This window comes from Mirounga leonina, unplaced genomic scaffold (assembly GCF_011800145.1).
Source record: "Mirounga leonina isolate KUSES-001 unplaced genomic scaffold, KU_Mleo_1.0 Mir_91, whole genome shotgun sequence".
NCBI lineage: Eukaryota > Metazoa > Chordata > Mammalia > Carnivora > Phocidae > Mirounga > Mirounga leonina.
Window position 1 is genome coordinate 45,766,249 of NW_023270839.1, and position 142,327 is coordinate 45,908,575.

At 47.4% G+C, this 142,327-nt stretch overlaps 4 protein-coding genes and 1 long non-coding RNA gene across 23 annotated transcripts in view; 2 read left to right on the forward strand and 3 right to left on the reverse strand.

Moving 5' to 3' along the window:
* Positions 1-10,839, forward strand: part of SENP8 (SUMO peptidase family member, NEDD8 specific) — a 15,213-nt gene extending 4,374 nt beyond the window's left edge. The window contains exons 2-3 of one of the 3 annotated variants that reach the window (XM_034993667.1): positions 1,379-1,424; positions 9,069-10,839. In XM_034993667.1, the coding sequence (XP_034849558.1) occupies positions 9,105-9,743 (639 nt within the window). In that variant the 5' untranslated portion in view covers positions 1,379-1,424; positions 9,069-9,104 and the 3' untranslated portion in view covers positions 9,744-10,839. Of the gene's footprint in view, positions 1-1,378; positions 1,425-9,024 lie in introns of all 3 variants that reach the window. The other 2 variants (XM_034993665.1, XM_034993666.1) reach the window with 2 other exon arrangements.
* A 15,153-nt stretch (positions 10,840-25,992) lies between these two features.
* On the reverse strand, positions 25,993-58,123 carry GRAMD2A (GRAM domain containing 2A). Its single transcript, XM_034993664.1, has 14 exons — positions 58,061-58,123; positions 35,630-35,850; positions 35,128-35,263; positions 34,774-34,866; positions 33,470-33,527; positions 33,019-33,094; positions 32,302-32,405; positions 31,626-31,724; positions 31,430-31,501; positions 30,824-30,886; positions 29,681-29,825; positions 29,336-29,435; positions 28,402-28,506; positions 25,993-28,202 (listed from the first exon to the last, which is right to left on the reverse strand). The coding sequence occupies exons 4-14, from the start codon at positions 34,854-34,856 to the stop codon at positions 28,199-28,201; spliced, it is 909 nt and encodes a 302-aa protein (XP_034849555.1). The 5' UTR covers positions 34,857-34,866; positions 35,128-35,263; positions 35,630-35,850; positions 58,061-58,123; the 3' UTR covers positions 25,993-28,198.
* Positions 58,124-59,250: 1,127 nt separating this feature from the next.
* LOC118003398 (protein mono-ADP-ribosyltransferase PARP6) lies at positions 59,251-121,592 on the reverse strand. 13 transcript variants are annotated; one of them, XM_034994405.1, is made up of 32 exons: positions 120,225-120,772; positions 117,910-118,107; positions 117,199-117,276; positions 116,353-116,447; positions 115,868-115,928; positions 115,538-115,628; positions 115,038-115,104; positions 111,919-112,068; positions 110,614-110,764; positions 110,005-110,058; positions 107,704-107,799; positions 107,012-107,104; positions 106,261-106,386; positions 104,738-104,803; positions 103,762-103,829; positions 102,430-102,478; positions 102,071-102,183; positions 101,253-101,325; positions 100,466-100,535; positions 95,129-95,208; positions 94,674-94,737; positions 94,441-94,525; positions 75,608-75,774; positions 74,937-75,028; positions 69,889-70,020; positions 69,261-69,447; positions 67,990-68,260; positions 66,139-66,289; positions 65,758-65,910; positions 63,161-63,327; positions 60,628-60,809; positions 59,251-59,993 (listed from the first exon to the last, which is right to left on the reverse strand). In XM_034994405.1, exons 2-32 carry the CDS (start codon positions 117,910-117,912, stop codon positions 59,887-59,889), a joined length of 3,342 nt encoding a protein of 1,113 aa, XP_034850296.1. In that variant the 5' UTR covers positions 117,913-118,107; positions 120,225-120,772; the 3' UTR covers positions 59,251-59,886. The 13 variants fall into 13 exon arrangements, with proteins under 13 accessions (XP_034850296.1, XP_034850295.1, XP_034850292.1 ...); XM_034994404.1 differs by having other exon boundaries at positions 102,071-102,180; positions 110,554-110,764; XM_034994401.1 differs by lacking the exon at positions 63,161-63,327 and adding an exon at positions 62,599-62,765 and having other exon boundaries at positions 110,554-110,764.
* On the forward strand, positions 87,207-100,001 carry LOC118003400. The gene is made up of 3 exons (XR_004677330.1): positions 87,207-87,508; positions 88,046-88,162; positions 99,771-100,001. It is a non-coding gene; the product is annotated as an uncharacterized LOC118003400 (long non-coding RNA).
* A 12,391-nt stretch (positions 121,593-133,983) lies between the features above and the next one.
* The window catches only part of CELF6 (CUGBP Elav-like family member 6), a 26,201-nt gene continuing 17,857 nt past the window's right edge, over positions 133,984-142,327 (reverse strand). Inside the window, exons 4-12 of one of the 5 annotated variants that reach the window (XM_034993893.1) lie at positions 136,503-136,631; positions 136,324-136,403; positions 136,012-136,155; positions 135,774-135,906; positions 135,541-135,690; positions 135,298-135,360; positions 134,952-135,032; positions 134,722-134,865; positions 133,984-134,111 (exon numbers count right to left, since the gene is read on the reverse strand). In XM_034993893.1, coding sequence (XP_034849784.1) covers positions 133,984-134,111; positions 134,722-134,865; positions 134,952-135,032; positions 135,298-135,360; positions 135,541-135,690; positions 135,774-135,906; positions 136,012-136,155; positions 136,324-136,403; positions 136,503-136,631 — 1,052 coding nt within the window. Of the gene's footprint in view, positions 134,112-134,721; positions 134,866-134,951; positions 135,033-135,297; positions 135,361-135,540; positions 135,691-135,766; positions 135,907-136,011; positions 136,156-136,323; positions 136,404-136,502; positions 136,632-142,327 lie in introns of all 5 variants that reach the window. The other 4 variants (XM_034993896.1, XM_034993895.1, XM_034993894.1 and 1 more) reach the window with 4 other exon arrangements.

A 142,327-nucleotide genomic window follows, 5' to 3' on the forward strand; every position in this document is an offset into this window, starting at 1 on the left:
TCAGATCTCGTTTTCCTGTGAGCACAATACGGTAAAACATAAATTCATTCTTTCATTCATTCGTTAAATATTTATTGAACCCCTACTATGTGCCAACCATGTTTTTGAAACCCAATAATTAGGAGTTTGTAATAACAGTTTACCTCTTAACTATTTATGAAAAAATGATTTACCAGGCTTTGAAATCTACAGGACAAATAAGATTAAAAGATGATGGATTTTTCATACTCTTTCAAACTATGTTGGCATACAGCTACTGTGTGCTGAATACAGTGGTTATTTATGAAATCGGGCAGATTATAACTTTAGCTTGATCACACCTTATTAGCTTTAATTTGATAATGCATATGATAAAAATCTGTCCACTCCTTTTAAAATATTATCTTACTCAGACCTCTCATTGAACCTATTGGCCTCCCCACACACTGTCCTAACAACCCCAGGTATTTTAAATTTTGCAGTTGTATAAAGTCATTTCTCAGAAGATTATCAGCAAAGCACAGTTTAAGAAAAGGCTGGTGTTTACATCAGGTATATATGAAGAAAAAAAAATGTAGTACAATTATAGATGGAAACTTTGAGTTAGAAATGATAGACTGAGAATAAAATTCTTTTTATGGTCAATGACACCTTAGCCCTTGATAGTCATACCTAATAACAGAGCAGTAAATAGAGAACCTTGATTCTAGAAGAAATCCTAAAAAGCCACCTGTTTTATCTAACCCTGGCCCAAGGCAGGACCAAATGGAATTTATGGTAGTAAGAGTTAACAGGCATCATCATCATACCAAGTAGTTTTTCTACTTTGAGAGCTGAATTCCTCTACTTGTAAAATATTGATGTCAGAGGACTATTGTTCAAATTTATAAATAATCTATGAAATTGAGAGATCTTCCTATGTTTATAACAATTTTGTGTTTTTAAGAGTTTTTCAAAATGTATTTTACTTCTGTATTTTGTTCAGGGAAAACATTTATTAAAATTTCTCCAGTTTGTCAAGCACTAAAGAAAACAGGGATGAGTAAAATCTAATAATCTCTGCCCTCAAGAGGGATATATAAATCTTAATGGTAATTTTTACATTCCACTTTATACAAATCTTTGGATGGTTTAAGCCAGCATTAAAAGGAAATGTTTAATAGGAGGAAATTGAAACCAAAAAAAAAAAAAAAGTTTGAACTTCCTTCCTGAAAATATTTCTGCTTATGCTGCCATGAAAAGCACATTTGGTCTTGGATTTTATTCTTTTTGTGAAATTGCAAATGGAATCATACATTAGAAGTTGGACATAATCTAATTTTAGTAAAAAGATTAATTTTACATCTTTGTGTTTGAAGGGTTATAGAAGAGAAATTAGACTTTCTCTGTTTTTTTCCAGAAGACAGAAGTGAGACCAGTGAATTGAAGAAACAGACATGTTTTAGGTCAGTGTAAGAGTGGGAGGTGGTACATCTTTTTTTTTCCTGAATGGAAATAGCTGTATTTACTGGTTATGTGCTCATTATAAAAAGAAGGGGTGAAAAAATAAAGCAGACGGTATCAAAAGGTAGAAGGAAAAAAGTTAAGAAGTACTAATAATTCTCTTTTTAAAATGATATTTAAACTTTGAATGGCTATCATTCTTGATTATTTTTGTGTCTGTTTTTCTTGTACAAATTTTTATATAAACTTTCTTTTCATAGCCTATTATGAATATCTATGTCAATAAATTTGTATCTACAACTTTATTTTTTAATGGCTGAAAACATTTCATTGTATGAAAGCCTGTTATTTAAATTTACCAGTCCTCTTTTGAACTTTCAGATTCTTTCAGTTTTTCTTTTATAAACACTGCTGTGATGAACATTCTTGTTAAATTTTTGCACACATCCTTAATGTTTCCCTTAAAATAAATTTCTGAAAGTTTAATACCTACATGTAGACATTTCTTAAGAATTAAAATATAATGGCAAATTACCCTTCAAAAAGCTTGCATTTGTTTATATTCCTATAAAGAGTGAGAATGCCTGTTTTTCCATGGTCTCTCAGCAATGCTGGTTATTATCAGTTTTCCTCATCTTTGCTGATTTAATAGATAAAAAATGAAATCTTGCTTCAACTTGATTTCTTTTGATTACTAGTGAGGTGTTGAGTTTCTTTACATGTGTTTATTGGCCAGTCATATAAGTGTATTAAGCTCCATTTTCTTCTAATATTTTTGTTTCCTTTCTTAACATTTAAATTTTATTCCACCTAAAATATAATTTGATATAAGGTATGAGTTAGAGATCTAACTTCTTTTTTTATCAAATGTTTAACAGTTCGTCTCAATGCCATTTATTAAATAACTCAGCAAGCGTATTCCAAACTTCATTACAGACAGTAAGGTGTCAATAGAATTCTGTTAAAAAAAAAAAAAAAAAAGGTGTCTCATGGTCAAATGAGTTTGGGAAAAAAATAAGACCAAGAAAAGTTACCTTTCTTTATTGCAGAACTTCTTCTAGCCTCTAATATGCTTGTGTGCGTTATGAATCTCCAATAAGGAGTTTTAGGATGCAGCATTTCCCTAACTTATTTAACCATATAATTTTATTTTTTTCTTTCAAGAAATACCTATGAAATCTGTGGAACTGTACTGTCCAAAATAATAGCCAATAACCACATGTAGATATTTAAATTTAAGTTAATTAAAATTTAATATTCAGTTCACACTCCACATTTCAAGTGCTTGATAGCCACAGGTGGCAAGTGACTGCTGTTTTGGACATTGTCAATAAGGAACATTTCCATAATCGCCAAAAATACTATTGGACAGCACTCCTTCAGAACGTAGTTCATTGAAACTGACTCCCAACCTAGTGTTTTTTTCTACTGAACCAGCAGCTTCTTCCCTTACTTATATCAGCAGGTAATCAGGTTGGCTCCTATTGAATTATAAATTTTCCCTTTAAGGTAGTTTTTATTACCTTTTATGTAATTACCTTATTTTTTATAACAAATATTCAAACAGTATGCTTGGGTTTAAGGATTTTAAGATTAATATGAAAAAGTAGTCCCTTTTTTAAAAAATTAAGCCTTTGTTTAAGAAATATTCTATGCTATGATTTCAATATTAGCTTCATTTAGCTACAGAAGTTGGAAGATAAACTGTAATTGCAGGGCTTGTGTACACTGACAACACATTAACATCATTGCTTCACTCAGTGGAGAGAACAATTTTCTCTGGAGTTAGCATTCACTCTTCTTATGCCAAAGGTAAAGCACAGAGCAGAGTCATGCCCTAGCTAGGTCTATCCTTTATGACTTTGTGGCTTTATAAAAAAAAACAAACATGCTTTATTTTCAAGAAATTTCTGGGGTGCCTGGGTGGCTCAGTCGGTTAAGCGTCTGCCTTCAGCTTAGGTCATGATCCCAGGGTCCTGGGATCGAGCCCTGTGTCAAGTTCCCTGCTCCACAGGGAGCCTGCTTCTCCCTCTCCCTCTCCCTCTGCCTGCCACTCCCCCTGCTTGTTCTCTCTCTCTCTCTCAAATAAATAAAATCTTTAAAAAAAAAAAAAAAAAGGAGGGGCTCCTGGGTGGCTCAGCCATTAAGCGTCTGCCTTCGGCTCAGGTCATGATCACAGGGTCCTGGGATCGAGCCCCACATCGGGCTCCCTGCTCTGCGGGAAGCCTGCTTCTCCCTCTCACACTCCCCTTGCTTGTGTTCCCTCTCTCTCTCTGTCAAATAAATAAATTATTAAAAAAAAAAAAAAATTTCTAAGTCCCATTATTGCCACCCCAAATAATAGGGAGCAAGGAAGAAAACTCTTTTTGAGAGCCTGCTGTATGTTACACGACATGCTGAGTGTTGTGGTTTGTTTTTATTTTTAAGATTTTATTTATTTGTCAGAGAGCACAAGCAGGGGGAGCCGCAGGCAGAGGGAGAAGCCGGCTCCCCGCTGAGCAGGGAACCCAATGTGGGGCTTGATCCCAGGACCCTGGAATCATGACCTGAGCCAAAGGCAGATGCTTAACCGAATGAGCCACCCAGGTGTCCCCATGCTGAGTGTTTTTACTCATGTTTTTATTTTGTGTAACAACCCTGTGAGGCAGGTGATTTTATTACCTCATTTTATAGATGAGGAAATGAGGCTCAGAAAGAGAATAAATAACTTGCCCAGAGTCACATAGATAGGCAAGTGGCAAAGTCAGAGCCTGGACCCAAAGTCTCCTAACCCCAAAATATAGAACTATAATATAATTTGTAGGACTTTACAAATAGAATTAGGAGGTTATTGTTTCCCCAGTTCACTCCCCAATATTCCTTACCATCCACCAAGACCAAGTACATAGGTCTTATTTACTATTAACAGAGGAGAACAGAAAAAACACAAAACCAAAGCAAAAATGGGGATGTGAAAGACAATACAAACATCTTAAGAGGCCTTATTTATCTTATTTTCCCTATTCTATGTTCTGACTCCTTTTTTGAAATGTTTCAGTCATCTGGCAGACATTTATTGTACCTCAGATACACCAAGCACAGTGCTCACTATATAGAAAGGAAATATCCCTAGGATGGTTCTAGATGGTTCTTGGTTCTTTTGCTAGGTCCCTTTCTGTCTCCCTTTTCCCTACCCCATTAATAATGGGATCATCATCCTTTCAGTCACCCCAGCTAAAACCCACAGACCATTTCCTAATTCTCTCTTATCCACTATTCTCTGATCACGTCCTGAGTCTCTGTCTACAGTACCTTTTCCTCCTTGCCTCCCCATTTCTACTACCATTTCCCCTGATTTAGGTCATTTCCTCCTATACCTTCACTTTTTTTTTTTTTTTTTTTTTAGATTTTATTTATCTATTTGACAGAAAGAGACACAGCGAGAGAGGTAACACAAGCAGGGGGAGTAGGAGAGGGAGAAGCAGGCTTCCTGCTGAGCAGGGAGCCCGATGTGGGACTACATCCCAGGACCCCAGGATCAGGACCTGAGCCGAAAGCAGACACTTAGCGATTGAACCACCCAGGCACCCCTATACCTTTACTTTCAATAAAAATCTACTGGATCTCTTCCTCCAAATTCTCTCCCTACCAATTAATCCTATATACCATGGCTGAATTAGTAAACTTCCTAAAGCACCAGCCTTGCCATAATGGCTTCCCATTTCCTCCAATATAAATTCCAAACTCTTTCATCTGGACTTCAGTCTGTTACCATTTAGTTTCTAATAATCTTCCTCTACCCTCACATGTACCCTTACTCTTACTTCATTCCAGCCAGACTGGACCACACTTCTAAAGGCACTTCCCTTGCCTCTCTCACCTTCTTAATGCCCTTCTCCATGCATTCAACTCTACCTGCCTTTCAAGAGCCCACTCATGTCACTTTCTCCTTGAAGTCGTTCCTGATCTCAGCTCTCTTTCCCTTTCACCCTCTTAGCCAGGAGTGATTGTTCCCTCTTCTGAATTCCCATACATTTTATTTCTGCCCCTTGTGGGTTTCTTACTGACTATAAGCCACCTTGTACATCTTGGTATCTCCCACAATAGTTAATATTAGGTACTCAGGGGTGCCTTGGTGGCTAAGTTGGTTAAGCGTCTGCCTTGGGTTCAGGTCATGATCCCAGGGTCCTGGGATCAAGTCCCACATCAGGCTCCCGGCTCAGCGGGGGTCTGCTTCTCCCTCTCCCACTCTCCCCCGCTCGTGATCTCTGTCTCTGTGTGTGTCTCTCTCTCTCAATAAAATCCTCTAAAAAAAATATTAGGTTCTTGGTAGGTGTTTATTGACTAAAAGAATTGTATATTTACAATGTCTTCATTGTAACATAATAGGCTTAAGCTCAATGAGAGTAGGAACTATGACTATTTCATTCCCATTCTGTATTTCCAACCCCTAGCACAGAGGAAACACTCAATAAACATTTGTTTTTGTTTTTGTTTTTTGTGGGTTTTTTTTTTAAGATTTTATTTATTTATTTGACAGAGAGAGACACAGCGAGAGCGAGCGAGCACAAGTAGGGGGAGTGGGAGAGGGAGAAGCAGGCTCGAGCCCGATGTGGGGCTTGACCCCAGGACCCCAGGACCATGACCTGAGCCGAAGCAGACGCTTAACGACTGAGCCACCCAGGCACCCTCAATAAACATTTGTTAAATGAAATACATTACAGTTACCAGTTATTGGGATATAAATTTCTTCATGACACAATGGATGTCTGGAAATACTACTTTATGTTATATTTTGAAAAATCTTCATTATCAATGTTTCTTCATTTTATATTCACAAATACTCTGTGATAAAGGTCATGTATTAATATTGTCACTTTACAGAAGAGGATACTGAGGCTTAAAGAAATTAAGTAGTTTATTTATGATCATATGGCCAATGAGTAACAGAACTGAGTCTAAAATTCAAGTCTTCAGATGTGAAGTTTAGTGTTTTTCTTGGCTAATGATGGTTTGGCCAAAGGCTAGTTTGGTTCCATTTGCTTTAGGATTGTTGGGGTTAAACTATTGCAGTCGTGTAATCATTCCATCCAGTGGAGTAGAGCCAGATCCTTGATTGACCCATTGTCTGTATTTTGGGTATTTTCAAAGTCAAACAAAACACTACAACTTTTCTGAAGGAAATCTTGGCCACTTCGGTCACTCCCTCCAAGATGAGATGCCTGTCTCTTCAGGCACTCTTCTCCTTGTAGACTTCTATCCCTGGTTGATTTGGCTATTAAGATGTGGGTCTGATTTCAGCTGACAGCATAGAGAGTAAGTAGGTCTCCAAGTATTTGCCAGGCAGTACAGTCTGGCACTTACCACTACATAGTATTCATTGAAAGCATGGGGGAGACATTGAGGGAGACTTGCTTGATGCACAAGCAGTCATTCCCTTTTCATATTCATTTACTCTTAAGTCAGATCAGCAGCAAGCTGAGTACCTAGCCTCCATAGACTTGCCTTTACTAGATTGCTGTTTATTCATTTGCCATCAGGCTGGATATGAAGGATCATTATAAGAAACAATCCTCTGAAACTACTTCATCTATTATAAAAATATTGTGGGACATTATTCATTATGAGACACTGTGTCTTTTATGAAAATTTCTTGAAAGAAAACTGTCGAAGCTTAATACAAAGAATGCTTTTATCTCTTCTGAGCAATTGCTTTGTTTTTACCTTATGGACACTGTGAATGTTTAACTTAACGCTCTCTGGTTAGCTGCCAAAAAGCTTACAGCCAGATTTGTGGCCCACCCATAGCAAATGTGCTCTATGCCTCGTTAACTTTGTTCCTGGCTCTAGTTTATGTCTCTGCTGAAGTTATTCTCTCTTAAGAAAATCTTAATTCATGCCATCTAATTTTGTATATCTATATTAATATGTATATATATTTTTTCTCATAAACAGCCTTCTATTGTTTCTGAAATAGTTCAGATTATGATATACTGTATGCACATAAAACCATTTTTGGTGCTTCTTAGTTACCTCATTTACTTTAGGCTTTTTCTCTTGAGGGGTATATTTATTTTTCTGTATAGTTTTCACAGGGTTTTAATCACAGGAAAATGGTTGTGCCACAAAATTTTATTATTTTAATAGTGTAATCAAGTGGTAGAAACCTGGTCTAATGGGGAGAGTTGATTAAATTGATTATTCTAGCCCAGTCTTTCACAGAAATGGTTACATTTTCTTACAATATGCTTTGTTTTGTACTGTATCTGCATGTGACTGTTTATTGCTTTGTGATTTGTAGTGATGTTGTAATGCTGCCAGGTCATGAATAGCAGTTAACTCTCTTTTGCTCAAATATTGTTACCTTCCACACTGATCAGACTTCTTGTCTTTGTTAGCACCTTACCTTGGGTGATCATAAGTGTATTAATCTTACCATATAATTTGTCTTGCTCTACTCTAAATTAGTCATGCTTTTGTTTGGACAAGATAATAGGAATAGATGTTTGTTTCCAAACTTCATTTGCTTCCATTGGTATGGAGTACTATCTATATTTTCTGATCACCTTACTAATATCAATTAATAATATAAATACTATTAGTACAACATTTTATATTCTTTTAATACCTTCAAGTAAAACTATTTGGCCTTTTCTACAATTCACTAAGGCATGTAAAGCAAATGTATACCCTTTTTACGACAACAAAAGCATTTAAATTTTGTGGTAGGACTGGGGCTAGATCCAGGTCTCTTGATTCCTGTGCCTAACTACCTTTCAATTTACAAAAAAAAATCTAACATATATATTTTTTAAAGATTTACTTATTTATCTGAGAGGGAGAGAGCACAAGCAAGGGGAAGGGGAGAGGGTGAAGCAGACTCCCTGTTGAGCTGGGACCCTGATGCGGGGCTCTATCCCAGGACCTGGAGATCATGACCTGAGCCGACGGCAGATGCTTAACCACCTGAGCCACCCAGGTGCCCCCTAACTTATAAACATTACATAGTCTTTATCTTACCACTTGAGGTTAAAGATGGGAAGTGGACTAGGACATATTATATCACTCATGCTCACAACTCAGGCAGAACCAGGAATGTTTTTTATTTGTGTTACTCTCACAATTTTCTGTTCTTGAAATTGTGGTTCCTTTTAACTACAATTCTAATCACTGTCACTTTCCATTATGGAATGAGGAAGCAATATTTTTATCTTATCTCTTGAAAATTAATGTTGAAATGGAAACTATTTCCTTTGTTAATGAGCAGCATTTTTCTTTAGACTCTTTGAAAATTCACTTTAATGTAAAAATAATTTGCCGTTATTATCATGCATAAAGGGCCAAATAAGTATATGGTTAATGCTAGGAAGTTTCATAAATGTTTGTTATAATTTTAACGAAACTGTGCATCTAAAGAGGAAATTAAAAATTCATGCTTATTGTTTCAGCATGAAATGTTTCCAAAGTTTTCATTCTAACTGTTAACATATAGCACATAAGTTAGGGTCTCTTGAATGTTTACTCTTAGCCAGGTATTGTTGCTGAACATTTTACAATTATATTTAATCTTTACCAAAACCCTGTAAGAGTAGCTCCTATTTATGACCCTCATTTTATACCCAGGTATCATATTCAACAGTATATATTATCTTCTGCCTCTCCTTCAGCTTCTGGAATTTCTAATCAACCCTGATCAATACAAGATGGACCCCGTAGTCTTGAGTTATATGGACAGTCTACTGCGGCAATCAGATGTCTCACTGTTGGATCCTCCAAGCTGGCTCAATGACCATATCATTGGATTTGCCTTTGAGTACTTTGCCAACAGTCAGTTTCATGACTGTTCTGACCATGTCTGCTTCATCAGCCCCGAAGTTACCCAGTTCATCAAGTGCACTAGCAACCGAACAGAGATTGCCATGTTCCTTGAACCCCTGGACCTCCCCAACAAGAGAGTTGTATTTTTAGCCATCAATGATAATTCCAACGAGGCAGCTGGGGGAACCCATTGGAGTTTGTTGGTTTATGTACAAGATAAAAATAGCTTTTTTCACTATGATTCCCATAGCAGAAGCAACTCAGTCCATGCAAAGCAGGTAGCAGAGAAACTGGAAACTTTCTTAGGCAGAAAAGGAGACAAACTGGCCTTTGTGGAAGAGAAAGCCCCTGCTCAACAAAACAGCTATGACTGTGGGATGTATGTGATTTGTAACACTGAGGCCTTGTGTCAGAACTTCTTTAGGCAACAGCCAGAATCACTATTGCAGCTACTCACTCCTACATACATCACAAAGAAAAGAGGAGAATGGAAAGCTCTCATTGCCAGACTTGCCAAAAATTAGCTATCAAACTGTATCTGTGACTTTTGAAGTCTCTTCTTTCTGCCCATCCCCATTTATTGGATGGCTGCAGTCTCAGTGCCTGAAGGAAGCTGCCTAGTAGAGGGAAGCTTAGTGTTCTCATTTTTCCCTGGAAGAATGTCATCCTCTGCATTATCCAAATGGAAAGTTTCACTTTAACCCTAACTTGAGAGCAGTGTGCAATGTGACAATTTCTTCAAGCTATGTATCAAAACCTTAAAACCACGCTATCTTAACATTTATTAATTCCCTTTTTGTCTCCCTTATCCACATTGGCTTATTCCAGAGGAAAAGCAATGATCTTTAAAGAAATCAAGTATACGTGAAATCTAGAGGAATGCACGAAGAACGTTATAGAAGAATCAACGTATTGCACAGAGATCAACTGGCTAGAAGCAGGTCAAGATCTAACCTAATTCAAGATCTAAATATTAGAATCAAATACTCGTTTCTGTGGTATCTCTTCCATTCACCATGCAGAGGCTTTCCTGGCTATCTTTGTAACCTTTGCAGATATTTGATAAAGATGATGCTAGCCCATCTTCCCCCATCTGATTCCTGGACTGCTTTAAGAAAGGGGGGATCTTGAGTAACTTCATTAAAATATATGGCTGTTAGACCTTTCAGTTCACTCAGTGAATGGGTCGACTTGCTGCTCTGCATTGGTAGCGGCTTTTCTTCACTTTGTCTGTTAGCCATGCATACACTCCTTCCTTATATCCAAAGTTCTGTGGTTTTAAAACTCGTAGCTGATAACTTCCCAAAGTTACCTGTTAATTTCTAATATTGCTGCTTTCTGATAGTCATAGTTTTTGCTTTCCTCTCTATCTGTAATCTGGCAGAATTGTTTTCAGTTATGTCATGGTGATATCAGGGCTATTATTGTATCTAAAACTTGCAGACTAAAAGTTGGTTTGTTTTTTGCGATTATAAAGCAGAAAAAGTGACCTTTCTCAACCCTTCCACTTAATTCAAAATGCAGACGATGTTATTTTTTGAATGTGGAACCAAGAATAAAAAGAAATGCCATCCCTCCTAAATCATTTATGTGGTTTTTTTTCTGAGTTTCAGATAGTTAACAACTAGACGATATGTTGGGTACACACATTAATTCTACTCCTAACAAGAATTAGATTGCAATGCATATGAGGCTTGAAAACCAAAGATTAGTTTCAGCTGTGAAATTTATTTCACCTCCCTCCCCAGCCTACCTTTGCCCCCAGCCCTCATGGCCCAAAATAACCTCACCACTCAGTAACCACAAAGGCAGTAACTCAGTTCCTTTTAGTCAGGGAGGGAAAACACAGTGTAAGTAATATAGGTTACATAGCAAGCTGAGTGAACATGAGTTGAAACTGAAAGTCTGAGAAAGCTACAAAAAAGTTTCCATTTCAAGTCAGTATGTTTTGGATAAAAAAGAGACCTAATAAAAATGGGAGCAGGAAAATAAAAGATTAGGAACTAGCGATCAGCCATAGAGGTGAAATGGGGGAGAGAAGGACAGCAAGAGGAGTGACAACTGAGGCCATTAACTGTAGATAAAGATAAGAAGGCAATATCATTTCAGTAACTGTTAACTTAGGTATCTAGACTATGAAAGACTCAAAGGCTCTCTGGGAACATTTGTTCTGATAAAGCAAAGTATATCTGTTTAAATGTCAGATCATCTCCCTCTTACAAGTCAATCCATATGAGAGCAATTTTCCTGACTCCCTAAAAGTCATTATTTTTTTGAACTAAACTAGCAAAGTCTTTAAAAAAAAAAAAAAAGATAAAATCTAAGGTTTCCTTTTCCAAATACATAACATGTTTGGACTGTACCACAGATTAGTCTTCTATACAATTTTTGAGTATGCCATTTGTAAGTGTTAGCATTGTAAATGACAGGAGACTTTAAGAGTTTACTTGTAATATTTCCCTAGGTACTATAATGGCTATAGGTTATGCACTTGCTTGACCATACACTTTTGGTGCTATGCGATACAAAATTGGGAAAAGCTCTTCTGTGGTACTGTTTCCTTTTCTCTTAGAGTCAAAAGAATCCAGTCTGCAAAACTCAGCTTCAGAATATTCTAAAGGAAAGCAGGTTTTTCAGAATTGGATTGAGCAATTATACTGAACTTCCCTGCTTTCAAATACCCTGAAGTATTGCTCCATACTATATTCAGACTTATCCAAACTGTGTCTCATGGAATTTGGAAAAGTCGCCATTTGTAAGCCCAGCTATAAATGGTGGTCAAAAATAAAAATAAGTATCAGTGGGCTTTCTTTTTTTTTATTTGAGTATAACTAACAATGTCATATTAGTTTTAGGTATACTGTGGGCTTTCTATTTAATACTGTTCAAATCAAAAATATTTCTCTCCTTTGGCTAGATAGCTATTTAAGTTTATATTCACCAGTCCTAATTGGATCAGAATCATTCAAAAATCACAAGTGGATTATATTTCTGATACATACCTTATTATTTTTACTATTTCCATATTGGCCATATGTTTTAATACATATTTCATTTAAATGACAAAATAGAATTTCTCAGTCATGTGGTTATTTAAATTTTTTCTTCCATCACTTAAAATAGAAAAAGGGAAAATACAGAAATTTACATGTTGTGGTTGTGGGAAAGAGCATGAATGTGTTAATCAAATTCAGGCCCTATCTGTTATAAATGTATGGCCTCAGGCAGGTTTAAGATTTCATAGCCTCATCTGCAAAATCAAAGTAGTAGCCTGTTTAAGCGGGTACTATGAGGATTAAATATTATATGTAAAGCATACACTAAAACCTATTCCCATTCTGTCTCACTACCCAGTTCCATTTTAAATCTAGCAACAAGTTTGAAAACTTAGTTTTATATTGCAACTAAATAGCTATGTAAAAAATGGCTTGATAAATACTATTATGTACAAAAGAGAAAACTATTCAAGGATTGTAAATGGCAACAGCTAATCTTTGTATCACTTTATAATGTGCAAGTTACTTTATATATGTTACTACATCTTATAATTATATAATCTCATTTAATTGTCATGCTTTGCCAGCTATCATTATTCTCTGCATAGATAAGATACCCAACTCAGAAGCTTAGTCACATGATTGAAAGTGACAGGGCCAAGACTCATATGCAGGGCCTCCATCTCCCTCCTCACATTCTCCACCTGTTCCTTTCTCCATGTCCCAGAAATGGTGGCCAGAACTCCTTGCTTGAATATTTTAAATAATCTCACTTCACTTTATAAATTTCATAAATTCAGCCAGCTTATCACAGAAAGCAATAGTGAGAAATTGTCATCTCAATTAACTGCTAGGTAGCAGAACCTCTATAATAACTGGCTTTGTTTTACATATTAGGTCATATTTGGATCAGCTCCTGACATTGATCTACTGATCTAACGTATTTTAAAAGCCCTACATTGTACTTCTTTTCAGATTCCTTGTATATAAAGATGGGAGGTAGAACGAGAGCAGTAGCCTGGGGAATCTCATAAAAAAGAGAGGACTTAAAGGAATTTCATTTCGTATAAATGAAACTAAGCACAGATGGAGCACTCTGTACAAAAGCAGGGAAAACGAGACAAAATCCTCTAAGGAAAGATCAGGTGCTAAAGGCATGTAAACGAAGTTTTCTTAGGCAGGGAGAAACTAATGTGTCAGATTGTCAGAGGAAATGGTAGCCAACTTCAGTGTCAATAGTAGGGAGGAGTTACCAGTAATCTGGACAAAATTAATCTTAGATCCTGCAGTTTGTGTTAAAAGACAGGAGAAGAATTACTTCATGGCTCTTTTCCCTCTGTACCCAAATGAAGCATCCTGTATTTGGAAGAAAACCCTTTCCCCATGACACAAGCTGGATCAAGGTTTTCTGCAGGGGGTTGTGCTTTGCTAGCTGGCTCATACGGCAGCTCTCCACTGCTGCTACCTCAGTCTTCGTTCCTCAAACTGGCAAAGCCCTTACCTCCTCCTGCACTCTGCGACTTCAGAGAGAAAACAGGAACTATCGTGAACTTCTTCAACTTTCCTGACACCAAATCTACAAACTCACCTGTACCTGTACCCATTTTTGAGCATTCTTCACTCCTATTGCAATGACCCTCATAGCAAAAGGCTAATCCCTTAACCTATGCACTGGACCTTGTGCAAACAACACACACACATCATCATCATCATCATCATCATCATCCACTTCTCTGCTGGCTCCTTTCCATCAGCATCTAGATGTACAGATGTATTACATCTCTCCATCTTTAAATAGAAGCATGATCTCATGTCTTCCTCTAGATACTGACCTTTTGCTTTCCTCCTCTTTAACAGCCAAATCTAAAGTGTCACAATTTCTCACCTCCCTCTCACTTCTCAACCCACTTTAATCTAGATTCTGCTCCCACCACTGTACAAAAATGCTCAATAAGATCATTTATGGTTCTTATTTTTACTAGTCTTCCTAGCAACGTTAAAGCTTCCTTTTCAAACCACTCTTTAACTGATGTGATACCTAGTTTTCCTAGTACTTCTCTGACCACTCTTTCTTATTTTCAAGTTTATTCTCAACTTGATAGAGATTCTCAGGATTTTGTCCCAAAAGCCCTCTTCTCCTCATTCTGTCCACACTTCCTAGGCTCTCCCAGCCATTCCCCAGGCCAATGATAAATTTGGGCACTTCTGACCTGTACTTCTCTCCTGAACTCTTCCAAAATTCTACCTGTATATCCTTTTACTAGACATCCTCCCTTAGGATATTTCATAAGCAACTCAAACCCAACAAATCCTAAAGCTCAACTCCTCTTCCCCCATCATCAAACCTGCTTTATCAGTATTCCCTACCTCAAGAAATGACACCACTGCCCACCAAGTTCTAGCCAGAAATCTAGGAGCCATCCTTGACTTGTCTCTTTCTCACACATTCCACATCTATCACTCTCCTAATCATGTTTGTTGCACATCTTAAATATCCTTTAAATTTGTGTATCTCTATCATCAGTGCCACCACTGTAGTCCAAACAACCATCAGCTTGCATCTGGACTGCCCCAATAGCTTCTAGGGTAGTCTTCCAGTATTCATGCATACTCTCCATCCCTCAGTCCGTTTTATATTCTGCCAATATCTTAAAGCTCAGCATAATCTGGCTCCTTCCTGCTTTTCCTACATCTTTATGAGCTAAACCGCCCTTGCCCTGGTTTACTGTGCTCCAGCTCTGCAGACTTTCTTTTAGTTCCTCCAACACAACCCATTCTTTTCTTCTCTTAAAGCCTTCCCACCTAATGATCTCTCTCCTTCTAATTCCCCCACACTCTTCATCAGCGTAACTCCTATGTAATCTCTTCCTCAGGGAAATCTTCCCTGATGCACCAGACTAATTTGCTTTCAGTGTACCCAAATCATATATAATTTTTGGTGTTAAATCTCTCTTCCCACTAACCTGTAAATGCCCTGAAGGCTAGGGACCGTGTCTGATTTGTTCATCATTGAATCCCTGCTGCTTAATATAGTGCCTGGCACATAGACACTGGTTGTTATTTGTTGAATGAAAAGGTACAAATACAGAAGCAATTTATCAGAAAGAGCCCATCATCCCTCCATGGCATTGCAATAGGAATCAAAATGCCATGTTATCAGCATAACATTTCATGCTTGCATAAGAGCAAGCTATCATGGGGGAAGGGAGGTTGATGAACTTAAGCAACCTGACAGAAAACAAGAAACTCACGAAACATGTAACTCTAATGTGGACATCTCTTCAATTTATCTGCTGATTTGAGATTTTCACATTTTACAAAGCTGTAATCCCTGTGTAAGCATTTCTTTCCCCACCCCCCTTTCTTTTTCCTAAGTAAACTCTACATCCAACGTTGGGCTTGAACCCACAACCCCGAGAACAAAAGTTGCATGCTTTGCCGGCTGAGCCAGCCAGGCGCCCCATGTGTAAGCAGTTTTAATTCTGCTTTTTTACAAATTTCCACCCTAAATCATTGTCTACTTGTGATGTTTAAAGGCAACATGGGATTACCTCAAGTTAATAGGTCGTGATTTTCTTAGCCATTTCCCCACTGCTAGGCTTTTTGGTTAGTTCTTCCATTGCTATGAATAGCAGTGCTACAAACACTATTCATAAATAACTTTTTCATTTCAAATTATCTCCTTGAGGAATATGAGTGGAATTAGGACATCAAAACATATGAGCAATTTCTATCCCTTCATATAGATAGAGAGTTCTCAAAAGAAAAGAATCAGTGTATAGTACCATTAAAAATATATAATAAGAAGCACCTGTGTGGCTGAGCCGGTAAAGCATCTGACTTGGTTTCGGCCCAGGTCATGATCTTAGGGTCATTGTGAGATTGGGCCCTGCGTGATTTCCTCCCTCGAGATTCTCTCCCTCTCCCCCTGCCGCTCCCCCTGCTTGTGCACTCTCTCTTTCTAAAATAAATAAAATCCTTAAATATATGTATGTATATGCTATGTATTATATGCAATATATAATACAAAACCTAAATCTGATTCCATGTAGTCCTACCAACATTGGGTTTTATACTTGTTTAAATTTATTTCGTGAAGTTTAAAAGATGATAACTTTTATTGAGCTCTTTCTATGTGCCAGGGACTTCAAAGGATTTGATATGAATTTTCCCATGTAATAATCACCATAAAACTGTAGGGTAGATGCTATCTCCTCCCTTTTAGTAATGAGAAAACTAAGGCTTAGCATCGCTCAAGTTAAGTAACTTGATAAGGTTTAAATGTAGATGTACTGATTCCAGAACTGTACTCTTAACCAACATAATGTTTGTTAGTGATAGTGTTTTTTTCTGTTTTATTTTCTCAAAAGGAATAACCTCTCTGATTTCAGGAGTATAGTTTAATGTGCTTCTAGGAAGCTTGTTGTTTGTTGAGGTAAATATCTAGATGGACCTTTTGGTTGAGAAAAGTCAACTCCCTGGGTTGGTTTGAGTGGGTTGGGGGGATACAAAGAAAGATCAGTTACTCCAAACAATAAAATGAAAGAAATTTGAATTTTCATTGGATGCCCTAGGAAAAGAGAATCAGGCCTAGGTAAGAAAGAAGTGGAGGGAGATTGATGAGAAGAACTGAGATGGGACGCCCACCAGAAACACAGCAGGAGGCAGGGTCCTGCTGGAGATGGCCAGTGAGAAGTTTCCCAAGATAGTGGAGAATGGCTTTCCGTTTCTGTGAGCAGTCATGTATACACTGACTTTGAAGTTGTTTTCTGTTTTGTGCTGTAGCCTTCCATTAACTCTAAACCTTGTGTGCAATTTGGATACACCCAACCATCTTGGTGGTGGGTCATTTGGAAGAATGAAGGAAGAGAACGGGCACATCACAGGCAAGAGGGCAATAGCCAAAGGACAAACAGGCTGCATCATGGTCTGCCCCAGGAGATAGAGAAGCAACTTGGAAACACTTGGGGAAATTGAAGTCTCAGGACTTCCCACAGTGGGTGGAAATGGAGCTGTGGCCATTTTTTTATTGAGAGAATGACCCTTAAACATTAAATTGTTTGGGGTTGCCAGATCAGAAATTTTGGAGTTGCATTCAAGTGAAAAAATACTTTTGTTGAGACACAGTGAAAGAAATATGATTTATTAGCAGCATTTGTCAGTCCTTGATATATAGTAATTAACTTCCTGATCTCCCACTGAAGGTGTGCCACGGGGCTCAGACCTCCATCCTCTCCTCTGTGGACAGATTCAGTCCCTTGGTGATATCTCATCCAGTTTCATGCTTCTAGATACAATCCCTATGTTGACAGTTCCCAAATTTATATCTCCCAGACTTCTTTCCAGTATTGCTCACTTGACATTCCCAACTTGGATGTTTAAAACTCATCTCAAATTTTATTTTTTTATTTTTTATTTTTTTTATTCTTATGTTAATCCCCATACATTACATCATTAGTTTTAGATGAAAAACTCATCTCAAATTTAGCATGTCCAATATTACATTTCTGATATTCCTTCGTCAAACCGCACCACTCATGGTTTTCTCCATCTCAGTCATTGGCAACTCTATCCATCCTTTCAAGCTAAAACACAGAGTCATCCTTTATCACTCTTTTTCTGTCATACCCCATCTCTAGTTTGACAGGAAAGTCTGATATTTTTATATATATATAATATGGAATTTTATATTCGGAATATATCCAGAATGCCCATTCCCACCATCTCTACTTCTACCACTCTGGTCAGAGCCACCATCATCTCTCACCTGTATTGCCACAAAAGTCTCAGATTGACCCCCTGCTTCCACCTCCCCCACCCTCCCAGCAGCCAAGGGTGATCCTTTTAAAACCTGTATAGGAAAACCTTGTTACTCCTCTGCTTCCCATTTCATTCACAGTAAAAGCCTAAGTTCTTCCAGTGGTCTTCTGTGATCTCCGCATCCCCTGCCACCCTGCCCTGCCCCACTATTACCTCTTTGACCTCACTTCCTTGCCCTGTCCCCTTGTTGTCTCTCTTCAGCTCCACCTGCATCCTTGATGTTACTGAACAAAGCCAGGCACCTTAGAACTTTGGCTATTCTGCCTGGAATGCCCCACAAAGTGTATTCTCTCACTTCTTTTACATCTTTGCTTAAATATCAACTTTTCAGTCAGATCTTCCCTTAACCATCATCCTCTTTTATTTTTTTTATTTCAATTCCAGTATACTTAATGTATAGTGTTGTAGGTTTCAGGTACAATATAGGGCTTCAATAATTCTATACATTACTCAGTGCTCATCATAAGTATACTCTTAATCCCAACACCTATTTCACCCATCCCCCCACCCACTTCCCCTCTGGTGACCATCTGTTTGTTCTCTATATAAAGAATCTGTTTTTTAGTTTGTCTCTTTTTTTCTTTGTTCATTTGTTTCTTAAATTCCACATATGAGTGAAACCATATGGTATTTGTCTTTCTCTGGCTTATTTCACTTAGCATTATACCCTCTAGATTTATCCATGTTGTTGCAAATGGTAAGTTTTCATTCTTTTTTATGGCTGAGTAATATTCCATATTATATTATATATATAATATATTTATATATTATTGGATTTTATATCCAATTTATATATTATTTTATATATAATATAATATGGAATATTATATATAAGGGTGTATATATATATATATATATATACATATATATACACACACCATCTCTTCTTTATCCTATTCATCTATTGATGGACACTTGGCCTGCTTCCACAACTTTGCTATTGTAAATAGTGCTACTATAAACATAGGGGTGCATGTATCTTTTCAAATTAGTGTTTTCAGATTCTTTGGGTAAATACCCAGGAGTGGAATTACTGGATCATATGTATGGTAATTCTTTTTAATTTTTTGAGGAACCTCTATACTGTTTTCTGCAGTGGCTGTACCAGTCTGCATTCCCACCAGCAGTGCATGACCATTATCCTCTTTTAATTGCAGTATCTCATCAGCATTTCCAATCCCAGTTCTCTCGCTTTACACTCTTTCCTTTAGCACTTAATCACCTTCTAGCATACTATATAATTTATTGTTATAATTAACTATTATAATTTATTATCTTTGTTGCTTATTGTCTTATCTTCCTCCACTCACCACTACAATATATAAGCTCCATGAAGCTAAAGATCTCTTTGTACCTTGTTCACTAATATATCCCAAGCACTCAGCATCATGCCTAAGTCATTCAATGCCTAACTCACTCAATGATAATTATCTGAGTAAAAAAAAAATGAAAATCTGTCATCCCCAGCAACAGAATGAGAATCTAAGTCCACAATTTCATACAAGAATACACATTTTCCTTTAGACCAGGGATCAGCAAGCTTTTTCTTAAATATTAATAAATATTATAGGCTTACAGTTCATATGGTCTCTGTTGTAACTACACAGCCTCTGCCTTGGGAGCTCTAGGGTGGCCAGAGACTGTATATAAACAAATGGGCATGACTGTGTTCCAATAAAACTATTTACAAAAATAAGCAGCCAACTAGTGGGCTGTACTTCACTGATTCCTCCTTTAGACAAAGACATATCTCAGTAAATCATAACTCTTCACTGGCAGGCTAAGCTCTACCCATCGACTTTACTAATTGCCAAAAACAAAAGTCTGGAAAAGTGAATGCAAACCTAGCAAAATTACAGATGAGTAGCTTCTCTGCCTGCAGACAGATTGGGCATTCCTTACTCAAAGTGGCTGTTGAGCAATATAGGATTTGGGGGTGGGAGATAGGGAGAAAAACCCTGGTATCAGCCACTTTCTGACTAATGAGTGTAGAACACATTATCTGTAGCTTTGGAGTATCCTCTAGAGGTTTCTAATATGCAGAATGATCTACTTCTGAGACCTCTTTTCTCTAGGCCATTAAGTTCTTTGGCATTGATGATGAATTTCCTGTGGAAAAGAAACCACTTTTATTTTTGTCAGCTATTCTAAAAGTCAATAGATTGACACAGTGGTTGTGAAAATACCTGCCAATATCCTGAGGCCCGAGCCCTAATCTCCTGCCATCTAGACCAGTGATTCCCAATCAGGGGCAGTTTTGCCCCACAGGGGACCTTTGGCAACATCTGAAGATGTCTTTGGTTATCACAACAAGGGGCGGGGTGGGGGGTGCTACTGGCGTGAGGTGGACAGAGGCCAAGGATGCAGCTAAGCATCCTACAATGCACAGAAAACTCCTATAACAAAGAACTCGGCAGCCCAAAATATCAGTAGTGCTGAAGTTGAGAAACCATGATCGCGACTATTCTGCTGGACTTTTTTTTAATTTTATTTTATTATGTTATGTTAATCACCATACATTACATCATTAGTTCTTGATGTAGAGTTTCATGATTCATTGTTTGCGTATAACACCCAGTGCTCCATTCAGTACGTGCCCTCTTTAATACCCATCGCCAGGCTAACCCATCCCCCCACCCCCTCCCCTCTAGAACCCTCAGTTTGTTTCTCAGAGTCCATAGTCTCTCATGGTTCGTCTCCCCCTCCAATTTCCCCCCCTTCATTTTTCCCTTCCTATTATCTTCTTCTTTTTTTTAACATATAATGTATTATTTGTTTCAGAGGTACAGGTCTATGATTCAACAGTCTTACACAATTCACAGTGCTCACCACAGCACATACCCTCCCCAATGTCCATCACCCAGCCACCCCATCCCTCCCACCCCCCACCACTCCAGCAACCCTCAGTTTGTTTCCTGAGATTAAGAATTCCTCATATCAGTGAGATCATATATATGATACACGTCTTTCTCTGATTGACTTATTTCACTTGGACTTTTAATCTGCTTTGTACTCCACTGCCAAACCAGCATTCCTAAACCACCAAATTTATCTAAACATCACTCCTAAGCTTCAGTAGCTCCAGTAGCTCCTCATTGTCTGAAAGTTCAAATCTTTCCTTCTCATCCTGGCATTTAAATCCCTCAGGATTTTGCCCACTTGTGTTTTCATTCCCCAGCAGGAACTCTGCTTCTCTCAAGTTTTCATCTGCATCATCCTCCACACGGTCATCCTTTTACCGATGTTATCCCTCACACACGTACCTTGTAGGCTCCTCCCCACATCTCTTCTCTGATCCAGCTCTTACTCATTCTTTGAAACCCACACACGCTGCACACCCCTCTGCCAATGAGTTGGTCCCTTTTTGTACCACTCCCTTCTGTACTTACCATGGGCTCACATGTTTTACACTGTTAGAATAGCTCTTCCCTCTGTCTTGTTTCCTCAATGAACTCCCTGAAGGGCTCCACATTGTATTTCTGGCCTTTCAATCTCAGTTTGCACAGCATAGGTGTGAAAACTGTATAGTTTGGGGCACCTGGGTGGCTCAGTCGTTAAGCGTCTGCCTTCGGCTCAGGTCATGATCTCAGGGTCCTGGGATCGAGCCCCGCATTGGGCTCCCTGCTCGGCGGGAGGCCTGCTTCTCCCTCTCCACTCCCCCTGCTTGTGTTCCCTCTCTCGCTGTATCTCTCTCTGTCAAATAAATAAAAATCTTTAAAAAAAGAAAATTGTATAGTTGTATTGAGAGATTCTTGTATTGAGAGTCAAATGAGATGAGTATAAAAAGCACCTTGTATAGGGCCTGGTACCCAGTTAAGTGCTCAGAAAATTATAGTATCATAGTATCTATAGGAGCACACAATCAGGAGCCCACAGAATGTGCTTAATAAATCTTTTAATAGTAGTTATGTACTGGAGAGAGCATGCATTCAGACTAGCCTGGTATTTGGAACTAACAGCAAAGAAAAACTTGCATCAGAAATTCTACACCAATTAACAACACTCCTTCATGCTAGAGTGAATCCAGGAGAAGTGGGTGTCACATTTTCTCAAAGTGGTGCCTAAGCCAACCTTTCTGCCTTTAACAAGTTAATGAATAGCTTATGAGTAAGCTTTGCCCACCCTGGCCCAATTTAGAAGGCTGCCAATAGGATAGGATGTTGATATGCCACACTCAGCTTTGCTGGGGTCCCAGCTGCATCCTCCCTAAGTGATTCTGCTCTCAGCAGCTGGAGGCTCTGATATCCCTAGAGAAGTGGGCACCAGTGGGATGAGGCTGCAAAGAGGTCCTGGCCTTTCCCCAAGAGAGCCTTGTCTGAGATCTTGTGTGGGGCCTGGTATTCCGAGCAGCCCAGGTTTGGCTTTGGGCCAGGCACTGAGTGGCAAACAAGAAGGAACACATTCCGGGAAGGCAAGGAGCCCTGCCAACACAACGGGGGCCGGGCAAGCTGGGCCTGCTGGGCGCCAGGTGCTCCTTGGCTCTGTGGAGGTCAGGCACTCAGGGAAATGGACTAGAGTTTCTCTGGATTATCGTTTCAGGGGCTTAAACACCTCCCTCCCTCTCACTTCAGGTGGACAAAACAGTGCTAAACCTCTAAACCTGTATCTTCTGCCTTCTGGGTTCTAGCCCCTCATCCCTGAATAACGGTAGGAGAGGAAGGAGTGTTGTGGCCTCCTGAGATCACACTTTGGGGGAGCCAGGTTTCTGTAATTCTGTGCCCTGAGTAAGAGAAGATGCTACCGACAGCAAGGGCAGGTCAAGGGGAAACCTGGGATGTCTATGCCCTTGTTGGAAGAGAAGCCAAGCTCCCCACCCTCCCCCTCCTACATCCACCCGTCCCCTCACCCCACACCCCCAAACAACACAAGCTGATTCTTCACACCTGCCAGTTCTGCCTCCCTACTGGCCTGACCTTCAGGTCTGGAGAGCCCTTGGGAAGGCATTCCATTCTGCCCCCCACCAACACCCCTCCCCCCCATGAAAAAAGAGGAAAAGGAGAAGAGAAACAACCAAAGGAGACCGTGGAGAAATAGCCACGGGAGCTTGCCAGAGCTCCCCTTCTGCCACTGGATAGGCAATGCACTGGACTCGGACCAGACCTGGCCCGGTTTCACCCCACAAGGGGACAGCAGCGGGGGCCTTTGACAAAGGAGAATGAAGTCTGGTCCTCGCTGCGGCTCCAGCTCCTGCTGGGCTTTGCTGCCACCTAGTGGCCCAGATGGCATCTCTTCCCCCTCAAGGAGACCAGCCTGGAGATCTGGCTTCAGTCCCCGCCTGAGGCAAACCTGAGAGCCTTCTCTGAGAAGCTTCTCTACCCTAGGATGCCCTGCTTCTGCAGCCCCGCAGCTGGGAGAGAGAGGCAGCCCAGGTTCATGACCTCACCCAGCTCGACAGGTGTCCTAATGCCATGGCCACCAGGTAGGCGGGCCAAGGCTGGCCGGCTGGGGGCCGGGGGTAGGGGTGGGGGCAGTCTCTTACTCGCAGGACACCCCTGTGGGTTACGGTTCTGCCAGAGCTCCCCTCATTCCTGAATGCCCTTTTCACCAGAGCTCCTGCTCCTCCAATGACCCTGCCTTGTCTGGCTACACCTGTGTTGTAAAACCCAGGCTCCTGCATTTTATATATATATAATTCTCCAATTTCTCCAAATTTAAGGCAGTTGCTTCTTCCTTATAAAGTTAGCTCATTTCAACTTTAAAATTATAAAGATTATATGCCCTCTCTGTGATGCTGCTGCTATGAACCAGTCCCTGAGAATAATGGAAAGGGGGTATATTATGTAGATTATCAGCCATATTTTCCTGCATATTACATTCATGTGTTTATTTCATCTGGCAAAAGAAAGCACTTGGTTTCAGCAACCACTGATCCTACAGACTCCAAACTTTCTGATCTGAGCAGCAGTACCCAGGGATTGTATAAAGTCCAAACTCCCTTTTCCTGTCTACCTCTCCAGCCTCTTTATCTGTGTGCGTGTATGTGTGTGTGTGGTAAAATACACATAAAATTTACCGTCTTCATCATTTTTAAGTGTGTAGTTCCATCGTGTCAAGTATATTCCCATTGTTGTGCAACCATCATCACCATCTCCAGAACTCTGTTCGTCTTGTAAAACTGAAACTCTATGCCCATTAAACAATAACTCTCGCTTCCCTTCCCCCCAGCCCCTGGCAAACACCACTCTACTTTCTGTCTCTATGAATGTGACCACTCTAGGTACCTCATATAAGTGGAATCATACAGTGTTTGTCTTTTTTTTCTAAAGATTTATTTATTTATTTGAGAGAGAGAGTGTGAGCAGGGGGAGGAGCAGAGGGAGAGGGAGAAGCAGACTCCCCGCTGAGCACAGAGCCCAATGCAGGGGTTCGATCCCAAGACCCTGCAATCATGACCTGAGTTGAAATCAAGAGACAGTGGCTCAGCTGACTGAGCCACCCAGGTGCCCCAATGTTTGTTTTTTTGTGGCTGGCCTATTTCACTTGACAGAATGTCCTCAAAGTTCATCCATGTTATAGCATGTGTCAGAATTTTCCTCCTTTTTAAGGATGAGTAACATTCCATTGTATGCATATACCACATTTTGTTTATCCATTCATTGGCTAATAGACACCTGACCTGGGTTGCTTCCACCTTTCGGCTATTATGAGTAATGCTGCTCTGAACGTGGGTGTGCAGATAGATAACTCTTCAAACCCTGCTTTCAGTTCTTTTGGGTATACAGCCAGGAGTGGTAATACTGGATCATATGGTAATTGCCTTTAATTTTTTGAAAAACTGCCGTACTATTTTGCACAGCGGTGGCGACACCATTTTACATTCCCACCTGCAGTGCATAAGGGCTCCAGTTTCCCCACATCCTCACCAACACTTTTTTCTGTTTGAGAGTAGCCGTCCTAATGTGCGTGAAGTGGTGCCTGATTGTGGTTCTGATTTCCCTAATGACTAGTGATGTTGAGCATTTTTTCATGTGCCTGTCGGCCATTTATATCTCTTCTTCAGAGAAATGTCCATTCAAGTTCCTTACCCATTTTTTAACTGGTTGCATGTTGTTGGTGTTGACCTCTCCAACCTCTTTCTACGTCACTCTTCCACCTCATCAATATCCTAGCGTCATGCAGAGTCTCTCTGTGCAGAAGAGACATATACGTTCTCTCCTACGTTTTGCAGTTACTGATCCATTTGCCACGAAATGCTCCTCCTGTGGCTGGTTCCTCATCCTTTAACGTCAATCTAAAAGTCACTTCAGAGAACCTTTCCTGACTGACCACCCATCTACAGCCAACTCCCCATTTACTCTCATATCACCGTTTCCCCCCTTCATGGAATCTAATCACAATCTGCACTTACCTTGCTTGTTTACATATTTACTTGGAACTTATGTTTACATGGTGTGTAAGTGCCATGGGGACCCAGAGATACTGCCTGTCGTGTTCACTGCTGTATCTCCAGTGCCCCGCAGAGTACCTGGCTCGTGCTCTGGGCTCAGGATTTGCTGAATGAATGAGTCACTACTAGAAGGGGCATCCTAGGGAAAAAGAAAGGTAACGTGACGCAAGTTGGAACTTCACCTCCCTAATCTAGGCTCGATGTCATAGAAAAGGACACAGAGATTTTCCGGCTCGGAGTTCCGGACTTGAATTCCTGAGTCAGAAGCACAGTACCATTTGAACCTGGGACGTTGCTTTGGAGGTGCCCCAGAGAAATGGGGAAGCCTTCTCGGTGTCCCCCCAGCAGAGGCAGGAGGCTGCGGCGGTTTCCTGTGGCTGCTCTTCGCCTTCCCAGCATGCCTGAAGTATGAAGCGGCTCGGCTACAGCCCTGTGAGATTTGCAGAGTACTCGAGATTCTGGGGATGGCTTGGGCCCCGTCAGTTTCCTTAGTGCCAAATATGTTAACACGAGGACCTTTTGTGAGTCGTCAAAAGATAGAAATGAACTTTCCATACCACAGGACACTAGAAAAAATTGAATGTTTATATTTTAAAATATTTTCAAAGGCTACTGCCGTGCCAGAACAACCCAAGGATGGTTGAACCAATCTCTCAGGGACTCAAAGGGACTCAGCCAGTGCAAGCAGGTCTGTATAAATACACATAGTTTACAAATGAGCACAAGGGAAAGGACAGTGGCCCCACAGGACCAGGCTGAGGAACAAAAGGGAGAAATGGACAGGGGGCCCTCCAGAGTGACAGGCACACTCATAGCCAAGAGGACCTCCAGAGCCACCTCCCCTAGAGCCTCTTGCCTTTTCTGAGTCCGGCGCAGGGCTGGAGACCAGATTCGCCAGCGTGTTGGCATAGCCACCCATGGCTTGGCACCTCTGGTGGCCTCCCATGAGCCTCTGGCTCAACCCAGCAGGACTCAGAGAATGGACCTATTCTCCCTGCCCTTCAGCAAGGACCAAGGCGGGGAGACACTGGGGCAAGGGGGACTGTTTCCCTGAAAACGTGATATAAAGGAGTGACGAAGGGGGCTGGGTCCAAAAGAAGGATGGGTTTTTATCCAGTGTGGTGCTGTGGGGAGAACGGAATATGAGTTCACCTGCCACCCCCAGAGGTGGTACCAGCAACCCCCCAGGCAGGCTCCAAGCTTAATCCTAGAACCTGCAGCGGGGGGAGGATAAGGAGACCGCTCGTCTGAGCTTAGGGACTTCTCACCTACAGATCCGTCCCCCACATCCTCATTTGGGTTTGTCTTAAACAGAACAATCATGGCTCCACAATAACTAATTTCCACTTGGATTTCTCCCTGATTAACCTCTCAGGTGTTTGAAGAAGGAAAAGCAGTGACTGTTTCTGACACGCTCACCCCATCACCAGTGACTCTGCCTGATACATCTGACCTCCTCACGAAGGCCCTTCTAGAACCCCCAAAGGCACTGTCTTGGCATATTGGAGTCCCAGGGAGAGCAGGCAGAGTTCTGAGGCACAGAGGAGCTGTTTAGAATAGATAGGCCCTTGGAGAGATGGAGAACTGTCTAAGGCAAAGCTACCACTGTGTCCACTCTTCCCATCCCCCACCTCTCTTGTCCCCAGAGGTATCAGACAAAACCCCTTGACCTGGTCCCTGCACTGTACCAGGCCCACCTTGGACACCCCCACCTTATTCATGGAGTGGAGGACCCTCCCCCATGGCCTGCAACTCACTGATTCCAAGTGACACGAGTGAGCTCTGCCCTGCGGTGGCCCAACACCCTCATGCCCAGCTGCCCAGTTGCCCAGCCACGCCTCCCCAACAGGCTGCTATTGGTCATGGCCTCTCAGGCAGTCAGGCAGGGAGTACAAAGCCAGCTCAAATCGAAGCCACCGACCTTCCCCGCCCCCCCCCCATCCTCTACTTCCCGCCTGGGGCACCTCAGAACTGTTTGAGCACACCCGGGGAAGGTGCAGTACCAGGTCTGTGACCACAGTGATCACAGGCCCTGTTCCACCTGTCTCACCAGGAAGTGGCAGCTAAGGACACAGAACACTGGACCTCGGCCCTCCTTCGCAGCCCCTGCCACGTCCTCTGCTACAAGTATTGTCCTCCGGATTCAGCCAGCCTCCTCGTGGGGGGCATGAACCTTAGCCAGCCTCCTCGTGAGGGGCATGAACCTTCCCCTCTGGCTGGAATCCTAGCTACACACCCTCCTCTCGTCGTTCCTAGCTCCCCCCCACCCCACTTCCCCTGTCTGCCCTGGGCCTGACAGGTGCCCCCAGGACAGGGACTCTCGGGGGCCCCAGTGAGAGCACAGTATGTTGGGAGAGAGCAGAGGCCCACTGGTGGTTTTCGTCCGGGCCTCTGTGCCACTACTGCCGCGAGCCGCGTGGCCGTGGAGAGCTGCATTCCAGGTACCAAATCGTGGCCTTTGTCCCTTGGTTGGTTCCTAGTGCTCTGCCTCTGTGCCAGACCGTTTCCAAGGAACAAGCTAACTTTCTTTTTCCAAGTGCTTGCCGAAGCTTAGTATACAGAATTTCTCGGCTGGTTCCAAGAATCTGGCTTCGTGTCTGAGTCCCCAAATTGTAGGAGCTTTGTCAACAGCAGGGATAAGAGTTGAGGGGAGGAGGAAGGATCTGGAGTATTTTCCTTCATATTCAGTCTCAGCACAGCAACAGCATAAACCACGGGGGTCACTGGTGGAAGCTTAGCACCCAGAGCATTCTTCTTGGAGAAGCCAAGGTGGTTGTTACCTGCACACAGGAGATCCCCAGATCAGAGAAGGGGCCTTACCCTGCACACTGTGTCCAACCTTGCTTGCCAGATTGAGCTGTCAAGCCAGCCCAAGGGCAGGGCCAAGCCCAACCAGGACAACAAGCAGCCTGGCCATAGGTATTGGCTCCTGTCCTTTACCTTCAATCCCCAAGGCACTGGGAAGAGACAGGACATCACCTGTGCCCAGGGACTGGGCCATCCCAATTCAGGGAGCATAACTGCTGTTCTAGCCGGGAGATGCGGAACGCCAGATAGGATGAGGACATGACCAAGAAGCAGATCCTGGAGAAAGAGAGATAAGAAGGATATCTATCTGGAAAAAGGACATTTTTGGAGGCTCACCAAAAATAGGAGTGGGGACAAAGCTACTTCCTGCAACTGGAGGAATTAAAGAACTCTTTGCCTCTTGGCTACATTCAGGCCTGGACATCTTTGTTCCCAGAGGCCATGTGGGGATCCTGAGACTTGTCCCCATGGAGGTGTCTTCAAAGCCCCGCAGGAATTCTGGGTCCTTAAACTGAGCCCACCTTCCCTCTGACCAGCCACCTTGGTCCTGTGCCTCCTCTTCAAGGCCGTTAAGATTATCCCCCGAGGTGGTACGTCCCTTCTCCCAGCAAGTGCTGAGGCTGACAGTTGGAACTCAGCCAGCAGAACCAGAGGAAGATCATGAGGTAAGGTAGAGGGGAAGCCAGGGGCCCCACCATGCTCACCACTCGGCTGGTCCTTAGGCAGAATTACAGACAAGTCTGGGGTTCCAAAAACTACTCTAAAGGTGGGTGGCAGGAAGGCCACAGCTCTCCCCTAGTCTATCTGATGGCCCTCTCCAATTTTGTCAGCTGTCCCCCTCCCCAATCCCATGCAACGTTCCCTTTTTTCAATAGCTTCATATCCTGCCCCTCCCTTCTGCACAGCCTTAACCCTAAATTACAGGGGTGCATGAATAAAGACTGGAGGCACTTTGTCTTGCTGCAGAAGGGCCTGCCAGGTAGCCTCCAGACACCACTCAGGAGCCTTCAGTTGACTTAGGACCTTGCCCTCACTCTGGTCAGTGACCGCCCCACACACAGAGGCCCCTGCGCCAAACAGCCAGACGCCCAATATAGTCACCTACAGCACAAAGATGACCTTGAGGAGCTGGTAATCCCAGAGCCTCAGCTCCCCGTCGCTCCTGGGCTCTTCCTCCAGCTTCTCCTCCTCACAGACGGCCTTCTCTGTGATAGGAGAGCAGTTAGGCATCGTCCTGCGGCAGGAGCCCAGCCCAGCAAGGAGCAAGCCCACCTCCCCCCATTCTCAAGCTGCTTAGGCTCTAGGCTTGGCTTTTCCTTATAGATTTGGATAAAGTACGAAACAGCTCTCAGAAGCCTTGCTGGCTGTGATTTTTCCATTTTGCAGAAGTGGGGGCAGGGAAAGCCTGGTCTTTGCAAGCAGTTGTCACAGACGAGCACCCTGAGCTCACCAGACCCGGGAGGCTTCCTGGAGGGAAAGCAGTTGTCCGTGGAGTCCATGGATGCCCGAGGTATACAAGGGATGTTGTCTGGGAGGGATAAGGACCTGGAGGCAGGGCACACTTTTCTCCACTTCATCTCAGGGATGAGGAATTCCTGCAGAGAAGGCAGGAAAAACTGTCTCTCTATGACCCTGGGATGTCACTTGTCCTAAGGGGCCCACACTAGGTTTATCAAAGCTTTTCCAGGTACTACCAGTACAGATACCCAGTGAGCATGATGGCAGGTACCCAGGAGGAGGGGAGCCATTGCCTTAGCAACCACGTGTCTCTCTTACCTGCTCCCTTGCTGGGACCAGCCATTCTTCCAGGGAACAATGTCTTTGAAGACTGCTACTATAGAACCACAGTGGGATCCAAGACGTGAGCTAACCCAGGTACGTGCTCAGATCCGCTGAGCCCAAGAAAGCTTGGCACAATGTATCTTAGATGGGATAAGTCCTCCTAATCTGGACTCTGACCCTAAGTACACCACTGACCTTAGCAGGGGGTACTTAGGGTCCCCATCAACAAAAATGGGAACAGCACCTTCTATCCCCTGCATAGTACTGTGCATATTATATGCTTGGCTAAACGCTTAGTGGTTAGTGAAGGAGACTTCAAACACCCTGGGGTCATTTCCATCCCCATCACTGTTCTAGCACTCAGCTCTGCCTACCCAGAACCCCCACAGCAAAGGAAACTGCTGGGACCTCGGCATCTCAAATGAGTCTGTCTGAGTTCTACAGTGATAGCCTTTGGAGTTCTTCCCCGAAGACATCTCTATCCCCTGGAAGGCCCTGCTGACCCTGCTAAAGTGAAGAGGAGGGTCACTGGCTTTGTGGCTGTACAGATGTGGGATCCAACCCGGGCAGCGTTCTGGGGGCTGGACAACTGTTCTGCTCAGAAAGTCAGCAGATCTGCCCAGGACATAGTGGCTCCGCATGGCACGGAGCATGTCAGGTCTAGGGGACCCCTTGGCATAGCACGGCCACTGGCTCTTGAGCCTGGAAGGGGACAAGGGGACATTGTGGGCTGCTGCCTGGGAGGCCCTGAAGCCTCAGAGCCATAGGTTCCCTCACACCGGCAGCTTTTGCTTCCAACCTCAGTTCTCACCAGGGATTCGCACTCAGGTTCCTCTGGAAATTCTCTTACACTCAGGCTCTTCTTGCTGGAAGGCTAAGGAAGAAAGGAAACTGGGGTCACTTGTCCATCAGGAACAGCCAAGGTCAGGAGTGAGAAGGTGTTAGCACTCTCCAAGAGGGCTTTACCTCCAAATAAGCCACCTTGGGTCAGAGGAAGCCTAGCTCCCAGAGTTTGCCGGAGTCCCCTAGTCAGTGCTGGAGCAGAGGGTAAATCCAAGGCAATGTACTCCCCCATGCTGCCTCCCCTCCCCACTTCCTCAGCGTGGGCCAACGAGAGCTGTAGGCATACTGGGAAGCAGCCACGTGCTTCTGTCTGCACACTGAAGAAGCATGATGAGGGCATACACATGGGGACACACAGCGGACACTGGCCTCAAAGAGACACGCTCACAAGCATAGACACCCCGCCCAAGGACTGAGCTCAGATACACTGAGCCTGAGCCCATTACTCGCCTCTCCCTGCTCTTGGTCCCTATGCTGGAGAGATGGGCCAACCTCTCCCAACAGCCTGGTCCCAAGACCTCAGTCTAGGCCTGAGCAACCGCCCTGGCCCAACTCCTGCCCTGGAGCTCCATACCTGGAGGTGTGTGCAGACCCTCCTCAGCATGTCATATACACTGTCCCGGGAAAGCAGTGACACAAAGACGTACTGGGGTAGAGAAAGAAAACAGAAAAGGGCGGTGTAAATACAGACTGGGGAGAGTACCAGAGTCAGGATCCTGGGGCTGGGACAGGAGACTTACAAGGGATGGCCGGTCCAGAGACTCACTGACCTTCTGGCTGGTGTTGGTGGTGATGGCCAGGCCATTGGGAAGAAGCCGCGCCATCTTGTGTTTTTTGATCATTTGGACAGACACCACGGGAATGACCACCTGAGGGAGGAGAGGCATGCTTCTCTCAGGACTCACCCCCAAGGACACAGTCCCTTTGCTTCCTGCGTAGTGCCCCCTGACTGGCAGTCAGCCAAGCATGGACACCATGGAGAAGCCTGGCCCTAGGTGGGAGAATATGTGAGCGTTCCACCCTCTGATGCAGGCTCCCCTTCCAGGTGTCCCACTACCCTGCCCCTGCCCTCTGGGCTCTCACCCTATTATCCAGGAGGCCAAGGATGGTTGCCCTGGTGAATCCCATACTCCAGTAATGGAGTTCCCTGAGCCATCCCCTGGCCACAACTATGGCTCCCCCAAAGTGTGACATGCCACTCTGATTCTGAAGGCATTTCAGAGGCACCCATAGGCAGAATAAACTGGCTATGACCTGTTGTAGACTCTGTGGAGTCTAGATCGGAGCCCTGCTTTGGAAGGGGTGAAGCTACTTCCCTGGAGACCAGGTGGGATGCCTCACAGTGAGAGGCTTCACCAGGTGCCTGATGCCCGCAGGATAGGGGCCCTGTCTCTTTCCCGGCTGGGGCCTCATGGGCCCATTGCAGCCCTTACCACTTATTACTACCTTTATATCTTTGCCAAAGAGGCTGGCATGGAAGCAGAGCCAGTTGGGGGAGATGTAGAGCCGGCCCTGGAGAAGGAGGTCTCTCTGGAGGGCGCAGGAACACACTGGGAATTCACAGGAAAGAAGACTGCCATGAGCAACCCCAAAGGCCTAGGGCCTGCGTCCTCACACTCAGGAGTCCAGAGCCCAGCCTCAGGGACTGCCTTGCTCAGAATCCCCCTTCCCAACCCCAGGCCCCAAACCACCCATTCCACCAGCACCCTGAGTCCTTCTCAAGAGTCCTGACTGCCCCACCTGAGCCCACCAAACTGCTAGAGCTTTCCTCTTCCTCTACTCATGCTTCAAAGGGTTCCCTAAGCCTGGATTCTCGCTCCCTCAGGCAGAACACCTTGCCCTGCCCTGGAGAGAGGGCCTCGATTGTGCAAATGCTCCCACATGCTCACTGAGAAGCCTGAGCAGGAAAGAACAGTCATGGATAAGAACAGAACAGAAATAAAATTTGGAAGCCCTGACAGTGCCCCAAGAATACTTTCATAAATCCCATTTCAGATCCCCCATCTGCCCGGTCTTCTCAGACTTCTAAAGAAAACAGGCCCAACCACATGCAAAGGGCAGCCAGTTCCCATATCAAAATTGTGCCTTGGAGGCTCCAGAGGAGAGGACCTGGGCCTCAGGCACTCTAGGCACCTGTCCAGGCGCACCTGGGAGACAGCTCACCTTTGAGAACTACCTCCTCCAAGGGAATGTCCTTAAACAGCTTGTGGTATTGTTGGTTGTATTTACTCAGCAGCGTCTGCAAACACACAAGCTGGGGCTGAGAAGTCCTGGGGGATTAGATCCCCAAAGGGGCCCTGCACCAGCCACCAGGAAATAATGCCATGGGGGCAGAGGCTCCGGGGACTTAGCGCCAAGCAGTCGGCAAAGAGCCAGCGTGGGTGAAAGGCTGAGTCCCAAGCACAGCCTGTCTCTCGGTGACATGACGACAGGAGGTCCTGACGGGCAGCCTATGACGGGAGGGGGACGCACCACCCCCACCCAGGAGGGGACACTCACTCAGGTTTCCCTTGGTGACAGGCCTTGGCGGCCAAGGAGCCAACAGTCCCCGAATTCAGGCAGCCCAGAGCCCCTCCCTTGGTGGGCAGTGAAAAGGCGGCCTCCACACACTTACCCCTTCTCGGCCACACTTCTTTATCTCTCCACCCTTCAAGCCTTCTGGCCAGTGCAGACTGCAAAAGAGATTCCATTCCAGGGACAAGGAACCCTTGAGTCCTGCCCATACATCCTTAGTGCCCGGTCTGCCCTGGCCTCAAGCCAGAAGCTTGGGGGAGAGATTGAAGACTGAGGCCCTTCTCTAGGAGCCCCAGCAAGGTGAGAAGCAACAGGGAGGACGGAGCTCAGCCCTGGGGAAGGGCACTCCTGCACGCTGGGGGCCTTCCTCCCAGACGGCAGTGGGCAGCGGGCCCCCCAGGAGGTATGATCCGCCTGAGCCTCCATCTCCCATCTCCCAGAGATGCTTAGGAGCTGCCCACCCCTGGGTATCAAAAACCCTCTCCCATTCTCTGCCCAAAGGACAAGCAGAGGAGCAGACCCAAGGATAGGTGAGCAGGAGACACAGGGATGGGGACCAGTTTGGGGAGCGGGTGAGGTGGAGATGTCAGACTCACGGCTCCGGGGCCTGGCCGTGGGCCATGATCCGGGCAGGACTGCCCTCCCTGCAGCCTCCTCCCTCCCGGCAGCCTGGAGCTCAGCAGACTCACCTGACCTGAGGGAGGCTACCAAGGCTGAGGGAGAGGGGGTGGTGCTGGAACGCAAAGCTTCGCCCTGGCCAGGTTGGCCTGAGGACAGGTGGGCAGGGAGGAGGCTGGTAATCTGAGAAGCCTAGACTCTGCTAGGTCCCCGTGTGCTGGGACAGGCCCCGGACTGGGAAGAAGAGGCCCGGGGCAGCCTATGCCCAGCCTAACACCAGACGCAAGGTCCCCTTTCTGCCCCTTCTTTAACCCCCTTGCCCCTTTCTTTTTTTATTTTTTATTTAAACGCCAGCCAGTTAACATACAGTGCAATATTAATTTCAGGCGTACAATACAGTGATTCAATACCTCCATACATCACCCTCATCACAAGCGCAGTCCTTCATCCCCATCACCCATGTCACCCATCCCCCCAACCACCTCCCCGCTAGTGCCCATCAGTGTGTTCTCTAGAGTTCAGAGTCTGTTTCTTGGTTTGTCCCTCTCTCTCTCCTCTTCTCCCCTCTGCTCGTTTGATTTGTCTCTTAAATTCCACATATGAGTGAAGTCATACGGTATTTGTCTTTCTCGGACTTAATTTCACTTAGCATAATACTCTCTAGCTCCAACCATGTCGTTGCAAATGGCAAGATTTCATTCTTTTTTATTTGCCCCTTTCTTTAAGGTCCTCCTGAGGGCTTCCCACCCCTAATCTGTAGGTATCTCTGACCGGGAGGGGCCTCACCTGGAGTCCAGGGGTGCCTGAACCCTGGCTAGTTTCTCTGAGCAGGACACGGGGCTCTTCAGAGAAGCCGTCTTTCCACGCATCTGTTGGTTGCTGCACAGAAACAGGCCCACATCAGGAAGGGTGGCTCTGCGGGAGCACCTTTCCCTAGCAGCTTCCCACGCCCAGGCCGGCTCCTCTGCCTGCACCCCAGACGGGCCCTGCTATTCAGGCGGAGGCTGAAGATGTGACCGGTCAGAGGCAGCAGCTCAGGCAGGAGTGCTCTGGTTCCTGACAGAGGGGGCAAGCTCATGCCGCATTTTCTGGAAGCCTGCAGGTCAGTTTATGCCCAGACCGGAAGGAAAATCAGCCTACCTTAGTGGGGCACACCTGGCCCACCCTTGAGAAAGCACAGTGGGAAGGACTCTAAGACTTGCTCACGGCTGACAGTAGAAGTTCCTGAGGTGCCTGGGTGGCATTCCCATAAGCCATCGGGATCTGAGGAAGGATGCTGAGCACAGGAGGCCGAAGCAGAGCTGAGGAACTGGTGCAGTGATGGTGTGTGTTGGGGGGGGGGGGCTCCAGTCAGCCCACAGGTAACCATGGGCTGGGAGGGGAGGAGCGGCCCCGCACCAGGAGGTGGCCTGGTGGCCTTCGGACAGTCAGGGCACCTTGGCCCTGAGAGCCAAGCCGTCTCAAAAATGTCGCAGAGAGGGAGCCCTGGAGGGAGGAGCCGCCATCTCCCTGGGCAGGTGGGGCTCCCCAGTGACTTTTGAGTTCATGCCTCCCCTAAACAGCTCCAAAGCATAGGGTCCCCCCTTCCTGCCCCTCCAGGAGACAGGCTAGGAATCAATAAAACCTGAGCAGCCCGACTCACCCCCAAAAGAGTGGGCCCAGAAGCTGATGGGAAGAGAGGGTGGCCAAGAAGCAGGGCCAAGGCAGGGCGCTGCAGTGGTCGCAAACAGGCCACAAGGTCCTGGGCAGGTAAGGAGCTGGAACCTGAGGCCTGCAAATACCAGCCCGCAGTCCCTCTCAGCTCTCACTGGGGCGAGTCAAAGTTCTCTTCTTCAAGAACGGAGTTGCCCACTCAGCTGAGATCTGCCAAGATCAGAGATGATTTAGTCTGACCCCCCACCATGCTGTGTACACAGTGGGAAACAGACCAGGCAAGGGACCGGCTGGACCCAGTATCACGCAGTGAAGAGCCAGGCGACCTCACCCCACAAAGTCAGCCCATCCACAGCCCTGTGGCCTGGTGACCTCTGTCCTTGCCCTTGTGGAGCATTTTGGTGCACATATCAACATGGTTCCTGAATCTTGCAAAGCAACAAGTTTTGCTAGTGATTTGACCCTTTTGACCCCCAAAGGTAATTTCTAGATTTATTTGGTTCCATCATTTCACATTTCAAGAGGGTTTTCCCTCCCCCTCTTGATTTTTATTCTGCTCATTATAGAAAATATGAAAAAGATAAAACCTATACATATGATGATCAAAATACCCCAGAAGGAAAAAAATTCTTCAAGAATCACCCAAAGAAAAGGTTTATGCATAAATATAGAATTTATGGGAGTGGAATTATGCATTATAATACGTAGGTCTTACTTTTGTTGCTTAACATGATCTCATGAGGAATTCCCCGTGTCCCTGTCCATGGCTGAGACAGACTCTCAGAAGTGTGATTCGTGGGTGGAGAATGCATATTTCTCAGGCTCTTTAGACCCACTCCAAACTGCTTCCAGATGCTCTGCTGGTGACCACGAGCATCAGCGCTACGTGAGGGCGCCCGTTTCTCAACACCGAGGTCTTACCCTGGCTATTCAAATTTGGTACGTGAAAACATGCTATTTTCATTTCTATTTCTGCTTATGGAGGGGTTGAATGAGTTTTCCCATGTAGGCATATGAACCCCTGGAACTTCCACCTGTGAATTGTCTATGAGGATCTCCACGTTTGTCTTACTGATTTGTATTAAATGCTTTTTCAAGAACATTAATCCTTAGTTTATCATGTTTATAAACATCTCCCCCAGTGTGTCATTTGCCTTTAGTTTTGCCTGTGGTTTTGTTCCATTTTTGTGTGGTAGATTCCTTCCACGTCTTCCATCTCTTGGTTCCCCACTTGGCTTGCATGCTTTGGTTGGAGAGGCCCCCAATGCAGAGCGTGCACAAGTCAAACCACTGAGCTTGGACCCTGCAGCCTGTGAGCTTTCCTGGGCCACCAGGAAAGAGAAGGGTGTGGGGCCTGCTCGAAGGAACACACTCTTAACCTGGAGGACCAGGGATAGAGTGAGACCTCCAAGCAGGACCTTGGCCATGGTCTCAGCGGCAGGGAGCCTGTCACTCAGGCACTGGAAAGGGTGATTGGAGGTGTCAGGGCCGTAGGAGCTCAGAGAGCAGACAGAGCGAGAGTCACAGAAGGGCTCCCAGAGAAAAGGAAGCCGAACCTTACCGGCTGGGTAGGACTATCGCCCTGCATAGGTTCCCATAATCTAACTTTGCGTTCATCATCATGCCTGTGCGGGGATCCTAGACCGAACTCATCCTTAGGTCCGGCGTGACTTTCTCCAGGAGAGGGGAGCCTGCCCTCCACCCTCCCCCGGCCTAGTGAGGAGCCCCCGGGGCAGACACTCACAGCACCCCAATCCCTGCCTCCCTCCGGGCACTTGTCACACCGGGTCGGTGCCTAAACTGCTCACCTCCGGGGGCTCCAGCATGGCAGGGACCCCGCCTCCTCCCTCACCAAAGGCCCTGAGCTGGGGGCAGAGCCCGCATGCAGCAGGCACACGGGACCCGTTTGAGGAATGACCCTGTGGGGACAGGAAGCGAGGCTGGAGGAGGGACAGACCGTGAGAAAAACAAAAGAAGGCTCTGCACATTCCCCACAGCATCTCCAGGAAGACTAGAACGGGGGGTAAAACACAGTGACTGGGAGCAAATGGCTTTCAAATATCCCTAAACTTAAAAGCAACCCGTTTACGCATGATGAACAGGATGGTTACAAGCCATTCCGACCTGTCCATCTGTGAAGGCCAGTCCCTCCTGGCCGGCCTCCTAATGTTCCTGATACAGAGACCCCGCCTGGGGCCCCAAGGTACTGCTTTCAAAATGATCAAGTCAGACTTTCCACCAGTCTTCTCCCCTACAGTGTTGAGATGAGTACAAATAAAGACACGGGAGCCAAGTCGGATGCACAGGTAGGCCTGGGGCAGAGTGGTCACCACAGAACCAGTCAGGAGGGGAGCAGGAAGCTGGAGAATGGGGGGGCCAGCCTGGGCCCCCCCCACCGTGCTGGCGGCCTCTGCATTCCCACACAGACCTCCTCAAGCCAGTTGCTCTGTGTGTTGCGAACGACACCCCCGGCCCATCCAGTCCCACCCACCTCCACACTGTGGGGTAAGATCAGAAGTCCTCAAATCTGTGTCTGTTTTTTCAATCAAAGCCCCCCACCCCAAAATATCATTATTGTAATCAAGGGGAGGCCCAATACTTTGGACATTAGAGAGGGCAGAAAAGGTTGGGGAAGGCCCCGATGGGGCCCTTTCACCCTGCTGAGCCTGGTCCCAGGGCAGGATGCCTCTCCAGAGGACGCAGCAGGAACTTGACCCGCCCGTAAGCCTGCCTTCATTCCCTCCACAAATATTGAGCTTATCGTGCCACGAGCCCAGCGTGGGGCCTGCCACTCAGGGCAGCTGAAAGGGCAGGGATGGGCAGCTAGCAGATCCGGGGAGATGTCAGGAGAGGAGCCAGGCCAGTCAAGAAAGGGGAGCCACAGAGAGAGTAGGGGAGGAAGAGAGAGACAACCAGGAGGGCATCCAGAGGTGCCAGAGTCGAGCTGCGTCCTGCAAACTCCAGGCTTCACAGGACACCTGCCATGTACACTCCACTCTCGATGTTTCCCAGGCTCAAAATACTCCCAACTAGGTGGGCACTCCCAAATCTAAATCTCTAACCTGACACCCCCTCTCTTCCTGAGCTTCAGCCCGCCATCAGGATGCATCCAGCAAGGCGCACTCGGTGTCATCCCCCCAGATCTGCTTCCTTCCGAGCACCCAACATCCCTGAAAGGTTCCTCCTGCCACAGCGGCCCCAGCCAGAATCCGTAGCTCTCTCCTCCCCACCCCCACGACCAATCGATCCCCAAGGCCCCAAGAGCCCTACCACCGCTTAACCCACGACACCATCCACCTTCTCCACTCCTGCAGCGCGGGCCAGCCGCATCACCACCGTCGTTTCCGCGGATGCAGGCGACAAGCTTGCTCACATGCCTGGCCCTCTCCGCACCTTGCACAGCCAACAGAGCCACCTGGGGCCCAGAGCCGATCCCGCTGCTCTGCTGCTGGTGTTCCTTCTTGAGTTCCCTCTCGCCACCTCTGCAGGCCTTCCTGAGCATCCTGCTTCCCTTCCCAGTCTCCCCCACAAGGCTCCCCTGAGCCCCAGCTTCCTTGCTGCAGTCGCCCTCCCCAGGGGCTCGTCCTCCGCACCGTCCTCCGCACCTGGAATTCCTCTCCACACACATCCACCTGGGGAATTCCGCTTATCTTTAGAGCCCCAGTTCAAATGTCACCTCCTCTGTGAAGCCTTCCCTGGTTTCCCCCCTGCAGAGCTGGTCAGTCCCTCTTCTGCGGTCCCTCGTCCCCTCCGTCATGCTGTCGCCCCAGCACTTACCACACCAGACTGTGCTTGTCTGTCTACACATCCGTCTGCCCCCAGTCGACTCTGAGCTCCAGCAGGGGTGTGTCTCATCCATCCCTGTATCCCCAGCACACAGCAGGCACCCAGTGTTTGCTACCGCGAAGGAAGGAGACAGAGAAAGAGAGATGGTGACACTCCCAGAGCGGGGAGGGCAGGACAAAGCCAGGCAGCAGGAGGGAACGGCATGGAGGACGGAGCCCATGGGGCCCCTGCAGGCAGATGGAGCAGGCGTCAGCACCAGCCCAGCACTGCCAGGCACCCAGTCCATCCTGGCTGACTGACCAAACGGGGAGCTCAAGTGGGAGGCAGAAGACATAAGAAAAAGGAGAAAGTGGCTCAGACGGGATGGGATGGATGTGGTATTTGGGGCCCTCCTGCCTTCCCTGCACTGTCCACTGAAGGGCATGCCCCTGGGCTGTCCTGTGCCCAGGCAACACTCCTCCAGCTTACCCAGCCCCCTTGTCTACACTCAACCCTTCATAGCCCCAGGGCAAACCCCGCCCCCCCCACCCCCCGCCGGGCTCCTCCAAGCCATACCCCCAGCCACGCTGAAGCAGAAAGCCAGGCCTAGCAGCCTGAGCCAGCCAGGCCTCCAGGGTCGCAGGCAGGTCCCCTGGGGCAACTTGGGGGCCTCCCAAATTGACTTCTCCTGGGCATTCGAGATACTAGAGCATCCTGGGGGGCCTGCCAGCCCTTCTCAAGACCAGGCCCAGCGACAGTTTCTCCCCTTCGGCAGCCAGCTAGGACCCTGGGCCCCGGGGACCTCCAAGTAGAGCCCTCTTCCAAACAAAAAAACCACACCTTAGCACCACGTCCCTGAAAGCACAAAACTCACAGGCCACCAAGGTGGCCCACCTCCACCTCAGCACACAGCGCACCACCTCCTTCACGGAGGAGAGAGACCGTCCCGTCAACTCTTATGTGCAGCCTGCTGGCTACACGTGAGCATCACATGGAGAGCTTCTCCAAAAAGCAAACCAAAAAATGATGCCTGAGCCCTGTCTCACACCAATTAAATCAGAGCCTCTCGGGGGAGCCGCTAGGTAACTATATATTTTCAACTTCTTAGTAAAGAATAATTTGCATACAGAAAAGCACACATAAAATAAGTGTACAATTCAGTGCATCTCACAAATAGAACACACGTGGAAACCAGCCCCCAGAAAACCCCCACCCTGCTCCTTCCAGTCTCATCCCCTCCCCCGAAACCCACAAGGATGACCGTCATCCGGGCTTCCACGACACACGTGGTCTCTGCCTCTCCGGGCTTTCTGTGAATGGAATCGTACCACACATACTCTTTTATGTGGCTTCCTTTACTCAGCAATGCATTTGGGGGATCCGTCCACGGTGTTGTGTGTAGCTGTAAACTGTGCATTTCCACTAGTGTTTAGTATCCCATTACACGGACATACTGCAGCTGATTTATTCATTTGACTCTAGATGGGCATCTGGGCAGTTTTCCAGTTTTTGCCTGTTGCGAAGGTGTGGTCAAGAACATTCCAGTACCTGTCGTGTGGACACAAGTATTCATTTCTATGGGTAAACACTTAGGATTGGAATTGGTGGGTCAGATGTTCAGTTTCAGGCTTTTCAAGGCTCTCAGGTGATTTGAAACATGCAACCAGTGTAAAGAAACCACTGGATGAATCTCACCCCCACGTCTCTCCCTCCTTTGGGGCTCAGAGGGAGAAGCATACCTCCCCTGGAATCCAGGTGGAATTCCCCCCCCACCCCGGGCTCTGAATCTAGGGCCCTGCCCCTCTAGAGTTCCAGGAACACCCTCGGCAAGACAGGAACCACATTGTTCATAGAGATTTCCTTCATCTGTTCAGGTCACAGAGCACATTTACTAGGTCACGCCAGGGAAGCAGGGGCAGCTTTCTGTGCAGCAGAGGTTGGCTCTGTGTCCTTCCTGAGAGCCTCCCTACGTCCCTCCCAGGGCCACAGTCCTGACACATAGCCCAGACACCGGCTGACAAGACCTCTGCCAAAGGGAAACTGGCATAATGTTGATAAAGTCAGGCTGATCATCAGTACTCTAAAACCTGAAGAGAAAAAGCGATCTTCTTTTGCAAAAATAATCCTAGTATTTCTTACACAGAAACTGCACCTCACTTTATTTTCGAAGCTGATGTTCCTTATCTAGGACAACTGCTTTGCTGTTTCTGCTGCCCAGAAAAGGGGAGAAAAGCCCACAGCTGAAGTCCATCCTGAGTGTATGGGGATGGGGCTCGGTGCGTTGGGGGCCACACGCTGGGTGCCCCCCATCCAGCTGTCAGGCTCAGCAGCCCCGGCAAAGGGCTCAGCAGGGGCAGGTGCTCAGCGCAGCTATGAACCCTACATCCCAGGAGGTCTGAGAACACCCGAGCCAGGGATGTGCTTAGCTCCCTCTGACAACCTGGGGCAGCTTGAAATGAATGGGAAGGTGGAAGGCCAGGTGCCCTGCTTCCCAAGACGTCACAGTCTGGACCAAATGACCCTGGCCGCCACTGGCAGAACCACAGGTGCTTCAGACCCGCATAGGGCCATCTGCAAGCTGACCAGCAGCCTCTCTGGAGGGAGAGATGATCTTAGCCCATCCGACTCCATTTCTAGTGGATCTTCCCCAGAGCCTACGAGACGGGAGGTGCCCAGCCAGAGGCAGTGAGCAGGCAGGACGGGACACTGGAGCGGAACCTCCAGGTGCCCCCGGAGCTGGGTCTAGAACAAGTGAAGAGAGAGCAGAGAGCAGAGAGAGAAGCAGCAGGGCATGGGCCAAGGCCCCAGGCTGGGAGAGAGCAGAGGGTCTGCCCCGCTTGCAGCCCATTCACTTTCCCGGCACTTGCAGCCGGACCAGAAGCCCCACAACCAGGGCACACCTGAGACGTCATTTCAGCCACTCACATGGGGCAGGTGGTTCTGCTGGCATTTCACAGGGGCAGAAGGGAGGCCCAGCTGGCTCCAGGGACGTGCCCACACTCAGTCGTTGGCAGGGCCAGGACCCCGTGGAGGTCTGACACCCAGGCCTGGGTTCCACCACACCCCCAACAGGCCTTCGGGGTCAGGAGGCGGAAGGACTCGGAAGGTTCAAACCAAGTCAAGCCCTATTAGCGGAGGGAGCCCCTGGGGAGAAGGGAGGGGACAGGTGTGGCTCAGGACCTCCAGCCCTGAGGCCCGCTCTGGTGTCCGGTCATACAGATGAAGAGGCAGCCCAGACAGGTAATGCACGAGCTCCCGACCACACAAGCAGGGAGGAGTGGAGCTGAATTCAAACATCGGTCTGGCCGAAATCCTGCACTCTGTCCCCTTCAGCACGCCGCCCAGAGGGCTCCGCGCCTGGTGTTCTGCCCTCTCCCGTAGTGCTTCCAGTAGACGGGGCTTGGGGGAGACCAAAGGAGGTCTCTTGGGCTGAGACAGCCATGCAGGGGCCTGTCTGAGAGGTGGGGTTCCCTAGATCAGACCCCTTCCTATTCCCCACCCCCACCAAGCCTTTATCTTCTCTGCTCCAAGAACCAAACAAACTGGGAGAGCTAGTTGTTCAGGAGGAGATGTGAGCTGGCTAGGCCTCTGGGGGTGGCTGCATCCAGCCTGAACAAGGACCCCTTTGACCTCTGCTGCCAACAAGAACACCTACCTACAGGGATCTCAGAGGCCCCTGGGCCTTCTACCCAACGGGAGCCGGGAGGGCCAAGAGCAAGGCTGGCCCCATCTCCCACTCTTGGCAACCAAGACGCTGCCCACTGCCCAGGCCTCTCTGAGGAGCCCAGAGCTGGTCAGCCAAGCCCTTAGCTGCTTGGTTGACTGGCCCCACCCCGGTTAAAGGACCCCAATTGCCCTCTTCCCTGCTCTAGGGCCTCCCACACACCCCCGCCATCCAGATCTGGGCTCTTGGGGTACACCAGAAAGGCCCAGGTCCTCACAGGGATGGAATTCAGGATCAAAGTGCTCAGGCTGACTTCTCTCAGGCATTTGGGAGCGTTGCTAGTGAGCTGTCCTCCCGGCTCTGCTGGGTCCTGCTTAGCTCCTGCCCAAGGTGGAGACCTTCTTGCTCTTATCCCCCAACACCTCCGCTCCCCGAAGCCTGGCAAGCCTGTAGCTCCGGGGAGAGCAGACCCCTGCTGAGATATCCTCATTGCTGTACCGCCCATTTAAGTGGCTGTCTCCCCACTAGACCCACTAGACCGTCTTCCTTATTCATCTCTCACCCCGGGGCTGCACACAGCTTCAGGCATGCAGTAAGTGCTCAATAACTGTGTACTGAATAAACAAACACTCTCTGCTGAGAAGCTCCTCTGTGTAGTTTGTTCCACCGCACTGGGACTCAAGACACAAACACAAGACCTGGAGAGAGAGCAAGTCACTCAAGTTTGCTTTTCTCTGCCCTTGACCTCCTTCTGTGTGGTCCCCAGTCACCTTCCTCAGGGTCTGCTCCCCTATAAAATGGGGGGAAATCCCCTCTCTGACCTGCAGATCTTCAGGGCTACTGGGGGGGGGGGTCTGAGAGGTCATGGCCTAGCCCTGGGGCCGATGGGGGGGTTCTCACAGCCTCGCCCCCCACCCCCCACGCCTGCCAGCAACACTGAAAACTCTACATCCCATCATGCCCCTTGAGGGATACCTAGAAGTGCAACCGCCCATGGGAAGCAGAGACTGAGGCCCCGCCAGGCCCCACACGGCACCCACAGAGCTCCTGCATGACTGACTCTTCCCCTGGGACTACAGCCAGCAAGCCTCTGCCGGGAAGGCCCTCTCTGCACCTGGGCCCCACCCAGGGACTGCCCCCCACCCCGGCCCGCCGCGGGGGCCCAGGAGGCACTCCCACAGCTCAGCCCCCGCACGCTCAGCATCTCACCCCCCCTCCCCCAGAGGTCCGAGGCCAGCAGTTGCCACCCCTTCCCGGCCAGAGCTCAGAGGCCCGCAGAGTGAGAACAGTCCCCAGGGAGGCAGACGGACAAAGAGCTGAAACATGGAAGCTCTGCTGCCGGGCACGGCCAGGATTTCTCGCGAAGCCCAGGCCACACCGAGGAGCAGGCGGTTGGTCCTGCGGAGAGTGACCTGCCTGTCGCTGGCCTCATCCCGCATTGCCACTGCTGTGGAAGCATCTGTTTAAGCTGGCACCCCTGGACATGGTCACAGACCACTTTTTCTTGGCCGGCCACTTCGGGCCTGGCCATTTCCAGACAAGAAGCTGGTCATTCAGGTCGAAAAACAGACTTGCATTCATTAAGAAACAGAGCACTCCTGTGCTCCTGGGGGCTACTCTCTGCCCAGCCTGCTGAGGGAGGGCCCACAGGCCGCTGGGCGCTCAGCCGCCCCCCACCCCGCCCAAGGCTACCAGGGGGCGTGGCTACTCTCGGGACAAGCCCGCTCTGTCCATCCACGGATACCATCCAACGCACCCCAATTCCAACCATCCCCTAACACCCACCTCAGAATCACTCTGACTTTGTGGGCCCTCCAGGCTCTTCTCAGGGCACGGGGCTGGTTGGAAGGAGTCTAGGGTCCTGAAAGAGGCTGGGGGTGGGGGCCAGAAGACAGAGAGGCAGGCGTGGAAGTACCTGTCACTGCTGAGGGGGCTTGGAGAAGCCACTCCCTCTCTCTGGGCCTCAGTTACTCTCAGCGAAGGGGCAAGAAAGCCTCAGCCCAGGAAGGAAAGCAAGTGTTGTCTGAGGAAGAAACAAAGCAGAGCTAGGAACTGGGTGAACTGCAAATGGCCACTGACCCTCCTGTGGTCAGAAGAACCCCCTACCCCAGGAGAGGCTAGCAGGGTCACAGTCCTCAAAGGGCTGCCAGCCTCCCTGCCTCCCTCCTACAAACACCAGCTGAACGTCTGCAGTTCGCTCAGCTCCGTGTAAGTGCTGTGTGTACTAAGAGGGATAAGGCAAGCTACTATCCCCAAAATGCCTGGTGGGAGAGGCAGACATGAAACAAATATTTATATAAATCAATACATAATTATAACTATGTCATCTATGCTATGAAAGAAGAGCCCAGCATCCTAGTTGGACCTCTATCAGGGAGTCCTGACTCAGCCGTGGAAAGCAGAGAAGCTTTCCCTAAGTAGTGGCATTTTGAGCTGATAGCCAATGGGTGCTAATCAGATGGGGGAGGGTATTTGGAGGGAGTTAGAGAGGGGTCATTGTAGAGGGTTTATGATGGATGTGCAAAGGCCCTGAGGCCAGAGGTGTGTAGCATGTATGAGGAACATAAACAGAACCTTTGTGTCTAGAGGGTAGAAGTAGTGAAGTGGGGAGCAACGAGGCTGGAGGGGTTGGCAGGGCTAGATCATGCAGGGCCCTGTGCATCCCAGTAAGGGTTTCTTTCATTTTCTTAAAAGCAGTGGGGAATCAATAAGGGGATTTAAACCGGGAAATACACTATCAACTTTGTATCTTCTTTTTCTTTTAAAGATTTTATTTATTTATTTGACAGAGACAGACAGCGAGAGAGGGAACACAAGCAGGGGGAGTGGGAGAGGGAGAAGCAGGCTTCCCGCCGAGCAGGGAGCCCGATGCGGGGCTCGATCCCAGGACCCTGGGATCATGACCCCGAGCCGAAGGCAGACACCTAACGACTGAGCCACCCAGGCGCCCCTATCAACTTTGTATCTTAAAGAGATCGCTCTGATACATGGATTTGCTTGAAAGTAATCCAAAGGAGGTGGGGAAAGGGGGAGTAGAGGTAAGTATTGATGAAATACGGACAATCTTCTGTTGATGATTATTATAGCTGGGTGATGGATACATGGGTATCCACTCTACAACTCTCTCCTTTTTTGTATATGTTTAAAATTTTTCCATGGAGACAGATGAGGTAGGAGACTGTATTCCAATGGAGAGATGATGTCTCACACTTGGTGGCAGTGGTGTTGGAAGGCCAGGGATGGATTCAGGATATATATTTCCAAATAAAATCAACCTGACTTGATGATCCATTGGACGTGGGGTCTAAGGGCAAAAATGTCAAATATGACTCTAGATTTCTGGCTTAAGCAAGTAGGATACTGCTCTGTTTTACTGAGATGAAACAGGGAAAAATATATTGGAAAAAGAGCATATTTGAAGGAAACAATCAAGAGTTCAGTCTTGAAGTTGTGTGAGAAACATTTAAGTGGAGATGTCAAGCTATATAGAAGTAAGGAGCTCAGAAGAAAGGTCCAGGCCAAAGGGATAAATTTCTGAGTTACTGGCCCACGAATGAGTACAGGAGCTAGGAAAGTGGATACATAAAGAAGAGAAGCTATCAACAAGAGCGCCAAAACCAATTCAATGGGAGAAAGATTAGTCTTTTCAACAAATGGTGCTGGGACTCGATATTCACAAGCAAAAGATTTAAGTTGGACCCCTATCTCACACCATATATAAAAATAAGCTCAAAAATATCAGAGCTAACACCACAAAACTTTTAGAAGAAAACAGTTGTAAATCTTTGTGACCTTTGATTAGGCAATCGTCTCTTAAGATATGATACCGAGGGGCGCCTGGGTGACTCAGTCGTTAAGCGTCTGCCTTCGGCTCAGGTCATGATCCCAGGGTCCTGGGATTGAGCCCCACATCAGGCTCCCTGCTCAGTGGGAAGTTTGCTTCTCCCTCTCCCACTCCCCCTGCTTGTGTTCCCTCTCTCATTGTCTCTCTCCCTGTCAAATAAATAAAATCTAAAAAAAAAAAAAAGATATGATACTGAAAGCACAGGAAACAAAAGAAAAGATAAACTGAGCCTTATCAAAATTGGAAACTTTTGTGCTAATGATTCATCAAGAAAGTGAAGACAACCCACAGAATGGGAGAAAATATTTGCAAATCATATATCTGATAAGAGACTAATATCCAGAATATATAAAGAACTCCACCTTGAAAATATTATACTAAGTGAAATAAGCCAGTCCCAAAGGATAAATACTGTATCATTCCACTTATATGAAGTATCTAGAGTATCAAATTCAAAGAAACAGAAAGTGGAATGGTGGATGCCAGGGGCTGGAGGGAGGAGAAGGTGGAGAGGTATTTCGTGGGTATTTCAGTTTTGCAAGATGAAAAAGTTCTGGAGACGGTTTGCACAACAATATGAATATGCTTAACAATATTGAACTGTACAAATGCACTTAGAAATGGTTAAGATGATAAATTTTATGTTATGTGTTTTTCTTAACCACAATTAAAATAATTTTTTTAAAAAGAACTCTTTAAAAAAAAAAAAAGATTATTTAGGGGCACCTGGGTGGCTCAGTCAGTTAAGCATCTGCCTTCGGCTCAGGTTATGATCCCAGGGTCCTGGGATCAAGCTCCCCATCCAGCTCCCTGTTCAGTGAAGATGTATTTATTTATTTGAGAGAGAGAGAGCACACACACTTGCAGGAGGTGGGGAGAGGGGCACAGAGAGAGGGAGAGAGAAACCTAAGCAGACTCCATGCTGAGGGTGGAGTCGACCCAGGGCTCCATCTCACAACTCAATCTCATGACCCTGAGATCACAACCAGAGTCAAAACCAAGAGTGCACCATCCAGGCGCCCCCTAAAAAGAAATCTTTTCTTTTCCTTTTTTTTTTTTTAAGATTTCATTTATTTATTTGACAGAGAGAGACACAGCGAGAGAGGGAACACAAGCAGGGGGAGTGGGAGAGGGAGAAGCAGGCTTCCCGCAGAGCAGGGAGCCTGATGTGGGGCTCAATCACAGAACCCTGGGATCATGACCTGAGCTGAAGGCAGACGCTTAACGACTGAGCCACCCAGGTGCCCCCCTAAAAAGAACTCTTAAAATTGAACGATAAAGTCAAGTAATCCAACTAAAACTGGGCAAATGTTTGACTAAACATTCTTCCAAAGGTGATGTCAAATGACCAATAAGTACATGAAGAGATGCTCAACATCATTAGCCATCAAGGAAATACAAATCAAAACCACAATTAGATACCACTTCATACCCACTAGGGGACCATAATCAATATTAGGTGTTGGTGAGGATGCAGAGAAACTGAGCCCTCATGTATTGCTGGTGGGAATGTCAAATGGTACAACTGCTTTGGAAAACAGTTTGGTGGTTCCTCAAACAGTTAAACATAGAGTTACTATAGGACCCAGCAGTTGCGCTCCTAGGTGTACACCCCGAGAGAACTAAAAACATGTGCATACAAAGTCTCGTACAAGAATACTCATAGCATTATGATAATTAACTCCCCAAAATGGAAACAGCCCAAATACCCATCAACTGATGAGCAGATAAACTGTGGTACATCCACACAATGGAATATTACTGAGCCATGAAAAGGAGTGAAGTATTGTTACAAGCTACAATATGAAAGAACCGTAAAAACATTATGCTAAGTGAAAGAAGCCAGTTATGAAAGACCACATACTGTATGATTCCACGTACAGGAAATGTCGAGAACTGGCAAATCCACGGAGACAGAAAGTAGATTAGTGGTTGCCAAGGTGCTGGGGAAAGGGGAAATGGGAAGTGACTAATGTGCGCAGGGTTTCTTTTTGGGGTGATGAAACCGTTCTGGAATTAGCCGGTGGGGAGAGCTGCGCAACTTGGTGAATACATTAAAAGCCACTGAACCGTATACTTTAAAAGGGTGAATCTTATGGCATATGGATTATATCTCAAGGAGGCGGAGAGGGAGGAGAGAAATCTGGGATCCAAAGAAGCACAACACTTAAACATTGTGTGCAGGAGAGAGTCCCCCTGAGGAGCCTAGGAGAGAGAGAGCTAAGAGCTAGAAAGAAACCTAGGGGTAGGGGTTGTCATGGAAGCCCAAGGAATGTGTCAGGAGGAGGAATGGGAATCAGTGGTTGCTGAGAGGCAGGTAGGAGGAAGACTGAAGGCTGTCGCTTCATCAGCAACGACAAGGTGGGTCACTTCGGCAATCTCGGTGGGGTAGTGGGGGTATGAATCCAGACTCCGGTGCTAAAGGCCCGCTCGTCCTTCCTCCCTCCCAGGCTGGTGACCGCATCCCAGGGACGGACCGTGAGGACAGGTCTCTGAGTACGAGTGAGGATGCTGCTGAGCGCAAGTCGGGGGCCAGCCCGGCGCCACGCCAGCCTCGAATGCTGCTGCCTTGCTCCCAGTGAAAGCCGGCGGAGATGCTGGAGGACGGGAGAAGGTCCCCTGCGGGAGGGGGCTGCCCGCGCCCGCAGCCTCACTGCCGGGTCCGCCCCGCCCCGGCGTCCTCACCTGCCGCTCCTCCAGCCCCGGCGCGCGTCTGCCGCAGCCCGCGAGGCACCGGTCCGTTTGGGGCGCCTGCCTCCAAGGCGCTGGGAAGCCCGGGGCCACCGGCGCCAGAGGGCGGCCACACCCGGAATTCCAGCCCGGCGCTGAGCTCAGCTCCCCGAGGCGGCGGCCGGGCGCCAGCGATCCCGCCCGGCCGGCCGGCCCAGCCTCCGAGGGGGCTGCTGCGCCCTGAAGCGTTGGGAGCAAAAGCTGGTGCGGACGGGGGGTGCTGCCCGCAGTGCAGGAGCCCCGCCGCGCCTCCGGGCCTCTCCGGAAAGGGACCCGGGGCCCCACCCGAGGTCCCCCTTCGGATCGGTGTCCCGCACCAAACCTGGTAGCTGGCCCGGATTTAGGACGGCCCAAAGCTGGACAACTGGGCTCCCCCAAGCTGTGCTGCGGCGAAGGGTTCAGATTCCTGAGCCGTGACCTAGTCTTAGGGGGCCTGCTGGGTCCTGGGACCTCTTCCTCCAGGGAGAACTCCAGATGGCCGAACTGGTGGAAACCCCCGGAATGCCTGCTCTCGCCCCTATTATTCAACAATGTTCTGGAGGTTCTAGCCATTGCACAGAAGCAAGAAAAAGAAAGAAGAGGTTTAGACACTAAGAAGAGAGAAATTCTAGGGCGCCTGGGTGGCTCAGTTGGTTAAGCGACTGCCTTCGGCTCAGGTCATGATCCTGGAGTCCCTGGATCGAGTCCCGCATCGGGCTCCCTGCTCGGCAGAGAGTCTGCTTCTCCCTCTGACCCTCCCCCCTCTCATGTGCTTGCTCTCTCTCATTCTCTCTCTCAAATAAATAAATAAAATCTTTAAAAAAAAAAAAAGAAGAGAGAAATTCTAATATTTATTTATTTATTCATTTATTTATTTATTTTTAAGTAAGCTCTACGTCCAAAGTGGGGCTTGAACTCACGACCCCGAGAAGAGTAGCATGCTCCATCGACGCAGCCAGCCAGGCGCTCCCCCCAAAAGAGAGAATTTTTATTTGAAAGATGGTAAGATAAACTATCTAGAGAACACAATCAACTGAAAACAAACAAAAGAAAATGGCCCAGACACTCTTATATTTCGGCAGTAAGCTAGGCAGAGCTGTGGTGGGGATAGACACATAGTGAGTTCTTATGGAGTTTATTATTCTAGAGGTTATAAGATCAACATAAAAGTCAATAGGTTCTCTGTAGACCCACAGTAAAATATATATATTATATATATAATTATACAATATATATAAATATATAAAAGTCATAAAATATATTTGGGAAAATGGTTCTATTCACATGGAAACAACACATATAAAATACCCAAGAATAAACTTTTAAAATGTCGAAAGTCCATGAGAAGAAAACCATAAACCTTTTTTAAAAGACATAAAAGACTTGAATAAATGTTCTTGAGTGGGAAGATTCAAAGTTTTAAAGGAGTGAATTTATCTCAAATTTAATGCAAGGGCTTGCCTTACCAGATGTCAGAACAAACTACAAAGCTAGAGCAATCAAAATACCATGGTATTTATAGGAAACAAACTGAGGGTTGCTGGAGGGGAAGTGGGTGGGGGGATGGGGTAACTGGGTGATGGACATTAAGGAGGGCACGTGATGTAATGAACACTGGGTGTTCTATGCAACTGATGAATCACTGAACTCTACCTCTGAAACTAATAATGCACTATATGTTAATTAATTGAATTTAAATAAAATAAAATTTAATTAAAAAAAACCAAAATTCCATGGTATTTACTGGCTTAAGAAAGATGAACAGATCCTAACAGGAGTCCAGAACATGATCTATGGCTATCTGAGAATTTAGTATATGATAAAGAACCCAGAACACATAAAATATTTAATTGCATAAAAATTAAAAACTTTGTACATTTAAACAAAGAATTGATATTTTTAAACATATAATGAACTTATCCAAGTAAGCAAAAGGAAGTAAACGATCTAATAGAAAAGCGAGCAAAGAATATTGAAGAGGCAAGTCACAAAAGAATATTTCTCATAACTATATTATTGTTAAGCACTAAAAAATTTATAGTGCTCAGTACCATCACCGATTTATTACAAATCTACAGATCCTTTGATCCAACAACTCCATCTCACAGAACTTGGCATAAGGAAATAAATGGACAAGTAGGCAAAAATTTATATTCATATGGTTAACAATTATGGTGAAAAGTGGAAATACCTAAATAATATTTTATCAATATCATCTATGCAATTGACTAAAAGAGTGGAATATAGCTGCATGGGCTCATAGAGAAAAAGGCCTAAAATGTGTTGTTTAGTGAAAGTAGGTACAGATTAGTAAGGAAAATATAATTAATCCATTTATAAAATTTAACCTTCTATACCTAAGGGTATATATCAAACAACAGTGATTATATCTTGTGTGAGAATTATAGGGTGAATTTCACTCTTTTTTTTAAAGATTTTCTTAATTTATCTGACAGAGAGAGAGCACACACAAGCAGGGGGAGGGGCGGAGAGAGAGGGAGAAACAGTCTCCCTGCTGAGCAGGGAACCCAATGTGGGGATGGATCCCAGGAGCCCTGGATCATGACCTGAACCCAAAGGCAGACACTTAACTGACTGAGCCACCCAGGTGCCCCTGATTTTTACTCTCTTTAATTTCTCTTTTATTTAAACTTATTAAAACAGGCATGTAATACTTTCAAAATCAGCAAAAAACAATAAAGATTGCTTTTAATATTTAAAGTAAAAGAAAGAAATGATATCTTCTTTTTTACTTATTAAATGTCAAAGGCTCAAAAGCTTAATAATATCTACTGTTGATCAACATGTTGATGAATGGGCAGTCTCACCCACTACTGTGTGATAAGGCAGTGTGAGAAAACGCACATATACTTCATATGTAGATACCTGCCAGGCCCATAAATTCCAACTCTAACAATTTATTCTTAGAAAATAACTGGACACAAATTTAAATGTATAAGAATGTTCACTGAACTGTAATTAGAAGAAAAAAAAGAATAAGCCAGGAACAAATTGTGGTTTATTCATGGAGGAAAGGCTATGTAACAAAATGATATTTATCGGGGCACTTGGGTGGCTCAGTCGTTAAGTGTCTGCCTTGGACTCAGGTCATGATCCCAGGGTCCTGGGATCGAGTCCTGCATCGGGCTCCTTGCTCAGAGGGGAGCCTGCTTCTCCCTCTGCCTGCTACTCCCCCTGCTTCTGCACATGCTCTCTCTCTCTCTGACAAATAAATAAAATCTGAAAGAAAGAAAGAAAGAAAGAAAGAAAGAAAGAAAGAAAGAAAGAAAGAAAACCTCATTCAGTGTTACCCACATCAAGGAACTTGGTATAAGGAAATAAATAGTCCAGTGGGTGGAAAAAAAAAAGGTAAACCTGCAATCAGGCACGAGGAATTTAAAAATGTGTACCTACATGTGAATATCATCCATCAGGTGTGTCATGCAGAAAGTTCTGTTAGTTCTTTCCAACACCTAAATGGTCCTCATTCTAACTAGTCACCAAGGAACAAACCTTTGTCATCCTGTTCCTTCCTTGATAAAACCAGATCTCCACTGTTGCTGCTATACCTCAGTGACCAAATAGCTGAAGAAAAGACATTTCTTTATAGAAAGATTCAAGCTAAGGGCGCCTGGGTGGCTCAGTTGGTAGAACAAGCGACTCTTGATCTCAGAGTTGTGAGTTCAAGCCCCATGCTGGGTCTAGAGATTAGTTAAAAATTGCAAGGAAGAAAAAAGAAGAAGAAGAAATGGAAGGGGAACCTAAAGATTACAAAAGATTATAGAGACATAGATATAGAGATTCAGTATGTTAACCAATTGCATAAACCTCATTCAGATTGCTATTAAACTAAACAAATGGTACAAAGACGGGTATGAGACAATGGGGGAACTTTAAATGCTAACTCATTGATGATTTTAAGGAGTTACTGTTATTTTTTAGGTGTGGTAACAGTATTGTAGTTACATTTTTTTAAAGCCTTGATCTTTTATAGATACACACGGAAATAGTTGTGAATAAAATAATATCTTAGATTTGCTTCAAAATAATTCAGGAGTGAGAGAGGAGGGAGGTATATACGAAACAAGGTTGGCCCATAACTTGGTAATTACTGAAGCTGGGTGATGGGCACATCCTGCTTATTATACTATTCTCTCTTTTTATATATGTTTGAATTTTTCTGCAATAAAAGGATTTAACAATGAAAAACACAAGCATTTTTCAACTTGTTTGGTAGTCAAGGAAGCCCAGTATGAATATCAATTCTGAGGTAATGTCACTGGGTTGTTTCATTTTGTTTTTAACTTTAAAAAAAAAAAAAAAGATTTTTTTTTTTTTATTGGGCACCTGGGTGGCTCAGTCAGTTAAGTATCTGCCTTCAGCCCAGGTTGTTATACCGGGGTCCTGGGATCGAGTCCTGCATCGGGCTCCTTGCTCAGCAGGGAAGCCTTCTTCTCCCTCTCCCTCCGCCCCTGCTTGTGCTCTGTCTGTCAAATAAATAAATAAAATCTTAAAAAAAAAAGATTTATTTATTTGAGAGAGAGAGCTCGTGCATGGGCAGGGGGAGGGGCAGAGGGAGAGAGAGAGGAAAAGCCGACGCCTGCTGACCAGGGAGCCCAACATGGGGCTCCATCTCAGGATCCTGTGATCATGACCTGAGCCGAAAGCAAGAGTCAGATGCTTCACCAACTGAGCCACCCAGGCGCCCCTGTCGCTGGGTTGTTTTACAATGACATTTCTGGATAGTCCTTCAAAATTCAAAAATTATTTTTAAATAGCACTTTGTGTGGCCCGGGTGAGTATGGGCAAGTTTTGAGTAATCCAGTTAATGTTAACACATATTAGAAACATTTGAAGTTTTTTCTACAGAAGAGAGAACAAAAATCCTTGTAACTGGTCACAGTTGTTTGCTCAGGCATACCACCCATGCTGCTCTGACCCTGAGTCAGAGAACAAGAGGGTTGCCAATGGAATGAAATGCCAGTACAATTTTGACAAGTACTTAATATACCATTGATGTGCCTGTTAGGAGGAAACGGAATTCGTGTTCGATTTAAACTAATTCTTTTTTTTTTAAAGATTTATTTATTTATTTGAGAGAGAGCACGAGAGAGTGGGGATGGGGTGGGGCAGAGGGAGAGGGAGAGAGAGAGACTTAAGCAGACTCTGCGCTGAGTGTGCCGTGGGGCTCCATCCCATGACCCTGAGCTCATGACCTGAGCCGAAACCCAGAGTCAGATGCTTCACCGACTGCACCACCCAGGTGCCGCTGATTTAAACTAATCCTTTATGTGCTTCTTATTATAGATTAAAATAGAAATAGTGGGCTCAGTCAGTAGAGCATGCGACTCTTGATCTCAGGGTTGTAAGTTCGGGCCCCACGCTGGGTGTAGAGATTACTCAGAAAGAAAAAGAAAAAAGAAAGAAATAGTACCAACCAGGGGCGCCTGGGTGGCTCAGTTGGTTGAGCGACTGCCTTCGGCTCAGGTCATGATCCTGGAGTCCCGGGATCGAGTCCCGCATCGGGCTCCCTGCTGGGCAGGGAGTCTGCTTCTCCCTCTGACCCTCCCCCCTCTCATGCTCTCTCTATCTCATTCTCTCTCTCAAATAAATAAATAAAATCTTTAAAAAAAAAAGAAAGAGTACCAGCCAGAAACACGTCTGTTTAAAAAAACTCACCATGTGATTTTCTAGTGGATATTAAACATCAGCTGAGGAAACATGCGGTTAGAACTAGGACTTGAAGAGTGGTTCAACCTCCACGGGTTATTAAAATTCCAGTCCTAAATTAGGACCAAGCATTTCTAAACCAGTAAAAATGTGTAGCTGTAGCAGGGAGAAGGGAGGAACCAGCTTACCCTATAGAGGCTTACATTCTTCGGAAAAAACCTTCCTTCTGGAATCTGTGCGATAGGAGGCAGGTACTCCTTGGGGTGGGGGGCAGTTACTTCTTATCACACAGGGGCCTCTGCTCTCCCCTCCTCCTTCCTTTCCTACATGAGTAAACTTCATCAAAGGGTGATTCATCAAAGCTGCAAAGTTTGGTGACAACAGACAGTGACAGATTTGTGCCCTGCAGCCCAGGTGAATAGCCGCACGGTGGCCCAGACCGATTTCATGCCAAACTTACACTTGGCACCAGAGGCAGCTGCAGAAATGTAGGGGCCTATTTTCATTTTTCAGAAAAGGAGAAAGCAAGTTATTTTCTGGTGTCCAAACTCACACACTGGACACTGTACCAAGTGGAATGCTGTACCGTTTTCCGTTTCATGGGCCTGTGTTTGTGTTTATGAAGTAAGTTCTCTGCCCACCGTGGGGCTTGAACTCATGACCCTGAGATCAAGAGTCACATGCTCCACCAACTGAGCCAGCCAGGTGCCCCTTGATTTCATGGACTTTCTATAGGGAGTCATAGCAAAGAAGAAATTATGTGAAGAAATAAAACACCTCCAGAAATTGAGGGGAAATTGAGGCAAATTAGCAGAATCACTGAATGACATCATAGAGAAGGCCCTTGGGAGCCTACAATCCAATCTCCTTGCCTTATGATAATGGCAAAGTAGACCCAGAGAGGGGACCTGACTTTTCCCAAGTCTCAGCAAAACAGGAACAGCGTGAGGCTTAGAACTCACTTCCGATTCCCAGAGCAAAGCTCTTCAGGCTGGTCCAATAAATACGGTATGTGGCATTGTTGGGGGGGGGGGGTGGCCAAAACCACAGCTTAACCAGGTTAAGGACTGGGCGGAGCCACCTAAGCAGGCACTTGAAAGAGCTTCCGAGAGGCTGACTGGCATAAACCCACCCGAGTACTGCTGACCTCAACCTCAGGGGGCCATCTTAGGTGGATGAATTGCACACAGGTCTTTCTGGTCTGCATCAAGGCTTTTGAGGACTCACCTAAGTTCAGAAATTTGAAAGCAACCTGTAACGTCAAGGCATGGATCGGGCTGGGCTGTCCCCTCTAGGCTAATTCCGAAATTTCTCCCTAAGGCAAGTCAGGAAGAACTTCGACTTGGTCCCAGCTGAAACTCTCGCGGAAGCTGGGTGGCAGCCTCCACCAGCTTCGCCCTCCAGACCTGTCCGTTTGCCCCAGGGATGCTCACTGCTTACCTGGCCCTGTCAAACTGTAACCTCAAACCTGAGAGTGTCTGTCAGCATGGGCTGGACTCTGGCCAGCATCATCAGAGGACTGTGGAGGGGGTATCCAGGCCCCCTCACTACAGGACGGGAGGGACACCCTCTACGCCACCTCTCCCTGCACCCCATAAATCTTTGAGAGGCGCTGGACTTTGGAGCCAGCTAGAGATGTACATGGGGCGAAGACATCACAGATTGTGAGGGCACTCTGTCTTATTCCCTAGGAGCTTGACCCCTGCAAGGATGGGGGCACCCTTAAACAGCCATGAGGAGGGGGGAGACAAGCAAAGCCAATAAGGGCAAATGACAACTGGGTAGAGACCCACCAGCCTCTGAAACAGGGCAGAGGGAGCCCCTAAGGATTCAGCCAGTTCCATAAACCTGTGTAGAGTGGGCACAGGACTCACACATTCACCCTACCTTCCCCCAGTGCTAGCTGGCCAGGGGAGCCAGGCTGCCCTCCAGAGCTCAGACTGTGGGGCTTGGGACCTGGGCAAGGGCAGGAACTTGCTACAGCTTCACTCACTTCCTCTGTCTGCCCTAAATAATCCCGCCCGCAGCACCCAAGACCTCAAGGAGCGAGGCCACAGTTCTTGGTGTCACCTGGAACGCCACCTCCAGCCTGCCCAGCCTCCTTGCCCCTTGCCCAGCTGCAAGAACTTTCCTTCCTCCCAAAGCGACTTCGGATCATGTCTCCCGGCTGAGAGACCGGCCCCAGCGCGCCCGATCGGGACGGGCCTGGCGCACGGGCGCGGCTGGGTCGTGCCGGGACAGCTCCACGCTGCCTCCTGGGCCGCCGCGGGCCGCTACAACTGCAGTCCCGGCTGGGCGAGGAGAGAGGCTGACCCCTCCGAGAGCCAGCAGGGAAGCGCCAGACTTGGGGTGCGGGGCAGTCAGGACGAGGGAATCGGTTTGGCTGGTGAATGAACGAATGAGTGAATGAATGAATGAATGAATGAATGAATGAATGAATGAATGAGTACACGGATGAATGAATAGGAGGGTGCCCATCCTGATGCCGCCCGGACTTCTCTCATCCCCCAGGTACGGGGCGCCGACAGCCGGGCCATCTGCCCCCTCGCCAACACCTCGCAGCCCCCGGAGGCGCCCGGGCCCGCGCTGCGCAGCTCTGGAGCGGAGCCCAAATGCCGGTGGCCGGGAATTGCCTGCCCCGCGGCCAGAATGTGCCTAGGCGCAGGGGCGCCCCGCGGCCGCCTCGTCCGGCCAGGCAGCGCCCCTCGCGGCAGCCCCCGGGCCCCCCGCCCGTCCCCCAGCCCAGCCCGCGGGCCTCAGCCCCTTACCTGCCCGCCTCGGCCGCCTCGCCCCGGCTCAGAGCGGTCATCGCGGCGCCTCCAGCGAGCGCTGGGGACCGCGCGGCCAGACCGCGCGCCCGTCGGCCCGCCCCCGCCCCGGGCCCGCCCCCGCCCGCCCATTGGCTGCTCGCGCGGGACGGGCCCCGCCCATTGGCCGTTCCTCCTCCAGGTCCTTGCTGGAGCTCTGCGCAGATTCTACCACTCCTACTTCCAGACCAGCAAGTCCGGGTGGCCCCGGCCTGGGTCTGCACCTCCTGCCCCTCCCAGCGCAGGGCTTGGGTCCCCTCCAGGTTCTTCCTCCTCAGCCCTCCCTCTGCAGCAACGGTTCCCGTCCTCCTCTAAACCCTCCTGGCTCTGAGCTCCAGGGTAGGTTTCAACTTCTCCCCACACCAGAGAGGTAACATGACTTAGAGAGCACAGATTTTAAAACAGGATAGCCCGGGCAGTCGGAAAGCCCGGGAGCCAGGATGCTTTCGCGCATTTCTCCAAGTTGGGTCCTGGCGAGGGACTGACACGATGGCTAAAAATCAAGTCGGGAAGCAAGACAAGGAAAGCTGAGTGGTGCCATGGGACAATGCCCTGGGCCTTGAGAATGGGGTCAAAGCCCGATTCCCCGAGCTTACCTGGCCTTCAGGACCGGTCCCTCCTGCCAGGTAGGGCTTGATTCTTGAGGGGTCCGGAAAGGGAAGGTGCAAGCCAGATTTCGTTCCATTCCTAAACCTCTACCAACCCCTTGGCCCCGTTTTGTCATGGGGGTAGGACATTGGCAGACAGGTGGGGCACAAAGGGAGCCCACAGAGAAATATTCTGGAAACTGGGAGCAGAACCTGGTGTTCTCCTACAGAGCCCTTACATTAGGGTCCTCTGCTGCATTAGACCTACCCCACCAGCGCAGGAGGGAGGGGGCCTTGTTGCTGCCCTCTCCTCTTTGGTCCAGATAAGCCAGTAAGATGTCCCAGCTACCACCTCCTGAGGGTGATGAAGGGATAACCTATCTCCTCAAGACAGTCAGCTCCCGTTTTCCCAGCACCTCTGCACCCACCAGAGCACCAGTTGCAGGTGGCCTGGGTCACCACACAGGCGCGACCACCAGGAGGCGCAAGGGTCTTGCCACCTTCACCCTACTCAGAGGGTACAATTCACCCCCCCCACCAGAAAAGCCATCAGAAAAGCGAGGAAACGGGTGCTTCAGCTGTTTATTGACACACAGGTAGGCTCTATAGCAACAGGCCTGGGGGCGGCTGCAGCAGTGGGGAAAGGGGGGGGTGGAGGGCGGAGGGTGGAGTGTTTGCCTGCAGCGACAGCTGAGTGTAGGAACAGAAGTGCACAACGCACACAAGGTGGGAGTGGGGGAGACTGAGGGGGGTGGAGAAGCAAGTGAGGGCCTGAGCCAGTCTCCTTAAAGTGGAACCAGTGCCCTATGCTGCTACTCTTGCTGGCGGTCTCTTGACCGCAGGCCAGGGTTGGGAGTTCTCTGGTACCCGTTTTCCATAGGTACCGAATGCAGTACGCAAAGGAGGATAAGCAGGAGCTGTTGCCCTCCACGTTAAGCTCTGGGGCTTCCAGTCCTGCAGCCTTTCTTCGTCCCTTGCTTGGGTGAGGTCACATGATGTGCAACCCAGCTCTGGGTCACCTCACCCGAACAGGGTCCTAAAAAACAGTCATGTTTTACAGAGGCATGAATCTTCCCTGGCATCCCAGCCCACCAGTGCCACGTGACAGCCCCCAAGTGAGCACTACAAGCATTGCTGGCCTAATGGATGGGTTGGGGAACGGGGATGGGACAGGGGCTGGAGGAGGGGCTCTGGGGCCCATCACGGCACAGGCACGACACGCATGGTGTTGGTGAAGCCGGAGCCAGGGCGCCACCCAGTCAGCACAATGACCACATCGCCCTTCTTGAAGAACCCTCGGGCCTTGCCTGAAAGAAGAGAAGAAAGGCTGGTGAGTAAAAGCTGAGCCAGGCAGGCGCGCACCTAGCCCACTGCCCTCGGGAGGTAGCAAGCAGGGCTGACGGACCATTACTTCCTTACACCACAAGGTGGCGCAAGCCTTCCAGCCCAGGCAACCGGGAAGAGGGAGGCCCTGCCCTGGTACTTCCTGATCAATCAAATGGCAGAGTTGCCAGGGACCTTTGGACATCATTCATTTTACACTCTAGAGGGTAGAGTACTTCCTCTCATCCACTGACATCCTACTTTATCAGGGACAAAGGCCACCAGTACATAATCTGTGTGTATGGCACCCCACGGCGTAGAAGCTATGGCTAATTTTTTTTTTTTTTAACCCTCAGTAATGAGCAGATGCCCAAGAACGGACTATCCAGGGTCCTTTGCTTTGAGCCCCAAACTGGAAGACAGAGGAGAGAAGTGGGCAGCTCAGCCCAGAACTTCAGGGAATGGGAAGGATTCAGAGAACATTCCCAAGGATGTCGGCTAGGACTCCTGCACAGCCTAAGGTCAGCATGTCCCCCTTTCTAGAGGATCCTAGGGAGACCAGTGCTCAAGCACTGTTCCCACCCCTCCAGGCTCTAGCCCTTGCTCCCAGCCACGCACCAACATTCATGGCCAAGTTCACCCGGAGGTCCACGTCCTCAGCCCAGGCCTCCTGCACTGGGTCCTTACACACCACAGGAAAGATGCCGCGGTACAGGTGGGCCTGGCGAGCAGTCTGGTGATTCCGGGTCACAGCAATGATGGGGGCGCGGGGGCGGTATCTGGACACCTGGTGAGCAGACCTGAGATGGGATGATGGACAGCAGAGGAGACCATTAAACAGCGTTCCAGAGCCTCCCAGGACACCCCGCAGGGCCCTCAGCACCAGTTCACCCTCTAATCCAACTCACTCTGCCAGCATGAGACCCTGGCCATTTTAGCATGTGCTCCCAATGCCGGGGCAGCCCCTCGTCCTCTACCTTCCAAGGAATAGAAGACGACTCTTCTTATGCCATGCTACCCAACTGCCTTCCTCCCCTCCTCACAGCCCAGGGCCCCAGGATCCCATACCGACCCAGCATGGTCAGTCTCACCTATTCACCCAACATGGCCCATAGTTGGCAGAACCCCCTCCTCTGAACTTTTCCATCCTGGCACAGACACAGCCCAGCCCAATCTCACCAGCGCCCATTCCTCTTGCTGCCAGCAACAGCGACAAGCCAAGCAGCATGGGAATAGCACCTGACTCTTGACATCTGCGAAGAACAGGAGCACGGCCCACCAGCCCCCCTGGGAATCTACAACGCAGGCCTTCTCTCCTGCTGTGCCCTCTCCCGAGCCCAAAGGGCCCCCAACATCCCTGAAGCGGTCCCAGCAACTGGGCTCGAGAGCCAAACCTGAGTATTTCTGAGCAAGGCTTCGAAATCTGGGCGTTACCCAGGAGGAAAGACCAGGAGATGGGAAGGTTAGTGTGGGAGGCTCTGCCTGTGAAGGCCCCTCTGGAGGGTAGGGGGCCCCTTGGAGCCCCAGCGCCAGACGCTTCCTTGAACAGACACTACCCTTCTGGTTGTAGATGTGTCTGGGGAGTTGGGGAGGGGCTTGCTTGCAGGAGGCCCTGGGCCTCAGAAGGCAAGCTCTAAGGACACTCAACAGGTGTCAGGGAAACTTAAGCCACAGCACAGCAGAGAATGCCCCGTTAAAGGCCTGGCCCCATACAAGGCTTTCAGAGGGAAGCAACTGGTGAAGTTGGGACTTGCGACAGTGAAATCCCAGCAGACTGGAGCTAAAAATAGCCAAAGAGCAAAGGCTGGACCTTTCCACAAAGGTCAACTCTGATGGCGGGAGCTGTTTATCCCGAGCCCTCTGCTGCAGCAATCTGCACAGATCTCATGCCCTGGTCCTAACAGGCAGCCCCACTAGCCGCTCCTTGGTGCACGGGGCCGGTTGGCCTGATCCCCCTCTACCCTTCCCTTCTAGGAATCCCTTGTGGCCCTGGGGCAGGGATGAGGAGCACACTCCCAGATGGGGGCAGTGACAGAGGCTAACTCCATGGCCGGACTAGGAAGAGATCCCGAGTCTAAGTCGAAGGCCAAGCACAGGCCTCAGCTTGGTTGCACGGCACCAGAGTGCCCGCAAGACAACATGGTGACCTTTCCTGGTCCTCAACCCACTTGCCTTTGGGGCTCAAAGACAGGCAGGGACAGGTGCACCAACCAAACAGCCTGTCGGTGGACAGCACTGATTTTCCAAACGGAACTTTTAAAGAGCACATGGTAGCTGGAATGAACAAAACTGGCCACCTTTTACTTTTTTAAAAGATTAGCTTGTAAATAATCAAATAAGCATCTGTAGTCAGTCTATCTGTAGTTCTGTAATTCTCTAGTTTATCTTGAGGATGTAAACTCGCTTTGGACGCAAATGCTCTGATACCACTGGCGGATGCTGTCTGGAGTCCTCCGGGCCCAGGGGCAGGCAGAGGGGTCTTACCCGGGCTCAGCGACGTCCGAGCCCCGTCCAATGCACCGCTCTCAGGACGCCCAAGGAAGGTGCCCCGGAGCAGGGCATCCCCGGGAAGCCACTGCCACCTCCTACCTGCCAGACTTGGTGAGGACGATTATGGCCCCACTGCAGCACTTGAAGGAGGCCTCCACGGCGCCCACGGCGGCGGCTTCTGTGGGGTCGTTGGTAATGGGCGCCAGGCGGCGGAGTTCCTCAAATAATTGCAAGTGGTAGATGGCGGCCTCTGCCTCACGGGCAATCTAGGGGGGGCGATATCCGTCCAGAGGGACAGGAGGGGGACAGAGCTTTGTCAGAGCCGCGTCACAGGGGAGGGGGGGAAGGATCGCCCAGACAGCTGGTGAGGAACATGTCCCTGGATGTGAGGCCAAGAAAAGGCCAACCACCAGAGGTGCTGAGCTGAGCAAGATCCAGACTCACAGGAACAAGCCCTTCACCAGCGGCCAGTGACATCCACTGCGCCTACCGAGCCAAAGGCCCTTTTGGTCCTGCCCTGCCCTGACCTCCCTGGCTGGCTTCCTGCAGATGAGAAGAGGATTGGAGCCCAGGCCGCAGCTGCAGGGCCCTAGCTGCCTTCTAGATCAGCTGGAGCAAGAGGCTGGTTATCCTGCGGAGTTATCTGCCCTTGGGGCCCTACCTGCCAGACTCCGTCAGAACTATCAAAGCTGCTGCTAAACACTTATAAGAAGCCTCCACGCTGCCCATGGCCATGGCTTCCATGAGGTCTGTGGAGTGGCTTGAGCCTCGCGCAAGTTCTTCAAACAGCTTGCGGTGGAACATGGCTGCCTCAGCCTCACGAGCTATCTGTAAGGTTTAGAGTGGGGAGGAGAGGCAAGGAGGAGGGAAAAAACAAGAGAGACAACACATGGAAAGACAGAAGGGGGAATTAATCAGAGGAAGGTAAACTTAGGTTAATTGGCTAAATCTGTCCTTCATGCAGATGCAAAGAGGCAGCGTGAGGAAAGCCCAAGACTCAGGGATGGGAGGAGAATTTCCAGCATCGACTGCTACTGCTTCCCCTCCCACAGAGGGAAAATTGGTTCTTCCATTCTGGAAGGACTTTTTGATTGGGGGTAGGGGTAGAGGGAGACGACACGGCGGCAGGCTCTAGAACCTCGGCACAGAAACATGCCCAGGCTGGACCCACGCCACTCCCTGGCAGGACCCGACCATGCTGCCTCATTCCACAGCTCACAGGAAGGAACAGGCCCTCCCTCCTCACATGGCTGTCTGGTCACCGCAGGGCTCAGCGCCTGGCTTCCAGGCACACGCGGGACACTTGCTTGGCTGCAGGCACAGGACTGCTGCCAGCCTTTCCAGTGGCTGGCCACGGGAACGCGCTGAACAGCGCCGGAAAGCCGGGGTCAGACGAAGCCAAAAAGCCACACAGCTTAACCGTGGTCCAAGCACAAAGGGGGGGAAAATGGCAGATTGGTGAGGGGCACACGGAACAGCCATGTGAAGGGACAGATGCCTGTGGAAGCACACAGGTGAGTGTTAACAGGACATTTGATTAAAAATGTAAGGATTACCACAGTCATGAGAAAGCCATTCAGTTATTCACAGACCACCTGCTCAGGTAACATCAAGGATTAGAAAGAAAACGTAAGCTTCAGAACATTGTAATGCATCTTAGAGGATGAGGGGTGCAGGGAGAATCAGTAAGAACATCTCATTAACTTGACAGTAGAAGCAGGTACATGGCAGGATTTACTAGGTTAAAGGTTTTCTTTCTCTAAGGGAGGGCATGCAGTCCAAAGGACAGGAGACATGAACAGGAAATAGAACCATACCTGATGCTGCCTAGCCCTTAGTCATGGGTGGTTAATTGCCTCAGTTAGACACAAAAGAAAGCAGTGAACGGTTAAAGGAAGCTCTTGGCCAGTGTTAACTGGGGGCGTGGAAAGGAGAGGCCTGCACCGCCTAGCCCAGAGCCCATCACTTATCTTCTGAGCAGGGCCATCCAAGCCCTGTCGTTCTCTCTAAGGTGTCTGTTCAGAGGAAAGACTGGGGTATGGAAAAAACAACAGGAGTTCAGAGGCCAGAGCATGATTCTTAGTATAGGCCCCTGCTGGAGACCCAGCCTCATCTCCTGCTAGACAAAGCACTTTGTTACAGAACAGTGGCTCTGGAGCCAGATCTGGGTTCAAACTGAGGCTTTATCACCACGTAATCCTCCTCTGTAAGTTGGGGTGACATCTATCACGCAGAGGGTAAAGATTACATCAAGCTACACAGCCTAATAACTGGACACACAGAAAGGGAAGGAGGAAAGGAAGAGATCTTTGTTGGGGGCGGTGTTTACATTTGGGGGAGTGCAGGGGAGGGGGCGTCACACAAAGGGCACAGGGATCCTTTGCTGATGGGAAAAGAATTGGAGGGTCAAAGAAAAACCACTTCAGGATCCTAGGCGAGTCTGCTGAGCTCACACACGTTAGAAGCACTGACACTGGACTATTTTAAGAAGTGAATTTGCAGCACTCCGTCTCCCAGGCCTCAGGAGCCCTGGTAACTGAACCCTGGGTTAACTCTTCAGTGAGTCTAGAGCAGGACCAGACAGGGCCAAGGAGCTGAGAAGGAGCCAGGCAGTGGGACGTGGCCACGGACCCTTCTAGATGCTCTCACACCATGCCCAACAGGCTCACTCACTCTCTCCACCTGTCCCGACTTGTGGACTTACTGCCAGTCACTAAAACCCCACCTTTCAGCCTGAGGCGAGTGCAGCAGCTCAGCAAAGCAGGCCCCGCTGCCGGCGCCATGCAAGGCCAGCTAAGTCGCCTCAGGGCACGCAACAGCTTCCGGAGCAGGCCTAGGCGCCCCCGGGGGAGGCAGCTGATGTGGGGTAGGTGGGGAATCAAACAAAAGCCAAACAGGTCGGCTGGGAGGAGCCCAGGGCCTTTCCCAGAACAGGGCAGAGGTACTCCGGTCCTCTGGGCTGTCCGGAGGAAGGGACTCACAGCCTTGAAGCCAGAAGTGACTGTGTTATGACGGATGAAGGAGGACGCTTCCAGAACCGGAGGAAACAGGAGGGAATGTGGGCAGGGAAGGCAGAAGAGAAAAAAAAACCAAGACACTCCTCTCCCCCCAGCACACACTTCCTCACTCCTGTTGTGACTCAGAGGATCATAAAAGGTGGTGGGCGCAGCAGCCCAAAAGGAGTCGCTCTGTCCAGAAGCTTGCCTCCCCGCCGGCCCGGCCCGCGACCCGCGGACATGGGGAGGCCCGAGAACTCACCAGGTGCTGCATACGAACCGCCTCGAGCGGGTAGTCCCCTTTGGCTGTCTCTCCAGACAGCATGATGCAGTCGGCTCCATCCAAGACCGCATTGGCCACATCGCTGCCCTCAGCCCGGGTGGGACGGGGCTTCTTGATCATGCTCTCCAGCATCTGGGAGGGGACAGAGCACAGTGAGATGTGGCCAGGGCCATCTTCAGAGAGGAAGGACTACACCCTGACTCCCTGGGGAGCGTGTCTGTGCACAGAGTATTGCTTTGTGTACATGCATGAGGGGAAGGGCAGGTGTGCGTGTTTGAGAGGTGGGGGGGTGGGATGCTGGGAAGAGACCAACCGCCCCCCCCCCCCCACGAGCATGTGAGCATGGGGAGAGGCACATGCCTGCGTCGCACAGATGACAGGCTTCCCGGCTCGGTTGCACCGCCCAATCATCATCTTCTGAGCAAGGAAAACTTTCTCTGCGGGAATCTCAATGCCTAGATCACCACGAGCCACCATGATGCCATCACTGGCTTCCAGGATCTCATCAAACCTGCCAGAGGGGGTAGAAAGAGAGGCTCTATGGAACAAGGCCGCAAGTGCAGTGATGCTCAGGAGGTTCTCCTGCATTCTCTGACTTAGCAGCCCTTCACCAGGACAGCCGTCCATGACCTCCTCCTGGGTGTGCAGGTGACGGGGTGTTCCAGCTACCTTCATCTCCCAAGGCGGGCTAACGGTTCTGCTTGCTGACCTTCTTTAGCGCTAGGATGGGGACTTCACTGAAGGGGCCGGGGAGAGGACAAGGTTTCTTCCTTCCCATCTGCAGCTCAGGAGGCCCCTCTTGAGGCATCTCTCTACCATCGGCACCCCAGCCAGCACTTCCAAGCAGACAGAGAACACAGGGCCAGCTGAGCACTCCTGACACAGAGGTCCGTGGCCTTCCAGCCAAGGACGCTTGCGGGCTGCTCCTTGAGGCAGCCCCCTCCCACCTGATGAAGGCAAGAGGACATGTGGCTTTGCCTGGCCTGCGGCCAAGGTCAGCAGGCACCCCTGGTTTATCAGGACGGCAGGAGAGGGACTCCATGTTGCCTGGTACAAAGGACATCTACCCAGAGCTAAGAATGGCAAGGTCAAACACTGGGCAGGGCCGCTCCTCCCGCCCTCCCCAAGTACGCGCCTAAATCACACAAGTAGGTCTAGAGTTTTAGCTGTGCTGACTTATGCTCCTAGTAGGGAGCTGAAGAGGAAGAGAGGTCAGCTAGCTGGCCGTACTCATTGGCTCTACCTGGGGACACTGGGGAGGTGGTGAAGTGGAGCTGGGTGGGCCCAGGCACAGCGGAGGAGGTACATGCTTTCCTCCAGGAAGCTGATCACATGCCAGAGCCAGCCGAGTCATCAGGTCAGCGGCTTTGTACATGAAGACAAGGACACCAGGAGCTTCCCCAGATCTCCCAAGTGAGGGGCCAAAAGAGCCACCCCCTTCCTAAGAGCCTGCCATCTTCCTTCCATTGGGAAAAATGGTGGTGGAGGCGGGGTTTGGGGGGCAATGTCCCTTTGTTCGAACAAAGTAGCACTCCTGATCAGGAGGACAGCATGATCCTATAAGCAGTGACCCCGTCCACTCCAACATTGGTCCCTGGGCCTATGGAACAATGTCAATCACCACTGGGGAGCATCAGCATGCCAATCACCTGGGAAGATCTATATGTTGTTTTTGTTTTTTTTTTTTAAATACCAATGCCTTGGGGCCCTGGCTGGCTCAGTTGGAAGAATGTGCAACTCTTGGTCTCAGGGTCACAGGTTCGACCCCACATCAGGTGTAAAGATTACTTAAATAAACTTTAAAACAAAACAAAACAAAAACAAGGGGCGCCTGGGTGGCCCAGTCGTAAGCGTCTGCCTTCGGCTCAGGTCAGGATCCCAGGATCCCTGGGATCAAGCCCCACGTCGGGAACCCTGCTCGGCGGGGAGCCTGCTTCTCCCTCTCCCACTCCCCCTGCTTGTGTCCCCCTCACTCTCTGTCAAATAAATAAAATCTTTAAAAAACAAAAATAAAATGAAATAAATAAATAAAAATACCAATGCCTTCCACTCCCCTTCTTCAGATATTTGGACTCAGTGGGTCTGGCCTCAACTAGGGAGTTTGTATTCGGATGGGCCAGGTTTGGGAACTGGGTATTCACAGGATACGGTCTGATTTTTGGAAAGCGAGGCCGGGGCTGATGGAAGTAGGGGACAGAGAGGAGCACTCACCTCCGAACTCCCTCATGATTCTCAATTTTGCTGATTATCTTGATGTTCTTCCCTTTCTCTCCCAGGACCTTCCTGACTTCATGGACATCTGAGGCCTTGCGGATGAAAGATGCAAACACCATATCTACATCCTGTTCTACCCCAAATTTCAGATCCTGGATGTCCTTTTCCGACACAGCAGGCAAGTCCACAGCAGCCCCGGGGAGGTTCACACCCTTCTTGCTCCCCAAGGAGCCACCGTTCTCCACCTCCGTCACCAGGAAGTCAGCACCTGTCCGAAATTGGGGGTGGGGGAGGGAGCAATGAGGGCACAATGTCCAACCGGAAGCAGGGTCCCCCGGTAGAGTGAACTGGAATGAGGCACATTGTGGGCACTGGAGTCGCATGTCCAGAATTCTGATCCCAGCTCACTAACTGTATAATCTTGGGCAAGTCGACTAACCTATCTGTGCCTGTTTCCCCACCTGTTAAATCGGGATAATACCGGCTCATGAGGTTGTTTTAAAATTTAAATAAGTTACCACGTAAAATGCTTAGATATTAGCTATCATTCCCAGGTATTCCTGCACCTATCACACTGAGGAATGGAGGAAGGAAAGCAGAAAGGCAGAAACAGTGAGGATGGATAAAAAAAGAAATATTTTCATATGCTCCCCGAGCATGCGATAAAGTTGGACTGAAGTCTGTTTTATTTATTTATTTATTTTTTAAGATTTTATTTATTTATTTGACAGAGAGAGACACAGTGAGAGCAGGATCACAAGCAGGGGGAGAGGGAGAGGGAGAAACAGGCTTCCCGCGGAGCAGGGAGCCCGATGCGGGGCTCGATCCCAGGACCCCGGGATCATGACCTGAGCCGAAGGCAGACGCTTAACGACTGAGCCACCCAGGCGCCCCCTGAAGTCTGTTTTAAAGGACAAAGAATCAGGGGCGCCTGGGTGGCTCAGTCATTAAGCGTCTGCCTTCGGTTCAGGTCCTGATCCCGGGGCCCTGGGATCGAGTCCCACATCGGGCTCCCTGTTCGGCGGGAAACATGCTTCTCCCTCTCCCACTCCCCCTGCTTGTGTTCCCTCTCTCGCTGTGTCTCTCTCTGTCCAATATATAAAATCTTAAAAAAATAATAAAAAATAAAGGACAAGGAATCAGAAAAGGAATTCCTGAGAATAAACAGACTTCACCTTGCTGTCAGCCAAACAAACTTCCCATTGTCCTTGGGTCAAGGGAAATTTAGAGATGGTTCTAGAGAATGAGATACCGCCTCCTGTACCCACCTTTCTGCTTCACCTGCAGAGAAATAAGCCCATCATCCACGTAGATCTTGCTGCCCACTTCCACCACCTTGCAGATGTTCTTATAGTCCAGCCACAGGATATTCTCATCACATTTGTCCATGTAGGCATTGTCCAGAGTGATCTTGAGCGTGGCCCCTTTCTTCAGCTCTACCTCCGCAGTGCCGCTCTATAGACCAGAGAGTAAGCCGTGAGTCCAAAGAAAAGCTCTTCCCTCCAAGGAAAAATGCTCAAATCTCCACCAGAAGTAACAATAAAGCCTCTGGCTTTGCAAATCAATGATCATATTCTCGAACTTACCTCAAGGAAGTCACCCAAGGAAAACCTACAATGTTTTAGTCACGCTATGTAAATGATAGGGGGAAAAGCGACACAGACAGACTTGGGAAGTAGGTTTTTAGAGTAAAAAGTCCCTCACTCTATCACGTCTTAGCAAAGTACACCAAATCAACCTTTTTGATGGAACGTGATGAACAGAACTCTCACGTCTCAATCTAGACCTGAACCCTGAGGAACACAGCCTCTGAGCAGGGCATGGACTGCGGAGGATGGCTCTCTGGAGCCCGCTGCCCCCTTTGCCCTCCCTCTCGCTGCTCCCCGTGATACTCACGCCCTTGATGAGCCCAGTTCGGATCTCGGGTCCTTTGGTGTCCAGGGCCACGGCAACCGGCCGGTAGAGAATGGGGTCAGAAGCAAAGCTTTCCGTGGCTGTGCGCACGTTCTTGATGGTCTCTGCATGGTACTGAGGGAAAGGAAGGAAGATGACAGGGGTGCTCCCACACAAGGATCCAGCGCCAGAGCTGAGGCGGATCCCTCAGGAAAGGCCTGTGATGTTCTAGACCACCTGCTGTGTCTAGCATCAGGGTCAGCCAGTCACCGAGCACCCTCTATCTGATCATTTCAATCTCTTTGGCTTCTACCCCCTTCTTCTACAGCACTCACTCACTCTAGAGCCAATCTTAGTAACTTTAGAATACTGCCACCATAACCAACTACAGAGATGGCGTAAACACGTCTCAACGTAAAAAGCTTATCTCCTTTGTGTTCCCTAGGACCCATCACACTCCCTCAGCAAATACAGCAGACAACTGGAGTAAAAGCCCTGGCCCTCAGGTGTGGGTCACACTGGTCCGGCAATCATGGTGAGATTCTGATAGATTTGGCAATTCTGAGCTTCTCCTCTACTGATCCCAACGACAATTCAAACTCCAGAGTTATTTACTTAAGCTTACAACGGCCCAAGCTAAAAAAGCCATTGCTGGGGCGCCTGGGTGGCTCAGTCGTTAAGCGTCTGCCTTTGGCTCAGGTCATGATCCCAGGGTCCTGGGATCGAGTCCCACATCGGGCTCCCTCCTCGGGGGGAAGCCTGCTTCTCCCTCTCCCACTCCCGCTGCTTGTGTTCCCGCTCTCGCTATCTCTGTCTCTGTCAAATAAATAAATAAATAAAATCTTAAAAAAAAAAAAAAGATTTAAAAAAGCCATTGCTTAGGTCCCACAGACCTGGTTTTCACAATCACGTTTTGGAGTGGCCGAGGGGAGCGTGAGGATATGCCTCTCTCCAAACCAACTGCCCTGACTTCCATCTTTTTCCTAAGCTCTTGCTCTTTTCCCAGTTGCCACGACTGTCTGACCAAAAAAAGGGACTCAGAGCCAAGACGTTAAGAGTTCTTAGTGTAACCAACAGGACGCTGCTGATCACAGAGGCACCCATTTCAGCACTTTGCGGGCCCTGTCCTTTAGCCTGTCCAGGAGAGCAGCACCGTCGAGGCAGCTGGAGGGGAGCTGGAACCAGAGTCTACCCTCCAAGGACCGTGCTGCCTGAAGCGTGGATCTGAGAATCTTCAGCTTCTAGTATGGTCTCCAGTGAGGACCGCTGGCTTGTTTTCTGGGGGCAGAGGTCCCTACTCTGAGTTATGACTATTTCTTTCTATTACTGGCTCGCAATAAAATAACATAAACTAGAATATAGAGATAATTTTTTTTTTGAAAGAATGGGTGTTTCACATTGTCAAATGCCTTTTCCTCAGAGCTCATGTGAGGGGTAAAAGAATCCACGAAGTCCTTAGAGCAGAGGTGAGCAACTAATATCACCATCATCTCCTACTGGCCACTCTATATTTCATCCCAGTGTGGACTTTGTGTTCCTAGAATAAAATTTACGTGGTCACGGGGCGGGAAATTCTTTTAGTAGATGGCTGGATGTGGACTGCTGAATTTTACCTTTCCTGTCTGCTTCTCTCTAAATGACGGCCTGCGCGCTAACCTGCCTGGTTGCGGTACTGTTCTTGTCTCATCTCACTACCAGGGTGTGCTGGCTTCAACGAACATACTGGGAAGACTTCTGTACTTCTTTAGGCCCTGGAACAGCATGACAAAGGACGTAACCTAACCACTCCTTCAAGGGGAGGCAGAAGTAAGCCATCCAAGTTCTCCAGGCCTGGTGCTCTGAATGAAGCTAGTCACCTTTTCAATTTTTTCAGGCTATTAATCTATTTATACTTTCTACTTCTTGGACACTACCTTTTCTTGGAAGATAATCAACTTCATCTCAACTTCTAGAAAGCAAAGTAGAAGTCTTTTTATGACTTTCAAACTCTCTTCGAACATATGGGAAATACTCCCTTTTCGTAGTCTCTTTTTTTGGTGCATCCTCATTCTTGACCAGGCTTTCTGAAAGTTTCTGTTTTACAGGGATTTTTTGGTTTGTCAAATTTATTTTCTATTTCATCAAGTTATGCTTTTAAATCAATGCTTTTCCTTCATCCCTTTTAGGTTATTTGGTTCCTAGTATTTGAGTTAAGTGTTTCATTTACTTTCATTAAGACTTTTGCTTTCCGGTAAGTACATTTAAGTCTGTAAGTTTTCTTTTTTCCTTTTTCTCTTTTTGGGGTGGGGGGTGGGACAGAGGGAGAGGGAGAGCGAGAGAATCCTAAGCAGGCTCCACACTCAGCACAACCCTGAGATCATGACCTGAGCCAGAATCAAGAGTCGAACGCTTAACCCACTGAGCCACCCGGGCGCCCATGCCCCTGCAAGTTTTCTTGATGACGGTTAGACTTAAAATTTCCATTAAAAAAAAAAAAAAAAAGCCTGAGAATATGGTCTCTATAATTTCCATTTTATGGAACTTGAGGGTTTTTGGTGGCCTAATAAATTTTATAATCATAAGCATTTTAAATAAACACGTGTTTTTGTTCTTGGAGGACATAAAATCTACTGTACACACACCAATGAGATTATTAGGTCTTACATTATTCAAATCCTCTCTACTGGCATCTTTGGGGACATTTCTGGGAGGTATACTACAGTCTCCCGCTATGGCTGTGGTTTTGTTGGATGCTACCAAGTGGTAAAGAATTCCATCAATCAATACTGTCCTTGTGGAAGGTTCTAAATTGAGGTCGTTTCAAAGTCATTATCTCTGGGGCCACACGTTCAGTAAGAAAACATCTTGTGCACCTGAACTGCCCAATGGGGCAGGGGCACCGCGGCCGACAAAGCTGGAAAAAAAGAGCAGATGCAGACAGATGTCCCTCTGTCAAGAGTTAGCGAGAGAGAACAATTTCAATGCTCTGCTTAGAAGAGCATTTAAAAATTGTCAAGAGGGGCGCCTGGGTGGCTCAGTTGGTTAAACAACTGCCTTCGGCTCAGGTCATGATCCTGGAGTCCCTGGATCGAGTCCCGCATCGGGCTCCCTGCTCGGCAGGGAGTCTGCTTCTCCCTCTGACACTCCCCCCACTCATGTGCTCTCCCTCATTCTCTCTCTCAAATAAATAAATAAAATCTTTAAAAAAATTTTTAAAAAAATTAAAAAAGGAAAACATTTAAAAAAAATAAAGAATAAAAAATAAAATAAAAATTGTCAAGAGCTGGGAAAGCATATTGCAGCCACTAGTCAAAGGTGCCTACGAAGATGAGTTTCCAAACCCCTGATTCCAGAGACAACCTTATCCTGGTCAAAAACCCCAAACCCACGAGAGGGACTTGAGTGTGTGTTTGTATTTTAAATCCCAATTCTAATCTGGGAATAAGAATTAAAGCAGAGAGTATCTCCAAATGCCTCTTGTAGTCTAAAAACACCCAAATCCTTGGGCCAGGCCAGCCCCCCCCCCCCCCCCCCCCCCCCCCCGGGCAGGTGCAGCAGACACCCCATGGCCTTGCCATTTCGGAGCTGGCCATCAAGCCTAGTTAAAGGAGCTTGGATGGAAGAGGCCATCAAGCCTAGTTAAAGGTCGACTTCTTCAAATCTATTTCTGCTTCTTCTGCTGCACACAGGAGACCTTGGCACGGTCCAGCAGCAGGGATCAATAGTGAACCGATCCCCACTGGTATCTTTAGCTCTCTCTTTGGGCTAAGCTAACACTTGCAAGAATTCCTGGGGACTCCCGCCAAGGCCCCCAACTTTGGAAAATTACAGAATGCCAGCACGGATGTGTCTTAAGCTGCCTGAAGTACCGCCTGAGCACAGTTCCTCTGAACCTGGTCAGGCCCCCATGACGTTTGGAGGCCGGCCACCTGCCAGGCCATAAACTGTTTATGAAACACAGGTTAGGGAACCCACGATGGAGAGTCTCACATTTCCAGAAGGAGAAATTAACTTTTTGGACTGTACTTCCTGAGGCTTTATTTTTAGTCTAAACTTAACACCAGTTTCCAGATGCCAGAGGGCAACCCCTCACCACCTGTCCTTACAGGGTAGCATATTCTTTATTCCGAACAGGAAGTATCAGAAGTCAAGACAGGGGAAAGTCTGGCTCATCCATTTCTTCTGTATTAATGCCAGTATGAAATCCCACAGCTTATGATGGAGCCTGATGGGTTTTAAAAGGAACTGTCCCTCAAGGAACCTCCACTCCTCCCTCTGAATGAGTTTGGGAACAGGAGCAGGGATGGAGCATGTCCCAGGAGTTGCCACCTGGTCCCTGGGTAAGGCCTCCGTCCACAGGGCAAGTCAGCTCCTACACAGCCTCAGCACAAATACACTCCTACCAGGCTGCTGGGGAAGTGTGCTGACTTGGTTTTAATGTACCAGGACCCCTGGGAAGAGATAGGCCAGGAACACAATATTGATGAAGCAGGGTTGGTGCATTAGACTCAGTACTTAACTTGCAATGGTAGAAACTCCTCTCCTGGACTTGCTCAGTTATCGTGGGTCTAAACTAGGCCAGAAATCCAGCTGCAGGGTGACCTTTTGGTTCATCTCTGCAATAGGAACTGTTATGGAGACCCAGGGGTAGGAGGTGGCAAGCACTGTGGGTTCTCCAGTAGACCCTTCCACACTTTGTTAAGTTTATTTATTTTCCCAGCCATCTCTACACCCAACATGGACCCAAAGCCCCAACCCTGAGACTGAGAGTTGCATGCTCCTCTGCTGGAGCCAGCCAGGCATCCCAACCCTTGCACACTTTTGTCAGCACAGGTGTGTGGGAAAACCATGGCCAATAACCAAAGATCATCTCCACGTAAGGAGACTTGGCCAGCTGGGATGGCAGGAGATGGGGGAAGGATATTAAGGACAGGCCAGTGAAGACGACCTCCGCATTGGCTATAAACCCCAGACTCTTTCTTGCTTGCTCCACTGTGGCTAAATGAACAGCACACTGCCACCCAATTTCCTGCACGCTGCCCCAGTGGCCAAACCATCTAGCTGAGGCTCACCTCGTGGGTTCCATGAGAGAAGTTCATACGAGCCACATTCATTCCAGACTTAATCATCTCCTTCAGCATCTCCACCGATCGGGAAGCTGGGCCTAGTGAAAAAAAAGTTTTAAAGCCAAAGTGTTAATTATTCAAAGGAGGAATAACACTTTCAAGTTTGAAGAATCCTTGATATTCTTTTCCCCTAAATTTTCCTCCTACAAATCACTCAAGGTTCTTTCAAAAGCATATAGATGGCTGTTACTGTGTTTGCCCATTTTCTTGATTTAAGGGAACACTTTTCCTATTCCCTTCAACTCCTATAGGCTCCTACATCTAACGAGGAAAGCCTAAGTAAGACTTAACCAGCCCTCTCTACTCTCCCCAAAGCCTGGTTGGTTTTCCAACCACAGAGTCTTGGAGCACGTCAAAAAGATCTTCCCTAGATTTCTGAGATGCTCCTAAAAGATGTGCTATTAAGGAAGACACCGTCTAAATTCTGCCTTTAGCAGCCAACACAGAGCATGCAGATTCCTTATCGCCACTTCCTAGTCCCCAAAAGAACCCGTGTAGCATCTCGCTCAGCACTCAGGTTTGCTACATTTCTTTTGTCTCTTCAGGAGAAAAGATCACGGTCCTATGAAGCCCCTGTTTTTTTGGGGGTGGGGAACAGGGGGGCCACAGCCACTCACCGATGGTACAGATGATGCCAGTGTTCCGGGCCGTGATGGGTGGCGAGTCGATGTCCAGACGGCACATGTGTTCCAGGAACGTGTCGGCCATGGCTGCGTGCAGCTGCTGGGTCTGGATGAAGGCAGTGCCGACATCGCTATGGGGCTTTGACATGGTTGCTGAGGTCCTGGATCCAGGGGAGTTGAAGAGACAGTGATCAATCCGAGAAGCCCAGGTGGTTAATATACCCCTCCGCACAGGAGGCTGTTTCCTGCTTACACATTAACTCAATAAGCACACTGTGCACAAGCCACAGGGAGCCCCGCCACACTCTGGCCATGTGGGCGTTCCTCAAGTCGGGCAGAGGGTTCACGTGACCGTGAGCAAGCGGAACGGACCTCAGAGGACAATTTAAAACCTCGTACCCAATGCATGTACTTCCCAAGTATCCACTGTAAGCAGACCTCCCTTACAATGGGCTAGTATCTACGTTGACAGTTTTCCTGTTAATCCTACAAGTAACATTTCACGGGCACCGAAGGAGCTACCTCCAAAGAAAGTTGTAACCAATCCTCCAGTGATATAACCAGCGATATAAAGAACTAACTCCTCGTTTAGTACCTTGGCAAATATAGATCTTTGTACAAAAAGCTATCTCAAAGCTATAAATGTCTGCTACGGGGAGGGGCATCCACATTGTTTTTTAACAATCCCCACCCAAACTCAAAGTGATTTTCCTGGTTGTAAAGAAAACCACCATCCAGGCAGTACTTTGAGCTCAGGAATCCTAGATTTTCACTAACTCGGAGCACCACCTAAGTTCATTCCTCAACTCAGTCTGGCAGGAGAGTAGGTCCCAGTTCGCTGACAGATAGTAAAAACCAGTCCTTGGACAGGAAGCAAAGTTGATCCAAAACCCTACATGCAGAATCTTTTGCCCCAGGGGTCTGTACCTAAAAACGACAACCACTTTGGTCAGCAGGACTTTAGGATGTGCAAAGCAATTTGCAGAAAACCAGAGATAACCCCAATGGCACTGGTCTGGTTCTAAAAACATTACAGCTACTTTCACAGGATGGTTACAACACAAAGAAATCAAGGTGGCTTTGCCATATCCTTTTCCCAACTGATTTCCCAACTGATTTTCTGATACACCATCCCAATTCCCTTTCTGACAAGTACACCGCAAAGACTATCTGTTTCAGGTAATTAACCAGGCCAGGTCACAATCCTGACAACTGGTCCCGACCTTTGCTTTCTTCATTACTGACTGACAACTAAACTCACTCAGCCGGTTAGTTAGCTGATTACAAAGACCTAAGAAGCTTCCAGGAAATGTCTGAAGAACCACCAGGTAAGGATGTGAGTGTGAAACCCGACACTCCTCATCACAAGGCCATCCCTTCCTCAAGTTCTCCCACCAAAGGCTACTCCTAAAACCCTTGAGCCTATAGGCTTCAGCCCAGGCTCCAGAACAAGCCCCTCTTCAGCCCTATCCCAGATCCTCCTAAATCTCAGGGCTCTAAATTCAAGGCACCCCATATATATCCCTCTTACTCTTTGTCCTCCTCTGTCCTTGACTTTGTGGCCTCTTTGTGGACTCTGTAGCTTGGGTAGAGCAAGCATCTCAACCCATCTCTGTACCTTCAAGAATTCTGATTAGAAGCCCAAGAAGCTCTGTGACCAGCTGTGAGCAAACCTCCAGTCAGCTACTGAAAACGGGTGGCTACAAGCCTTCAGCTACAGAAGCTAAAACTTTAAAAATGGGACATAAGATACTGGCTAACTATTCCACGTGGCAAATGCACTGTTCTTTTCAGTGTGCATTTCCTAATTCCCTAATACACACCAGGCACCAAATCGAAAATGTTTGGAGGTCCTCTCCTCCATGACCTATTCGCTTTTAGATCTGTTAGCACCTAGTACTTGGAAGTATTCCAGGGTCTGTCGAATGACCTTTCAGTGTACCTTAATGCCTCGTGGTCAAAATCAAAGTTATACCTCCCTTCTCCCCTTCCCCAAATCTGAAGAACTTATGAATTCCCGGAGGGACTGCCTCGGTGGCCAGGGTTCCGGGTGGTCCGGGATCGTGTGCCGTCAGAGCCCACAGCGGGGCTTAGGTATAGCTGGCTGTTAAGGGAATGTGACTGAAGAGATGTGCACCAGGAGGCACACCCAGCCAACTGGAACACAAAGGCCTACTGTGGCCTCCAAGTGGAGTCATCATCCAGTCTGAGGACTGTTATCATCAACAAATTAAGATCTGAATGAGTGGGTTAGAGCAACTAAACCCCAATCTTCTTAAAAATCATCAGCTGCCAACAAAACAAAACAAAACAAAACAAAAAAACAAAAATCATCAGCTGCCTCTTCTCTGAGACATGAGGGTTTCCTTGCAAAGACCTGGGGGGGGGCCCACAGGTTATTGGGTCATACCTTGTGTTCTCGGGGCTTGGGCTTCTGGTGACATAATGATCTTTTTTTGGCTCAGGGTGGCAACTTGGCCCCACTCGCAAAGACCGCTCGGAGCTGAGTAAGGTTTGCTCTGCAGAGCTGTACAAGGATCAAGGTAGAAGCTGAGTGGAACTGAAGTTCTTTGTGGCAATGGAAAAATTACCTTAATAACCAGGTAACCAGAGGTAGCTGCTCCTAGAGATTCAGCTAGGTTACAGAGAAAAACAGATACCTCCCAAGGAAATACCAAGAAACTGGTCACAGAAAATTTGCAGGTAATTTCTTATTGGCTCATCTATAATGCTTATCTCCTCCCAAATACCCAGATTATCTTCCCTCTAAGTTCTCTTTAAGCCTGTGGTTTACTAACATTTCACTATTCTATTTAAGAACCTGGTCGCTCCTGTTTTTTTAGAGAGAAGGGATACTAAATTAAACATAAATAAAAAGACAGGAAGCAGATCTACACAAATAGTAACAGCATGTCATCTGGATGGTAGGATTACAGCAAAATTTGTTCTTCCCTTTACTAATAAATTTACTGATATGAAATACTTTGCATTAAGAAAAATCACAAATGTACCTCTTCTGAAAATGGTATATTTACAAGTTTCCTGGTAAAAGAGTTGGAATTAAAACAAAGGTGAAGCCTCCAGTTTTATTAATCAACCACTGCTCTACAAGCTTCAGGAATACTCTGCTTAAATGTGGCAAAGGCGGGGCGTGCCTAGGTGGCTCAGGGGGTTAAGCGACTGCCTTCGGCTCAGGTCATGATCCTGGAGTCCCGGGATCGAGTTCCGCATCGGGCTCCCCACTCAGCGGGGAGTCTGCTTCTCCCTCTGACCCTCCCCCCATCATGCTGTCACATTCTCTCTCAAATAAATTTTAAAAATCTTAAAAAAAAAAAAAATAAATGTGGCAGAGGTGAGGTAACGCATGAGGGCCCTAGATCACAAATGCATTGCCAGACCGTTCCATTGGCTTAAGGCCAACCTTGATCCACTCAGAACCTCAAAGAAAAAAAAAAATTAATATAGTCCACAGGACAATTCTATGCCAAAAACCTGTGAGTTACACACACAAATCCAGCAAACTTCTTTCCCTGTTTTTAGTCTGGACTCAGCTTCACAGCAAAATCTTTATGACAAGGATGTTCTGGTACAGAAGGACGGCCTCCAAAGCCAGGAGATGCCATTAGCAGATACAATTATACTGCACTCAAACAATAACCCTATTTTACTATCTCAAATGAAATCTGAGGTTTTGCAAGCTCTGATTTTTTGCTCACCCCAGCCTATGAAATGCAAAAAATAACAAATGAGAATTTATTTGGCGTTTTGAGTGGATTTCCACACCAGCAATCAAAAAAAAAAGGCTTACTTGTCCAGACTCCTACGAGATCTCAACAGACCCTTCAAGACCTCTACCAAACCGAACAACTCAGGTCTCATCCCCAGGTCACCGACTGGTCTCCTGACTCAGGCTGTGCCCTGGAGCCTCCCTTGCTGAAAGGTCAGTGCTCTGCTGCCCATCTCCCAGGTCTTCTAGAAGCCTCTTCCTCCTGAGCACTAGCTGCCCATCCTGCCAACCACCTAACTCCAGTTCTTCCTCAAACATCCTGGGACTCTCCCCCAGCCCCAGGGCAGCAGCCAGAGCCGTTGGCTTCTCAGGGCGGGCCTCTGGGAAGAGCTCCCCTCCCTTGTGCTCGCTGTCTGGACAGCGGCCTGCCAGGACATGCAGCCCAGCCGGGGCCAGTCTGACTCACTACTGCATCCTCCTCCTCGGGAGGCACAGACATGCGGAGCCAACCTCCAGCCAGCAGTGGAAGCCCGGCGTATCCCCTGAGGGTGGCAAATGCTGGGCCCAGGTACGGGAACCTTATTCTGGAGCCTGAGCCCCTGCAGGAGAATCTTCCTCGGAGCCATTTCTCCTCTGTGAGAAACGGGACACCAGGAGAGGGCTTAGTGCGGACTGAGGGAATGGCGTAGGCGTAGTCACACCTCTGCTCCACGTGTCCCCGATCCCACCTTTCCGTTCTTATCTGAAGCAGCTCCTGGTTCTCTAAAACGAGGGCTTCCTCTGTGCCAGACACAATCCTCTGGCCACGCTCCAGAAACCACAGTGGGTGGGATCATATAAAAAAATACGATATGCCACTTCTTAGAGCCACTACTGTTGCTGGCAAGTTGTGCCGGGACAGATTCACACTTCACTCCACCGACTCTTCCACAAAGGCCCAAATCATTCTGCCCTAGTAACCAGCCTGGCCCATGAGCCTGTATGTGCATACGCCAATTTCTAACCAGCCAGGGCTCTCTGCACCAAGTCTGCTCTGATGCTGACCTCAGCACACAGAGCAACCCAATCATGATGGCACCCGATGCCCACAATTGTCTTCCCTGCTCTGTCATCAATATGCTACCTACACCTCCAAGGCTCCAAGCCAGCATGATGAAGGCCTTTCAATTCCCTCATCTTCAGAACAGACGAGGTGTTCGGGCCAGCCTGCTCTCTAGAGAGATGATGGAACAACAGAATTCCCAAGACTGGCCCTAATCTAACTATGACAAGAAGATCAAAATGGGTGCCGGGCCACCCACAGAACCTAGGAAGGTCTGCGCCGAACGGCTGTTTGTCCTGATCTACAGCTAGAGTAATGATATCGTGCATTTGCATACGGAACGGGGTATAGAGGAGAAGCAATTTTTAGCTGAAGTCCCTTCTACCCTCAGCAGGCTCGACAACAGACAGCAAAGTCTAGCTTACCTGGTTACATAAAACAAAATGAGCCCACTCGCAGGTTCAAATAACATTCCCTTGCTTTCATTTATTTGGGGCTAAACCTAAGGGACTTCAACTTCATAAGCAGGAACCTCAGGTTCTATTTCAAACTCAAGTGTGAATAGGGCACAAAAGCAGATACAAAATGGGCCCACTCCCCCTGCCCCCAACCAAGGACCACAGCTCCAGGGCAGAAGTCCCAAATCAGAGAACCTTCAGATACCCTTGTTTGACCACAGATGCTCAGAGCAGAGAAGTGGTTTCAGCCTAAAGGAGGAAGTTTGGAAGAAGCTTTTGTTGTCCTGTGTTAGGATGCCTCCTTACTAGGCTTAACATAATGAGGCAGTGTTTTAGGGCATGATAATCATACTCTGGAAGCAGCGAGGGACTGGGGACTCTGTAGTTCAAGGCCCTTCAAAGTCAGGTACATACAACCAGGACCGGTGATGGGCTCCACAATGAGGCATTCCAGCCCAGCATTCACAGGAGCTCACCCTGCATCACGGCTGGAAGGGGGGGGGGGGGGGGGAGAGGAGGCGGAGGAGGGAGGGAGGGCAGTGCCACCTCTCCAAGAACAGACCTAATTCGAATGACTGGTCTTCCTACAGTGACCTTCACAGGTCTGCTTCTATTCTGTTTTACTTTGAAACAAAGAAAAAAAAAAAGGAATATTAACATCTGTATTTCTACCACCCAGAACTGACTACTAACCTTTAGCCAGAATTCCTTTAGACGTAAAAAAAAAAAAAAAAAAAAAAACCTGTTACAATTTTATAGTTTATTTTCCCTCCATCCCCAGATCCCTCCAACCCTTCCACAGCCCCTCCTGAACTTTGACACCCACCCACTGTCAGGAATTTTGTATCCTTCTAATCCATGTAAGTGTATCGATATCTATGCTGACCCCTATGATATTGTTTTTCTAAAATGCCCTAAGTAGAATACCATACGAATAAACATCTTGCTTTTTTCAGCACATTTAAGATCTATCCAGTGGAGACGTAGATCTAGTTAATTCATATGAACTGCTATCCTGATCCACTGCATGACTAGATCATTTATTTGTTACCTTACTGGCTGGCCATCCTTCCCCCATTAAATCAATTTTTCCCCTATGAATCAATGCAGTAACAACTCTCCTAGTACATGGCTCCTTGTGCAAGTGTGAGCTGCTATATATACCCAGAAATGGAATTCCTGAGTCACAGGGTATATTTATTTTCTATGTTACCAAATATCACCAAATTGCTCTCTAAAGTGGTTATATCCATTTACAACTAACGAGGGACATGAGTTCTAGCCCTCTCACACCTCTGCCAACATTCAATATTGTCAGAGCTTTAATATGTTCACCCTCCTGATAGGTGGTATTTATTCATCTGCTTTCTAATGTAATAACAAAAGAGGAATACCATATATTAAAAGTCTCTACTTCCCTACCTCTAACTAGATCAAAACTCCCAGGGCTCCTCCAAAATGCCCATGGTTTTGTCTCCTGTACCACGACCAACTCACTGACTGCATAATTCTTTTGCACTCATCACTGCAAACAGGGAAGACACCAGTTGTCTAAAATTCAATAAATACTAGCTGTAGGTTGATTTCAAAGGCTTGGAAGGAATGGGCTCCTTTCTAGAGAATTTTTCAGACTGTGTCAGCTAAGCTGCCACTATCGTAGCTGGTCTTGGCATCTGCCCCCCATCAGGGCCCCTGCCTAACTTTCCAAACATAGCTTGCTGGCGTCAGTAAAGAGAGGCTTAGAGCTCCCCAGAAGCTTTGCCTATGGACAGAAGTGGGGGGAGGTAAGTCTCAGAGGCCACAGGAGGTACTGCAGCCAGGCTCACCCTCCTACGTGCAGACAGGCACAAACCACCGCAGGGGCGGGGCACCACACCACTTGTCGGCCCTGCCACCCTCCCCTCCCAAGCTGAGAGGCCGAAAGGCCCACCAGATGTTGCACGCTGCCATTCGCTTGGCAGCCCCGCTCACCTTTCCCGAAACAGCTTCTTTAATGAAAGCCCCAATCAGGCCATTCATTTATCTAGTCTAAAGCTGGCTCTTGGTGAAAAATCCAAGTTCCCAGAAAGTGTGCTAGTATTAAGAACAGTCTTCCTTTAGCTCTATTCCCAGCTGTCCTAGAATTGAGGTTTAAAGTGATGACTCACGGTCCTAGAGGACTTAAAAAAAAATTTTTTTTAAGTAATCTCTGTGGGTCTCAAGCTCACGACCCCAATCAAGAGTTGCATGCTCGGGGCGCCTGGGTGGCTCAGTTGGTTAAGCGACTGCCTTCGGCTCAGGTCATGATCCTGGAGTCCCGGGATCGAGTCCGGCATCGGGCTCCCTGCTCGACAGGGAGTCTGCTTCTCCCTCTGACCCTCCCCCTCTCATGTTCTCTCTCTCTCTCATTCTCGCTCTCAAATAAATAAATAAAATCTTTAAAAAAAAAAAAAAAAGAGTTGCATGCTCTACTGAATGAGCCAGCCAGGCGCCCCTCCTCTAAGACCTCTTCCCAAGTAAATCACTTCTGTATCTCCCAACATCCTCAACAAGGTTGCAAGAGAACTCTGCTCACATAGGCGACTCATCCTTGTGGTGTGTCAACTGAGATTTGACTGTGGACGTTTAGAATGATTCAGAAAGAAAATGTCAGATGAGTCATTTTCCCCTACCCTGAGCTCAGTCTTAGCTCTTGGCAAAAATAACGCATCCTGGGGCGCCTGGGTGGCTCAGATGGTTAAGCGTCTGCCTTCGGCTCAGGTCATGATCCCAGGGTCCTGGGATCGAGTCCCGCATCGGGCTCCCTGCTCCTTGGGAGCCTGCTTCTCCCTCTGCCTCTCTCTCTCTCATGAATAAATAAAATCTTTAAAATAAATAAATAAATAAAATAACGCATCCTGACATGCCTTCATACAAGCTGAAGCAAAGTAAATTAGAACCAGAGTACTGTGAACTGATAATGCTAAGAGCTGCTTTCTAGCTCGTAAGGCATTTCCTCATTTCTTCCACCGCCTCAACATTAAGAAACACACAGCTTTAAGAAATAAAATGGCTTTTCCTGTGAACCACCCCCCTTAATGTCACAACATTCAAGGCACAGAAGCAACTCCTACGAGGTGCTAGGTCTGTTTGGAGTCCCAGCTACCAAATTTGCCAAGTCACTGGCAAATTATTAGAGACCCAATAATGCTTGTTGTTAAACTGAATTCAACACTAAAATTATTTACTCCTAATGCAGTGCTTAAAATGAGAGCAGCTATACTAAGACAGGAAGAGACTAATGTCCATTTATTTTGACTTAAGTCCAATAACTCAAGAATGAGTTCAAGGACATTCTTTCAGTCGTTGTTTTTCATGACCATGACAGGGCTGCCATGTCTCAGGAATGCAGGTGCACAGACTACATGACCAAGGCACAGGGTTCTGCCATGCTGTGCCTAAGCTCCTAGGGCAGTACAGACAGCTGGGGCACCTGGACAACCATTTTTTCACTTAACTGAAACCATTTTTAACTTGGGGAAAATGCATGCTTCACTATTTGACTCACTAAATGGAGAGAAGGGACTTTTTAAACCTGCGAAGACCACAATGCAGTTTCCCACTCACCCAACGAAGAGAATTCTCTCAAAAGCAGAGCAGTTGAAAGGTTGAGTCATCTTCCCCCTGGAGGCCCCCCCACCCTCCCACAGACCTGGTGATGGGTTACATACCCTTCCCCTCAGGACAGCCCCACTCCATTTCCCAACAGCATCGTCAGGCAACAAGAGAGTAAATTATTTGCTAACAATGCCACAGAGCAAGAGTCCTGACCTAGGATATCCTCTGTAGCCCAGGGAGTGGCCACACCCTCAGTCCTGCCAAGAGGCGGCTACTGCCCCTGCCTCCCATCCTCACACTTACCACCTGGCTGAGCAAATCCTAGAACTCCACCTGGAGCAGGTGGGGATAGCGTGTGCAGATTTCAGTTTGGGGGTTACAAGTTTGTTTCTACTCTTACAGCCCAACACCAACTGCTGGAATTCTGGCCCTCCTTGCCTTCCTTTGTCTACAGGTCCTGATCCTCGGGAGACCCAAAGAGCCCCTGTAGCGAGGGGAGAGCTGCAAGGTAACATTATTAGTTACTTTGTAAACACTGTGTACCAGGATCCCTTAAGTGATTGGTTCCCAGGAGATGTCTGGTACTTAGAAACCTGACTAAATAGTTAATCCCAAGATTAACTCTGAGTATGTGTTTGGGGATGGCACGGAGAAGATGAGCCCTCAACCTCCATTACAGTTTAAGTAATTGTGCTCAGTGACCAAAGAATACATCTGGAGCCATTTCTTCTGCACATCTCACTTAGAGATGAGGCAGTGCGGAGAGTATTCACCACATATACATGTAGGTATGTGTATTAAGGAAGCGATCCTTTCAACGATCCGGGGGAAATGTTACTCCCAGTTCACAAATGGGAAACGGAGGTCCTGGGGCTGAATTCCCTCCATCATTCCCGTATATCCATGATTCAAACCCGAATCTAAAAGCCTGTTAACTTCCCAATGCTTCTGTCCATCATGCCTGGACCTTAACTATCAGACTCATGTGTACAGGAGAGGATCAATGTCCTGGGTTTGAAGAACACGGATAAAAAGTCAAGGAATGCCTTTCCATAACTGGGCTTTTAAACAACCTTCACATTGGAAGGTACTCCTCTGCTTCAAACCCAGTGTGTGATGCCACCTTGTGCGGCCTTTCTCCACACACAACCCCCCCTCCCCCAACAGGAAGCGGTCCCTTCCTCGCAGCACTTCCCACTGGTAACTTTTATGTTAGTTCCCTAATCACATCGTGTTGCGGGCTGTGACCTTTCTAGCCATCCCCCCTCCCCCAAAACAGCTTGGCACACAGAGATTTTATTGAGTGAACGCGGTACGTGGCGCCAAGCTCTGGACATATTTCTACTCTGCCTATAACCTGCTCCCACCCACCCGAGACCTCCGTGTTCTGCGATCGGGAGCCTATGTTCAGCGAGGTGAAGCAGAGGCGAGCCTGCGCTGGTCCTCCGGAGGGGCGGAGCGGGTCCCGGGCCGCTACGTGCAGCCCCGCCGCGGCGGGAGGGAGCCCGGCGACCCCTTCGGGGCCAGTGCGGCGAATCCGGGGCGGCCTCAAGCAGGAATGCGCCACAGAGGCAACCACCCTCTCCTCCCCGTGCAGCAGGAAGGCCGAGGGTTACGTAATCTTCCAACTGCGTCCCCGGCCGCCGCTGCATCCCCCGGCCGCACGGCAGCCGGCCCTGCCCATCCGCAGACCACTGCGATTCGGGCGGTGAGCGCCGGACGCGGGCCCGGGGCTCCAGGACTCACCCGCTGCAGAAACGCGGGAGGCGGGGGATGCAGGCGGACGTGACCAGGACGGAGGGGAGGGGCGAGGACCCGGGCGGAACGAATCAGAAAGCGGAGGAGAGGGATGCGGAGCAGCGGACGTGACCAGAATGGAGGGGGGAGGGGCGGAACCAGAGCATGAATGGGGGAAGGGGTAGGCATGAGGGGGGACAAGGACGCGGGAAGAGCACACGACGCTGAATGGAGGCGGCACGGGGGAAGGGAGCTGGGGACGGGTTTCGAGGAGAGGTTTCAAGGAAAGCATCAGAATCAGGGGGACACGGCCAGGTTGAAGACGGAGAGGGGGAATGGTATAGCATTAAGGGGCCACGGGAGGAGGCGAACAGAGGAGCGGGGGCTGGAGGGAGGAGAGGAAGGCACCCGATGAGGAGGGATTACTGGAAGTAAGTGATGATGGAAGCAGATCGAGGAGGCGAGGATGGGACCAGAATGGGAGTAAGCATTGGGGCAGGAGAGCGCCTTTGGAAGAAACAGGAGCTGGGCGTCTGGGGGCTCTGAAGAGCAGGCCCTAGGCGCGAGGTGCCTTTCTCCTCTCTCCCGACCCCACCGGGTGCAAGATGCCCGGGAGCCTGCGCCGGCCCGGGTGTGGGTGCCCTGAGTGCGCAGGCGGCCGGGATTCCGCACTGGCTGGGCGCACGGAGCCGGGCCCAGCCTCTGCCCCGCTCACCTCCGGCGCGGTCCCGCTCGAGCTGCACTGCCGCAGAACGGTCTCGACGCTCGCGACGCGGAGCTGCTGTGCCAGAGTCGGCCGCCTGAGCACCAAGGTTATCCCCGCTGCGGCCGCCGCAATCCCTCCGCCGCCCCGCCCCGCACCCAATCCTGGCTCCCGGCTCGCCCGGCCCCGCCCCTCCGCGTCCTCGCCGGGCGCAGTCACCTTCAGGAGGAAGTGCCGCCGTTCGGAACCCTCCGTCAGGTTGCCCTTTAGGGGAGGACTATATTCCGTGGCGGAAGGACACGTTACATAAAAATCGCAGCCTTGACGCTCTGCGCGGGCCAATGGGGAAGTGGCAAGGCGGCAGGGCCCGCCCCGGGAACTCCGGAGACCTCCCTCCCAGACCCCCCGGCGCCGGGGCTACCACATGTTGCTGCCAACTTGGGAGTGCTGGACGAGGGCTCTTCTCTTGACCCTCGGCCCAGGCTGCCCCAACTGTCCTGACCTAACCGGGCAGTGCCCAGATTTATGGATCTCCAGGAGCATTCCTCCAGCCCCGTCCCGCGACTCCCCATACCTCCGGGTGCCTGCCCCGGCACACACCTCGGAAACTGAGTCGCACAGGAAGTTAGGGAGCCCGAGTTAGGATCAGAAGGTGGGGAGAGATGGAGACTCGTGGGATGGTTGGAGGTCGCCTTCGGAAGGGCTCTAGCACTGGAGCGAGGGGAGAACTAGGGAGGGCGGAGTGTACATGGAGCGGGAGCGCGAGGTCTTTTTGTTCTTAGGGCTAGAACAAGGAAGGACAAGTTGGGGCCAGGTGAATACTTTAGTTGGGGCTGGAATCCTGCAGAGCGTGCCTGAGAGTAGAAAGCGAATAGAAGGTATTAATATTAGTGCAGAACTGACCATCAGGAAATGTCAGAACGTTACAGCCAAAAAATCTGCAGGAATCAGCACTTTTGTTTTCAACCTTATGTATTTAAATCAATATCGTTAGAGCTTTCCTTACATCTTTCTCCAAAGTATTTTCCGATTCCCGGTGATTGGTCAACAACCAGTGATGACAGCAGTTATCAATGAAGCAGCTGTTAACTCTTGCCTTCATTAAGCCAAGTTTTGAGAACAGATACAATGTTGCCTCATTAAAAATCGTTAAGACTATTCTCTTGGGTCTTTCCTTTCCCCGGAACAGGAGACCAATGGGTGTGACCTGCTAGAGAGACATCTGCCTTGCAGGGGAATCACAGGTCTTTCATTCCGCTTTCCTGTTGGTTCAGATAAGATGGGACCAGAAAGTGACACCCTAAAAGTAAGTTTCTGTTTGCGATAGAATCCTTCAATTTCTTCTGGATGCTTTTTCTGGTCCCCTTAGTTGTAGATAGGAAGTTGGTTGGCCCTGAGCTAAAGATGAACTAAAAAGAGTGGTGGACAACACTGGGGCGTGGGGGTGTCAGTGAAATGGCCAGTGCTGGACTATGTTGCATTTAAGTTCTAAGTCTAGATGTATTCCCAAGATTGAAAGGCATATGTATTAAACTGAAGAGTCATAAAAAAAATGCCATCCATGAAACTCTGGCAGAGACTAATCCAGCATATCCTTGCTCACATTTAGATGCATAGTGAAAATTTGTCACATGGAAGGTGACTGACATTGTTTTGCTGAAAAGCAGAATATACAAGAAAGTTTGGATTCCATCTTAGTTCCAATTCTACTCACTAGTTCTATGACCATATCCTACTCACTAGCTCTATGACCAGTTCCTTAAAAGTAAATTGAAGACAATTCCTGCTTCATAGGATGGGGTTTGATCAGATGATGTATGTGAATGAGTACTGCACGGTGCCCAGCAAGCTTCCCCTTTTTTGGGAATTGACCTTGTGGAGGATGGTCCTCTTGACTAGTGCCAGAACATCCTTCTGAATTCAAGTAACTGTTTGCCTTCACTTGGTCATCCTGAATCTCCACTCCTTTGACCCGGCAACAAGTAACCTCGAGGCTACATGAACCTGGGGGTGGGGGAACTGAGGCAGAATACAGACCCCCCCCCCCGAAGCTCCTCCCCTAGAGCCAGTCCTTCCACTATGCTCTCTGACCTGGCAGGATGGGAGGGGGAGCTGCTAGATTCACTAGACTGCGTAAGAGTGAGGGTATAGATTGCTGTGTTACCTGTTTGGATTCAGGGCCACAGAACCACAGAATCAAATGGTCTAATTCTCGAAGGTCATTTGGAGTCCCTTGATGGGGTAAGCGTGTCAGCAAATGGTACAGGACCCAAACCCCTGGGGTCCAAAGACAAGCTTTGGCCCTGGTGAAGAGGGTGAGGTTTACAGGCTTTACCATTACATGAACTCTGGGCCTGTCTGAAACGGCAGTGTTATTTCTCTTTCAGGCCAATACAGATTTCCAGGGCAGTCCATTGGCCCTGAATGTCTGATTTAAAGCAGAAGTGCTTATCACTTTGGACTTTATATGCCCTTTCCAGAGCCAGACAAGTAGACGTAATTTATTCTATGCCTTCCTTCGGACTCCCAAGAGCTCTTCAGGCTCACCAGGGTGGCACAAGATCTTAATTCCAGAGTTCCCCCACAGAAAACTCCTGGAAGAGAAAGTTGGGCTTTTCAAATTAGGGATAATGAGAGAACAAGTTGTCTGGGAAGGGGAAGGCTTCATGTAGGAAGAGGCATGGAGGGTTGGTTAGGATAGAGATGGGTATGGGAAGGCCATTCCAGGGGATAGGAAAGGTAAAGAATGTTTTCTGAATGCAACTTTATATCTACGTCCCCCCTCCTGAGGAAATGCCCCATCAGCACTTAGAAGCAGGAGGGAAGCTTGAGGAGTCCTTGTTCATTCCAGTAGAAGTACTGCCTCATCAAGGTGACCCTGTCAACCTACGTCACCCATTGCAAGTCTTTCTCTAGCCCATAACTGTTAGGGCTCACAGGACAAAGTCTCCCTAAAGTACTTTAATCCTATCCACCAAGCCAGTCCCATGGAAGCCCTGTGCTCTCTCCTTTTTCCCTACAAGTGTAGCCATAGCTAGGCTCGCTAAGATGTTGGTGGGATTGTAAGCAGACCCTATCCCCCAAAGTAACCGGAGATTCGGAAGACCAAGAAAGGTAGCAGTGAACAATGGATTAAGTGACCCCTTCCCCAGAAATTCCTCCTGCTGCAATTCAGTCAAACTTTTTGCTTGGCACCATACCTCCAGTCTTCATCTCCACGCTCACTGGCTACCAGTAACCTGACCCACTTAGTCTAGACGGGACAGCTAGAACTAAGGAGACTTTGGTCTCTCTCCTAGATAAAATATTTTTGTAGGTAATGCTTTAACTTAAAGGATGGCATCATTGGCCCCACTGGGGGGGGCGCATGGAGGGGGGAAGTGGTTCTGAAATCTCTGTGGAAAGTCCTATACTCCAGAGAGAATGATGCCCCTTCAAATGAACTGGAGCCGACTTTTATTCCCACCTTTCTGGGGAGGGGCGCTCTGAGGTAATTGTGTGACCATGAGGCTTCCTCCCCACCACTCTCAAATTGGTCCCAGAAGCTGAGACATCTCCCAAACCTCCATGTCAGAATCTATCCTATGAGAAGCTGTTAAGTAACCCAGTTATGACTCAGCACCAGACTCTTTCCTCCCTCTCCCCACTGGCCAGAATGAAAGGCAGAACCAAGCAGAAGGCTCCTCCCCTATGGATGGCCACATCCTCACCACATACTGAGTCAGGACCACACCCTGCCTGTATGGAAAATTACCATGAGAAGGAAGAGGAAAGTTAAACTCCAGGGGTTTTTCCGAGTTCTCAATCCAGAAATCATAGCCATCTACTCTCCACCTGGAACTAATTGAGGAAGATAGTTCTTTCTCTGGCCCTAGCCCTAACTCAGCATGTCGAGGTCTAAATGAACTAAGGCTTCTTGGGCCCAGGACCATGTGAAAGATAGGAGGCCACTGTCAACCTGTGTGTGCAGTATTTGTACTAGCCTTGGCCTCTGTGAAGGATGAGCTCTGGTTCAGACCTGGCTTTCACAGGCCCCACCTCCCCACCTCCCTGGTAGGCAGGCCTGGGTCAGAGAAAGAGGCAATCCTCCCTCCACTCTTCCTCCAGGCTGTGGGAGCATTCCTCCCCAGAAATTCAGGGCCCCACCCTGCAAGTTCCCTGCAATGAAGTCATCGTTGTTAGAGAAGTGCCATAGGTTTTAATTAGATTTGTTTTATATCAAATAGCTTTTAAAACTTTTCAGATATGATTATGTATGGCTTTCAAACTGCTTAGATTCAGAGTCCTGTTGCTTTTATGTGGGACACTATAAAATGGTGTATTTAAGGTCATTACAATCTTATTGGCATAAAAAAGACATTATGTATATGCTGTAAAAAAAAAAAAAAGTGACACCCATGAGACTAGCTCAGATATTTGAGTTTTCTCCTGGTTATATATACTATCTGTGCTTTACTTCTCATTCTATCTATTGCTAGTACTTCCTATAGCAGGTGCCACTGATAAATTATAAGAAATACTTACAACTGAGAAAAATCCATTAACAATTTCTGAAAACTGAGCAAAAATGTTGTTATATCACTGGAGTGGCCAAGAACCTAGGCTGAGTTGCTGGAACACCTGTGTGCGCAGTCTGAGAACCTCTGAGGAATTAAAACAATGATTAAGAGCTCAGATTCTGGAGTTGAGCAGTTCCCTGGTTAAAAACCCAGCACTGCCACTAACCAGCTGTGTGACCTCAGACATGTTATTTAAGATCTCTAAAGAAAACCTATCTTCCATCTTTGTTATCAGGACTAAATGAAAAAATGACTTGTAAAGTGTGAAAGGTTATCTAGCCTAGAAACAGAATAACAGTTCTGGAGTCAGGTCACCTGTTGGTCACTAGCTGTGGAATATGAGTAAATCACTTATCCTCTGTGCCTCCGTTTTCTCACCTACAAAATGGGAATGCCGGCCCCTACTTCATAGGCTTGTGCAAATTATATTAGTCCATACACGTAGAGGGCTTACAATGCCAAGCACACAGTAAGCCAAAGTGTTAGCAAATTATTAAGGTGCTTACTAGTATAATGCCCAGCACTTACCTAGTAAGAACTAAAAAATGTTAGCTATCTCTAATACTATACAGATGAGCTCCTCCTAGGAGACAGGAATTTCAGTCAGGGTGGGCTTCCTGATGGGGCCATTTACTTAGTGGAAGGGTATTTCTCCTAGACCTGAAAACAGAATGGGACAGACAACCTTAGGAGACTTGTAGAGTCAGAGTGTAACAGTCTTGATTAAGAACGGGTGATGAAGGGCGCCTGGGTGGCTCAGTTGGATAAGCGACTGCCTTCGGCTCAGGTCATGATCCCGGAGTCCGGGGATCGAGTCCCACATCGGGCTCCCTGCTCGGCGGGGAGTCTGCTTCTCCCTCTAACCCTACCCCCTCTTGTGCTCTCTCTCTCACTCTCTCTAATAAATAAATTTTAAAAATCTTAAAAAAAAAAAAAAGTTTAAAGAACGGGTGATGAAGTTTAAGAAAAAGTTCCTAGGGGGACAGACCTTAAGAATGGTACTTCTATGGGACGCCTGGGTGGCTCAGTTGGTTAAGCGACTGCCTTCGGCTCAGGTCATGATCCTGGAGTCCCGGGATCGAGTCCCACATCGGGCTCCCTGCTCAGCAGGGGATCTGCTTCTCCCTCTGCCCTCTTCCCTCTCGTGCTGTCTCTCATTCTCTCTCTCTCAAATAAATAAATAAAATCTTTAAAAAAAAAAAAAAAAAGAATGGTACTTCTATGTAAGGCAGGTCAGGAACTACAACACAGGTAAGGTACTCAGGCAAAGAAGGTTATCTCCAAAGTAGGGTGAAGGTAATGAAAGACAATAGGTGGTGTTGGGCGGACGCTGTAAATCAAGAAGCTATAACAGAGGGGCGCCTAGGTGGCTCAGTCGGTTAAGCATCTGCCTTCAGCTCAGATTATGATCCCAGGGTCCTGGGATCGAGGCCCGCATTGGGCTCCCTGCTCGGCCAGGAGCCTGCTTCTCCCTCTCCCTCTGCCCGCCCCCCTGCTTGTGATCTCTCTCTAATAAATAAAATCTTAAAAAAAAAAAAAAAAAGGCAGCTATAACAGAATAAGAAGCCAATACTTGAAAAGCCAGCCTTGTTTAATGTTTTTTTGTAACCTCTGTGCTTATTCTTATCTATTTTTCTTCATTAATATTTCATAAAATATTTGGCAATGTCCAACCTGTCAGAGAACTTAGGGTTATAGGCACATGAAGCACAGCCTGAAAGGCCAGAAGCAGGTTGGCAGTGGGAATTTCAATGAAACAATTAGGTCTCCTAGAAACAGCTGTCTTTTCTTGTAGAATCTGGATTTTGTTTTATCAAGGGAGGCTGCATTTCTTGAGATATCAAATTAGAGACCAAGCCAACTTCCTGTACCTTTCAGCTATCTCGCCCTCACCTCCCTTTCCCTAAAGAAATAGTTGGGAGGAAGAGAGAGGGGCCCAACCCCTGAGAGAGCAAGGGAGAGTGGCTAGGTTAAATGCAGAAAGAAGACAGAGGTCCTAAGGGTAGGAAATCTGAGCTGCTTTGGCCTCAATGGTCCTTTTAAATCTTGAGGAACAGGCATCAGTGGTATTCTCTATCCTTCTGAGTTTGTGTCATCTGCATAACTGATAAGTTTCCCTTCTTTATCCAGTCCACTGAAAAAAATGTTGCCAGATCTGTAGGACACTGCACTAGATGGACTCAGCTTTGACTCCACCCAACATAATTAGTTCCAACCCTGAGGATATGCCACTCTCCCCACCCAACACCCCATTTGGGGGCTTGGGGCAGGTGCTGGGCCAAGGCTAGTCAGACCACAGTGATCATATCCAGTCCACAGCACCTTCCATTTTATTGTTTTATTTACAAACAGGGTGAAGTCAACTGGGAAAATCAGGAGTAGGGAGTCAGTCTGGGCCATCCAAATGTGGAGTGGTTCCTGGGTCAGTCTCCACCATGAAGGCTGCCTCTTCTATCCTTTTCCTGCCCCTTGGTAATGGCCCCTTGATTCCTCAGGGCAGCCTCGCATGCTGCTCCTGAGCCCTTGTATGAGGGCAGATGGATCCTGGGGGAACAGGGGTGGTACGAGGGCTGGGGCCCCCTCAGTTTGTGTAAACCTGAGTTCCGATCACACGCATGATTTCCTTCTGTATCTTGGGGTCCTGAGTATTAATGTTGGCATCGCCCACCTGACCATCCTCATATCTGCCAAAGATAGGGCAAGTGTGAGCATAAGGGGGAGAACAATACCAGAATAATGTCAACCAGTGGAATTATATTTGGAGTTGTGGCCATCCCATCCCAGAAGTTAAAAATCTTTCTTGCTATTCTTCTGGGTGGAAAAGATTCAGCTTATCTCGTTTCCTTTAAACAGACCTTGACCTATACCCATCCCCATCTTCCACAGGGAAAATTCCAGTGCCAGCTCCACACAGGTAGCCAGGGATAAGTCTTGGATGACAGAAACAGACTTTCCCAGTAATCACACCATCCCACCCCCACCCTCATTCCTCAGAGTGAGCCCCAAGGTACCCTCCTAGACTTACACAAAGAAGAACCGTGTGCAGACATGATCAGACACAGGGCACACCCAGATGTTCCCATGCTTCTGGAGGTCCTTAGATGTAATCACTGGGAAAAAGGGGGCCAGAAGTTATAGATATAATGCTTAAGTCACACAGTCCAGGGAGGGGAGGGAAGACATGATGTGTCAACAACACCCTTGGCTGGATCATAAGGTTGGGGACACAGAAAAACAGGGACTGGGTGAGCCACCTACCTTCACAAAGTGCTATACAGTTTAGATTCCGACTCTGCAGGAACCTCGACTGAATGGATCGGGTCTGGAAGAGAAGGAAAGCAGAGCCAGGTGGACTGTTACAGCTTTACCTAGACAGCACGGTTAGCTGCTGATGGCTAGGGGGGATATCTGGGACTCCCCAGACACCACCTCGCCCAAATTTGCTTTCCCATAATCAGTCTGGATGAGTCCATAGCTTCCATCTTTACATTTTCATGTCACTGCATTTAAACTCAGTCTCTGCTTTCATACTTATGACTGAGGCCACACATATGACTCTGGAAGTTTGTTCATCTTAGAACATATCTGATTCCTTCAAATGATCTGCAAACTACCCACCTCCCCAATCATCTGTTTCCCCATCCATCTCTGTAGCCTAAACTTATCCCAGGGGAAGGGTTCTGCCTCACTAGAGCAGTGCCAACCAATAATACCTGGGGGATGGTATTCATCCTGTTATATCTCTGGACCAGCTCATCCTTGGAGGGCATCCTGTGCTGTCCTTTTCCCATGCCTGTCACAGAACAACAAATCCAGTTCACTCACCCATTTCTCAAATATTTACTAAGGTGCATACTAAGTGCCAGGCACTGAGCTACACATGTAGTGAATAAAACAAACAAGGTATCTGCCCTGACACAATTTAGTCTGATGGAGACTAGAGCAAAGAACAAGTAATTACAACACAGTATGGTAAGAGGTGTAATGGGGAGAATCTAGAACAATGTGTGAGCTACAGGGGGGAACTAGCCTGCTCTAGGGGTTTGAAGAAGGCTTCCCAGTGATAGCTAAGAAGAACTAGTTAAATGAAGAGGAGGAAAGTGTTCTGGCAGAGGTAACAGGACATGGAAGAAAGCAATGTGCCTTAGTTTGTATGGAGCATAGTCAATGGAAGGGGAGTGACAACAGATGATGTGGAAGCTTTAAGCTAGGTCAGATCAGGCAGGCCTTACAGACCATGTTAAGGCAACTGGAGTTTATCCTGAGAACATCAGAGAATTACTAAAAGGCTCTAAGACAGGGGAGGAACACATGAAATGAGCCAGGAATGAGGGGCCCAGGAAAGTGGTATCAACACCTTGGATCAATGCCAGGTTGAGCAAAATGAGTGAAGAGGAAGTGAAAGGAAGAGTGAAGACTCGCTTTGCGAGTCAGATCTGCTCTAGTCTCAAAGTTACATAGAAAACTATGACCAGAGTCACTTAAAAGAAAAGGCAGAAAGCACAGCAGGTAAGTGATGAATAATTTTCCACAAGTAACCACAATGGCAACAACCTTAAGAATCCTGCTTACTTCCTCAAGTCTTTGAAGAAGTGGTGCCAATTCCCTCGTTTCCCCCCTACCTAAATCCATAAATCCTCCACCATCCATATCTCCCAGTGAATAGCCCTATTTATAACATTTATAGACTCCTTCTAGATTTTTCTTATTTAGATACAAAACAGTGCTTGTGTGCCCCTACTCCCAACTGTTTTTGGCCTGTGACTAAGACTTCAGTCTTTGTACTAAGCTTTCTCACAGGCCCAGCCTTATCACAGTCGTGTGTGTGTATGTGTGTCCCTTTCTGTTAGAGGGGGAGATGGATGAAGATGGGAAATGATGCTATCACAACAGGCCATAAACCCGGCCTCACCACTCCATCCTGCAACTTTCTATTACTAATCCCACTCTGCTTCAATTCTTGGTTTTGTGCTAGCCATGGTGTAGGAGTGCGGATGACTGGACTGACATTCTTCACTGCTCAGGCTGTCAATTCATCAGGCACTTACACTAAAGTCCCATGACAGATTTATGGCCTGAACAAAACTCAGGGCAAGACTTAAATTAATTTCTTCCCCCTACAGAACACTTACCACCCCTCTATTTCCACTTTCTCCATTAGCCTTAACTAGGTTTAGCTCTGAATCCAAACATCATGACCTTCTCATCCTGGGTATTTCAGTGCAAGATTCTGAGTGAAATTCCCACTCAAGTTCTACCCCAGAGGATAAGAAAGAACAATCTGCTTTCTATGGCTGGTCTTTGAGATGGCCCTTATGATACAATCCAAATCCTGTCCCATCCCAATCCTGTTGTACACTGTCCTGTCCATATTGACCCAATGATCTTCTGTCAGTTTACCAAGACCAAAATCTGAGAACATGGTGGCTGGCATAATCCCTTAATGCTTTGTGTCCAGAGTACACACATATCAGAAGTCTCTAAACAGAACTAAACAAACAGATGATTACCATCTTCTTTCTCACTGGCCCTCATTATAACCTGCACACAATGGCCAAGTCACTGGAATAGAGGCTCCACGAGCCAAATGGATGCTCTCTATTTATACCGGCTCCCAGAGGGCACCGAATGCCACAAAACTAAGGATACCCTGAGGAAGAACAGAGAAAACCAGAGCTAAATAGGGTAAGATGGAAACTTATAAGAAGACAGAGTTGGCTAAATGCTAGAGTAACTACAATAAACTGGACATTTGTACACATCTCATATGATAGACCCTCACATATCTTTGGACCCTCAAAGACGCAGTCATTCAAGTAAAGCCTACCTGGTCAATCCAATAAAGTGATAAGAAAACTGGCCTAGAAGCTAGGAGGCCTAGACTCCAATCCTAGCTCTGCTACTCACAGTTGTGTGACCCCAAGAAAGTCCTTTAACTTCTCTGTATGAGCTTTCCTAACTGTAAAGTAATAAAGGACTGGATGTAACTCTAAGAGTAAAATCCTATGCCATTTTGTATCCATAATCAATGGACCTCTGCAAGAGGGAAAAGCATGGTGCCATATGATGTTTTTATATAATCAGGAAAGTAATGAAGAAAGATAAGGGGTCAACAGAGATTCCTGGCTCCATATGGCAACTAAAGGGATTCAGGCACTTAGTAGTAAACAGAAGCCAGTGAGAGAGGAAAGAGGGCAGGAACAGGGAGAGAACAGACAGGAAGCAAGAATTCTGTGGGCACCAAGAACCAGAAGAATCTAACTCAGAAAATAAGAGTTTAATGAGGGAAGCTCAGGCTTGGACAAAGATAAAAACTGAGAAACCTGGACAAAGAAGCCAAAAAGACTACCCCAACACAACCCCTACTTTGCACTGCAGGCACACAGAGTAAGATTCATTCACGCATTCAATCAGTATTTATAGGGCACTTACCCTGTGTGGATTCATCATCAGGTTTGGTTCATGACACACTATCATTAATTTATTTATTCATTATCTATTATACCTAAAGACCCAACCTATAAACTAAATCCAAGAACCAAAACATTACTAGTGACTTACACCTAACTATCTGCCTCTTCTTGGAGGTAACCACTATCCTGAAATTTCTTTAGTTTTAGCATACACACATACACACATGCACCTAAATGTTTAATTTTGTTTGCTTTTGAACAATATAAAAAAGACATCATTCAGTAGTGTTCTGGGCTTGCTTTTTTTTTTTAAGATTTTATTTATTTATTTGAGAGAGAGAGAAAACATGGAGGTGGGGGAAGGAGCAGAGGGAGAGGGACAAGCAGATTCCACGGTAAGTGCAGAGCCTGACATGGGGCTTGATCTCACAACTCTGAGATCATGACCTGAGCTGAAACCAAGAGTTGGACGCTTAACCGACTGAGCCACCCAGGTGCCCCTGGGCTTGCCTGTTTTAAAATCAACTAATTACTAAGATTTTTCCATATAGTTGAGAGCCACTGTTCATCCATTTTCATTGCTAAATAATAATCCACCCTGAGAATATACTAAAATGTATTTATCCATCCTCCTGATAATCTGATAATGAGCATTTGGGTTGTTTTCAAGATTTGCTATTGCAAATGGTATTGTTTTGAACATTCACGTACACCTTTGGGTGTATGTAGGCAGGAATGAAAATGCTGGGTGGCTGGGATAAAATTTTTCAGCTCTATGAAATTTAACACCAAATTATTTTCCAAAGTGGTTATACCAATTTATATCCCCATTAAAAATAAAAGAGATCCTGCTGATCTACAACTTCTAGAACCATTAGAGGTATTACCAGATTTCTTGATTTTTGCCAATCCACATAGGTGCTAAATAGTAAGTCTTTTTGGTCTTGATTTTATTTCCTTGATTAATAGCAGTTGAGCAGCTTTTCATATTTTTTGGTCATTTCTTCAGTGAAATGCCGGTTCATGTCATTTACCTATTTCCCTATCAGGTTGTCTTTTTCTTATTGATTTTTAATTATTTTATTTTTTAAAAAAATATTTTATTTATTTGAGAGAGAGAGAGAGCGCACAAGCAAGGGGAGAGGCAGAGAGAAAAGCAGACTCCACACTGAGCAGGGAGCCCAACATGGGGCTTGATCCCAGGACCCTGGGGTCATGATCTGACCTGAAGGCAGATGCTTAACTGACTGAGCCACCCAAGCGCTTTGATTTTTAAAATACATTTTTATTACTAATCTTTTGTAGTTAAATGTGTTGCTAAATGTCTTCTTGTTTGTAGCTTTTCACTTTCTTACAAAGTCTTCTGATGAACACAAGTTTTTAGTTTTAATAAAGTCAAATTTACTGATCTTTTATGATTTATAATTCTATTTCCATTCTCTGGGTAATTTTGTATAAGACTATAATAATTGGTTTGGTTTGGTGTAAGACTCACTTATAAAACTAGGGGCGCCTGGGTGGCTCAGTTGGTTAAGCGACTGCCTTCGGCTCAGGTCATGATCCTGGAGTCCCGGGATCGAGTCCCGCATCGGGCTCCCTGCTCGGCAGGGAGTCTGCTTCTCCCTCTGACCCTCCCCCCTCTCATGTGCTCTCTCTCTCTCACTCTCTCAAATAAATGAATAAATTTAAAAAAAAAATCTTAAAAAAAAAAAGACTCACTTATAAAACTATCTAGGCTCGGTGAGTTTTTTGGGTTTTTTCTGTTGTTACAGTAGTTTAAAATTTAGAGACTCTTCTAAGTTCTATGATTCTGGACCTAAGTTTTCCTATCTTTGTAACAGTTAAATTACTGGAGAATACTAAATAATAACCTATAAAGAATCTAATACTGTCCCTTTTATATGGCAGATGTATAAATATATGGTGGTTATCCTTTATACAGAGACTATACAGAACAAGAACAAAAGAAGAGTGAAAAGGAACTAAGACATGAACCTGGAACACTGAGAGAGCTTCAAGTCAGATTCGTTTTCTGAACAGAACAAAGCTGGACTTATCTCCTGACTAGAATATGGGCTTCATTCATGCCTTATCTTTGGAATACAAGGCTTTCTCTTCCATCCAATGTAACTATTATAATATTATGTAATTATAAACAGTTGAAATTTTAAAAGGTAGTTGTCAGGGAGAACAATGTCTCCAGACATGTAAGCCAATGGAAGTTACTCAAGCCTTCAAGTGTATTCATATATAAACTCACATGCACGTGGGCACATACACCATCCATAATAATGACAGGCTACCGCTAACACCAAAAATGTAGTCTACACAAAGCCTCATTTCAATCTCCCAGTTAATCCCTAACTTAATCTCAGAGTCAAGCCTCTACAATAAATAAAACTATCCCCATGGAGAAGAGGACTATCTAAGAGAAAGGGAGACAACTGGCCTCGCCTTGTAAAGAATCTAAATTTCTAATAAGAGGAGGCAGAGAGACAGACTATGTATCTATGACTGGGGAGAGAGCTGACAAAGACCAAGTATCCATGATGAACGAGGAGGAGACAGCATAGATTATGTATTTACAAAATGAATGCGACGTAAATACAGTCAAGGTGGCCAGAGAGTATTTCTTACCTGAGTATCCAAAGGAAATACTGGAGATGGGGCTCAGGTAGATGCCTTTGCCATAGGCTGCTCCATGCAGCTTGCAGGGAAACACCAGGATGAGCAATATGAGCCTGGGCCCTCCCATGGCTGTATATTAGGCAGCCACAAGGCTTATCCAGCCCTCTGTCCCTCCAATTACCTTCTCACTCATTCAGATAACACTAGGAACCTACTCTTGAAAAGCTGATTGGCTGAAAAGTGGCTGCAGATTAACCCCTTTGTCCTACTAGATATTGATGTCTTTGAAAGTGAGGAGTGGCAGCGCCACTGAGTCAGTCCCTCAGAATCCATACTCCTGTCCCCAGGCCTTGGCACATATGCAGATTCCAAAAAAGGAACTATAGAACAGGTAGCCAAGAGGAGGGACAATATGCATTCCTTGGAGGCTCACAGGCCAAAGAAACAAGTCTTTCATATCAATTCTCTGAATTGACTGAATGACAGTCACATAAATTAAAAAGCTTTGTCTAACAGGTTAATTCATCACAGTGGCTGCAGTTAGCAATTCATATTCCTGCCTATTACTACAATCCCGTTCCCGAAACCACCAAAAAATACAGCCTGGGGTCAATGATACAACAGCCACATTCATTCTATACAAACAATTTCAACCTCTTTCCTAGGGAAGCCCCACAACAGGCTAGATTTGAGGATGCTGAGGCAAAAACAGCTGAGTACTCTAGAGCAGCCTTCCCCAAAACTGAGTGGGGCAGGGAGGGGGTGTGGAGAGAAAGGGAAAGGGGCACAGCCTCACCTGCAGTTTGGTGTAGGATGCATTGACCAGCCCATTGCGCAGGATCGAATGCCAGTTCTCAATGTGGGACCCACTGTAAGGCAGGGTAGAAGACATGTGTCCTCACAGTATGAGGTTCCCAGAAGCACTTCTAAGACTGCCACTCCCACCCATCCTCACCCACACAGGACATGATGATAGACACAGATACACCTAGTGATGGACACGCACATGGATACAGTCACAGGCATGCAAGATATGTGTGTGTGGCTAACCCTCCATCTTAATTTCCAGTCCCATCCTTTTTTCTGTGCTTCAGGTAGTCCCATCCTAAATCCCCAAATGCTGGTTCAGCATTTTGTCTATTTTCCTGATATTTCAAAGTTAAGTAGATGCATCTCACACTCAACAAATTATCACTGATCCCAAATACGGCTGCCAGTCCTGATTTGACATCTATTTTAAGAAAAGGGCACCACTACGCCCTTCTTAATCTCTCTCTCACTTTCTCTCCCCTCCCACAATTCGGCATAAATCACTGATTTCCTTCCAAGTAGCTTTCAGATCTATCTCCTCTGATCTGTTCCTTCAACCACATCTTTTTATATGTAAATGTCATTTTTCTTCAACTATAACATAAGTAGCTTGAGAGTAAAGACCATATCATATGTATCTTTTTACCTTCTACAGCACCTACCATAATAATAATAAATATTTGACTGATCAGTTAGTGGACATAGGTAACACACACTCATATACCTCAAGTGAAGTTGCCCTCCCATCCCCCTGAATTATTTGTTGTCCTCCCCACCCCCACTCCCAGTCCCCACCCTCCTCACTGGAAGGCAAAGGTGCTGCCATAGAGCTTCTTGGCGGTCCGGAACCGAGCCTCCTTGGCAGGAGGGCTGCTCAGCAGGAGGAACTGGTGTGAGGTGTGCATGAACTTCAGCTGCTGCCCAGGGTGGGGGTCGGGTCAGGAAAACAGAGCAGAAATGGAGATCAGGGAGGGAAGGGTTGGGGCCAGGGAGCAAATCAGGCTTGCACTGACCCCAAATAAAGAGATTATGCTTAGGTCCAAAGACTACTGTTGATGGACAGAGCCAATGAAACAAGTCTAGGACCAATGTGGTTAGCTGGTTTGGGGCCCCTCTCTGCCCCTCACCAGAAATTTCAAGAGTTTAGAAGAATAGTCACTTACCCTGCTGAGAGGTAGTTTGACAATGTGTGACCTGTTGCTAGAGATGATCCTAGCATAAAACAGAAAAAAAAGGAATGGAAAGAATGAATGTTTGGCCAGACCATCCAGAACAAAGCAGCAGCCTTGCTGAACCCCTGGGAGAACAAGCAAGGATTCCAGGGCTGTCTGCCTTGTGTGAAATGTTCAGATCACTATCTGGGTACTCCTGGGGTGGTAATGCTCGTGTAGAAAAATGTAAAAGGGAAGCTACCGACCAGAGACCAGCTAGTTACTGGGTAAACGATGGACGAAAGACAGGGATGAAAGGGAGACTGCTACATCTAGGAAGAGAAAAGGATAATACAAAAGGAAGAGTACATAAGATCAGCTACAAAAAAAAAAAAAAAAATCAGAAAGCAGGGATCTGTATTAGCAGGGTGACAACTTGTACTTGGGATTTAGAGACATACAACTGGGGCTCAAGAGCCATCCCATCTGAGCTCAGAGGAAGCCTTCAGGGCTCTTGAGGATGGGGAGGAATGGAAAGAAAGTTACTGTTTGGGCTGGAGAAAAAAACAGAAGAAACTACAACAATCTTCCTGAGGATTCAAGGACAAATTGGGCTGTGTGTCGGCTGAACTCAGAGCACAGGAGAGAACAAAGGCATAAAACAGTGAGGGCTCAGCAAGGCAATGTTATCTCATGTAGCGGATACAGTTTGGTTCTTTGGGCTTCACCCATTTACTTGTGATGCCATCCTGGATAGTCTATGCCTGATCACTCCTCATGCTATGTGGGAGCATGCTGCATTGAGAAAGTACTGATGTCAAAAGCTGACGAGGAAAAGAGGGGAAAGCTATGTCAGGAAAACAACAGAAATCAAGATCAGGGAAGGAGGGCAGGAGGTGGAGGGCAGTAGAAATGTTCAGGATCTTTGTTAGAAAGGAATAATAATAGTGCCTCAAGGCTCTGGACAGTGTACAACAACAGGGAAGGCCTTGAGACGGGGAAAGGGAGTAGAAGAGGGAGACAGACTTCTCTGGATGCACAGAAAACTGAGCTTTAACAGTACTAATGCTTACATACAGAGGATACTTAAAAACCTACTGGGAAACAACACCTAAAGAGAACCCGAAACATGATGTCAGAATCTGTGAGTTCTTAGTAGGCTCTGAGTTCTTTTCAGGGCAGTATATCAATAAAACCCCAAGAAAAAGCAGCCAGAACATCTATAACCTCAGGGACGATGCTAAAACTGCCTCTAAAAGAAGGTGTAGGTTCCATGTCTAATATACACCCCCACACCTCCCTTCCAATCCCCGAAGGATGAACCATTCTATCCATACTACTTACCACTGCAAGAGAGGATGGGCCAAGGGATCCAGCTTGTCCATCTGCTTCTTGATTTCTAGATATGAGCCCTGTAAGACAGAGGCCATAAAGTTACCTCCCAGGAGAGGTGGGGCCCTCCCACTTACAACAGACTGACTATCAGGGCCCAGGGCAAGGTAGGCACCGTAGGCCACAGAGAGGCAAGCGGAGATGGGGTTCCCACCCTCAAGGAGCCCAGTCAGATTGAGAAGACTCATAAATAAATATGAAAATGACTGAAAATGCTTACAAAACAACATGCAGGTGGGTCTCCCTCATTTTATGCAATTCCTACAACCCTAAAAAGTTGACTTTAAATCAAAAATAAATAAAATCAATGTCCCAAAAAGATCAGGCTAAGGAATCCTGTGGTAAAACTTTACATAAAGCAGAGTCCTTCTGACAAATCATCCCTCCTAGGTATATCTTATGTGTTAATCTGAACTGTGATAATATAGGATTTGCTGAGAAGAGGCCCACCTGTAAATGTGAGTACAAATGAATGTCTATTCATGCAGAGATTGCAGACGAGGGGTGGGGAAGTCTGGTGAGGGGCAGCCTTGAGTCAAAGGATGGTCACTGCTCCATGTGGCTGCCCCACCCCTAGAAGGACAGAAGATGTAGGCCCCTGGGGCTAGTTCCTTACGTCCAAGCCCCCTCCTCACCCTCCCAACCCTGGGCAAAAGTCTTTCACTCACTTCTCTAATTCCCTAAGAATTATGGGGAAAACATTAAATATGAACAACTTGTGAAGGAATTGGCAGCAAAGGTAAAGGTTGAGAGAGACATCAGGAGTGAGAAAGAGGAATAACAGAGAACAAGGATTGGGAAGGCTGAAGAGGGAAGACTAAAGAAAATACAGTGAGGAATCTGAGTAGCATTTCTAAATCTTCACTCCATTCCCATGGATTCCAAGCACAACAGGGCACTTAAGCAGGACAGGCAGAGGGCAGAATACCTGGGTCATCTCCCGGATGGACATCACACTATCCAGAGCTTTCTGAAGTCGCTCATAATTCTTCTTCTGTGGGGAATCAATAGGAAGAGAAGACCCAGATGAAGAAAAGTAGAGGTGAGTAAGATGTAATGAAAAGGGAGGGCCAGATGTACAAAAGAAGTCTAGGCCCCAGGGAAATAGCATGTCATGGAAAGAACACAGATTGAATGTCAGACAGTTCTGGAATCACCTGCTAGTTCTCTTTTACCAGCTAGAAGTAATAGGGGAAGTTACTTAACCTCTTAGAACCTCGTATCCCTGTATGTTAATGAAGATAAAAATTCCCACTACACTCTCAGAGATGTTCTGAGGACTAAATAACATATGTAAAGAACCTATATAGTGCCTGATACATAGCAAGAAGGGTAATAGTGAGGCACTCTGCTGGGTACTTGTGATGGTTAATTTTTTTTTTTAAGATTTTATTTATTTGACAGAGAGGGAACACAAGCAGGGAGAGGGAGAAGCAGGCTTCCCGCTGAGCAGGGAGCCTAACTTGGGGCTCGATCCCAGGACCCTGGGATCATGACCTGAGCCAAAGGCAGACACTTAACGACTAAGCCACCCAGGCGCCCCTTGTGATGGTTAATTTTGTCAGTGGTTAATCAAGTTGATCTAACTGGGTCATGGAGTACCTGAACATTTTGTCATGCATTACTCTTGGTGTGTCTGTGAGGGTGTTTCTAGATGAGATTAACCTTGGAATCAGCAGACTAAGTAAAGCAGATTGCCTGCCCTCATTTGGATGGGCCTCACACAATCAGTTGAAGGTCTGAGGAGAACAAAAAGGCCAAGGAAGAGGGAACTCTCCCTGCCTGACTGCTGAAGCTAGGACACTCACTGGTCTTTTCCTACCTTTGGACTGGAATTGAAAAATCTGCTCTTTTTGGATCTCAAGACTGCCAGCTTTTGGATTGGAATTTACACCACTGGCTCTCCTGGGTCATCAGCTTGCCAACTGCAGATCCTGGGACTTCTCAGCCTTCATAACTACACGAGCCACTTCCTTCTAATAAATCTTTTTCTATATATATCTCCTACTGGTTCTGTTTCTCTGGAGAACCCTAATACAGTACTTTACATATATTATCTCTCATTTTTATAACAACCTGCAAGATAGGTATTATCCCCTTTTTACAGATAAGGAAATCAAGGTTCAGAAAGGTTAAGCAACTTTTCTTACACCATTCAGCCATGGAAGAGTAGAACCAACCTCAAATGGAATCCAGGTCTGTCTGGTTCCAAAGTCGATATTCTTCACTAGTAAAACCCAATAATGTTAATTCTTCTCTCCTCCTTCTAACAAACTCAGTTAGTTAAAACAGCTAAAGCTTGGGGTTTAAGAGTTCCCAACAACCAAGTGTTCCATTCCTTCTGTCCCGCATTCCAAGCTATTATATACACTAGAACGACAGCCCACAGACTCCCACTATCTCTTATCATTTCTATTCCTTAGCCCTGACTTTCTTCCCAAGCAACGATACCTTGGGGTTAAAGGCCAGAGTCTTGGGATCAGTGGGGTCCACCACAGACGGATAAGGCTCAAAGATGATGCTCTTTCTAGGGGACTCCAAAGCTGCCCTACACATGGCCACCAACAGATCCACCACCTTAGGAGAAAAGAAAGAGGGCAGAAGCTAAAGGATCTCCCAGAGCTGGGAGTCACATAGTATCCAGCATAGGTCCACCTTTTGGAGGCTCTCAGCACTTCTCTCTGCTGTTCTTTTTAAAAAGCAAATATGCTTATGGTTTCATTAGAAAATACAGGCTGCTTATAAAAATTCAAGTAACATTGAATTAAAAAGTGACTAAAGAAAAGATAAAAATCATCCCCCACCCCCAAACAAATCTCACACATCACAGGTACTACTGTTAAGTCTGATGTCTATCCTTTCAGATTATTCTTCCTATGGAACTAGTTATTTTATTAAATAGGCAACTGAAAAAAAAACTACACTACACTTACTGTTGCATTATCTTTTTTATATATAATGTTCTACCCATAAGTAATAGCTGTATAGTATTTCCACTGTAAGGACATGCCATGGTATCTTTAACAGAACCCCAGAGATGGAATTATATCCATGTTTTTTTTTTCACTATTACAAACAAGAGTATCTTGAACATTCTTACACATGTAAGCATTTCTGGAGGTTAAATTGCAAGGAGTGAAACTGCTAGGTTGCCTGGCCTTTCTTGATGCCAGTTCTCCAGCAGCTTTTCCCTCTCCCATACCTCTGCTCCAGTGGCGACCTCCTCTGCAGCTCCGGACATGACTCCCAGAGTGTAGAAGGAGAAAACACACAGCTCACGAGTACAGACGGCTGGCTGGATGGACATATTAAACAGACAGTAGTGGCACAGGGTGTGCAGTAAGAAGGTGTTATAGAGAGGACAAATCTGACCTCAGACAACTCTAGAATGAGGTAGGAATTTGGGGCCCTCTACATCATAAGAAAACTACAAATTAGTCTTAATTAAAACGCCTTATGTGTAAGTTTGAGAGAGAATGCTATCTTCTCTATGAAGCCTTCCATGACTTCCCTAGGTAGTTAGATGTTCTCTGTTGTGAGTTTCCACAACACTGCTCGTGTCTCCTCTCCATACTTATAGTGCAGTGTCTGTCCACCTACCTAGACTTGGGAGTCCTTGAGAACACCATTATATGCAATCATCTTGATCAATACCTGATCCCTATTTTTAAATACTGGGTGGGGGTTATAACTTCAAAAATGTTCATATATCCTCATCTTTCCAAACAGGACTGCTGAGATTTGTTTTCTGAGAAAAACAATTATTTCTAGAGTCTCAGGGAGTATGGACAGAATTCTACCTTTACCATAGACCTAGGAAGAAAGGCGAGATGAGGAGTGAAGGCGCCTTGGCTAAGGGTCCAAGGGAAGAGGGTCACAAATTAGGGCATGTACCTTGAGCATGGACCCATTCTGGAAGACATGCTGCTCATCACACACCACACAGTACTCATTCAACGTTGGAATCCTCTGTTCTGCATACTTCATGATCTTAGGAGAGAAGAGATTGTATCAAGTCCTTTGGAAGTACAGGCACAGGTAAGGGAAATTATTTAAGCTTCTTTCCAGCTACTCTCCCTACTCCCAGCCCTGTGCCTAAGGCAGAATCTATTTTTGGGCCCTGCGCTTAGTTAAACTGATGGCCCAACTCTAGAGCTGCAACTATATATTACAGTAAACACAGGAACAGCCATGGCAGAAGACCTGAGTTAAAATCCTACCCCCCTCTACCACTTGATAACATATATAACTTTGGGCAAATCAGTTAACCTGAGCCTTGTTTCTTCATTTATAAAGTGGGTATTATTAACCCCACAGAGGAATGGAGATTAATGAGATAATTTCATGAAGGTGCCCCTTCATGGTAGTATTTTATAAACATTAACAGGTACTACCCAAACTATTAACCTTAGTTGTGGTAATTACAGATTGTCCCTCTGAGATAGGTGAATATTCAGTCCATGATTACATGGTAGGAGGCCTGAGAAGCCATTTCAACTACCCAGAACAATCAGCCTGTCCACTCGTCAAAAGCATAGACACAATTCTGTTGGGAAGAGAGCACAAATCCAGAGCCATTTGGCAATACCCTAAAAAAAAATTGTTTTAACTTAACATATAGTGTTTTATTAGTTTCAGGGGTAGAATTTAGTGATTTATCAGTTGCATATAACAGCCAGTGCTCATTACTAAAGAATTTTTTAAAACGTCCTGTCTAGGGCACCTGGGTGGCTCAGCCGTTAAGCATCTGCCTTCGGCTCAGGTCATGATCCCGGGGTCCTGGGATTGAGCCCCGCATCGGGCTCCCTGCTCCGCGGGAAGCCTGTTTCTCCCTCTCCCACTCCCCCTGCTTGTTCCTGCTCTCACTATGTCTCTCTCTGTCAAATAAATAAATAAAATCTTTAAAAAAATAAATTAATTAAAAAAAAAGTAAAACGTCCTGTCTAGGGGCACCTGGCTGGCTCAGTCAGTGGAACACACAACTTTCAATCTCAGAGTCATGAGCTCATCAAGCCCCACACTGGTGTAGAGCTTACTTAAAAACAAAAACAAAACCTAAAAAAAAAACAACAATAACAAAATAAGACCACACTCTGTCTTTTTTTTTTTTTTTTAAAGATTTTATTTATTTATTTGACAGAGAGAGACACAGCGAGAGAGGGAACACAAGCAGGGGGAGTGTGAAAGGGAGAAGCAGGCCTCCCGCAGAGCAGGGAGCCCAATGCGGGGCTCGATCCCAGGACCCTGGGATCATGACCTGAGCCGAAGGCAGACACCCAACGACTGAGCCACTCAGGCGCCCCAAACCACACTCTGTCTTACCATGACTCTTTCTATCAGGTACCAGGTTTTGTATGAATCAAGTTGTTCCCATTTCACATACTTTTGGGCTGGTAAAGGGACATGCAAGGGCTTTTATTCACTCAGATGTACTGAATGCCCACTATGTACCCAGTTTGGTGAATGGTTTCCTTGATTATGCAATAACATAAAAGATTGTCTTCTCAAACCCTCAACACCAACAAGGGAGGTGTGGCATGTATACAAACTAATTACAACTCAAAGCATATGGTATGTGACACACAGGTGCCATACAAAACAACAAGCATCTTAAGAGTTCAATGAGAGAAGAGATCACTCCAACCTAGTATGATTGGAGTAATGGAGAAGAATTTTATGATACAGATAGCATTGAGCCTTGACTGCAAAAGGCAGATATGGGGAGGAAGGCCAGAGGAGGGAATGATGGGAACAAAAATAATAGAGATGCAAAAATCAAAGAAAGCATGTCCAGGGAATAAAGAGATATGAAAAAGAAATAACCCAGTAGTAGCTGAGCAGTGAAAGCGGTATAGGGAAAACTGAAGACCACTTGAGTGAGGATGTTGGGGATCATAAGGAAATCAGTGTCAATCCCTCTCATATCTGGACACCAATGCACTTAAAATTTGTTGTGCATCATTTGGCACTTGATCAGACATGATCTGTTAGCGTCTTCCCAATAATGCCATAAGCTTCTTGAGGATGGGAACTATGCCTTCTTTTCTCCTATCCACACAATGCTTAGTACAGTTCTAAGAGCAGAGCAACTCAGGAAATATCTGTTAACTGACTGAGGAGCTGGGAGATGTTAGGGGAACAGATGAGTCAGGTAACAGGGGAAAGGCTTAGGAATGAAGCTTTGAACTCAATTACCTGGACAAGGAATCCATATTCCAGAGTGGGGATGTTCTTGCAGTGACCACTGACCTGATGAGAGTAGAAAGAGAGACATCATGAGCCTCCTATGAAGCTGGTGCCTAGAAAGACCTCACACTCATCACCTAGGATTCTCCAGAAATAGCTACGCCCTACCTCCAATTAGCCTAAATAATCCCAAACCTGTAGAGAAGACCTTTAGACATTTTTGCCAAAGGTTCCTACCTTCTTCAAGGTAGGCGGATAGGTTAATACAGCAGCTGATGACCAAGTCCTAACCACAACCTAATAAAATCATACATGACATCTTGGGATGCCCAAGCTCAGACTCCCTGCCTCATGGCCTAGTATCAGAGAAGCTTGCCAGACAGTTATGTTTTCAGCTATTAAAAAATGTGCTCCATTCTACCCATTCATGGTACATGTCCAAGTTTGATTTAGGATGCCTGAAAAACCATACTCCCACCTCATGTTGAGAAGCTATACTCCCACATTTCCATTCCCACCCTCCTGACACCCAAGTCAAACCCTCCCCAGCCCATGTACCAAAGGAGAGGTCCGTGCTGGGGGAGGGAGGCCCATGTGCTGGGGGCACAGGAGACCTGCCTGGGGACTGGGAGGGTAGCCAAACACCTCCACTTTGGGGTTCTTCATGGTGCAGGAGATGGAACGGTTCATGAGGCGCCCAACTCGAAGCTCTGGTACACCCAGTTTGCCTTTCAGCATGGAGTCCTGTATGATAGGGAAACTGGGAGATCTGGAGAGAGAGCAAAGAGAAGTGATGAAACTACGGATTCAGAATGAGCCCTAGAAGAACACTGGAGAGGGGCACCTGGGTGGCTCAGTCATTAAGCGTTTGCCTTCGGCTCAGGTCACAATCCCAGGGTCCTGGGATCGAGCCCCATATCGGGCTCCCTGCTCCACGGGAAGCCTGCTTCTCCCTCTCCCACTCCCCCTGCTGGTGTTCCCTCTCTCACTGTATCTCTCTCTGTCAAATAAATAAATAAAAACCTTTAATTAAAAAAAACAAAACACTGGAGATAAGTGTGTCCTAGGCCAGGATGGGTGAAGTGACTTAAGCCAAAGAAGAACTCCTACCTGAGGCAAGTTCCATTGGATCTTAAACACTTTTAAAACAAGTAGATCACAAACCTGAATTGATTCTTATGTCATTATTTGTGTGTTCTTCAGATTGGAACACGGAGAACAGGCAGAGGCAAAGTCTCAGTCAATCTCTATGGCATCTAGGCCAGGTATGGAATGATCCCTTGGACAGGATGCCTGTTTCATTTACTCTGTGTGTGTGTGTGTGTGTGTGTGTGTGGTGTTTATATACATATGATTACGTGCTAAATACTGTACTAAGCAAGAAGCAGTTGCAACCCAAAGAGCCTAATGTCTGTCAATAATAGTGCCTGGGAAGCTACAAATCTGGGTTTATATTAGCCTTTGGGCAAGTCAGAGGCCCCAGGGGGACAAAATGTAGGCCTGGGGACAGAGAACAACAATATTTATTTCTAAAACCTAGATAATAAATCAGTGCACCCTCTCATGAGAACAAGGAGTTGATGACTATTCTCAGATTCTGCCTTCTTAGGAGAGGGAGTAATAGATGAGGTTCAAAAAAAGAAAAGATGGAAAAAATTAGCATACAATTCTTCAAATACATACCATGAGCTAGGTATTGTGTTTTACATAAAGGACAAGGTATGAATACTGGTGTCAGAAGTACAAGGATAAAGACACCAAGGGGACAGGACGGTGTGGGTGGTGTTAACAGTTAAAGGTGCAGAATTTAGAGGACCTTAGGAGAGGGCAAAATAGATAACTTTAGGTAATCAAGAAAGTGGGGTGGAAGCTCAGACAAGACCACGGTCATTAGAGATGATCTGCTCCTAGGGGAGCACTTACTTGGGGATGGGTGAGAAGATGCTGAGGCCAGCTCGGAACTTCTTGATGGTACCACTTGCCTTGAACCAACTGTGCCTCTTTTCCTGCTGGGTCTTCAAGAAATCGTTGCTGAGATGCTTCCATTGTTGGGAAGTGAACATACCCAGGATCCTAAGGAATCAAAGAGAACAGGCTTACAAAAACTCAGGCAGGGGAATAGGTCAAGGAATAAACTATGAAAAGCAATTAACCTAAAATTCAGACCCAGGGGCTGTAAAGCTAGTTGTGGTGGGGAAGTGTGTCTAAAGATCCCCTGATAATGACCTTAGCACATGGAAATCTACTGTCCTAAAGTACCTCTTTACCTGAGGGGTAAATATCCACTCCCATTACCTGGTCTAATGGACCAGAACAATTCTGAGATGATTTGCCTTTAATGGAAGATCTCAAAGGTGAGCCTTCAATGGCCATGAACCTGGGAATATACTGCCAAGAATGACTATACTGACAGTGGAACAGAAGTAGTGGGATGGAATTGAGTACCACCCTCTACTTTGTAAATAGTGAAAGAGTAGGGACATGAGGGGTACTGACTTGCTAGGCAAAAAATTATATCCCCAAACTTATGGCTTCCAACTTGAGCTGGGCCCTCAGCTAGTCCTGTCAATTCTTTCACTTGTCTTTGATCAGTCCTCTCTGGCATTACTCTAAGCTATTATTCTAAATCCTTACCGCCTTCTCTAAGCTTTTAACTTCACCTACAGCTGATAGCCTCTTCCTTCTTAACAGAAAATTGAAGCCATCGTTACCAGCTCCCTTAATTTTCCAACCCTACTAAAAAATCTATTTCCATTTCCACTCTACCTTGATTCCTCCATTCACAGGAGACAAGGTGACCCTTCTATTAATTCCCCTATTTGTTCTCTAGATCTCAGCCCCTTCTTGCCTCTTTAGGGACGTTGATCCATCAATCATCCCCCTTTCCTGTCAGTTCCTTTCCCAAAGTCTACAAAAAGTTCCGGTTTCCTCTGCGTTGGTGGTATAGTGGTGAGCATAGCTGCCTTCCAAAAAGTTTCGGTTTCTGCACCTCAGTCTAGTTACATCTCCTTCTTCCCTTCCTATCCTCATCCAAGTATCTCAGTCCACACTTACTGTTTCTACTTCATTGCTAACCACTCACTGTAGTCCAGTTTCTACCTTCACCACTCCACTATGGTTGCTCTTACCTTGATGCTAAATCCAACAAAAACTCTTAAGTTCTCCTCTTACTTATCCTTTATCCTTTCTGGCATTTTGCCCTCCTTGTAGAAACTCTCCCCCTTGCCTTCTGTGACACCATTCGCTTCCTATTCTTAACTTCTTTGACCTACCTTCAGTGTTCTTTTTCTGCCCACCCTGCTGCTTTTCTTGGGTATTTTGTCTGAATGTCAAAGGGTGTTTTGCCCTTGATCCTATTTTCTTTTTATCATGTTTTCCCTTAGCAATCTCATACTCTACACTGGTTGTAATCTCCACCCATTCAGTGAATATATTTTCAACCCTAACTTCTGTGACATATCTATGTACTGAGTGCCTCCACCTGAATATCCCAAGGTTTTTTTGTTTTTGTTTTTGTTTTTTAAGTAGGCTCCATCCCCAGCATGGAGCCCAATGTGGGGCTTAAACTCACCACCCTGAGATCAAGACCTGTGCCAAGATTGAACACTTAACTGACTGAGCCACCCAGGCAACAACCCCCCCAAGGTTATCTTTAAACAATATGTTTAAAATGGAACTAATTATCTATCCTTATCCCATAAACCTGCTCTTCTTCTTATATCCCTATTTAATTTGGTGTTTTATAATTTACCCATCTAGGCTGGAAACCTAAGCGTAATTTTCCACTATTCCTTGGTTTTTATGACCACATACAACATATCCAAATCAGTCTTCAAGTCTTACTGATTTTATACTCCACAAATTTCTCTAGTTTATCTTTCATCTCTATTCTCACCCACATTAACACTATGGCTCAGGCCCTCATCATCTCATGTCTGGACTTCTACAAATGCCTCCTACTAAACTAGTTCTGGTCTCTTGTCTCACCCCCTCCTACCTAGTTTACACAGCACTACCAGAATCATTTCTCTAAAACGAAGTCTGACCACGTCCTTTCTTTGCTTAAAACCCTTCAATGCTCCCGCTGCCTACAAGATAAAAGCCCAAGATCCTCTCTGATTTGGACCCCTTCCTACTTCTCTGGCTTCAGTTCCTACCACTCACCCCCTGTATTTTACTAGCAATATTTAACTACGTGAGCTTCCTACACAGAGGCTGCTTCACCTGACTGTGTCCTTGCAAATGTTATTCACTCTCAGAGTCTGTCTGCATGGGCAACTCTTATCCATCCTTGAAAACATGAATCATCTCCCTTTCATTCATTCACTCATAGCCCTCCACCCACCACCAGACTGAGTCACCCCTTCCTCTATATTGTTTTGTTTTTTTAATTTTTATTTATTTGACAGAGAGAGAGCACAAGCAGGGGGAGTGGCAGGCAGAGGGAGAACCAGACTCCCCACTGAGCAAGGAGCCCAATGCGGGACTCGATCCCAGGACCCTGGGATCATGACCTGAGCCAAAGGCAGACGCTTCACCAATTGAGCCACCCAGGTGTCCCTCTCTATAGTCTTTTTAAACCTTACATGTTCACTTGTATTAGAACATGTGTCCACTGGACTCTATATTCACTGAGGATAGAATCTATATAATTCATTTCTCTTTGTACACCAAATATTAGCAAGACACTCAACACATTCCATAAACTAAAACTGTCTGAGCTCCTAAAGCCCCACTCTGAGAAAATCACAAGAGAAAATACGAAGAGCATGACCCTAATTCTAGGGTTGTACCTATCCTTAAATGGTAAGTACTAATAAGCCCCACCTCACCTCCAGGAAGTCTCAAGGCCAGACACCCCAGAACCAGAGGGTCTCCCACCTAACCATAAATTTGGCTTTCCCAATTTATTTAGTCTTTCTTGGGCACATCTCAGAAAGATATTTTTGGGAGGAAACATTCCACCCAAAGGTCTGCCTGTCCATCCATATGTCTATCTCTTCCCCTCATATGTCCATAACCAGAAAGATCAAAGTTCTTACTTTTTCAACTGAAGACCCAGCCCAAACCCTTCCTTATTCGATGGCTGGAAAACCTCAATTGATGGTTCTGCAAAGAGAAGAAAAAGCTCCTAGTATGTCCATGTCTCTATTTTCCTGGTAGTCCAAAGCCCCGGTTCAGTGAAAGAGCTTCCTCAGATTCTAAGAGTACTCTAACCAATAGTGATGGAGAAGCAAGCATCTGAGGCAGAGGGCGGATTCTGGGAGCTTTCTGACCAATTCCAAATCACTTCAGCTTCTATGAGGAGGTCGAGGGGAACGGAAAGAATAAATAGTATCTGGGGACCAGAGAAAACAATTTCATTAACCAAGAAGGCCTTCATGGGATGGCTAGCAGGTGACAGGAAATGAATGAATAGCCCCTACCAATGGCCTGCAAATTATACCCAAATTATTCCTAGCTTTTCTCTGGCACAGTTAACCTAGGACTTTGGACTAGACCACAACTGAAGCACCTACATACCCAAAGTCACTGCCTTTACCTGGTCCATCGAGGTACTGGGAGAGAGAAAATCGCAGCCTCAACACAATAGGTTCTGTTCGGAGGACTTTCCAGGCTGTAGCGACTTCCTCCTAAAAGAGTAAGGGAAACAGGTTCCAGTTTAGCACAGAGAGGAATGGACTTGGAAGTTTTCCCTATATGACACACACATGCACATGACAGTACACACCACTGTCTGCTGATGGTCTAGGAAAGACAAGGATGAAGAATATGTGCTCCAAATACAGCACTCAGGAAAGACTCCTGGCCTACATGACAAAATCCACAAGTCCAGCTAGACATGTTGTTGGCAGGTACTAGCACCACTTACATCGAGGAAGCTGATGTTGATGTGGAGGTCAATGTCCACGTCATCGATAGTTCCATATTCTCTGCAGAGATACAGGGGAGACTCATTAAGGGAGAAAGAAGGGAACAGAGACTGAGGTGGAGGGAAAACTGAGCCTGGGGCCATGGGAGAGGGAAAGCGGAAGGTAGCTCTGTATCTAGACTTAGCTACAGCCTCAAGCCACTTACACGATCAGGGCTTCCTCCAGGCCAGAAGCCCTTTTGACCTCGAAGGTCAAACTATCAGCTTAGAGGGATTCTAGGATGAGAGGAAACTTCTAAGAAAAGTGGCTATATTTCTTTCATCACTGCTCTCAGCTAAGCTTAAGTATTCTGAGCAACTCCCACTATCACTAAGCTCCTAATTTATCCAGGTCCACAGACCCCCTATCATGCCATAAGAAGAAAAAAACCTCTAGCCTCCCACAGCTCAGAAAGAAGTGGCTTGCTCCTGAAGTGGAGTCCCACCTGATGGATACAGAGTTCTCACTGTAGATCTCCTTCACGGCTTCAATGTCTGCATCAAGCTGTGGGTGTCGATACAGGTCAGCTGCACAGCTCCCCTGAGTCAGCAGCAAAAACAGTGGGGAGGTTTGGAGGGAAGGGAGAGATACAAAATAAAAAGAACATGAACAAACACCAGGAACAAGAAAATCAAACGGCAGTAGTACAGATAAGCAAAAGGCAGCTTCTGTGAAGGGGCTCTTGATGGTGACCCTAGCCACCCACCACTGGCACACAAGTCTCCCACCATCTCCACTCTATGAACTTTCAGTGGGCCAAATGCAGGCCTTGCTCAAGAAGTACACAGCCTTAAGTCTACAGCTTTGCCTCTGACCCTGACCAGGGATACTTAGGTATCCCTTCCATGAGAACTCAGGACAGGCTGAAGAGCACAGAATTTAACTCAGATGGTTCTGTGTGAAGAGTCCAACATTCCTCCTCAGGATTGTGCCCTGGGTAGTGATAGTACGAAGCAATCACTGGCAGGGTAATCTTTTAAAAATTTGACCCTAATGAATGAAATGACACCCACTAACTAGTGAAGGAAGAGTCAAAAACTAATTATTTCCAACCAGGAACACATGGGTAGCTTTCACATACAAAGAATGTAGTTTACTCTGAGAAAGGTAGGAGTCCCAGGCAAGAGCAAGGATATGAGATCAGCTCTTGCAAGACAGTGCTCAGACCACACCAACACTGCATTGTATCCTCACCTTATCTCTGCTCCAGAATAATCTCTCACTACTTGTTGTATTCAGAGAAGCACACATTCAGACTATCCAATATGGGTTTTAGGGGCTGTAATCTCACCTGAACTCCATAGAGAAATTCCTCTGATTCATTATCTCCCTCCGAATCATCATCATTCCAGAACTGGCCTTTGATGTCCTAGTGATGAGAAATAAGGATACAACCTTTGTTGGATCCCTATCATCCCATGGAATGGAGTGGGGTGATAGGAAACAGATTCCCACAAAGAACGGGAGGCCCCTTGGGACAGAATAACTGAGGCCCTATTCCCTTTACTCCCTTCATCTCACCATTTGGGAACACCTGTCTCTTCCTGGATCTGGTCATATCCATGGCCTACCTCTGACTTCTGAGGGATGGAAGATAGGGAATTTTGGCCTTCTTGAGGGTAGGTATGATGATTGAGGCTCTGGCAGCCAGTGGGGGAGGGATGCAGACTTCAACATCAATGTTGATTCCTAGGCATATCTAGATCCTAGTGCAGGCTGGCCTCTTCTAGGATCATTACTGCAAAGCAGCTACACACATAGCTAAGCTCTCTTATCACTCCCTTTCTGTCCCTTATTTAACTCTCTCCTTCCTTCCCAAAAAAATCTACCTGTACACACCCCAAGTAATACAGTCTCCATGCTCCTTCTTCCTTTAACTTCAGATAACCAACTCTACCTTTCAAAAGGGTGGAAGGGAAAATACCAGGAAAAGATGAGGTTTGCACTTTGTCCCATCTATCCCCTGGATGATCAGTTGGAGAGATGGGTAGTCAGTTCTCACCATTGGGTCAGTGGGTCACACACACTCCCAGGTCAGTGCTAGGCAGCACCCCTCCATACCACCAGCTGAACACAGGCCAATGGGATGGGCATTTAGGAGGCCACAGAGGGAGACAAGGGAAGGGGTGATGTCAGGGGCTGACTGGAGATCTGCTGGGGATGTCAGGCTCTGCTGTGGTGGTGGTAACAAGTCACTGTCCTGTGGAAAGTAGACAACAATTGGTTTCATCACCACTTAACAGCTAGATGGTATTTACACAAGCACACGTTTATGGATACACTTTTATTAGACATATGACAGACACCTGCACATAGAGACATACTTGCATGCATGTACACACACTTGTACACATAGTTCTTTAAAGATAATGAACTGTGAAAGCACTATACAAACATAAGACACTACTGTTCCATTTGAGCTCAAGAGTTGGATTAGAGCAAGTCCCTGCTTTAGATCATAATGCTGTATCAACCCCTGAAGGCAAAAGTGATGGTAGCAGGACCAGATGATATGCTACTTTGCCTAGTCAGTTCATTTAGGAACATTCTTCACAGTACCAACCCTCATCAGAATCAGATTCTTTTGGGAATCTTTACCCCTAGTTATTTACTCAAATTGAATCATCATGTCTTACTAAATATCAGTATCACTGGAAGCCTTTATATGACAATCATAGCTAACTTAAAAAGTCCTCAACAACACTGAACATCCCCTGGTATACATGGTCTGAGTTGTCATGGCCAAAATAATACCCTGGACTCATCTCGGAACCTACTCCCCAAATAAAAATGCAATAATGATCCCGATAAATAGTCAGAAAAACACTAACCCCTAGCCATTTCACAAAATTAAGAACAACTATCCAGGCCTTCCTGGCTCTGCACATATCTGTCTCACCCACTCCAACCTAAACAGAAGCGTTCTTGGTCTCTAATATGGTTCTACTGAACCTTTGGTTTATAGATCAGAGTGGGGTCTATGGATCTGCAACATCAGCATCACCTGGGAACTTATTTAAAATGTAAATTTTCAGACCCCTACTAAGACCTACTGAATTAGAAACTCCAGAGATGGGGGTCCAGTAATCTGTGCTTTAATAAGCCCTCCAAGTTATGCTGAGGCATGATAAAATTTGAGAACCGGGCGCCTGGGTGGCTCAGTCGGTTAAGCGACTGCCTTTGGCTCAGGTCATGATCCCAGGGTCCTGGGATCGAGTCCCGCATCGGGCTCCCGGCTCAGCAGGAAGCCTGCTTCTCCCTCTGCCGCTCCCCCTGCTTGTGTTCCTGCTCTCGCTGTCTCTGTCTCTGTCAAATAAATAAATAAAAAAAAAAATCTTAAAAAAAAAAAAATAAAAAAAAATAAAAAATTGGAGAACCACTGTTCTAAATCCTTGTGTGCTCCAAGGACCTGTGGTCTATTCCCCAGATAACCAACTTAAGCCTGGCAACTGACCCAGGATGGGGACATACGGCACAATGCCAAGGCAAACACCATAGCTGTCCTCGAACTGATAGCAGTGCCTGACTCATCAAAAACAACATGCAAAGGGAAACTGCAACTGAAGTTCTTAGAGATGAAATGGCCTGATAGCTGAGATTTACTTGTAAATACTACTCCACCCCAAAGGGGGTTGGGGGGGAATGAAATAAATACGGCAAATATCAATGATCAACCTGAGTGATGGGTTCATGAGAGTTTCTCATACTCTTGTGTATAGTTGGAAAATTCCCTAACAAGTTAAAAAAAAATCATAGGCTACTCCTTCACTTTTTCAGGGGCCCTAAAAAGTCAACTCTAAGTGTGAACAGGAAAATTATCCCTGAAACTCCACAACCGCCTACTTGCCGTTCTTCAAACATATCAACTATACTCCCACCACAAAGCCTTTGTCCCTGCTGTTGCCTCTTCTTGGAATGCTTTTCAGATATCCATATGGCGTGCTCCTTACTTTCAGATTTCTGCTCAGAGGTCATCTTGACCATCCTCTATAAAACAGCAAAACCTCAACACACTCACGCTAGCACTTTCTATCCCCCTTACCTGCTTTTACAGTTTTCCACAGCACCATGCTCTGACATACAAAATGTTTGTTTTATTTATCTTCCAGCAGAATATAAGCTTTGTGGTGGCAGAGGCTTTGACTCTTTACGGTCTGTTGTCAGTACCTCAACTCATACTTATTGAATGAATAGATGAATGAATGAACTGTCTGCTAGATACCTAAACCAAAAGGGAGATACACAGAAGAACCTAATTGTGTCTACACATAGACAAAATCATACAAAAATGATTTTAAAAAGCAAGACTCCATTCACCTTAAAGAGCAGCTGAGAACCAAAATTATGAAGATCTGAGGGCTGAGCTGGGTTTGTGAGATTTGAAAATAAACAGTCAGATGCTGATCTGGATGATCACAGAGGAGTAAAGAGGGAGGCACTAATGTCCAGCTTGGGCTCTCGGGCTGGGTGGTAAGACGTTGGCAGCGTAGGCCAGAAGTACCAACTTTCTCAAGGTCTTTGTCACCGTAGAAGTCAAGAAAAACTAAGCCTCTCTCCAAGGGCTGTTGCTGCTTGGTTTCTGCTGTTACCACAAGGAGAAAAAGGCAGTTTAGAGGGAATTTTTCTCGTCCAGGGAAGAAACAATTCAGAGACCACCATCTTTTCCAAACCAGGCTGTTTCAGTGAAAGGGACTCCCATCTTCTACTCTCAATGCCCATTCCCCTGGAGGTATCGAATGGGTTTAAAGAGTGGGAAAAGGGAAGTGGTGGGTCATGAAATTCACAGAATCACAGACATCTGAAAGAGGAGTAAGCCTAAAAGATCATCTCAGTGCTTTCACGTTATACATACAATACCCAGGTGTAGGAAGGCCAAGCAAGTTGCTTAGCATCAGTATAGTGGAACTGGGACTTAAGCAACATTTGACAGGTCCTAATTACATCCAATTTTCTTGTAATGTGGTTATAACTAATTAAAGGAGTTGTTTAATGAATTAAGCAAGAAAGACCTATCTGATTTATCTAAATGAGGTGAAGGAGGGAACCTTTCAAGAGAAGCTGAGCCAAGTATACACTGTGTGAAGAGTACCCAAACAAGGGTGTTCAGCTCGGTGTTAAGTCTGATGATGGCAGCTAAGACAGAAGGCTTTACGGATTTGTATGGGAACAGGCCAGATGTAAATAAGCCTCAAGTCCGGATCACAAAAGTCCTTCCCCAGGTCCACCGGCACTTCTCGGTCTGACAACTTTTCATCTAGCCAAAAAAGCCTCCGATCCCAACGTTTAACTCTGGGTTTGACTCCCAGCTTTGTAGTCCCGGGAAAGGGGGTTATTCCGCTCTACACCGAGTGCTCCTTTCTCAGAAAGACTAAGCCACTGAACAAAGAGTGCGGGGGAGAACCCACGGAGGGGAGATTCTCAAAGGCTGGCGCTAAATCCGGTATACCCGGTAGAGGGAGAAAACGAAGTTAGCCCCCCAAACACTGGCTGCCATCCGCGCTTCCAGGGCAGGCCCTGAGGCCTCCCTGGGGGGGAGCAGTCATAGCTCTTCTCCGGTTTCCTCCGGAGACCCCCAACTCCTGCCTCCCGGGGAAGAAGCTCTGTGCCCGATCGGTGTTGCCAGCCGCCCGGCCTTGAGCGAAGCCCGTCAAACCTAGGAGCGCCCCTCAGAACCACCCGGTCCGAGCCCCTCACTTCATCCACCCCAGCCGAGGCGGGGCGGGCCCCGCACCCTTCCCGTGGCCCGGCAGCCCCGACCCGTTCCCGTGGCGGCCGCCCCACAGGCCGCCCTCGCGAGTACTCACGGCGACCCCGGGCCGCGTGCGGCCGCCGCTGAGGGGACGAGCGGCCCGGGACGCCCCGCGGGGGCGGAGCGGCAGGCCAAGGGGCGGGGGCCGGGCCGGGCGGGCGAGGTCGCGCTCCCCCACGACTCGTCGTTCCGTCACGGGCGCGCAGAGCCACTCTGCGCACGCTCGCGCGGCAACACCGTCGTCACGTGACGGGCTTCTGACCAATCGCCATGCGGCCTGTTTCTGGGCGCGCCACCCCCCGGTACGCCAGGCTTCCGACGCTTGCGCGGTTCGCGCCGGTTGGGAGGGGGCCGTGGGTTGGGGCGGGTGAGTGGAAAAACGAGGGGCTCTGGGGGTACTCGGAGAGCCTTCTGAAAAACGCTGTCGGCACTTGGCGCCCCGTGCGGTTGGGAGGAATGAGCAGGGAAGACCGTCCCCGCTGGCTTTCCACGTTGGAGGACGGGACACAGGTAGAGATTGAGAGGGGCTTCCTGAGACCCCGCGGACTCCAAAAATCTCTGGTTTGCAATGGGGGAGTCAAAGACCTCGGGGTCTTGCTCCCCTGGTAGCTGTGGCGTGCCGGAAGGCATTCTTTCTATTCAAACAATCTGGGTTCAGAGCTTGGTTTCAGCACTTACTTCAGCCTCAAAGCATGGGACTTTCACTTTCTGAGTCTTAGTTTTGTCATCTGTAAAGTGGGGGCAATAATACCTTTTAATGGGGTTGTTGTGGTGAGGATGAAATAAAATAATAGCTTGAACCTTATGAAATTGTCGTTTTATAGGCTATAAAGAGTCAAATACCTGCAATATCATACGGTTCAACATAATACATATAAGAATCTGCGACTAGGAAGTAGTCCATAAATGGAAGCTATAATTGTGGCTATTATGATTATTAATCTCAGACATGGCCAGATCTCCTTTCATCCTTAGAATTCGGTGTCAGGGCTCCCATATGCCCCTCTTTTCCATCAGCACTAATGGGGAAAGGCTTATCTTAGATCTACTCTCTTTCCTCGCTCCCTCTTTTTTTTTTTTTCTTAAGATTTTATTTATTTATTTGACCGAGAGAGAGACAACGAGAGAGAGAACACAAGCAGGGGGAGTGGGAGAGGGAGAACCAGGCTTCCCGCTGAGCAGGGAGCCCGATGCGGGGCTCGATCCCAGGACCCTGGGATCATGACCTGAGCCGAAGACAGACGCTTAACGACTGAGCCACCCAGGCGCCCCACCTCGCTCCCTCTTGTTAGCTGGATACAGCACGCTCAAGAAAGGCTTTGCCCTGAGTAATATAGGCATGCCATATCTATCCCTCCTGAGCAGCCTTGCAGTAAGGATTTTCCTGGTGATGTTTTTTACGTTTAGATATCCTCAGCATCTCCTGATTCCCTCCTTTTGATGCCCCCTGCCCCAGTCTTTTCACCTTGCTCTCAGCCTGGACCACAACACTGTCTTAGTATCAGTTTGTTACACCCATTGCTCATAATAACTGAAAAAAGCGAGTGATATAAAATAACAGGATTTATGGCCTTAGTCTCAGAGTGTAGAAGTTCAGAGTAGTTGGGGAAGGAGTTGATTCTGTTCCCTAAAACAATTCCCTAGCAAGGGCCCCATAACAGCTTTTAAAAGCCATACATGCCTGGCAGTGTTTGAACACAAGCACTTTGGGTAAGCAGAAGGAGTCTGTCCCCATGAGTAAAATGTCGAAATCCAGTATTTCACAACCTTCCAGGATTTCCCCTCTTCACCACCTCCCATCTCATGCCACCAGCTCTTCTACTCATTATGAATCCCATGAATCTCGACTGCCTCATGGTTTATAATTATCTTCCTGGCTTCACTTCTTTTCCTATCCAGTCCAGATCCTATGGTCAGTTACTTTTATCACATTTTTGTTAATATGCTTGCCCTTAAAATCGCAATCTTGGGTCATTTCAGCCATTTACCTCCTTTCCTCTCCCATCCTAAACCAAGATAAGGGAAATCACCCAATCCTGCAGAACTGCGCTTGTGAATGGACACCATTTGAGCTAGTCCAGCCCATAAACCCTATTCTTTGGAAATTATATTTTCTATACTCGCCCTCCAGATCCGTGGGCCCCAGGGCCTTGTTTGTTTTGTGTGACCCCTGGCACTGTGGCTGCAGTTTTTTGAACTGTGAGTGGATTCCTAATCCAAGCTGTGCTAAGTAAATGTTCTCTCCTGGGAATTTTGGATTAGGGATGAGAGAATATGATTCTGGGACTGAACTGGTTTCCTGAACAGAAGAGAAAAAAACCCAGGAGTTATGGTGCATCTACCTCCCAGCTACTATGAGGAGTGAGAGATGGAGAAAGACTACCTGCAGGGAGAGAATGAACCATCTAGAGGCAGAGACCAGAAATGGCGGGATTGGTCTCTGGTTCCTAAAAGAGTCCCAGAGGGGCACTTGGGTGGCTCAGTCAGGCTTTTTCTCTCTCTAATAAATAAATACAATATTTAATAAAAAATAATAAAATAAAAAAATAAAAGCTTCCCAGGCCCTTTGTGAGGCCCTCTGACCTTGGGGTCTCTGAGTCACATTTATCTAGGATAAATCTTTTAAGCTAACTTAACTTGTACCCAGTGCAGAGCTACTGCAAATTCAGTCTCTTCAGTTGGGTCCATACTGTACTCAGCAATCCTTATACATGGCAGCTTCTGCCACCATCCCCATTCTGCTTCACAGAGAAAATGAAGGCAAGTGGGAAGAAACTGTCTTAGTTTCTAGTCCCCTCCAAGCATCTGAATCTCTCCCACCCTTTCTTTCTCAGAGAAGAGAGGTCTCCCTTCAAATCCAAGGTTAATCCTCTCACTGTGATGTGTATTTCATTCCCTTTTGTCTCTTCAGGAACTTTGCTCCACACTTATGCCTCTCCTTCATGAATATTCAACTTTTCACTTCCCCCTACTTTTTGATCTCAGCACATAAACTTGATCAAATGGCCCAACCTAAAAAAAAATCCACTTTGAATCCCACACGCTACTGACTGTTGCACATTTTCTTGCCTTCAACAAGCTTCTAGGGAGTAGTGTGACTCTCCATCTCCACTTCCTCACCTCCCATGCACTCTTTAAATCTAGTGCTTAAATCTAGTGACCTCTTCCCAAAATCTCTACTGAAAATACTTTCACTGAAGTTGCAAATGACTTCTGAACTGAAAAATCCATTGGAAATGTTCAGCCTTAACTTATTTGACCACTTGATGTCATTTAGATTTGTTGATCACCCTGACCCTGTACCGCTTTTCTCTGTTAGCTCCTATGGGCTACACAATTCCAGTTTTTCCTACACTCACTACACTCCTCAGCATCCTTCATGGACTCCTTTCGTGTCGTTCACTATTTAAATAAGAAAACAAGGCACCTGGCTGGCTCAGGCAGTAGAGCATGAGCCTCTTGATCTTGGGGTTGTGAGTTCAAGCCCCACATTGGGTGTAGAGATTACTTAAAAATAAAAATCTTCCCCCAAAATGAGAAAACAGTTTAGTCCACACCAATTTCTCATCTCCTCACTCTTCCTAGTGACCTCCACAACACCGACCCGAAGCGGATCTTAGTAATTTGGGGCTTCACAGAATCTGATTCCCCTCCTTCTTACAAGTCTTGGAGATAAGCAGAGCCTACATTCCATGACCGACATTGAAAGGTTGGCAGCTAAGACAGAGGCATGTGACCTAGGCCTAGCAAAGTAGCCCCCAGAAGTTTAGATTCTGGGGTAAATGATTCAGAGAAATAGAACCGTGGAGAATTCATTCTGGCAGTGGACACAGCACGGTCAGCTCTCTCCCATGCATTGGGGCTATAGTGGTATGGGGGCTGGTGGTGGTAACATCAAGCACCCACTGATGATGAAATCCACAGTATTCTCACTGTCTGGTTATGACATATGACTTTGGCTTTTGCTCTGGTAGACTGGCCTCCCATTGTTCCCACTCATTTCCCAAGCTTGCATGCCCTGCTTGGCAATACTATGACCCACCCAGTGCCCTGTCAACAAATGGCTTTTCTGTTTAAGTCATCCTGTGTGGCACCCTGACTGCAGGTGACTAGGACTCACAAATGTCTATCTCCCTCCTTTCCTTCCTGAACTTCAAGTTGCCTTTTGGATAAGTTGCCTTTTAGACAACTCCATTTGTACGTCTCATAGACAAACACATCTTCTTGTCAGTCTGCATCTCTTCCATGTTCCTAGATTCGTAAATAGCATCTACGACTTGTGCGGCCTGAACCCTGAGAAAGAAGCATCTTAGAGTTCTCCCACCCTCATTTAAACAAAACCAATTTTATCTTAAACATCTTAATTTTACCTCTGAATACATCTTAAATCAATCTCTCTTTTATATTCCTATTCTTCCTCACCAGAACCATTGCACTATCCTCCTAACTAGACCCTCAATCCCAGTATCTACTCCTCTGGTCTATTCTCCACTTAGCTGTCCAGCGGAATCTTTTTAAAACACAAATCTGATCATGTCACTCCTCTATTAAAGCCCTTCAGTGGCTCCTTCCTGTCCCCATGATAAATCTGATACCCTTTCTATGGACCTGGCTCCCACCTGACTCTCACTACTCCTTCATCTGCATCCTAAACTCTAGCCAGGTCAAATCACACATTCTTACAGACCCTGCAGGACATGTCTTTACACTCCATAAGTCCTCAGTGGGGCTGAGTCACAATGCCCCCTCCCCCTTTCACCCCCCAGAGATGGATACATGACCCATCACCCGGCTCAAAGTGATTAGTTTAGGCATGAGTTTGTGACCTTAGTAGAGCCAGTTTTCTCTTCAAAGCTCTCTTGCTTTTAAGGCCATGGTGCTAGGAGCATATGAGATTGAAGCTGCTGGCATTCAGCTCTCTCTGCCCCATGGAGAAAGTGTGTCTGTGACAGGAAAGAGAATGGGACCATGGCACAAAGAGAAGCAGAGCCCTGAGAGATGGAGTGAGGGTTAGCTGATGACATTTAATTGAGCCCTTGAATTCAGCCCCGCCTAAATCAGTAATACCACTACACCTCTCAGTTCCTTCTTGCTTAAGCTGGTTTGTGTTGGGTTCTATCACCTGTCACCCAACCAGTTCTAATACAAAAATGGAATGGGGTGTGCAGACTCTAGAATGGTGGAACTGAAGTGAAATGGGGGCAGTGGGGATCTGACAGTCCTTGGCTGGGAAGTTGGAAATCCCTGTTATGTGATATCAAATTAGCTGGTTAAATGATCCTCTATCTTGAGATTTGGGTCATGCATCCATCCTAGATGGAGATCTTGGGAACACACTGGAAAAATGTCTGGATGTTGAAGTGTGCTGGCCTCTTAAGATTTTCATTAAGGTCCTGCAGTTCCGCTTGCTTCCATGCTGGCAGAACCAGAATTATACCCAGCTTTGTTCAGAGTTGCCCTTTCTGCCTGTGGCCAGCAAGCTAGACTGCCAAGGGTCATCACACGTCTTATAGATTATAAAAGCCAGATCCTCTTCCTCAAGTTTAAGTGAGTGAAAACAAAAGCAGAGACATGGGACATCCAACAGGAGATACTGGAGCTTACGGCCTGAGAAATTCCAAAGAAAAAGTCTGATCCTCCACGCCACACCTGAATGCATCTTTTTTTCTTCCCCCCAAAAATATATATTTATTTCACTTAGAATTCAGACAGTGCTGGGGATTCTGTGTGCCTGGGGATATTGGCTTTGAATCCTGTGGGAAAAGGTAGGATATATTGGGCACAAACCTCATGTGCCTTCTTAAACTTAAATCCCCACCTATGCCAAATAGCCCCTGCCCTTCCACGTCTGTGGTAGAAATGCCACATGGCAGGTCGCGGGATCTGACTTCCCAAGCAGCCACCTGGGGGCAAATGATGCAACTCGGAAGTACGGTGGAGGTAGCTCTCTGGGGGATGCACCTTGGTCAGTGGGAAACAGGAAGTGAGGGGAGGAACAGATGGATAAACTCCCTCCCAATTCTCCTCTTGGTGAACTGTTCCAAGGTGGTTTCTCCTTGCAAACACCATGTCCTTAGCAAACAACACTGTCATGTGACCTGTTCTCTCCTCATGGTTCATGTGAAGACGTCGCCAACACAGTAATACCTTGTCTTGCATTGCTTCACATCTTTCCTGACTCATGTCTCTCCTCCCCTCTCATCATCCTTCCATCTCCCCAAATAGTGTGAGCACCGTAACCCTTGTCTCAGAGTCTGTTTCTAGAGTACTTTGGTTAAGACATAGAGCCACAATCAAAGCCCCCGTCCCAACATTAAGTCCCAACAGTGAGATAGCTAGAAGGTCCTGTGGACACAGCAGATTTCCTGCCCAAATGCAGAGAATCTAGCCGAGACTGCTGGCTTCCTATCAGGAGCCCAGGGCCAAGGTTGGGGGTTGGGCGGGGGGGGCGGTGATGGAGATCGGGCCATTTCTAGCCTACTCCATAGGGGAAGCTGAGGCTCATTTCACAGGCTGTCTTCGTGCTTCCCTGAATTTTCTCCTGGGCACCTAATACTTCCCTTGGGAAAAGTCAGACCCAGGCTTGCAGCCTGCTCTGATTTCTGGGTCTCTGCTCTTAGGCATCTGGAAGGCAGGAGGCCAGAGCCTGGAAGTTCGAAGTCTCCTCTACAGATGGCCAGGCAGTCAAAGGCTCTGATCAACCCAGGCTGCTGGAGGGTGGAGAACACGGATAGCAGTGTGTAAAACTGGGACTAGGGAGAGAAAGGGTGGCTCTCTGCCCTTTCCGAGTTTGCGCTTGGCACAGATTTGGTCACCTCTTTGTGGACCCCACATGGCTCAGCCTGGAAGGGCAGCCACTTAGACTGCATTGGCTCTGAACTCCCTGAGCCTATGAGGTTTCTTCCTTTACTGGTTCTCCCAAAAACATAAGGTTGTGTGACATCATTGTATACATGTACGGGCCATGAGGGGAGGCCCGGAGGCCAAAAGCAGCCTCTGAGTCCCTGCTGGATTTGGCCGTGTCGCGAGGCAGGCAGGTGCGGTCAAAGCAGTGGATGTCCAAAGATCACAACTGAAGCTGGAAATTATCCAAGGAGATCCTGTGATCTCCATGTTCTTAGCACCTCCTTTGGGAGGGTATTCCATGCATGTTATGCTCCACTGAGGCAGAGGCAAGACTGCAGATCTGGTCAGAATACATACAGAGCTGCTTCCGATGTCAGAGGTCATCCATCCTATCTCAGACTAGAGGTCTTTTCTTCCTACATCTAAGACACCCAGGCTGCATCCAGGGAGAAAGAAATTCCAGAGGCCCTGACAAAGGTTGAAGAGCCTGCTCGCAGTCCCCAAGTGATACCAGTTCTCAGAGGGCCCACAAATTCGATGTCCATGGACAGACTCCTCTTAGAACTGCTTTGGTGATGTGGCCTCAGTGTAATAATGGACCATGGCCAGCGGGTGGGGAACAGAGCAAGCTGCAGTTTGGCCAAAAGGAGTGCTTGTGTGGCTGTCTCACTCCTATCCTAAGCATCTCCTTGGGGCTGAGATGTAGGAGCCAGTACCACCCAGGGATTTTGACTATCTGGTCAGGGCTACTGGAGCATGAGCCTGCCAAGCGTTGAATAGATAATAGGTTTTTGGGGGGGGGCACTGAGCAGATTAAGATTGACTTATCACCATAGACAGACCATTGTGGAAGCCATGAAGCTGAAGGGGAGGGGAACGGGCAAAGTGTGACCTATTGCTAAGAAACAGAAACCACAAGGGCCTGATCCAGGTTCAAGGACAAGGACTCAGCAAGATTCTTGATGATGGTTCCTAGCTCACAGAGGGCCCAGGAATAAAAGCAATTGGTTTGAAAGGAATTGTATCACCAGAGAATCCTCACCCCTGGTATACATGGCCCTGGGAACGCATAATGTCTAAGGCAGTCTTTAAGGTGCGGTCCAAAACCATGTCCAAAGGGAAGAGGAATGCTTCAGTTCCAGAAGGAGCATCCTCTGAGGGATTTCCATAAAGGACAATGGATAATAGGAGATGCTTCCCAGTGGAAAGGACTAAGAGCAATCAGTTTTGTTAACCAAGAAACTCGTTCCACAACCCAGAAAGATGTACTATATGCTATAGGTTAGTGACCATTGTTTTTTCTTCTCCCCTATTCCAAATGGAAGGTTTCTTTCTTTTAAAAAAAATACTTATCCTATTTCCCCCTCCCATTTCATATTGGTTATTTATGCAGGGGTAGCTAAATTGATCTTTTAGCCATAGATTGTAGAATCATAAGTTATATCCAGACCTGATGAAGAATTGCACATCACAAAAGGACCCTGGACTGAGAGTTCAGTAAAGCAATTGGACAGGATTCCATTTTGTCTCCCATTTTTGTTGCGCCTAGGATCATTTCACTGTTGGGCAAGCACATTTTTGAAATGTATGTTTGTCAAGAAAAATATATTTAGCTGCTGGGCAATAAAGGGGTGGAATACAGTGGATGCATGTTGCTTATTTACCCACCATCCCTTCCTTTGGGGACCCATTTCTCCCCTCCACACAATCCTGGTGAAGTTGTCAATTATGGTGGCCTACTCTTCCACCCTAGACATAGGCACATGTCCATTGTGGCCAAAGTCCCCCCTAGGACTTTAGAGCTAGAACTAGTGAGGCTGACATATAGAAGGACGCAGAGCCAAGAAATGGGAGACATCATCAACTGAACCCCTAGATCCCACCATGCATGAGGGCAGACCCATCCTTTGGTTTATCAATGTGTAAGCCAATTAATTTCCTGTTGGATTAAACATGTTTGAGTTGGGGTTTTGATACTTGCAACTGAAAGAGTCCAGACTGATACATGCACACACAACAGAGACACAAACACGATGTTGTTCAAACTCATTGGATATTGTACAAGTCTTGCATGATCTTATTGGGGTCAGCAAATTTTTGTCTCAAGGACCAGATAAATATTTTAGTTTTGTGGGGGCACATATGGTCTCTATCTCATACTCATTGTTTCTTTGTTTTATTTTCACAACCCTTTAAAAAATGTAAAACCATTCTTAGTTTGTAGGCCATACAAAAACAGGTTGCAGGCCAGATTTGCCCACAGCCCACAGTTTGCCAACGCCTGATCTAGACCCTGCCACCCTCTGCAGCATTGACACACAGTCTGTCAGGCCCTAACCATGAGGCAAAATACTTTAAGTGCCATTTTGGTTCAAGTGTCTTGATATGACTTGGTAATGAGTTAAGGTTCAGGGTAGAGATGTCTTCGTGCCCACTGTCTCCCACATAATTGGCACTGAATACATGGTAATCATTATTACTTCTTGGTAATAAAGATAACTTATCAAAATGCTGCAGCTGTCCAGACAGCTTTGTTCAAAGTCCCAGTGCATCCTTGAAGACCCTTCTCTCCTTCAGCTCCTCTACCAAAATCTTTCTCTGACCTCTGTTCCCAATCGAGTCTGAGATACGCTTCTGCTTGTGATCGTAGACCCTGTGTGGCCTTCCATCATAACTCCTGAATTGGTCTGTCCTTCCCGCTAACTCTGAGCATGTATAACTTGCCGGAGCCCTAGTTTCTAGCTCAGTGCTTAGCACCTAGCGGTGAAGGGCCTCTCTGCAACCCTGGGAATACCTGTTTGAAGGCGCAGGTGCTCCACACGTCCACCTGTGTCCAGGGTGATGAGTCTATGTGTCAGCGTTGTTCTACTGCAATGATGCCCTCCACACTGTTTCCTCTCTCGGTTGGAAGTAATTTGTTGATACGCATTACACCTTACCTGGTAAGGCCATTACCGTATCTACTTTTCATCCCATTCCCTCCAAAAATGAGTCAAAGACAGAGGAACAGGTGGGAACAAGTTTTCTTAGAAACTGTTATGAAGGAGGAACCCTCCAGCCCCCTCCCCCACATCCTTTCCTTTACTGTCTGATGTGATCGCAGATCAGAGGCCTCCAGCCTCAGCGACATCTGGGGATCAGAGCGCTCACCACACAGCTGGGGCCCCATACTACTTTGATCCATGTCCGTGAGGTGGAGGGCAAATTCACCTCCTGGGAAAAATATGTGCAAGGCCCTGCAGGCCCAGGACAGGCTGACCTTATGGTGTTCTAAGCTGAATCTTTTGCCCATCTCACAGAAGCAGGCAGGAAGCACCACCATTGATCAGCTTTATATGGCACCCACTGAATACAACAGATAGACAAAGACAGACAGAGCACACACCACTTCTAAGCGGAACACTGCTCACCATCTAGAAGCACCTTGGATAAGCACATGTGAGACACTCTTGCATAGGAAAGATGTACTTTTTAAAGGAATGAAGAAGTATTTTGGCAAAACATCTACTTCCCTCCCAGGTCTTGGGTAAAGAGGGACCTCTAAATTCTGAAGCTTCTACATATTGGAAATGATCCCCTTCTCAATGGCAGTATATACAATAGCAAACCTTCCAAGTCTGTTGTCACAGCCCTCTACGTATATCCTGAATCTACTTTACAGGTAGGCAAACACAGACTTGGAGACAGTAGGTGGCCTGGAGCAAGGGGACACTGGGGCCGGCTCAAGGTGAGGGGAAACAGGAGGTGTCTCGGCTCAGCCAAAGGTAGGGCCTCTGTCTATCCGGGTTGGGAAGGGAAAGGCTGGGGTGGTTAAAACTCCCTCTTTCTTCCTGTCTGGGGAAGCCGTGTTTCCACGGGAAAAACTGTCAAGGACACTCCCACTGGCTAGTGAGCCCCTCAGGACGGCAAAGGCCAGGGCAGGCCAGAGCTCCTCCTGGCTTCAGGGATCTTCTCTGAGTTTGGGGATTGTGGGTTCCCTGCTTCCATAACTCTCTTTGTTGCCTGCATGGGAGCCTAGACCTTGAGTCCTTAATTATTTTAAAAAGGCGGAGGGGGGCGGCAATTTAAGAGGGAATGAGACACAGAACACTCTTTCCACAGCCTCCCTCTGCCTAGGCTGGGGCTTTTACGGGTCTCCTTCACCCTGTCTCCTAGGGATATTTAAAGGCAGCTTGTATGAGACTCTAGACTGTCTTTTGTGTTTCTCTTGTGGTTTTTTTTCTTTTGTTTTTCTGTTTCTTCCTTTTAATTTATATAGATATATTTATATTCTTAAAAAAGCAATAGTCCTTTGGTCCCTAAACTCTAAGGAATGATATGATTCTGAAAGAAGTAAATCTGGGCTTCCCTTGTGGAGAAGCCCTTGGCACCCCCAAGGCCCTCTGCTGGTTCCCCTAGACAGTCAGTCCTCAGCCAGCCCCAGCTGCCTTGCCGGCCTGTGATCTAAGCCACAGGCACGGGACGACACACTTGATGAAAACAATCCCTAATGTGGCGCCGGCCTTGGGTCCGCTCCACCTCCCTCTGTGGCTGCTCGTTCAGGAAGGGCTGCTCAAGCATTTCTGTGCTTTTCCTTTCCTTTCTTCTCACTCTTCAGTTTCTGTGTTGGGTATTTGTTGATAAGGAGAGAGGAAAGAGAAAATTAAAGGCAAAACTCACCCTGGAGGGCAAGACAAGAAGAGTGGCCTGCCCCAGCAGTGACATAGCAGATGAGTGGCTTGACCTCTTCCTGAGGAGCAGGGGCAAGGCAGCAGCCTCGTCCACTGAAGTGACCTTGGGGCCTCCTGGGAAGATGACCCCGACCCCACACCCTCCCCAAAGGGCTCCCTGGGGTAGCACCAGTGAGGCCGGACCACGTGGACCTCCAGAGACAGCAAATCTCTAGAAGGTGCAGGCAGCTGGCCCTGCCAGAAACTTAAGGGAGCTTGTCATCTCTCTCCTCATCACCCACCAGGAACCTGCAGATCCTGCTTCTTTAGCTTATTTGCTTGTCTCCTCATCTCCAGGTTCTCTGCCATCGGCCCAGCCCCTGCGTCTTCTCCCCTCTTTGCCTAAACTCCCCAATGGTTCCCTACCATCTTCAGGATAAAGTCCAAACTTACAAGCCTTCCCAAGTTTTCTAGCCTCATTTTCCACCCCCCTGCCCTGCCCCATACGTGGGTTCTCTACCCCCACGGTCCCCTGAGGCCATCTTGGAAGGAGAACTAACTGGTTAGATCTTGCCGTAACTGTCTCTCCCAGACCGTGGGGGCAGGACGTTGTCAAATTTATCCCTATCCTAGGGCCGAAGGAGAAACACAAAGTCTCCAACTGGGGATTCCTCCTTAACTTCTGGCTCTTCTCTCCCAGACTTTTTCAGAGGTGGGTGCTCCTAACATTTCAAAAGGGACATCAAAGCTGACAGGGCCTCCATCACTCAGGCCCCATCTGCCTGGGATCCACCACGGACTTACCTTTCTGTGGCTGGTCAGTGAGAGATGATCAGTAAGGCCGATTGGCATCCTTGGGCCTCTTTAGCTGGACCTTGAGCCTCTTCATGCCAATTTGAAAGCCATTCATGGCCTGAATAGCTGTCTGGGCACTGGTTGGATTGTCAAAGCTAACAAACCCTAGGGGGTGTAGACAGAGAGATCCGCTGGGAACTCTGCCTGGCAGGGCCTCCGTTCTCTCTGACCAGCCCCCTCTGTCCCTGTCCCCTCAGGCCAGTGCCAAACATACGCCCCTCCAACCTCCATTGTTTGCACGTGCACACGCACACACAAACACACACTCATACTTACGTAGGCAGATGGCCTAAGTTTCTTGGAAGGACAGGAGGCAATTCTGAAAGTGTGTGTTGGGGGTGGGGAGTGTGCTGCTTGGGGGGGTTGCCTGTTTTTCCCTGGCAGGGGTTGATTCTCTCCCTCTACAGCTCCCATTCTGGTCCTCTAAACTGCAGCTGGGGGTTGGAGGGGATCTCTGGCCTCCGATCCATCTTCCTGTCCTTCTAGACTCTTAAGCCTGACCTGGCTGAGCATCTTCCAGACACCTGCCTTTCCCAGGTGAACCTGAAATAGACTTGTTCCTGGGCTGGGCTTAGCCAAGTCACTGGTCTGTGCGCCTGCTTTGTGCCATACACTCAGTTTCTGGGAGCCATTGACTTATGGACAGACAAGCTTAGGGTCTGCAGTGAATCTCAAAGTTAGGAGTGGGAGGGGTCCATGGATGGGCTCAGCTCACCGAAACATTTGCTCTGGTTGGTGGCTCGGTCCACAAAGACTTTGGCAGAGACAACAGCTCCAAAGGGCAGGAATGTCTGTATGAGTTCTGCATCACCAAACTCCTGAGGCAGGTGATAGATGAAGAGGTTACAGCCTTCGGGGCCTGCAGGAACAGCAGCAGGCTGGCTCAGGGGAGGGACCCTGAGTCCAGCCCCACCAGGCCCTGATCTCCAGCCCCCTGTCCCTCACCTTCTCTTTGCTGCTGGGGCAGAGCTGAAGACTGCTGGGGAAAAGCTGTGCTCACTGGGGCATAGGCCGACGGGTAGGCTGCTGGAGACAGAGGTAGGAGTGGGCAGTGACCCCCAGAAGCCATCCCCCAAGCATTGCCCCATCTGCCTGGCCACCTTTGACCAATTCGGCCCAGTCCAAGTAACCCTCACCCCTTAGAGAGGTCGTTCTGGGCCCAGGGGTCGGGGGATAGGAGGGTCGCCTCCTCAGAAGAGAGCCTAACCACCACCCCACCCCCCCGGGCAAATCTCCCTATTCCTTTCTGGGGCCCTTCAAACCCCCCAGGCCGCGTAGCGCCAAGTGAAACCTGCGTAGTGGTGCATCCCAGCGTAGGCCTGCTGCAGGGGGTCAGCCACGCCAGGGCTCTGGGCTGGGGAGAGAGGGGCGCGAGGCCCACGGTGAAGGCGGGCGGGCAGGGAGGTGGAGCGATGTTGTGAGAGGCAGCAGGGAAAGAGGAGTCCCTTCCCAAGGCCGTGGCCGCCTCCTCCCCGCCCCCCCCCCCCGCTCCCCACTCCATTTCGGGGAGATTTGGGCGGAGCGGAGGGCCCACCTGGGTAAGGGGAGAGCCCGTTATTGTAGAGAGTGTCAGAGCCCGGTTGCCCGTTGGTCTGGGGCGTCAGGGGGCCGAATCCATTGACCCCGATGGGCGCTGGCAGACCGGGAAGCGAGCCGGGGCCGCCGCCCGGCGGGGAGCTGGCTGCTGGAGGCCGAGGAGGTCGGAGAGTCAGGCCGCAGCCCTGCCCCGCGGGGTCCCAGCCGCCGCCCCGCCCCAGAGCGCAGTACCTGCGGCGGGCAATAGCGGCGCGGCTACCAGGCTGAAGGCCGCCACGTGCTGCATCTGGGCCGCCACTGCGGCCACCGGGCCTAGGCCCGGGCCCTGTGCCGCGGCCAGCAGGGCCGCCTGGTGCTGCAGGATCTTTGGGAGGGAAGAAGGGCGCGTATGTAGGACCCAGAGGCGGGCAGCTGCCCCGGCTCCCGACCTCGGGCCGCGCGTCCCTGTCCCCTGGGGCCGGGCACCTACCGCGGTGGTGTAGGCTCCGCACGCCCCCAGCGGCAGCGGTGCCGGGTGGAAGGCGCCCAGCTGGCCGGCCATCTGCTGCATCCGCCGCAGCGCGCGCTCCCGGTCCGTGTCCGCCAGCTTGACCACGAGGCTGGATGAGGCGCCCTGAGTAGGGCAGGGGAGGCCGCCGTGACCAGTCCAGACCCCAGCCCCGGCCCTAGGCCAAGCGCTTTGCCCATCAGGCCCTTTGCTGGGGCACCGATCGCACATGGGGAGGAGAAGCCCGTCCCCACCCCACTGGCCTCACCCTGGGCCCCAGGTGCCCGCCCTCACCGCCATGGTCCGGCTGCCATGCAGACTCTGGATAGCTGCCTGAGCTTCCCCCTGACTCCCGAACTTCACAAAGGCACAGCCTGGGGCAGAATAGAAGGATTGGGTGGCTCAGGCCACAGGGGCCAAAGGGTCATGAGGCCCAGAATGAGGCAGGAAATCCCAGGGTCAGCTCAAGTCACCTTTACTGGTGCCATCAGGGCTCCGCAGGACGGTGCACTCCTCGATATGGCCAAAGGGCTGGAACAGGCGCCTGACGTCCTCCTCACCCTGCTGCTTCCCCAGCATCCCCACAAACAGCTTTCGGTCCTCTGGGGACAAATCCAGGAGTGATCTGGAGACCCTAAGTCCTCTTGGACTCCCCAGAGTAGCCAGAGGAGCTTAAGAAGGTAGCTCACCCCAGTCCAGCTCTGGGAAGAGGTATAGGGAGTGAGAAGGCCCTGGGACTACAAGGTTGGGTTTCTTTGAGGAGCAGGATGATCTACAGACAGATCTGGAGGAAAAGAACTCAACCCAGATACACCATGAAAACCTGGGTCCTGGGGAAAAACAAGAAAGACTGATTGCTGCTCTTGTGGAAAGTGACTCGGGTGATACCTTTGGTTGGGTACAGTCCTATATGCATCTTTTATATGTTTGAGCTTTCTGTTCTGAAAGTTTGGGAAAGGCAATTGTGGACCATTTTAGCCCTATTCAGGGAGGGGGTCCTCAGAGAAGACCTTTGTATTCAGATTGGATTAGGAGAAAAGAAGCACACCCTTGCTAGTCAGGTTAATGGCAGTGACATCAATGCCCCTTCCTGCTCAAATCAAGGAGGGCTCTGGGCCAAAAAACAGCACAGAAAACAGTTGTCTCATTGTACTGCCTCATTCCCAGATGTTGAGCACTGGAATGATGAATCTCTAAGCCTAGCACCAAACTCAACTTGGGTGCCCCTCCCAAAGGCCTAAAGAGGGCAGGAAGCTTGGATTCCTGAGCCTCCAACATTAGCATTTTCCTCCCTACATTTGCTAAGCCCTTGACCCCTTTCCTTAACTCCCACTTCCACCACCTCATTTCCTCACTGAGCTTCCACGGCCCTCACAGGCCTACTGCCTCCTTTCTGCCTTCCCTTGTGCTCCTGCCCTGATCCTTCCCCAGGTGTTCACACTACAGAAGGACAAGTTCTGCCTGTAGACTTGGATGGCCACCTGAGAACAAGTCTGATCCCTCCCTGTGTTCCCTCTTCCTCTGGGAATGTGTTCCTTGGAGAAAGCTAGAGAGCTGGGGCTGTAAACCAGGGCTTAGCTGCACATCTAGCAAGTCAGGCCTCAGGAGCACCATCCAGGAACCCAGGTTAGAGGGGCCCAGGTCACAGGGCCTGCTGTCAAAGCCCCCCTCCTTTCTGCACCAACATAAATCTCTGAAATAGGATGTGGCTTCACGCAGGCAACATTAAGTGGGGAGATAAGGAGCGGGTGAGAATCTGGTTTCAGGTTTCACCTTCAGATCCTGGAGCCCAAGAAAACCCATCCCAAACTCCTTTACTCCTTGACAAGCTTGGCTAGGCCAGTGGGGATCCTTGGATCCTGAGTGCAAGGGAGACAAGGCTGGGGAGGGTCATAGACTGAAGCCTGGGTCTCAAAGAGAAGAAAGAATAGACCACCTGGAGTTAGCAGTGGAGGGACTTTCCGGTAGGGTTATGTGTATGTCCATATTTTACCTGGATGGTGTGGGGTTCAGCTGAGGCTGCTCAGGGACCCTAAAGTGTCTGTCAATGCTGTGTCTGCGTGGAGGATGGGGGCTGTGGTTAAATGGGACAGGCAGAATATGTTTCAGCAGAATCCTGCCCCCTCTCCAGAGGATTACTGCCCAGTGATCCCAAGGCGGAAGGGATGTGTAATGTACTTGTGGCTGGAATCCTAGAGGAAGTGCCAACCTGATGTGGAGATTATAATCGGTGAGTGTGCTTCACTTCTGGGAGCGTTAGCCACAGAAGAGTGCTTTTGGAACAGATCATTGGTTTCCCAACTGTTTTAAAAAGCTGTGGAATCTGCTGTTCTAACAAAACTATTAGGATGAAGCTCAAAAATGAGAGATGAGTAGAACTGCTCTGACTGAAACCAGAAGGTGGGGAGTGGGGGTGGGGCTGAAGTTCCTTTTGCTCCATCTTCTCCTAGTACCCCCTAAAGGGGGTTGCAAGGAAAGTCCTTTAAAAACCACTGACCTAAAAGATAGTGAATAGAGTTCCACATGGTATAGGAAGAGGGATCTTAGATCACCCTCTTCAGGAAACCAAGAAGATAAAGAAAAAATTGCTTGATCAGTCTGCTAGTGGCTTTGCCTTGACATTGGAAGACAGGCCCCATTTGGTCAAGGAATCAAACGTCAGAAGACTGTGTCATTGTTCTGAGCTATGACACTAAAGCATGCCCATGTGTCTGTCAGAGGCCCAGGAGGGGCTAGAGAAGATCCTGTGGCCTCCAGAGTCCCAAGGCTTAAAGAGGGCTTCATAATACCCTAATTTATAGTGCAGCTGTGTCATTGGATAGGGTCTGCAAGATGGTGATGGCACCTAGGTAAGATATCCATGCCACAGGGACCAGCATCCAGGTAGCCCTAGGTAGGAAGAGAAATATCAAGACTGAGATGGAGACCCCAAGACAGGAAATAGGATTGTGTGGACAGTGGTCTGATCCTTTATCTGCCCTTCCTCTTGTTGGTCTTTCCTGTTGATGGTCGTTAGTTCAAGCTCATGCCACAGACCATGAAATTCTCTGATCCTTTTTTTCCAGTGCCAAGTCAAGAATTTTAATCTCCATGAGAAGTCACTGACCCTGTGGTCCTGGACTACTGGCCTATACAGAATTTGAAACTGAAATGAGGCTAGGTTAGAGGCTGGGCTCTATACTGCCTGTTTCACAGGTATCACTTTGAATGCTGGTATTCTCTTTGCCACTTTAAAGGGAGCTTGATGATGTTTGACAACAGGATGATCAAGGTCACAATGACCATGAGTTTCAGATGATCCCGAAATGGTGGGATAAGTTTCTCAGGAGATATGTCTAAGAGAAGTACAGACTAGACCTCCTAAGAGTAGCTCCCAAATATACAGCCCTGAAGGTTCTGAGGGCTGATCAGTGCCCCCAGAGAGAGAGGATGATGGGATTTAACCTAGGTAATTCAATTTCCTCTAGTTCAAACTCTACCAGTTTGGTAAAGAGAGGATTCTGTAAGAGGTGGGTCAGAAATTTCTGAATAAAATCATCCCCTGGGTGGTGGGTGGGTCCCCAGAAAGATGGAAATATCAAATAAGGAGGCTCAGTCTTCCTGGAGTGGAAGGAATTGGAAGATAGCATTAGTATGGAGTTGAGACATAGTTGGATAGAAACACAGTTGAATGGTATAACTGCATTCTCCTGTTGTCAACTAATGTGTACTCCTTGCTCTTTTATCAAATGCTTTTTTGAACCCAAACCAAGTTGTTTGAGCCCCAGAGGCCCAGCTCCATAAAGCTGCCTTGTGCAACTGGTCATATAGGTCAGGGATTCTAATGCAGCAAATGATGGGATTGAGAGCCCGGAGTCAGAGTTAGTCCATTCTCTCTTCCTCAGGAAAGGCACCAAGATGCTGTTCAAGAAAGGAGGCTCTGCCTCAAGTTGGCTCAGAGGAATTCCTAAGGACCCCAAGTTTCTAGCTTCTAGGCCTCTCATACTCATTCACCTTCCTGTAGGTGGGATGTCATTATTGTAGGGACTGTGTAGGAACAAGGTTTCAGCATTGGGGTACCTACCACCAAATACATCCTAAAAATACTCGTCTACCTTTCAGTCCAAATACCAACCCAGGAGATCCCCTGATATTCTTAGTAATGACTCCAGCATAAGGAGCCAAGAAAGCCTGGGAAATTCAGTGAGGGCAAACAGAGTCTTCTGGCCTGATCTGATAAGCATCAAGAAGAGCTTAAATTCCAAAAAACCTCCCAACCAACCAACCAACCAACCAAACAAACAAACAAAAACAACCTTGTGAGAACTAATAAACAAATCCAGCAAAGTTGCAGAATACAAAATCAACAAACAAAATCGGTTGTGTAAAAATAGATAAACTGAACTACATAAAAATTTAAAACTTCTGTGCATCAAAGGACACAGAGTGAAAAGACAACCTACAGAATGGGAGAAAATATTTGCAAATCATATATCTGATAAGGGGGTAATATCCAGAATAAAGAGCTCCTATGACTCAAACAAACAAACAAACAACCCCCCCCCACAAATAATCCTATTAAAAAGTGAGCAAGGGGCTTAAATAAGCATTTATCCAAAGAAGATATACAAATGGCCAGTAAGCATATGCGAAGATGCTCAACATTACTATTCATTAAGGAAGTACAAATTAAAACCACAATGTAATATCACCTTACACCTATTAGGATGACTGTTGAAGAAGGAGAAAAAGAAGGAAGAGAAGGAGAGGAAGGAAAAGGAGGAAGAAGAGGAGAATATGGAGAAAAGGAGATGCAGCAGGAGGGGAAGAAGAAGAAGGAGAAAAAAAGTAGAAGGAGGAGGAAAAGAAGGAGGAGGAGAAGGAGAAAATGGAAGAGGAGGGGAAGAAAAAGAAGGAGAAGAAGAAGTAGAAGGAGGAGGAGGAGAAGTTGAAGGAGGAGAAGAAAAAGCAAGTGTTGGAAAGAATATGGAGAAATTGAAACCTTTGTGCACTGCTGGTGGGAATGTATAGCCACTATGGAAAACAGGATGGCAATTCCCTCCAAAATTAAAAATAGGATTATCATATGATCCAGCAATACCAGTTCTGGGTATTATAACCAAAAGAATTGAAAGCAGAGTCTCAAAGAGGTATTTGTACACTCATGTTCACAGTAGCATTATCCACAACAGTTAAAAGGTGGGTGCAACCCAAATGTCTTTCAACCAGTGAATGGATAAACAAAATGTGGTACATACATACAATGGGATATTATTCAGCCTTTAAAAAGCAGGAAAATCTGACACAAGCTACAACATGGGTGAACCTTGAGGATATCATGCTAAGTGAAATCAGCCAGTGACAGAGACAAATACTGTATGATTTCACTTATATGAGGTATTTAGCAAAGTCAAATTCATAAAAACAGAGCAGAATGATGGTTACCGGGGCTGGGGGCGGGGGGGAAGGGAATTATTTAATGGGTACAGATTTTGAGTTTTGTAAGAGGAAGAAATTCTGGAGATAGGTTGCTCAACAATGTAAATATACTTAATGCTACTGAACTGTACACTTAAAAATGGTAAAGGTGATAAAATTTATGTTATTCCTATCTTACATAATTTTTAAAAATGAAGAATGACTTTAAGGAGGGCTGAAAAATAGGTACATAGACCAAGGAAGAACAGAGGCTTTCTTTTCCCTTCATCCTGATCCAGGAGAACCAGGAAGTAAGGAAGAATGGTAGACCACACCTGAGATTCCATGTCCCCCCGAGAGAAAAGAATCTCAGCCTCCAGATTTCATTTTCCCTTTGCAGGCTGCATACCTGTACCGGAAGGGCTTGTCAGAGGATTAGCCGATGCTGTCACCTAAAAGTGTTAACAATCAGCTTTGGGTGATCTGCTCTGAGTCAGGCTGAAGGAAAGCACCTCCCTTTACCTTCGGAGGCAGAATTAATTTCAGGAAGTGAAACCTTAACTTGAGTAGTCTTTAAGCAGTACTGTGAAACTTATCCAGTCAGGTCTTCACTGGAAGAATACTTTTTAGAATTAAGTAAGTATAAGAATCAAAGACAGAAATGAGTGTTGACGCACCAGCAGAACAGTTGTAGCTAAGATCCATATCTGATTTAGGTCAGAGAATATGCCCCAGGATTATGAAATTCTGAAAATTCTAGCTCATAATTTAACTTTAACTCAAAGTTTAGTTGTTAAACACTGAATGAAGTAGAATCCTGGATAAAATTTGGAAACCAGGGCGCCTGGGTGGCTCAGTCGTTAAGCGTCTGGGGTCCCAGGGTCCTGGGATCGAGCCCCGC

Coding starts and splice junctions, on each gene's coding strand:
- LOC118003398 (XM_034994401.1), bottom strand. Junction 103,830..104,737: donor CCATCCGGGAGATGACCCAG/GTATTCTGCCCT, acceptor TCTGTCTTACAG/GGCTCATATCTAGAAATCAA. Junction 60,810..62,598: donor GTCCTCACCAAGTCTGGCAG/GTAGGAGGTGGC, acceptor ATCCCATCTCAG/GTCTGCTCACCAGGTGTCCA.
- GRAMD2A (XM_034993664.1), bottom strand. CDS start 34,856: ATGCGTGGAAAGACGGCTTCTCTGAAGAGCCCCGTGTCCTGCTCAGAG. Junction 33,528..34,773: donor CAGGCACCCCTGGACTCCAG/GTGAGGCCCCTC, acceptor TCTCTTTTGCAG/TCTGCACTGGCCAGAAGGCT. Junction 30,887..31,429: donor GGGTCTGCACACACCTCCAG/GTATGGAGCTCC, acceptor TTTCTTCCTTAG/CCTTCCAGCAAGAAGAGCCT.